The sequence below is a fragment of the Lithobates pipiens genome, unplaced genomic scaffold (assembly GCF_037356315.1).
Source record: "Lithobates pipiens isolate NorthernLeopardFrog02 unplaced genomic scaffold, aLitPip1_a1.2 Scaffold_16, whole genome shotgun sequence".
Lineage (NCBI taxonomy): Eukaryota > Metazoa > Chordata > Amphibia > Anura > Ranidae > Lithobates > Lithobates pipiens.
In genome coordinates this window covers 225,424,571-225,549,679 of record NW_027507748.1, presented here as the reverse complement: position 1 = coordinate 225,549,679, position 125,109 = coordinate 225,424,571, and the positions used below count along the sequence as shown (strand labels likewise).

The 125,109-nt window shown below is 43.5% G+C and overlaps 1 protein-coding gene across 1 annotated transcript; it reads left to right on the top strand.

The window, feature by feature from the left end:
* Positions 1–23,318: 23,318 nt before the first annotated feature.
* Positions 23,319–114,283, top strand: IPO9 (importin 9). The gene is made up of 24 exons (XM_077481148.1): positions 23,319–23,578; positions 29,047–29,108; positions 39,747–39,833; positions 39,934–40,135; positions 48,044–48,132; positions 56,271–56,357; positions 56,498–56,617; positions 57,944–58,044; positions 58,170–58,228; positions 68,062–68,210; positions 68,502–68,600; positions 69,298–69,404; positions 70,296–70,435; positions 70,832–70,991; positions 71,068–71,294; positions 71,406–71,554; positions 87,244–87,372; positions 87,523–87,798; positions 87,882–88,048; positions 88,850–88,983; positions 93,920–94,048; positions 107,558–107,650; positions 110,732–110,808; positions 113,055–114,283. Exons 1-24 carry the CDS (start codon positions 23,431–23,433, stop codon positions 113,163–113,165), a joined length of 3,102 nt encoding a protein of 1,033 aa, XP_077337274.1. The 5' UTR covers positions 23,319–23,430; the 3' UTR covers positions 113,166–114,283.
* Positions 114,284–125,109: the final 10,826 nt, after the last annotated feature.

Sequence of the window (125,109 nt, the reverse complement as noted above, 5' to 3'; positions counted from 1 at the left end):
TAACTGCGGCGGCTGGTCGGGAAGTGATTAAAACAAATAACATTTGCATGGACACAGAACCTTTACATAATGTCCCTCCTTTTAAGCGGAAACACATTTTTGCATTGGGGGGGTGTTAAGTGAAGTATTGCAATGCCAATCATTTTAAATTATACCCCAACAGCCAACACACTAGGCTTAAACTTGCACCAGGGAGAGGAGGAGATCGATGGTTGACCCATGCCCCGACCACCCACCTTCACTTTATGTAGCCTATATATGGGGTGGTCACGAATGCCACGGCAAGTTTTGACCCCATGCCAGGCTTGGGCTGCCAATCACAAACCATCCAAAGAGAAAGGGCCATGTCTAATGCACACAATTGTGGAACAGGGAGCTTTCAAGGGTTAAAAGAGGCCTCCAGGAGGTGACATCGCCTGTCAGCTGCCTATCACCTGTTTTTGGTAAAAGAGATCCACCGCATCATATTTTCAGAGGGCAGTCAATGATAGCCACAGGTATAAATGAGCCCTAAGGCAATGCATCTTTGACCACAAGACACAGCAGTGGCGGCCCATCCATATGGGGCACAGGGGAGCCGCCCCCCTAATCCATGCGCCCGGCCCCTAATTTACATGCAGGGCATCAGAAGCATTGATTCCAATGGGTTGGTTTTTTTTAAGCACATGATTAGAGCCTTTGGCTCTAATGGGTTTAAAAAAAAGGGTGGGCTCAGGGCACAGATTTTCTTGTGGGGACCGCCGCCTTCATGTTCATCTACTGAGACACAGTAATGCACAACCATGCATGTGGCACCCTGTGTTGGAAAAAAGTTAATTGACGGACACAGCTCCTTTAATTCTTGACCTTAAAAACAGCAAGACTGCACAGCACTGCCCAGGGGGCGGTCCCTCTGGCTATAACCCCTCACCCTGCTTCCTGCAGCTCAGTTTGTCAAAAAGCAGTACAAACATAAATAGGAGGGGTGGGTGCTGTGTCTGTCAATGAACTTCAGAGAAAAGGATTTTACAGTGAGTACAAAAATCCAATTTTTTCTTTCGTTCATTGATGGCCACAGCTCTTTTAATTCTTCACCTTAGGGACATCCCCAAGCAGTGTCAAAAAACGAAGGGTAGAAACAGCAAAACATAACTTCACCCACAACAAAGGGAACACCTCAACTGAAGAGTCGGCATCTTAAATGGCCGCCATCAAAATCAGCGGCCAACTTGTGCATCAAAAGATGCACTACAACAAACTAGTAGCTTAAAGAAAGTGTAATAGCAACCTTACACAGCCATCTGCAAAACCTTGTGGCCAAAGCAAGCATCCGAAGATGCGCTTACATCAACTTTGTAGACTTTATTGAAAGTGTGAACAGACGACCAAGTCGCTGCCTTACACACTTGGGAGACAGACGCTTGATGTCGGAAAGCCCAGGAGGTCCCAATTTCTCTGGTGGAATGAGCCATTACAGGAAAAGGGGGCACCCGCCCCTTTAAGGCATAGGCCTGAACCACGATCTGTCTGATCCACCGAGAAATGGTGGATGACGAGACCGCCAGTCTGACTTTCGGAAGGGAGCCGTAGCAGACAAATTGCCCCCGTAAAGCCCGGACCACGTACAGGGAATGTAAGGCAACCTCTTTTGGGTGTGTCGGCTTAGGATATAAGGAAGATAACGCAATGTCCTCATTTAGATGGAAAGCTGAAACCACCTTTGGAAGGAAAGAGGGCTGCGGACCTAGCACCACATTATCCTTGTGGATGACCAGGTAGGGAGACTTGCACAAGGCCGGCAACTCAGACACCCTCCTGGCAGACGTAATAGCCACTAGAAAAACTACTTCCTGAGAGAGTGTTAACAAGGGAATCTCCCTAATGTTCTCAAACGGTGGTTTCTAAAGCCCCCCCAGAGGTAGCTGTGGTTGAACCGGAGAGACGCTATGTGTCGAACCCCTTGCACAAAGGTACCCACCAATGAAGGAGTCGCTAAGAGGTGTTGGAAAAAGACAACCAAGGCTGATATCTGTCCCTTGATGGTGCTTAGGGCAAGTTTTTGATCCACTCCTCACTGCAAAAACAGCAGGATCCTGGAAACTGAATAAGTGTGTGGACGCCACCCCATCTCCTCACACATGGAGATATAAACCTTCCATGTACGATGGTAAATCTTCTGAGAAGAAGACTTCTGTGCCCTCAGCATAGTGGAAATTACAGAGTCTAACAGACCACAGTCCTGTAGCATCTGGTTTTCAACAGCCATGCCATTAAAACCAGCGACGGTAAAGCAGGATGAAGTATCGGACCTTGCGCTAGAAGGTCCTCTCGCAGTGGTAGCCACCAAGGACCATCCGCCACAAGTCGTACTAGTTAGGGGTACTAAGGACGCCGAGGCCAATCTGGGGCAATCAGGATTAATGGAATCCTCTCAGCCTCCACTCTGCGCAGCAGATGTGGTAGAAGTTTGAGTGGGGGAAGGCATAAATCAGCTGATAATGCCCCCATGGAGCCACCAACGAGTCTGACATGTTCACACAGGAGTCTCTTGTCCTGGACATGAACCTCTGCACCTTTCGATTGAGCCGAGAGGCCAAGAGGTCCACATCTGGTGTGCCCCACCTTAGGGAAAGGAGCCTGAATACCTCCGGATGCAGCGACCATTCCCCTGGGTTCAGCATCTGACGGCTTAGGTAGTCCGCCTGCCAGTTTTCTGCACATGGGATATATATGACCGACAGGGCAGGCACATGTCGCTCTGCCAACTGGAGGATGTGAGAGACCACCCGTGCTGCAGCTGAGCTCCTTGTTCCTCCTTGATGGTTGATGTAGGCCACTGCCATGGCGTTATTGAACTGGATCCTGATCGGACGCCCTTGTAGCCTTGTAATGGATGTGACCAAGGTATCACATAAAGTTGTCATATAAGGTATTAGGTAGAATGCTAAAATGTCTATTTCAATATGTAATATCATTGCATATCTTGCTAACCTTAACTCTACTTCAGATAACTGCTACGTTGCCGCCTCAAAAGTGGCTATCATGAGGCCCAGAATGAGTATGCAGAAGCGCAGCGACGACCACCTGCGGCTCATCGACAACTTCACCGCAGCTTGAAGAGTCTGCAGCTTGTCTGAAGGGAGAAAAACTCTCGCTTCTGAGGAGTCCAGCAGCAAGCCCAGATACTCCAGGCGTTGAGTCGGCACTAACACCGACTTCTTTAGGTTCAGCACCCAACCAAACTCGCTGAGAGTCTGCATGGTGATCGCTACATCCTCCCTTAATTCTGAGGCAGACACGTCGTCTAGGTAACCCATGATTGCGATCCCACGTTGCCTTAACAGCGCCAGAATTGGAGCTAACACTTTGGTAAAGACTCGGGGTGCTGACGCCAGGCCAAAAAGGAGAGCCACAAACTGATAGTGCTCTTCCCCGACTACAAATCGCAGAAACCTCTGATGCCTGAGGCATATGGGTACATGTAAATCGCGTCCTGGATATCCAGGGACACCAGGAAGTCCCCCTGATGGAGTGCAGCGACCACGGAGTGAACTGATTGCAACCTGAACCTTTGCACTTTCACAAAGCTGTTGAGGGCTTTCAAGTCCAGGATTGGACGTACCCCTTCCTTTTTGGGGACTACAAACAGATTGGAGTAGAATCCCTGAAACCTTTCCAGCGTCGGTGCAGGTACTATGACCCCACGCAGTAGCAGGTCCCGTACTGCCCCGAACAGGGCTTCCCGATGAGCTGGAAGTAGAGGTAGGCTGGAGGGAAAAAATCTGTTTGGTCAATTCACGGTGCAACAACTTTGCCCATTCAGTAAGCGTCTGTGACACCAAGGCCAGCACAGGTCGTAACGCTGACCCCACTACTGTAAACATGGACCGGGCCACTGCTTCGGCCCTCCTGTCGGCAGGGTCCTTGAAGGCAGGAGTCCCTTCTACTGGAATCATGGTTACTTTATTTAACCTGGATACCGGGGGTTAGTCACAAGTGCTCAGAGTGAAAACCATGCTGTTCTGAGGTAAACTGACCCAGGACTAGAGGTAAAAACACTTAGGCTACCAAATAATGCCCGCTAGCCATCCTAGCACAAATCACCAAGAAAATGGCCACCGAACATTCTAGAAAAGGCTGACAGCACATACAATGCATAAGACTACAGGAAAACCACGCTGTTTTGAGGTACACAGACCCAGCACTAGAGGTAAAAAAGCACTGAGGCTACAAGAAAATGGCCACCACCCATCTTTAATACAAAAATCATCAAGAAACTGTTCGCCGAACCTTCTAAAAAATGGCTAACAGCCATACACTGCGCAAGACTACAGGAAAATGGTGGCGGCCTCAGCAAAATGGTGGCGGCCTCTCCTGAGATACATTTACTCAGGCACCTCACAGCGCATTAAAAAGTGTCCGAAAAACAAAAATGGACCCTAACAGCCAGCGCAGCCCCGCTAAAGTTCGGAGCCCCCCCCCCCTGAGGACCCCCGGCCTAGGTACATACACAGCACCACATGCCCAGTCACACAGCGGCCCCAGCAGGAGGAGAAGGGAATGAGGGATAGGGACAGAGGAAAGGGAGAGTGAGAGACCCCCTAGTCGACCTCCCAGGGAATGGCCAGCTCCTCTATCCTGCTGAGGCAGGGAGAGTCGTACTTATCCTTCCTGTCAGGATTGCTGGACGCATTCCCCCACAGACCCATCACCCAAGCAGTACGGGGTGACTGCTGGCCACGGTACACTGTGACACAGACAGCAGTAGCCCGGTCATATGTGTGCCCCAGAGCATATAGCTCACCGGCCACCCCTGGAGCAGAAAGGGCATGCCGTGGCCGACCCAACACGTAGCTAGGGTCTGCTCAAGCTCGATGGTCAGGCTGGGGAGACTACAAGGATCTATATTATCCAGCCTGTCACCCAGCCGGCTGTTGACAGTAGATCACAGGATCAAAATTTGTAGAAAAAATGAAAAAAATCACAGGACCAATGGTCCCCTCAGGGAGCCAGGTCCTTCTCCCACACTAGGCAGAAAAAAAACTGAGCTGCAGGAAGCAGGGTGAGGGGTTATAGCCTGAGGAACTGCCCCCTGGGCCGTGCTGCGCAGTCTTGCTGTTTTTACATGTGTTACATTTTCTGCCTAGTCCTCTCCTGAAGTGGCGTGATAACCCTAAGGTCAAGAATTAAAGGAGGTGTGTCCATCAATGAACGAAAGAGAAAATTCTGCATGACTGTTTTGTTTTGTCTGTTCTTGTGCATAGGGAAGAATAGGGATGGGAAGAAATCAAAGCTGAACCCATCCATTTATACAATGCCTGGCCACAGCTCTTCTACACACATGTGCAACTTTAATAAATCTGATAAGCTTTGTGCGTGCTTTATGTATTTATTCCACATGTCCAGTGTGCACATGCTTCCTGTATGACCAATCATTGATGTTCTGTACCCTTGTGCAGGGTGACAGGTCTTGTATCTGCCCCATCCTGTAGTTTTCTGCAGGCAGCCTGTAGTAGTGCATAAAACTGCTGGGTCCCTCCCCCAACTCTGCTCACTGTACAGGCTATGTGCAGCACAGCAATGATGTCACTACTACTTTTACAAGGTAATAATAGGATTATTTTTTAAAACAGCTTTCTTGTAAAATCCTTTTCTTTAAAGTACATCACGGGACACAGAGCCATAGTAGTTACTATGTGGGGTTATAGGCCACCTTCAGGTGATGGACACTGGCACGCCCTTAGACAAAAAGTCTACTCCCTATAGAACCCCTCCCACTCCTGGGAGTACCTCAGTTTTGTAGAAAAGCAATACACGTGTATACCAAAAAGAAGGGAGGGACCTCTGTGTCCCCTGATGTACTTCAAAGGGAAGGATTTTACAGGTAAGCTGTTTTAAAAATCCTATTTTCTTATCGTACATCACGGGACACAGGGCCATAGTAGTTACTATGTGGGATGTCCCATAGCAATGTCAACTGAAGGGAGGTAGGCACAACAAAAGTAGGGCACTAAGACTCCAGAGGACTTATACTGCAGCCTGCAGTACACTGTGCCCAAAGGCGATATCCTCATGACCTTTTACCAAGTTGTGCCCTTGTAGATTTGAGCCATGGAGGCTTAGTGATGCACTGCCCAGGAAGCACTAACAGCCCTGGTTGAGTGCAGGGGTGTAGCAAGGGGTTGGCGAAACTGGCATCCGCCAGGGGAGCAGGCCGAGGGGGGGCGCAAATTGGCAGTGTTCTACACCCTCCGCCGCCCTTTTACCCACTTGCAGCCCTGCACAGATCTGCACCACAGAATGTGTACTCCCTCTTCCTGCCCCGGGCCCACCACACCTCCCCATCGAAGCTTTAAAGCGGGCGCGTGTCATGGCTGGGCAGCGCTAGCTGGGTGGGGCCTTGCCTCGCACTGCAACCCAATTGGCACCAGCTCTTCTTGTTCTCCCGGGCACAGGTTGACTCCGACCCTGGCCCTTGGACTATGCAGCGTGCCCAGATCCGGGGAGAGAAGAAGAGCCGAGGGAAGCGGAGGGTGTCTTGTGGTAGTAGTAACTCGGGGGCCTGGCCTCCTGCGAGGCGGCCTGCTGTACACACATGCTGGACCCACTGAAGGTGAGAAGCAGAGCCGGGCTGTGTGTGTGTTATGGAGGGATGAGGAGGAGATTTCCTACAACACGTGTGTGTTATACGGTCATATGTATGTGAATGCAGAGACATGACGTCATAGGACATGTCATACATGTGGTCAGTGTGTAGTGTAGTGGTCAGTGTGCAGTGTAGTGGTCAGTGTGTAGTGTAGTGGTCAGTGTGTAGTGTAGTGGTCAGTGTGCAGTGTAGTGGTCTGTGTGCAGTGTAATGGTCAGTGTGCAGTGTAATGGTCAGTGTGCAGTGTAGTGTGCAGTGTAGTGGTCAGTGTGTAGTGTAGTGGTCAGTGTGTAGTGTAGTGATCAGTGTGGTGTGTAGGGTAGTGTAGTGGCCAATGTAGGAATCAGGTAGGTCAGTTTAGGAATTGGGTAGGTCACATACACTGCCGTAAAGTTAGGTAGGAAGGTCACAACTGAACTGACAATTGTATTTGAATTTACACCTTTGTGACAGTGAGACTCTGGTAGAAACATCAAATGTAAAAATACACATGTAATGATGCATAAACGAATGTACATTTAGGGCCGGTTCACATATATGCGATGTCTGACATTGCATGTGATTTACACCACACTGCAGTGCAAATCACATGCGATGTCTATGCGATGCGAATTCAGCCATTCAGATTGTATGGCTGAATTCACATTGCATTGGGACCAAAGTTACAGGGGGGGGGGGGGCGCCGATACAGTTTCTCGCCAAGGGCGCTGGAGACCATATGTATGCCTCTGAGTGTGCTTTAATATGAAAAGGTGGAATTTTTCTCTTTAAGGCCGGGTTCACACTATAACCCGCTGCGGATCACACAGGAGCGATGTGCATCCCTGTTTCCCGTTTCAGGGACAAATCAGGGTAGATTCTATGCCTGAAATGGAGCCAAAGACGCACAGTGCTTTTATGCAGTGCGCTCCTCAGCCACAACTGAGATATGTGAACCGGCTCCATAGGGAAACAGTCACATTCTCGTGCTATGCAAGTTGGATGCGGAAACTCGCATCTAATTCACATAGGTGTGAACCCGGCCTAAACCATAAGCTTGAACAATCACTTTACAAATCTATTTAGAAATATTAGATTTCAATGCTGCCTGTCCTCTCTTAGGACTTTCTGGCAACACAAACAAAACATCTGTTTTACAAATCTGAGCGGTCACCTTCAAATAGACCTTGACTGCTCTCAGCACATCAAGAGAATGTTGTGACCTTTCTTCCGCAACGAGGTTCTTGAAAAAATGAAGGCAGAACAATATCCTGGTTTAAATGAAAACCTTCGGTAGGAAATTAGGATGAGGACGCAATACAACCTTATCCTTATGAATAATCAAATATGGCTCTTTACAAGAAAGAGCAGCCAACTCTGATACTCTTCTTGCAGAAGATATAGCAACCAAAAAAAAGGAATTTTCTTGTCAAAAGGACCAAGGGAATATCTCATATCGGCTTAAAAGGCTGTTTCTGTAATGCCAACAGGACTAAATTCAAGTCCCAAGGGTTCAGGGGTGACCTGACCGGAGGATTAATCTGCGTTACCCCCTGAATAAAGCTATGAATCAGAGAGTGTGAAGTGGTAGTTGAAAAAACACATATAAGGCCGACACCTGGACTTTGATAGTACTCAAGGTCAACTTAATTTCTAATCCCATCTGTAGAAATTCAAGGATCCTACCTATGACATATTTCCTGGGGTGCCAACCCCTGGATTCACACCAGGAGACATATGCTTTCCAGACTCTATAATATATGACTCTGGAGGCCGGCTTCCTAGCATTAACCAAAGTAAAAACTACTGAACCTGACAACCCACAGTCTTTTAGAATGTGGGTCTCAATAGCCAAACCATTAAATTTAGTGTTTGTAAGGTAGGATGGAATACCGGACCTTGCGAGAGAAGGCCTGGTCGCGGTGGTAGGATCCATGGGACTCCTACTGCCATCTTTACAATCTCTGCATACCAAGATCTCCTGGGCCACAAGAATCACCTCCTTCCCTTCTTGCTTGATCCTGCAAAGAAGGCGTGGAAGCAGCAGAACAGGAGGGAACACATAGATCAGTGAAAACTGATGCCACGGAAAAACCAAGGCATCTGTTTCACATGCCAGAGGATTCTTTGTCCTTGACACAAAGTTGTCGATCCTCATCTTTGACATATTGACAGAAAGATGTCGAGGTGAAGAGACCATTCTCCCAGGAACAACTGTTGGCGGCTCAGGTAGTCCGCCTGCCAATTCTCTATTCCCGGAATAAAGACTGCCGATAGGCAAGGAATGTTATCTTCTGCCCAGGACAGGATATAATTCACCTCTTTCTGAACCGCACCCACCCTTGGTGATTGATATAGGCCACCGTTGAGGCATTGTCGGATTGGATCCTGACAGGACAATTCCGTAATATGAACATCCAGGCCTTCAGGGCCAGGCGTGCTGCCCGAATCTCTAGAATATTGATGGGCAAGGTCATTTCTGTTTTGGACCGTTTTCCTTGGACAAGATGCTTCTTCCAGGACTGCTCCCCAGCCCAGAAGGCTGGCATGTGTTGTCATCACCTTCCAGGTAACTGGTAGGAAGGACTTTTCTTTCTGAAGATTCTTGGATATCAACCACCAACTGAGGCTTTGACGCACTTTGGGGGAAAAACGCATTGGGAAGTCTAGAGCTTGGACCTTTTTTTGTTCCAAGTTGACAGGATACTGTTTTGCAGCAGTCTTGAATGAAACTGTGCATATGGAACGGCCTCAAATGAAGCTACCATCTTTCCCAACAATCTCATGCAAAGTCGAATAGAAGGATTCTTCCTTGCTTTGACCATCTGAATCAGTTCCCTTATGGAACTGATCTTTGCCTCGGGCAAGAACATCCTCTTCTGAGCTGTATCTATGATCAGGCCCAAGTACTGCAATCTCTTTGATGGTTTTAAGGAGGATTTCTCTAGGTTGAGAATCCAACCTAGGTATTCCAGGTAGTTGACTGTGGTGACCAAACTCTGGTTTAAGCAGGCTACCGACTGATCTATCAAGAGTAGGTCATCTAAATAAGCCAGAATTGTTATACCTCGAGCCCTTAATCTGGCTAAAGGGGGAGCCAGAACCTTTGTAAACACTGCAGTAGCTAGACCAAAAGGCAGAGCTACCCTGTTTCCCCAAAAATAAGACCTAGTATGATTGTCGGTGATGGCTGCAATATAGGCCCTACCCCCAAATAAGCCCTAGTTAGGTCCTTGTAGGTCTTATTTTAAGGGTAGGGCTTATTTTCGGGGAAACGGGGTAGGGCTTATTTGGGGGGTTGGGCTTACCGTATATACTCGAGTATAGGCCGACCCGAGTATAAGCCGAGGCCCCCAATTTACCCCCAAAAAACTGGAAAACTTATTGACTCGTGTATAAGCCGAGGGTGAGACATGGCTGTCCATCCCTGTGTGTCCGTCCATCCCTGTGTGTGTGTCCGTCCATCCATCCCTGTGTGTGTGTCCATCCATCCATCCATCCCTGTGTGTGTATCCATCCATCCATCCATCCCTGTGTGTGTGTGTGTGTGTGTGTGTGTGTGTGTGTGTGTGTATCCATCCATCCATCCATCCCTGTGTGTGTGTGTGTGTGTGTGTGTGTGTGTGTGTGTATCCATCCATCCATCCCTGTGTGTGTGTGTGTGTGTGTGTGTGTGTGTGTATCCATCCATCCATCCATCCATCCCTGTGTGTGTGTGTGTGTGTGTGTGTATCCATCCATCCATCCATCCATCCCTGTGTGTGTGTGTGTGTGTGTGTGTGTGTGTGTGTGTCCGTGCAGCCTTGTGTGTGTGTCCAGCCTACCTGTGTCCCAAGCCTCCGTCCCGAGCCGCCGTCGTCCCGAGCCTCCTCCGTCCCGTGCCGTGCCTCCTCCGTCCCGTGCCTCCTCCGTCCCGTGCCTCCTCCGTCCCGTGTCTCCTCCGTCCCGTGCCGTGCCTCCTCCGTCCCGTGCCTCCTCCGTCCCGTGCCGATGGATCGCCGCTCTTCTCGGCGGCCATTCTACAATTCAAAATTCCGCCTCCGCCTGTGATAGGCGGAACACTCAATTTCCCAGCAGCCTGTGTTCCGCCTATCACGGACATCCTCTCATACTCGTCCGTAGTATGAGAATGAGCGGATGTCCGTGATAGGCGGAACACTGACTGCTGGGAAATTCAGTGTTCCGCCTATCACAGGCGGAGGCGGAGAAGGAGGCGCGGCTTTTGAAAATTAATGTCCGCCGTCTGTCTGCTCGATACGCTGATCGAGCAGTCAGACAGCGGCGACTCGAGTATAAGCCGAGGGGGCACTTTCAGCCTCAAAAAAGAGGCTGAAAATCTCGGCTTATACTCGAGTATATACGGTATATTGCAGCCAACACCAACAATCACGCTAGGTCTTATTTTCGGGGAAACGGTACAAACTGAAAGAAGATTTTATATCTCGAAGCGTAGATATTTCTGGTGAGCTGGGAAAATAGGTACATGTAGATAAGTATCCTTGATGTCGATTGATGCTAGCAGTTCTCCACCTTGTAGAATGGAGACCACTGTTCAGATTGACTCAATGCAAAAAGAGCAGATATTCAAAAACTGGTTTAGATCTTTGAGATCTAAAATGGGTCTGACATCCCTGTTTGGTTTTGGTACCGTAAAAAGGTTTGAATAAAACCATAACCCTCTTCCATGGGGACCACCGATATCACTTTTTGAGACAAGAGATGATCCAAAGCCAGAAAGAGAGACTTCTTTTTTCCTGGGTCTCTGGAAACGTTTCATCTGAGAAAACGAGGAGACGGGAACTCTTGCAACTCTAGTCTGTAACCTAGAAATATTGAGGAAGCCACCCATTTGTCTTGAAACTGTTCCTGCCAGAGCCTTGAGAACTGCAGAAGTCTTCCCCCCACTTGAGCGAGCAGGGGCACCCCTTCATAACAAGATTTTAGTATTTTGTTTAGCGGGTTTCCTCCCCAGGGCCTCTTTTTACCCTGGGGTTGACCCTGAGTTTTACCTCTTGAATTTGGCGGTGGAGGCTGTCATGACTGCCTGGAGACAGAAGCTCCTGGCACTGGAGAAGAAGCTTGTTTAACCACTTGCTTACTGGGCACTTAAACCCCCCTCAGTCCCAGACCAATTTTCAGCTTTCAGCGCTGATGCACTTTGAATGACAATTGCGCGGGCATACAACACTGTACCCAAATGAAATTTTTATCATTTTTTTCCCACAAATAGAGCTTTCTTTTGGTGGTATTTAGTTACAGCTCGGAGTTTATTTTTTGCTAAACAAACAAAAAAAGATGCAAATTTTTTTTTAAAAAAATCATGTTTTAATAGTTTGTTATAAAATTTTGCAAACGGGTCATTTTTCTCCTTCATTGAAGTGCGCTGATTAGGCGGCACTGATAGGCTGCACTGGTGGGCACTGATAGGCTGCATTGGTGGGCACTGATGGGCTGCATTGGTGGGCACTGATAGGCTGCACTGGTGGGCACTGATAGGCATAATTAAGGCGGCACTAATAGGCACAGATAAGGCGGCACCGATGGGCACAGATAAGGCGGGCACTGATGGGCAAAGATGGGCACAGATAAGATGGCGCGGATGGGTGGCACGGATGGGCACTGATAGGTACCACTGATAGATGGGACTGATGGGCAGTGATAGGTGGCACTGCTGGGCACTGATGGGCGGCACTGCTGGGCACTGATGGGCGGCACTGCTGGGCACGGATATGTGGCACTGGGGTGCAGCACCTTTGAGGCAGATTGTGGGCACTGCTGGGTGGCACTGTGGGTGGCACTGCTGGGTGGCACTATGGGCACTGCTGGGTGGCACTTACTTTTAGTACATGTGGCACTGCAGGGGGCAGGTGGGCACTGGCAGGGGGCAGGTAGGCATTAGCAGGGCTGGCCGTGATCGGCACTGATGTCCCGATCACGGCCGCCGGTGATTGTCTTTTTTTTTTTCTCCTCGCACTGTCAGCGCGAGGAGGAATAATAGCCGATTACCGGCTCCATTATATCACATGATCAGCTGTCATTGGCTGAAATCTGATCACGTGATAAGGGGTCGGGATCGACCCCTTGCACGGATCGGTGATCAGGCGAGTCTCATGGACTCGCCGATCACAGAGCGCGCCGCGCGCGCCCCTCAGGGGGCGCCCAGGCCGCTCGTACACGGGACTATGTCTATTGACGTCGTCCCGGAAAAGGAGATCCGCGCTGTAGCCGTCATTTGGCTATAGCGCGGATCTCAAGTGGTTAAAAGAAAAACGCTTAAACGTCTTCTTAACTGGTAAAAAGGAACTTGTTCCATTAGAAATTATTTGGATATATTTATCAGATCATCTCAAAACAATGAAAAACTAGCCAAAAGCTCTTTGCGTGGTGCTTTGGCTGATCAATTTTTCAACCATACAACTCTACGCACATGTACCAGCCCGAGCATAAGCCATGAGGCTTGGAGAATAGAATCTTTCATAGCATCTACTGTAAAACATAATGCCTCTGATATCCCGGCAAAATCTTGGGCCTGCTGATCAGGTATAATCTTGAGCACCTCTTTAAACTGGTCTTTTAAAGACTGACATACCCCGATCACTGCCAGTGCATACTGAACCTGCCAGTGAATATTGTTTTTAAATAAGAATTCCAACTTATTTGTTGGATCCTTCAGCATTTGAGCATGGTCTACAGGACAAGTCAAGTTTTTGTTCACAGAGGATATAGCAGTGTCAATTGCTGGAATCCCCCATTTCCTATTAAACTCTTCTTCCATAGGATAAAGTGTTAAAAAAAATTTTGGGAGGAAAAAACTTTATCTGGGTGCTCCCCATAGGAAAATCATGAATAGGTTGGGGAGGCTTTAGTGAACCCAAACAAGAAGTGGGCTCGACGACTGACTCCGCTACTAGCAGCAAAAATATGGAGTGGACTAATTCAGTGAGAGATTGTACCAACAACCTTTCTTGTGAACCCGATCCATTCATATTAGACTCTTCAGAAGAGGACATCCATATTAGACTCTTCAGCCTGTTCCTGGTCAGCTCAAAGAAAAGCGTCATCTCTCGCCCCCTGTCCCTCAGTTTGAGGATCCTGGGTAATGGATGGGGACCTATTATGCTTAGTCTCACTCTGGGATGCGATTAAGGCATTCATTTTTTGTTCCAAGCCTAAAATGGTTGAGGAAAAAACCTCATCAGTAATATATACAGGGGCTGCAGTGCTAAAAGCAGCTGCAACAACCGACATCCCTGATGGCTCACTCTGACCAGCCATATCACTCTCAGGGGAGGATGCCATCTTTTTTTAGATGGTTTTAGGCTTCCTAGTGACTGTAAAAGTCTTTCTAGAGCCCTTTTTGAGGTGTTTTTACCACCCTTCTGACCATAGCCCAATGCACAAAGCAGAGGTACCAGAAGTTACGCATCCACTGCTTGAGCCCTCCCACTGCTATTAATGCTCAACCTGATGCAATAGTAAATGTGTCAAAAGGAATGCCTGTGTCACCAAACCTCTTTCATGCCCCTCTTTGCTCTTGTGTCCTTCTGTCAGCTTGCAGCAGTAAAATGGTGCTTTTAAAACACACATTCCCTCGCTGGACATTGGAGGATGCCAACGCAGTGCTAAGCCCCACCCCTCCGTCACCTACGCCGCCCTCCTCTCTTTTTTAAAAAAGCGCTTTCCCGCCCGGGCCTCAGACCCTATGGGATCACTCTGAGAGGAGGGATAATGGTGAGGAGAGAGCCCAGAAGCTGCCGATTAGGACTGCGTGCTGATGATTTTTTTTCTTCTTTTTTTTTCTCCTGACACTCTTCCTCGTGAAGAGGGGGAGAAAACAGCACAGGTTGGGGTGTCTGGTGAGGAGGAGAATCCCCCAGACTTACCAGAGGTCAGCTGCTGGCTGAAGGGAAAGGAAGCTGCTGTTCCAGACACATCGTGATCTTTTGAGGAAGCATGAGAAGGTATGTGCTCCATACAGCCCCCAGTGATGACACATAGGCAAAACAACATTTACTAATTTAAAGGAGACATTCATAAGAAAATTCAATTTTTTTTTTAGAAAACTCCACTTATCTTTCCCACCGCAGGATTTTCTGTGGTAAAACCAACAGACCCAATCTTCACCCTTCACGGTGGGTTCCGTTAACATACCTTCAGGAGCTGGGGACCCTCGGGGAACCCACAATCCTGGACCTGTAATAGCACCACCGCCAGTAAAACTTTATGGCCTTAATACCAAAAGTACTGGATCCCAGGGTCCAACTCTCTAAAATGAGAAGCATTTACAGGCAAAACCTTGTTTCTTGGAACATGAGGCCCAGGTACCATTCAATTCGGCCTAAAAGACACTTTGAATGGATCCGGCTGCATGACTAGCCCCAGCAAGGATTGCTCAATTGGAGCTCAGCACAGCACATCTTTAGACACTGGCGAAAAAAACTCAGGTATTCCCAGTGGTGGGAGGGGTTATATAGGGAGTAGACTTTTTGTCTTAGGGTGTGCCAGTGTCCATCGCCTGAAGGTGGCCTATAACTCCACATAGTAACTACTGTGGCTCTGTGTCCAGTAATGTACGATAAGAAAACTGGATTTGCTAAGGTATTTGGTGCACACAAACTGAATTTATATCCTTTGTAGCTACTGATGAAGATACAAAAGGTAACATTTTTGTTTACAGAGTTTAGCTTTAAAGTGATACTAAATGTAATTTTATTTTAAGAAATAAACACGTTATACTTACCTGCTCTGTGCAATTGTTTTGCACAGAGCAGTTAGGATCCTTCTCTTCTTGGGTCCCCCTACGGCACTCCTGGCTCTTCCCCCCTGCTGAGTGTCCCCACAGCAAGTTGTTTACTATGTAAACCTCAAAACAAGTTTGGCAAGCAGTAGAGCAACTAAGTGGAATCCAGTAAAGCAAAAAGGGGCTGCGCCACAACTACCTGTAATGCACACAGTTTCAACAGGGAAGGCTTTCAATGGTTAAAGTGGAAGTAAACCCTCCTATCATTTTTAGTCAAGGTAGCTGCCATCTTGGCCTCTGTTTAATCTTCAACTGACATGATGGTGCACATGTGATCAGTTATGACACCAGGCATTGGATGGTTTGACAGTTTGGTTGAGAGTACATCAGGGGTGGACTGACAACTCATGGGGCCCCTGGGCAATAGGAAATTATGGGGCCCCCAGGCAATCCCAGATTATGGGGCCACACACTATACACACACACACACAGTATACGCATACATGTACACACAGTATACACAGACATGTTTCTATTGGCTGAGAAGATACTGGAGAGGTGGGGCAGCTATAATCTTGGGATTTTTAGACCAAAAGGATGTTGGTAAGGGACATTTCAGAGACAGATGTAAAAAAAAAAAACACAGATTTTTACATACTGTCCCTGGTTTTACTGAGGCTGGCAACCCTGATGGGGCCCCCTAGTGGCTCGGGGGCCCTCAGGCAGTGCCCGAGTGGCCCAATGGTCAGTCCGCCCCTGAAGTACATCCAATGTGACAGTTACATTCCTAGCACATGGCAGGACAGTAACAGTTCTGCTTTAAGACCTGTTTTAGTGGTTAATACGGCTTACTGGGCAGTTTCTTGGCTCTTCTTTTGTTTCAGGTACCCCTTTTTAGGATTTTGGCAGTTAACCACTTGCCTTCTTTACCCCCCTTCATGACCAGGCCATTTTTTGTGATACGGCACTGCGTTACTTTAGCGGACAATTGCAAGGACGTGCGACGTTGTACCCCAATAAAATGTTTGTCCTTTTTTTCTTTTTGTGGCATTTAATCTCATCTACATTTTAAATTTTTTGCGCATTAACCACTTTCCACCCATGCTATAGCCAAAATACAGCTACAGCGTGGGCATTAATTGCCAGGAGGGCATGAATAGACATCCTCCCATGCATGAGCTGCCTGCACGCCTCCTGCAGGACACGCACGGTGTGCTTTGTAATCACTGAGTCGAAGAGGCTCGGCTGATCACAGATCGGAGTAAAGCCCCATACACACTATTAGACTGCAGATTTTTGTCTTCAGATTTACCAAAACCATGTAGTACAAGGGCCTGCCTGATTGCAAAACTTGAAACTCTTAAAGCGGTAGTAAACCCGCACATTTTTTTTTTTTTAAACCTGCAAAGCAAAGGGCATAATGAGCTAGTATGCACCGCATACTAGCTCATTATGAAATACTTACCTTAGAACGAGGCCCCGACATCTGGCCCGATCCACGCCGAGGGAGCTGACATGCTCCCTCTGCGTTTCTTCCGGGTATCGCGGCTCCGGCGCTGTGAGTGGCCGGAGCTGCGATATCGTCACTCCCGCGCATGCGCACGGGAGATTTCAGTCCGGCCGCTCGGCTGCAGCCGGATTTTGACGGCGAGAAACCCCTTGTGCGCATGCGCCGCTGCAGTCAGCGGCGCATACCGAGGGGAATATCTCCTAAACCGTACAGGTTTAGGAGATATTTTTTTTACCTACAGGTAAGCCTTATTATAGGCTTTCCTGTAGGTAAAAGTTAAAAATGTGGGTATACAACCACTTTAAGGTTTGACCTCATATTACATGGTTTTGGTAAATCTGAAGACAAAAATCTGCAGAAAATATAAAAAAAGCCAATCAGCAGCTTCTGTCAAAGGGACATATAGGTCCCGAGCAGTGAGCACCCCTCCGCCTCATCTGTGCCCACCAGTGCCACCTGCCAGTGGATATCAGTGCCTCCTATCAATGCCCAACAGTGCCACCTATCAATGCCCATCACTGCCTCATCAGTGCCACCTATCAATGCCCTTCAGTGCCACCTATCAGTGCCACCTTATCAGTGCCCATCAGTGCAGCCTCATCAGCCCACATCAATGAAGAAGAAAAATTACCTGTTTGCAAAATTTTACAACTATAAAACTGTTTTGTTTTTCAAAATTTTTGGTCTTTTTTAGCAAAAAAATAAAAAACCCAGCAGTAATTAAATACCACCACAAGAAAGCTCTATTTGTGGGAAAAAAAAATACAAAAAATGTAATTTGGGTAAAGTGTTGCATGCCCGCGCAATTGTCATTTAAAGAGTGACGGTGCTGAAAGCTTAAAAATTCGCCTGGGCAGGTAGGGGGTTTAAGTGCCCAGTAAGCAAGTGGTTAAACAAAACAAATTTGAAAAATATATATATATATATATATATATATATATTTTTTTTTTTTTTACTTTCTGCTATAAAACATCCAATAGAAAATTTTTAAAAACATCAAATTTCTTCATGACTTTAGGCCAACGTATTATGCTACATATTTTTGGTTAAAAAAATCCCAATAAGCATATATAGATGTGTTTGCGTAAAAGTTATAAAACTATGGGATATTTTTAAAACATTTTTTACTAGTAATGGCGGCTATCAGTGACTTATAGCGGGACTGTGATATTGCCGCTGTCAAAATTTTTGGTCTTTTTTTGTTTAAAAAAATCCAGTGGTGATCAAAAACCACAAAAAAAGAAAGCTCTATGTGTGTGAAAAATTTCATATGGGCACAGCATTGCATGACTACGCAGTTGCCAGTTAACTACTTTCCGCCCATACTATAGTTAAAGACAGCTACAGCACAGGCTTACTTTGCTGGGAGGGTGTACATGAACGTCCTTTCGTGATTGCACTACCTAGGCCACTCCAGAACCTTAAAGTGCTTCTTCTTGAGCCACTACTTGGTCGTGTTTTGGGTCATTGTCATGCGGAAATACACTTCCACAACCCATCTTCAATGAATTTTCAAATCAAAACAAAAACACTGCGCTATCAAAAACAACAAAGCAGCTAACACACTAAAAATTTATATTTTAGTTCATATAACGTGTAAAAAGAAAGTGTTGCGCTAAAATGAAAAACATATGTGCGCAAATATCACATGTATGACCCGTGTGATTTGCCTAATATAAATTATAACAATTGTTGACAAATAACATAAATAATAATTAAACAGTTACGATGTGAACATATATATGAAGAAAAAAATTTAAATAAGAGTCCTTTAGTGGACTCAATATAGTCTTTCCCAAAGAACAATCACAGTCCCCCTTGGTGCAATAGAAAAGTCAAGATGTCCTCCAATCCACAGGAATATAGAGTGCAAACACCCTAGTGCCGATACCACCACCTTAAACGGATGTAGGCTTACCGACTATCTTTGACCCAAGCGAACATACGCTCCAAGGGTCAATTACGCTTTGATCTAAGGCGACTGTGGAGCACTCAGGAACTTGGTACTCAATGACGGAAATCACTTGCAAAGCCAGGTTGTGCACGGAACCAGTATTCAACAATCACAGAGCAGGTCAAACTCCCCGAGAAGAACATATGGGATGAAAGGATGGGGCCAAATAGCGTAATTCGGTAAAATAACTAAATTTATTAAAAAGATTATCAAACTTACATTTAAGCAGTTGATTAAGCGCTTTCACATGAAAAATCGCAGCAGTGGAGTCCTCCCGACGCGTTTAGTCTACTAAGGCGTCGTCTGGAGTATGTCTCCACTGCTGCAGTACTTACTTTTATAAACAAATGGGCCCAATAGATGAAATTCCACCTCCCGGTGCCACTCTGTGTCACTTCCGGTTTAGGCCAAAATGGCCGCGCGGCGTGTGTTTCAAGCCTCGTTTTGGAACTCAATTCTAAATTCCACCATAGTGTATGAATTTGTTTATTTATCATCAATTGTAGTCAAGAATCCCTAAACGGCGCCTGATGTCCCCTCCCCTCGATGTATCAGTAATTCTGCTCACATGTTAATTCCTCATATCTCGCAGGTGATACAGTACCAGATCGCATAGCAAAGGAGGAAGCTGATTCGCCATTAATGTAATGACCCGGAAGTGACGCGACAAACCGTTCGTCTTCACTTCCGGTTCCTGTCTATATGGAATGCAAACAGTATGGCCATATCCCCATAGCGTCCACCTGCGTTCCTGGAAATGACGCAGCTCCCCGCTACACGCCACCTCCGGGCCCCAAGTGGAACGCAAAACAGCTAACCACAGTGCCGGACATGACGCAATCAGCAGCCGCGCGATGCCATCTCTTAATGCCAGGCAAAGAACATTAAGTGTACATTGCCAACCACAATTTATGCGAATGCTAAGCTTGTATTTCGCATACCTATTATATTCCCTTAGTTGGCATGCTTTTCACAAACTTATTTTGTTCCCATACCCAACAAAAACTTGCCCCCAATGATTAGTCAATCAGACTTGGAGGTACAAGTTTCTGAGTTGGCGGTACACTTTTCTGTTTTCCTCCTCCACTTTAATGGAAGTAAATCACTCAATGTTAAATGTGACTCGTTTTGACACAGGAAGTGGGACTCGACCCACTACAGGGCAACAAATTAAACAGTGTTATCAAAAACATAAAATTACCAGATTTTATGCAAAATCATAACTAAAATAAAATTTTTAAAAAATGTTTATTTTTTTTTTAAACCCATCTTCAATGCCCTGGCTGAGGGAAGGAGGTTCTCACCCAAGATTTGACGGTACATAGCCCCATCCATTGTCACTTTGATGCGGTGAAGTTGTCCTGTCCCCTTAGCAGAAAAACACCCCTAAAGCATAATGCTTCCACCTCCATGTTTGACAGTGGGTATGGTGTTATTGGGGGTCATAGGCAGCATTCCTCCCCTTCCAAACATGGTGAGTTGAGTTGATGCCAGAGTTTAATTTTGGTATCATCTGACCACAACACTTTCACCCAGGTCTCCTCTGAATCATTCAGGTGTTGATTAACAAACTTCAGACGGACCTGTACGTGTGCTTTTTTTGAGCAGGGGGGACCTTGCGGGCACTGCAGGATTTCAGTCCTTCACGGCATAGTGTGTTACCAATTGTTTTCTTGATGATTATGGTCCCAGCTGCCTTGAGATCATTGACAAGATTCTCCCATGTAGTTCTGGGCTGATTCCTCACTGTTCACCTGATCAATGAAGAAACTCCACGAGGTGAGATCTTGCATGAAGCCCCAGACCGAGGAAGATTGACAATTATTTTGTGTTTCTTCCATTTGCGATTAAATTGCACCAACCGATGTTACCCTCTCACCAAGCTGCTTGGCGATGGTCTTGTAGCCCATTCCAGCCTTGTGTAGGTCTACAATCTTGTCCCTGTCATCTTTGGATAGCTCTTTGGTCTTGGCTATGGCGGAGAGCTTGGAATCTGAATAATTGATTGCTTCTGTGGACAGGTGTCCTTTATACAGTTAACAAGCTGAGACTAGGAGCACTCTCTAAGAGAGTGCTCGTTACTTGTATAGAAGACACATTGAAGCCAGAAATCTTGCTGATTGATAGGGGATCAAATACTTATTTCACTCATTGAAATGCAAATCAATTTATAACTTTTTTGAAATGTGTTTTTCTGGATATTTTTGTTGTTAGTCTCTCACTGTTAAAATACTTTTTTTCCTCACTGTACACTGATAACTGATTATCAGCACAGTCCCAATAGTTCTGCCAATCAGTGCCCAACATAGCTGCCAATCAGTGCCGCCGTTTAGTACCTTCTCATTAGTGCTGCCTATCAGTGCCATCTATCAGAGCCCATCAGTGCCACCTCATCAGTGCAGCCTCATCAGCGAAGGAGAAAAATTACCTGCTTGCAAATACTTATATCAAACTATAAAATGTTTTTGTTTTTTATTCCAAATTTTCGGTCTTTTTTTATTTGTTTAGCAAAAAATAAAAAACCCAGTGGTGATAAAATATCACCAAAAAAAAAGCTCTATTTGTGTGAAAAAAAAGTCATATGGGTACAGTGTTGTATAACCGTGCAATTGTCATTCAAAGAGTAAGAACGCTGAAAGTGCCCAGTAGGCAAGTGGTTAAAGTAGTGCAGTGCCAAATACCAAAATATGGCCTGGTCATGAAGTGGTTAATATCCTCCAGAGAGCAAGTGATTAAAGAAAGTACAGTCCTTTGCTTTTAACCCCAATAAAGGGCCGCAGCCTAATATTTTCCAAGAGGGTGGTCTCTTTTGGTTTTATTTAAGAAATGTTTCTATTTCAGGTGGTTTTGTTCTGATTTGTTTAAGGAGGTGCTTGTGGAGTCTGCAAGCCACAATGAAGGTCTGTGGGTAACAGTGTATATCTATGAGGGGAGACAATGAAGGTCTGTGGGTATCTGTGTATATCTCTGAGGAAACAATGAAGGTCTGTGGGTATCAGTGAATATCTATGAGGAGACAATGAAGATCTGTGGGTATCTGTGTTTATCTATGAGGGGAGACAATGAAAGTCTGTGGGTATCAGTGTATGTCTATGAGGAGACAATGAAGGTCTGTGGGTATCAGTGTATATCCATGAGGGGAGAAAATGAAGGTCTGTGGGTATCAGTGTATATCATTGAGGTGAGACAATGAAGGTCTGTGGGTATCAGTGTATATCTATGAGGAGACAATGAAAGTCTGTGGGTATAGATATACATCTATGAGGAGACAATGAAGGTCGGTGGGTATCGGTGTATATCTATGTGAAGACAAAGAAGCTCTGTGGGTATCGGCGTATATCTATGAGAAGACAAAGAAGCTCTGTGGGTATTGGCGTATATCTATGAGAAGACAAAGAAGGTCTGTGGGTATCAGCGTATATCTATGAGGAGACAATGAAGAACTGTGGGTATCAGCGTATATCTATGAGAAGACAAAGAAGGTCTGTGGGTATCGGTGTATATCTATGAGAAGACAAAGAAGGTCTGTGGGTATCGGTGTATATCTATTAGGTAACAAAGAAGGTCTGTGGGTATCGGTGTATATCTATGAGAAGACAAAGAAGGTCTGTGGGTATCGGTGTATATCTATGAGAAGACAAAGAAGGTCTGTGGGTATCGGTGTATATCTATGAGAAGACAAAGAAGGTCTGTGGGTATCGGTGTATATCTATGAGAAGACAAAGGTCTGTGGGTATCGGTGTATATCTATGAGACAAAGAAGGTCTGTGGGTATCGGTGTATATCTATGAGACAAAGAAGGTCTGTGGGTATCAGTGTATATCTATGAGACAAAGAAGGTCTGTGGGTATCGGTGTATATCTATGAGAAGACAAAGAAGGTCTGTGGTTATCGGTGTATATCTATAAGGAGATAAAGAAGGTCTGTGGTTATCGGTGTATATCTATAAGGAGATAAAGAAGGTCTGTGGTTATCGGTGTATATCTATGAGGAGATAAAGAAGGTCTGTGGTTATCGGTGTATATCTATGAGACAAAGAAGGTCTATGGGTATCGGTGTATATCTATGAGACAAAGAAGGTCTGTGGGTATCGGTGTATATCTATGAGAAGACAAAGAAGGTCTGTGGTTATCGGTGTATATCTATAAGGAGATAAAGAAGGTCTGTGGTTATCGGTGTATATCTATGAGGAGACAAAGAAGGTCTTTGGGTATCAGTGTATATCTATGAGGAGACAATGAAGGTCTGAATGTTCTCCTCAGAGAAGCCAGGCCGGGGTCTATCACCACACACAACAGGGAAAGCCAAGCCACGGGCTTCTAGTTCGAGGAGCAACCTGTCGCTGTTTAGCCGCCGGGGAACTACAAGTTCCATACTGCCAAGCCTGCCACTGCATTGAGTATCAAGGTGGTGGCCATGAGCCCCAGAGAAAGGCAGCCATACGTATGCCCATGAGAACATTTCACCCATGACCCTAGCCTTGAACGTGCGTGTATCCGCCTCTTGTCCCCGGCGTGATCCCTCCCTCTCTCCCTTCGTGTGAAGCTTGGCGGGCGGTGTTGGCGCGCTAGGCTTTGCGGTGTGTCGCTCAGTCTCTCAGCCTTCTCGTTGTCTCCGGTGTCATGGCGCAGAGCACAGCCGGTCCCCTCCCCACCATTCAGGCAGGCCTGAGGGAGGCCCTGCTGGAGACGCTGAGCGGTATACTGTCCCCGGGACATGAGGTGCGGGCAGCGGCGGAGGAGCAGCTGAAAGTGCTAGAAGTGACAGAGGGTGAGTAATGAATGGGATGGGGGAGGCGGTCACCATAGGCGTACAGGGTGTCTGGAGGGTGCACTACAAGGACTAGGGATGGCTGACTGACACTCCAATCAACTTACCATACAGGATGTGCAGCAGTCCCACAGGGAAGGACAACTGTGGCCATCATAGGGTTGGGCTGCACAGATGCTTGCTCTTCTATTTTTTTTAATGCTTTCCAAATAAATTACTTTAAAAATAAATATATACCAAAATAGGCACAGGTTTTGTAGATAATGTTATAAAAGACTCTCCCCCTAGTAAAGCTGGGCATGTTACAATCTGATTTATTTTCCTTTAAAGTGAAAGAAAGGGGGAAGTTCCGCTGTAAGCCCTGGTTTACAACGCTGCAGCGCTACTTGAGCGCAATCTCAAAGCCACACTTCCGTGGGATTTGGATCTCTGATTTCGTTGTACTTCATTTAACAGACATCTATGCAAGTCCTAATGGAATTGGTAAAAAGTAGTTTAGGAACTTTTTTCATAATTGCTGTGACGTGAGTTGTGGAGCTGTGAAAACGGCTCTACTGCCAGCAATGGGGTGCGATTTGGAACTATTAGCTTGGGTTCACACTATTGCAAACACAGACACTGCTTGTAATTCGCACCGCATTGCTGCGCAGATCACATGCGATCGGCTGTGCGATGCAAATTCAGCCACACAGTTTGTATGACTGAACTCGCATTGCATTAGCTCAAAAAATGCTGCAGGAACCTCCCCTGCACTGGAATCAGACCACAAGGGTGCAATCCGATTCCTGTCTGAATTCACAGTTCGCACTTCGATTTGCGTTCTGATCTGGGGTTGTCGCTAACTCTGTATTGACACCCGCAGAGGCGCGAGAGAGATGCTGGAACCCCCACTAGATTTGTGCGAACCAGGGGCTCAAATGGCATGTAAAGATGCACCAGTGTGAATGGCTGCAAAAGGGATAAGTTCATCTTAAAGCGGGGTTCCACCCTAAAGTGGAACTTCCGCTCATCGGAACCCTCCCCCTCTGGTGTCACAGTTGGCACCTTTCAGGGCACTTCCGGGCATAGACTCCCACAGGAGTCTATGCTGTTTCCTGTCCCGGCGCTCTGTCTGCTGGGACACACACGGGTCCCAGAGACAGCGCGAACCATTCCCATTGCGCTGTGCGGCTCGCGCATGCGCAGTAGGGAACCGGGAAGTGAAGCCGCTATGCTTCACTTCCTGATTCCTTCACCGAGAATGCCTCGGCTGCCGACATCGCTGGACCCTGGGAAAGGTGAGTATCCATTTAGTAAAAGTCAGCAGCTGTAGTATTTATAGCTGCTGGCTTTTAATATTTTTTTTCCCAGTGGAATCCCTCTTTAAGAAAAAAAACAACAACTTTTTTTTGCAGGTAAACTGGCATTTGCTATATATTTTTTGAGCCTGGAAAGCATTGCACCAGTGATCAGCAGATTGCTGGTGACATGCAGAACTCCTGCAGACTGTCAGTTTAAGCTGTCTAGCCCATATAACGAACTTCATACATCGTACAGGCAGCAAGTTACATGCTGACAGGAAGAATTGATGAACTACCACAGTGCTCAACAGCGCTCCTGGTAGCTAACCAAGAACTACAAGCCAACAGCTGCATAGGCTGTCGGGACTCGTAGTTTTCCCATTCACAAAACACTGGGAATGAATGAGGACAGGCAGCTGGAGCCCTGCGTAGCACGTTTTTATTTTATTTTTTTATTTATTTATTTTTTCAGATTGTGACAGCAGAGGAGGCTGGCCCATCGGTAACATGTTAAAATAGGTGATCTTATTTTTTTAAGGCCTCCTCCCCCACTCTTATAAAGAAATGGCATTTTTTTTGGGGGGGGGGGGGGGGGGGAGGGGGCTGGTTTTGACAGGTATTTGCTTCTACTTTAGCTCGGATAGCCTAGGCCAGGGATCTCCAAACGACAGGCCTCCAGCTGTTGCAGAACTACACGTCCCATCAGGCATTGTAAAACTGACATTCACAGACATGACTAGGCATGATAGTAATTGTAGTTCCTGAACAACTGGAGGGCGATAATTTGGAGACCCCTGGCCTAGGCAATCCAAACAGAAGTTCTCCTCCACCCCCCCTCCCCACAGTCTTCTGGGACATGTCAGAGGTCCCAGAAGACTACGGGACCAATCGCAATGCTTATTGGGCACCCAGCTGTGAAGCCGCAATCTGCAATATGTATGCAGTTTTCTGCATAGGGAAAAAACCTGACATGACATCAACATTGGTGTGAATATGGCACATAACTGACGCGCATGAAAACTAATGTCTCTGCAAGTAGAATCTGTGTGGTTTTCCCGTCAGTTTTCATGCATGTATGGTGTGAACGAGCCCTAGGCTGGCCATATTCTAAGTCCTTTTTTACACAGGCAGCCAGGATGCTATAAAGGCAGTTGAACTGTGGTTTTACCATCCACCTAAACATTTTATGAAGCCATAGGGGACTGTACTTTAAAGCAGTGGTCGTCAACCCTGTCCTCAGGGCCCACTAACAGGCCAGGTTTTATGTATTACCTTTGGAGATGCAGACTACAATACTGCAATCACTGAGCAGCAAATGATATCAACTGTTATGTATTTCAGTTATCTTGCAAACCTGGCCTGTTAGTGGACCCTGAGGACAGGGTTGATGAACACTGCTTTAAAGTCTTGTAAATGTGGGCCAAAAATTGGTTGGTTCAGGAACTGGCTGATTTTTGGCCCATGTGTACAGCTGTCTATTCTACAGAAGCTGGTCTCACAAGCTGCTTTTGCCAAACAGCTATGCTGCAAAACCAGCATCTGACCTCATCCAATCAGTGCTGGCAGCCAATGGCTGAGAGCACTAATTAGTGTGTTCTGGTGGGTGGGAAGACAACTGCAGCCCCCCTGTCAGAACACAATAGCACAATGGGGGGGATTAACATTGTTTGTGTTGGTACGGTGATCTGTCAGGTTTTTTTTCATTCAGTCCACTGAGTTGAATGAATCTCTTCAGGGGGAGGCCAGGGCTTTTTCTGACTTTTTCTTTTTTCTTTCTAAATTGCCAAACAGCATTGCAGGACCATACCACATCTGCAAGTCTTGCGATTGTGGTGGGCTCCATTGATCTCAATGAGTGTGTTTGACAAGCAGTGCCACCTACCAAATTCTGCAGCCCAAATTAAAGTTGCCTGGCAGCTGTGATATTAAAGTTCCTTGGGGAGGTAAAACCACAACTCGCCTGCCAGTGTAAAGGAGCCCTAAAGGGTGAGCATGGGCATTTTCAGATCCTAGTGCAGACCCACCACAAACTTGTCGCTGTACTTTGTCAGTCGTCATCAACCATTCAGCATGCAAGCTGAATGGAAATAAAACAGATTCCTTCCCCTATGTTAAAAAGTAGATGGACACGGCTTCTGCTGAGGCTATTGTATTCTGCCAGCTGTCAGTTTACAGTGAGCGCTACCGAAAGGTACTGTTCAGCTGGGAATTGCCAGCCTGGCTCCTTCGTACTTCGAAGAATTTCAGGCAAGAGTGCCAACAGAGCCACCCACTACTCAAATTTCACCCAGTTCATCAGAAAATTAGCAAAATTCGATGTCAGTGTATGGCTAGCTTTAAATTTACAAGCAACTGTTTAGAAGGTCCTACTGGGGCAATTCAGTTTATATTCAATCAGGTAGGACCTTGCACTCAAGGCCAGGATAAGGGGGAGGGGCAGCGCTTTCATAAGGGGGGAGGGGAGTCGTGCTCATTTTAGATTGGCTTTAATGCTCTAACAGCTGCTTCTGTCACATTGGTGTTGATTTACCAAATCTGGAGAGTGCAAAATTTGGTGCACCTCTGCATAGAAACCAATCCGCTTAATTGAACACGCTGAAGTTAGATGCTAACCGGCTACTAGGCACAGCTGTGCCAGTATTTGCACTCTCCAGCTTTAGTAAATAACTCTATTATGTTCCAACACTCCTCACTCACTGCACAGAGCTGACACAAGAAACATCACACGTCACAGTTGTTATAAAGCAAGTGATTGACCATGCACACTCTCTGCTACTCATGGGTAGCCAGAGCAAGGGGTGGAAAACTGGGTATTCCTATTCTACTGAGCGGGCCTTCTGTCGCCTTGCGCTGGATGACATATAATTTATTAATAAATGTAAAGCTAACTATACACGTTTTACAGTAGATTCTTCTATTCATGGTAAAGAGTGTCTATGGAAGAATCTTCCCTGCTGGCTATTTTATTCTGGCAACTGCTTGAATACCTGAGTAATGACTGCATCTCATAGGATGTAGTCACTGTTCAGCTGACAGTTTTCCACCCAACTCCTTTTTTTTTATTTTTTTCAAGTAAGTTTTGTCTAACCAGGTGGTGCCAAATGGGCCACCCGCAGCTTGAGTTTTGGCCACTTCAACAGGAATTGGCCAATATTCAAGAGGTGTATGGCCAGCTTAAAGGGGACACATAAGTAGTGTAAGGGTCTACCCAATTAGATATACCATGAACTAAATGTTATTGTAGCCTCTTTGCATGACAAAGTTAATGAATTAGAATGAGGCCCGTTTACATCTGAGTGACATCTAGTGCTTTTAGAGCGGTACCATTCATTTTTCAATGGGCCTCCATCTGCTACAAAAAAGTTCCAAAGAAGTTCATGTGGCAAATTTTGGCAAAGAGTCAGACGCATATGGCGTTGACTTTTTTGTCATCCAATTCTGCCTGTGATTCAAATACGCTTGGGTGTGAATGGGGCATGAAATGTGTGATCAGTTTTTGAAAGTACAAGGCTACGAAACGTTCTCTGTGTACAAAGCTTACAGTTCCACTGAACCTAGTAAAGATTTATTAAGTATATGTCCATACGAGACTTTAGGCATTTTAGAAACAAGACAAGAGTGTGGTGTTTTTGGCTGTCTTTTTTTTATTATCTTTAAAAGCAAATGTAGTCCACACAATGCTCAATAGATCTCCATACCTCCTGCCTAAATGACAAAGTTGGCTTATAGCAAATGTACCTTAGCTCAGTCAGGGGGGAGCTGTGAACATTAAGGTGGTATTAAAATTGAAAATAAAAAAACCCTGACAGGCAGTTTTTTTTGGCAGAAGAGACTCTGCGAAGTGACTCCTGTTCGCATGGGCAGGATTGAGGTCAGTCATTGTGGCTCAATCATTCAGGAGGTTGAACGGAGCAAACCTGGAAGGAAGTACCCATCCACACTGAGAGAATAGCGCGCTGGAGGACTTCCTTTGTAATATGCAGTGCATACTGGCACATTATGGCACAAAGCTTCATGGGTCCAGATAGAGGAAAATAGAATTGCTAGTTTACTACCTCCTTTAATTGTTCAGTCATATTGAGGAGATTTGCTCACACACTTATTAGAATCTTAGTAGTGAAGTTATAAGTACATAATGCTAACATGATGTGTTTTAGTGTTTGCTCATTGTTTTCTCTCTTTTATCAGAATTCGGGGTACATTTGGCTGAGCTGACAGTTGACCCACAAGGTGCCCTGGCCATTAGACAGGTAAACCGGTGAATTCTTATTCATCTTAGTTTACAATATTTCTGTTATTCTATTATTGAGCTATTACTCTGTTACAGCCAAAATGTTTTTACTAGTTTTGAACACAGTGGGGAAGGGTTATTGCCTCTATGGGTTTTACTGCTATACAGGGGAGAAATTTCCTATCACTTCCTGTTCTGCTGACAGTGTTTTATCAGGCAAATAGTGAGGGAAGCAACAACACAGACCAATGAACACATGTTTTTAGTGGAGTAGACCTTCATTTCTGTTTGTTCCTTTTTGCAGATTTTTCTTCTGAGAATTCACTGAGACAAAGTAAGGACAAATCTCTCTAATGGGCCCTAGACAGCAGTAAAATCCAAGCATTCTAATTCTTCCCCAGCTGTATGCAAAAAAAAAAAGTTTCTGGTTTGACATACACATGGATTAGGTTGAGTCTTACAAAATAAATTTTTAGGCCTAATGTATATGGGGGGGGGGGGGGGGGGCAGCTGTTGCTGTACCAAGGGTTAATACAGTTGTCAGGCTGCAAGTTCATGGTTAAACATTTATACCACAGGTTGTGTTTTGCAGGCATTATAGCTGCAACTCATTCAAGGCTTGGCAGACTCTGCATGACAGCTCTTTTAAGGGCCAGTTCACACCACAGGCAGTCCAGCGTGTTTTTCTTCTGCATCAGAAACGCATGGAAAGTGGGTATATATATGGTTTTCAATGGCATAATTAACACCACTGCTTGCTTTTCTAATGCGTTGGGGTGAATAAACTTCTGATAGTGGGGGGGGGCGTGGCTTAGCAATGGCCGAGTAAGTGTTTCAAGAGAGCTCCTAGCCACCCCGTTCCATCCCGCAAAACTGACAGCTTAATTCGGGTGATTAAGAGGCATGATGACCACCAGACAGTACAGGACGAGATCAGCAGCTGGTAGCAAACGTTCTCTCACCCCACGGAGCAGTATACAGCAGTACTTTCGAGACGCACAGAGAGTATTGCCGGGCGCCATCGTAGCAGTGCCACATACACACCATATGAAAAGGGGCACCACGTTGGACTCATCGGTTTCCCCCACTTCATCCACTGCCACAAACTTCTCCTTGGAGACAACGGCAGCCTTGCATACAAATGTGGCTGGGCCATATCTTCAGCATACCTGATGATCTCTGCGCCATTTTACAAGCTCTCCCCACTAAATCGGACATTGAGGCCCTCGTCCTCCGCATCGAGGAGGCGCACATCCGGGATATCCAGGAGGTCAAGGTTTAACCCTTTCATGACTAAGCCTATTTTTGGAATTTGGTGTTTACAAGTTAAAATCCATATTTTTTGCTAGAAAATTACTTGGAACCCCCAAACATTATATATATTTTTTTAGCAGAGGCTCTAGAGAATAAAACGGCGATTGTTGCAATATTTTATGTCACACGGTATTTGCGCAGTGGTGTTTTAAACACAACTTTTTGGGAAAAGGGACACTTTCATGAATAAAAAAAAAACAAAACAGTAAAATTAGCCCAATTTTTTTGCGTAATGTGAAAGATAATGTTACGCCGAGTAAATAGATACCAAACATGTCACACTTTATAATTGCGCGCACTTGTAGATTGACGACAAAGTACGGTACCTAAAAATCTCAATAGGCGACGCTTTAAAAATTTTTTACGGTTACCAGGTTAGCGTTACAGAGGAGGTCTACAGCTAGAATTATTGCTCTCGCTCTGACGATCGCGGCGATACCTCACATGTGTGATTTGAACACCGTTTACATACGCGGGCGCGACTTCCGTATGCGTTTTCTTTGCTTCGCGAGCTCGCGGGGACGGCGGGCGCTTTGAAAATTTTTTTTTTATTTTTTTATTTATTTTATTTATTTTAAAACGACTAAATTGTTAAAAAAAAAAAAAAAAAATTTGATCACTTTTATTGCTGTCACAAGGAATGTAAACATCCCTTGTGACAGTAATAGGTGGTGACAGGTACTCTTTATGGAGGGATCGGGGGTCTAAAAGACCCCCCACCCCTCCTTTACACTTCAATGTATTCAGATCGCCGAAAACGGCGATTCTGAATACCGGATATTTTTTTAAAACCGGCGCCATTGGCAGCCGAGTAAACGGGAAGTGACGTCATGACGTCGCTTCCGTGTTTACGATGAGGAGACTGGAACGAAGCCGATTACGGCTTCGTTCCAGTTCCTCCGCAGCAGCCGGAGGCGTCGGACAGGGAATCGGTGCTCCCGATCGAGCGGGAGCACCGGTAACAGCGGCGAGAGGCGGCGGGAGGGGGGGACGTCCCCTCCCGCTCCTCCGGCATAACAGCCGAGCGGCTTTTAGCCGCATCGGTTGTTATGGCTGGAAAGCCAATCGCCCGCTGTAAAAAACGGTACCGGGATGATGCCTGCAGGTGCGGGCATCATCCCGGTATACCCCCCGGAAGCCGAGTACGCAGATCTGCGTACGCTCGGCGGGAAGGGGTTATTCTGGGGAAGCATGGATATCCTCCCTCACACAAACATCTTCTCGGCCATCCCTAAAGCTGTACCAAGTTCACAGAACTCTTAGCCCTAAACCATCAGACCAAGACAGGCCACGAGACGTACTCTGCAGGATCCATCACTACAACCAAAATTAGCTTATTCTCTGTAAAGCATGGGAGCACGGGGACGTAGGATTTGATGGTCCCAAAATTAAGATTCTCCCGGACCTCTCCAGAGCCACACTACAGAGAAGATCTATGCCGAGGCCCGTCCTGGATCTGGCCAGACAGGGATACACATCGCTGGGGATACCCCTTTGGTGGTCATCTTCTGTAACGCAGCCGTGTCCTTCCCCTTGCGTACCCCGGCAGAACTGCTGGCCCTCTTTGCCTTCCTGGGAGTGGAGTCTATCCTGGCGTCAAACTGGCCCCGCCCGGGTCCCTCTGCTAACCGGAACTATCAACCCCCTCGTTAGTAGCAGCCCAGAAGGAGAGCCCAGACGCCCTCCATTGAGGGGACATGTGAGTCATGACTATGATGCCAGTTGCTTGCTCTGTTATGAGACTGCACACAAACAGTTTGATACACCCATAATTTGTGAGTTCTTGCTATCTATTACTGCCGGCCAGCCAGCAGCATCCACATTACCCAGATCACCTCAGGGATTAATGCCGTACCAACCTAGGTTCAGGGCTTTCACCCCCCCCCCATGCCCAATGTTTCCTGTCGCTGGTGCCCCCTGGACGTTGACTAAGACTGTTGCACTGTCAGGGGTCATATATGGTCCATGATGGGGGGGGGGGGGGGATCTCCAGCATCACCGCCCCCGAGGTAAGACATTTACATGCTCTGTCCGCTCCCGGGAGTTTCGTGGTACAATTTCATATGCCTCGCTGGCTACCACCTCATTCGCTACCACATGCACGCTCTATAGTTCCCTACTATGGAAGAACTGACTGTGCAGATATGCTGTAGGTTATCCTTTTGTTTACTATACAGAACTGTCTGCTATTAAGTTTAACTGCCTGATTATGTCTACACCATCGCTGCTTCGCCTGCCCTGGATGGGGTACTAGTCCTCTCCCCCTTTCCGGTTCCGCTAGGCATGTTTGGTGTGGGGTGGGAGGGATGGGGCTGTCCCACGGGAAAGAAATCCCGAGGCGAGCAGTTCTGCAGGATACTCCTCCCCGAGTCATGGACGGACTCCGAGGGAGAGTTGTGACCCATAGATCCTGCGAGCGATGGAGCGAGACGCCGACTGGGAGGACTGAGCCTGCCTATGTGTTGTGGGCTCAGCGCCTTACACAGGGAACGCTGCTCTGGGAGGAAAGCTCTGCACAAGCTCTACCTCCAGGGGTAGATGAACTCATGGTGGATTAGGGATGGATGACGCTGTAACTGCTGGCTTCTTTCCTTTCTCCTCCACCACCATAAGGTGAGGGATTTCAGATACACAAGCCTGGTGGAGGGAATATAATCAGGACTGTTTACTCACTGTTCAGTCATAATAATAAGGGGTTGTTGATGTTACAGATAGTATTTTAATCAAGTTATGTACATCTGAAATGCCAGTGTGCTATATATTAGTATTGAAGAACAAGGGGCCTGTACCTTTTAAATTACATTATCTTATCTTTTCTTTCTAACCCTAGCTTACTTGCTACTGATTGATAGCCATCATCATATCTACATTCTCATACAACACCATGCTCGGGATGGGGGGGCAGTTGGGCCTGCACTCAATTACCAGGTCCGTACTGGTGAGCGTATTGGCACTATAGTGCTATATCACTAGACTACAATCACTGCACCCCTTAGGTGTGCTCTAAACAAGTTCTCCTTACTGATCTAACCTCACAAGGCTCATCGTCTTAACCCCTCTCTCTCCCGCCTTCCCTATACTCTGGGGTCATGGAGGCAGTGAATGTTCTCTCGTTAAACGCGAGGGACCTAAATATACCTGAAAAGTGGCGCATATTGTTCCAAGACCTGCACTGTCTTAAGACGGACCTTGCGTTTGTTCAAGAGACACACTTCAAAGGGGGTAATCTTCCCATATTGAAAAACAAGTTCTTCCAGATAGTATACCATTCCACCAATGGGAATTATAAGTCTCATGGTGTATCCATACTCATATCCCGTACTGTTCCTTGGAATTGTGTGGATGTAAAAACTGACCCCGAGGGGCGCTTTTTGTTCCCCAGAGGCATCATTGGCGGCACTGAAGTAACTCTGGTGAACGTATATGCCCCTAACAGTCATCTAGGACCACTTCATCATTAAAACGGTCGACGCACTGCTAGAGTTCTCTAAGGGCCAACTGCTACTAGGTGGCGATTTCAATGTTCCACTAATCCCCACCGAAGACGCAGCTTTGGGATATTCCTCAATCACACCTAGCATTAGGAAACTCATTGCTCATTCTCTACACAAGGCACAACTGATTGATGCCTAGAGACTCATCCACCCGACTGAAAGGGATTACACTTACTACTCCGCACCACATAAACAATATTCGAGGATTGACTACTTCCTAATTCCTCATTCCCAACTACAAGCAATTAGGAACTCCTCGATTGGGTCTATTATATGGCACGACCATGCCCCCGTTTTATTACTTTTTTCTTACGCCCTGACTGATACTTTCACTTCCAGAATGAGGACTTAGAGATTAAATGAAAGTCTCCTTCAGGACGAAGAACCTCTAAAACCTAGGTGCGTCTTATGGTCAGGTGCGTCTTATGGAGCGAAAAATACGGTACTTAAGGACATAGTCAGGGAACAGGACTGTTATTTTCAGACCAATGACACTCCTGACAGCAACCCCGGCATAATGTGGAAAGCCCACAAGATGGTGATTCGCGGAGTACTAATTAAGCATGGGTCACGCATTAAGAGGCAAAGCTCTGCATAGATTACGTTGCTTCTTAACGACCTGAACCTTGCTGAGGCCCGACACAAGCACACACAAACTCCTGCCTTGGAGGCAGAAATTCTGCTCCTGCGTAAAAATAATAATAAAATGTCTGACCTAATGCAATTTCGCGCTAAGGCAGCAATTCAGGTTTGTCGTTTAGTCTCATATGAATCCGGGAATAAATGCGGTAAGCTTCTAGCCAAATCTCTGAGAGAACAGGTATTAGCAAATTACATACCGCATATTACTTCATCTTCCGCCCAGAAGACCACACTCCCACAAAACATAGCATGAGAGTTTAAAGAATTCTATGCGTCCCTCTACAACCATCAGACCCCAGCTCTCCCACAATCCCAGATCCAGGAATATCTGAACAATTCAAGCATGCTTGGATTGTCCACTGAAGTGGGCGAGATGCTTGGCGAACACATCGCCATAGCGGAAATACAGGCGGCAATAGAAGCCACTAAACTAGGGAAAGCACCGGGCCCGGATGGACTAACCGCACAATTATTATAAAATCTTACTGCTGTCCTTGGAGAAACTTATGCACAAACTCTTCAGTTCACTGGGATCCGATATAACATTTCCAGAGACACTCTATCAGCAATCATTACAATGATCCCCAAAGAAGGGAGGGATCCTACCACCTGCGGGAGCTACAGGCCGATCTCCCTACTCAACATAGATCTCAAAATCTTCACAAAATTACTATCTACCAGGATCCAACTTTACCTCCTGTCCCTGATTCATCTGGACCAAGTTGGCTTTGTCCCAACCAGGAAGGCAAGGGATAACACGATTAAAGTCCTTAACCTCCTTCACTTGGTCAATAAGAATAAGACTCCCTGTGTCTTTAGCACGGACGTGGAGAATGCCTTTGATAGGGTGAACTGGCAATTTAACTTCTGTTCTGAAACATATTGGGTAACGCCATGTTACATTGGATAAACTCGATTTATGGCGACCCCACAGCTCGTGTTCGGGCCAATGGGGTTTTGTCGGATTCCTTTGGGATCAAGAATGGAACACGCCAGGGTTTCCCACTATCTCCCCTCCTTTTTGCCATGTCACTGGAACCGTTCCTGCATACAGTGCGAGCCAATCCGGACATCACTGGGGTGGGGGTGGGAGATTTGCAGCAGAAGATTTCCGCATGCAGACGACATGCTGTTCTCGCTTACCAACCCGGTGATATCTCTTCTAAGTGAATTTAGAACATATGGCAGTCTCGAACTTGAAGATTCATTTTAGCAAGTCAGAAGCAATGGGCATAGGAGTGTCCCCTTGTCTTCTCACAACTCTTCACATTGTCTCTTCACACTCTTCACTCTTACATTGCCTAAACTGTATGGAGGCCTGATGGTACCGGATCTCAGCAAATAGCATCAGGCGACTCACCTTACTAGACTTATTGACTGGAACCGTCACCAATCCGCTAAATTATGGATCCAACTTGAACATACCCAGTGTAATATACCCCTGAACAGGGCCCCTTGGTGCCATAACTCATTGCCAAGAGACGTGAAGAACCACCCCTTGATGGGTACAACAACACGAGTATGCTCGACCCTCTTTACACGCTCCTGTCTTGCATCACCCGATTCCCCGCTCCACCCGATCCTGGGTACCCTAGGGTTTGTTCTGGGATATACGGACCCCATCTTTTGCTCCCTGAGGATGTCGGGATGATTTCAAGCTTCCCACTTCCTTGTAAACAGAAAGTGGCCGACTGCAACGTATCTAATGAACCCAGATGGTCCCTTCGCTTAGATTACTGGAAGGCTCTCCAACTTTGTCATTTTCTTAAATCAATACCACCACCCGTTATATCTGACCAAACTCTACTTTAGAGACCTATTGCTCAGAAGAGGGAGTCATGCCCCATACCCTATAGGCCACCTATTGATTACGCCACCGGACAGTCATAATTTACAATGCCTCAATGTGTGGGAAAGGGATTTGCAGTGCACCTTCATGACGCGTCAAAAACAAAATATCCTTCACTTCACGTATAGATCCTCAATTTGCACCAGGATGCAAGAGATCAACTATAAAACGGTCACCAGATCGTACAACACCCCTGCAAAACTTCAAAAGATCTTCCCCCACCTCCCCGGACCACTGCTGAAGATGCTAGAGAGCGGGGTACGATCCTTCACATCTTCTGGACATGTCCCATTCTGGAGCGGTTCTGGAAGACCATCCAGCACACTGCAGAATTTCACTGAACGCCCCGTACTGGCTGACCCAGCTTTCTTCCTACTTCATCCCTTGTAAAACCTACAAAAAATCACTGATCTGCCATTTACTAGATGCAGCCAAGGTCTGCATTCTCTTATACTGGAAATACACACAATCTCCAACTATTTATTATACACAATTTTATATAGTGCCAACAGTTTATGCAGCACTTTACCGGGGGGGGGGGGGGAGATGGGAACACAATTACAGTACAATACAAAAGGTACAGAAGGGCCCTGCTCGTAGTTCTTACATTCTGAAGGGAGGGAGTGGTACAAAAGGTAATGGCTGCAGATAATGATTTGATGGTGGTAGCTCCAGGACAGTTGGGTATGGGATAGGCTTCCCTGAATAAATGCATTTCCAGGGATCTCCTAACCGTGGACAGGGTAGGGGCTGATCGGATATACTGGGGCAGGGAGTTCCAGAGGATGGGAGAGACTCTGGAGAAGTTTGAAGGTGAGCATGCGAGTAGGTAACAAGGGAGCTAGAGAGCAGGAGGTCCTGGGAAGAGCGGAGGGGACGATTTGGGCGATATCTGCAGATGAGGTTGGTGATGTAGATGGGGGGTGATGTTGTTAATGGCCTTGTATGTTATGTTTAGCATTTTGAATTTTACACAGTGGGGTAGGGGGAGCCAGTGAAGGGATTTGGCAGAGAGGAGCAGCAGTCATGGATTGGTTAGGCTGCATTCACACCTGAGCGTAGCGTTTTCAAGCGTTTTTTGCTGCGTTTTTTACCGCGATTTGCCGCAAATTTGTGCAGGGCAAAAGGTCACCAATGTTAAAAGAAGAAAAAGGCCCAAATCAGCCCGATTCGCGTGACGAAAAAGGGTCCGGAACTTGTTTGAGCTTCAGGTGTAGGGATCAGGCGACTTGGAGTGGAGATGTGAACCATCTCCATTGAGAATAATGGATTTTTTCCCCTCCAGCGTTTTGTAGCTTCAGGCGTCAAGCTACAAAACGCTCAGGTGTGAATGGGGTCTTAGTGAGGTGTATTAGTCTAGCAGCAGAATTCATAATAGACTGAAGGGGGATAGCCTGCTTATGGGTAGGCCATTAAGGAGAGAGTTGCAGTAGTCAAGGTGGGAAATAATCAAGGAGTGAATAAGTTGGTTTGTGGTGTCATTAGTCAGGAAGGGTCGAATTCTGGAGATGTTGCGGAGGTTAAGGTGGCAGGATTTAGCCAGTGAACTATCAGGTATGTAGCTTAAAAAGGTGGAGGAAATCAACAAAAATGGAGGATCTAATCCTCACAGCCCCCCCCCCCCCCCTGCCTTCCTTTCCTTCCTTGTCTCCTCCTCCTCCCTCTTATTTTTCTTTCTCTCTGTTACTTTACTCTGTCGCTGACGGTTTAGGTGTATGGGGATCTAACGGGTGTCCCTGTGGGCCTACACGGTTCTGCTCCTTTATCAAACTGGAAAAAGGGGGCGAGCTTTGCGTAACATCCAGTGGTCCAAGGGAACCCTCAGAAGTAAGATACCGCGAGTCCCAGCTATAGGCAGAGTTGATTGCAATTAATACATCTCTCCAAATTGGAGATCTTAGATGTTACAGATGGGTTTGTTTGACGTTCCAAAGATTATTGTTCTCTTTTTATAACTGTATATCCTATCCTACGTCATGTCGCTCAGATCTTTCTATACCAATGTATCTTTTCTATATGTTATTTTGAGATGTTGTATTTCGTGTATCTTTGCCCATCATATAAAAGATTTGAAAAAAAAAACTTCTGACAGTGACCACGCTTTTTACTCACCTGAGCTCGTTCGTTCCCTTGGCGGAGACATGCTGGACCCCTCTGCCTGGGGTTCTCAGCTCTTGATTGGATAGATTGATAGCAGCGCAGCCATTGTCTCCCGCTGCTGTCAATCAAATTCAGTGACGTGGGGCTGAGTCGGCATTCTTTGTCTATACACACAAATGCTGGACTCGGGAGTGCGCCCGCAAGGTATCCCCCTGGGAGAGCGTTTCTTCCATGGGGTTTACCGATGCAAAGGGGAGCCACCAAGGGACCCCAGAAGATGATGATCGGGGCCACACCTTGCCAAATGAACTGCACGGTGGAGGCAAGTATGATGTTTGTTATTAAACAAAAAAAGGTTTACAATCACTTTATGGTTAAAGGGGTTGTAAAGGTTCTTTGTTGTTCAAAAAATTAAAATAAATTATACTTGCCTCCTCTGTGCAAGGATTTTGCACAGAGTGGGCCCCGGCCCTTCTTTTTATGGGGTCCCCCAGCGGCACTCCTGGATCCTCCCCGCATCGAGTTCCCCCTTGGAGACCTGCATTCTAAGGGCATCAGGGTTCAGGTAAGTAAAAGAAGGCACTACGGAAGGATTTTCACCTTAATGCATATGCATTAAGGTGAAAAAACGTACAACCCCTTAAGAAAATAGGGGGAAAAAAATGCAAATGAACGCACCAAAAATGCGCATGCAGAAAATCGGAACGCATCCGGACTGCGTTTAAGGTGTGAACTGGCCCTATGTGATTGATATGCAGAGGGCGGCAGAAAGTGCCACTAATGTAAACAAGCCTATAGTGTGTGTGTATCGGGAGGAAGAGTTGCATTGTGTTTAAATACAGTACGAAGAAATGCCATGCATGTAAAACATGTTTTGTCTTTTCACTATGTGCGGTATGCCTGGTCCATCACTTTAAATACTAAAGTATTAGTAAAATAGTAGTATTAATAAAATACTAAAAGTATGATTGTTGTTTGACCCATCTCTAACAAGTCTGATTGGTCAAAGTTGATCCTGTGTTTTAGATACTAAATAAGGATTCTCAAGAAAAATTGTATAAATATTGCATTTTGAGTCCTTGTGTGGTGGTTGCATTTGTTTTTTTTTTTTTTTTTGTTTGTTTTTTTTCTTGTTAGTCATGAGAGGCTTTACATTTTTAAGGGTATCTTAGTTCTGGAATAATGAGCCTAAAGACAGTGAAAAAAAATTTTGTTTTGCTTTTTTTTTTAATGTTAGTTGCGGTCTCTTTGCTTTCAGCTGGCATCTGTGGTTTTGAAGCAGTATGTTGAAAATCATTGGTGTGCCCAGTCAGAGAAATTCAGATTGCCCGAGACTACTGAAAGGGTTAGTAACTTTGATTTGTATATATTAACCTGCGTAGCCCTGAATGTATATTGCCACATCTGGATTTGTATAAGTTACCTTTATTTAATTCTTTACTTAGGCAAAAGCAGCAATCCGTTTGTTGCTTCCTCGAGGTTTGCGGGAGTCAATAAGCAAAGTGCGTTCTAGTGTTGCATATGCTGTGTCTGCCATAGCACACTGGGATTGGCCTGAAGCCTGGCCTCAACTTTTCAATTTGCTCATGGAAATGCTAGTGAGCGGTGAAGTCAGTGCTGTTCATGGTGCTATGAGAGTGCTGACAGGTATGTACTGTGGAATTGTTTATAGCGGTTTTATGTGGATGCAAATTAACAACTTAACAATTACTTGCCCTTCTTCTTACCTGATAAATACATCTTTGTTGTCTATCCCACGGTGTTCTCACTGAAATTCATATTTTTTATGGGGTATAGTAATTTCCTTCTTTGGACACAAGCTACAGTGCATTACTTGTTATCCCTTCAGGGCTTGGTCCCCTCACTGCACCTGTGTACTACTTCTGTTGGTGAAAGCTTTGCCACTGCCAATAGTAAGCATCCAGGTCAAGTAGGCAGTGACGTGGACGCCTGAAAGCAGGACCTACCAGATGTAAACACAAGAGGAGAAAAACAGTGTCAAAGAATCACAGGATTGTAGTTCAAGTTAAGTGAAATGGGCATTTAAGTTTAGGGGTTTTTTTCTTTTTTTTTTTTTTTTGTAATCCAAGGAGTAAACCCCAAGCTTCAAAAAAAAAAAAAAGATGGACCGAACAGTAAAAGTAAGATTGCAAGATATAATCCGTTAGGAAAATCTTTGGCCACAGTATACATTTTCATTTTATAACAAAATCACAATATTAACCATGGTTACTTTTGACAATCCAATATAAGCTTACTTGGAAAATCTCTTATGTTGTGAGATCTGCCTGTCTGCTGGCTTTCCACATGTTGATGCCGTGCATGCTTTGTAGCTTCTCTTCTAAGGACTACAGTCATAATTGGCATCCCTGCATTTCTGTCAGATAATGCACCACTTCGTCTAGAAAATTTTTGCAATTACAAATGTTTAGGCATTCTCAGGTTTATTTTGTTTGTATTGGTATGACACAAAGTAGAGAAGCAAAAAGCCAAACCTGACACAATTCCATGCAAAACTCAAAATGGACTGGACAAAATTATTGGCACCGTCTTAAAATTATAAGAAATAATTGCATTCCCAAGTTTCTGATGCTCCTGTAATGTGTATTTAAACTCACCTGTATCAATTAACAGGTGCTGCCAATATAGAACTCACACTGGCAACCAGTTAAAATGGTGAAAATTTGACTTGACCTTTTTGATGTGCGTCTCTGTGTGCCAAACGGTGCATGAAGAAGAGAAAGGGTAGCATGGAATTGTCTGAGGATTTGAGAACAAAAATTGTGGAAAAGCATGGACAATTTCAAGGTTTACAAGTCCATCACCAGAGATCTTAATGTTCCTGTGTCAACTGTGTGATGAGAAGTTTACAGCCCATGGCACTCTAGATAATCTCCCCGGACATGGATGAAAGAAAAAAATTGATCAGAGTTTGCCAAAACTTACCTGAGGAAGACCAAATCCTTTTTGGAAGAATGTGCTGTGGACAGACAAAACAAAATGACAGCTTTTTGGTAAAACCCATCATACTACTGTTTTCAGAAAAATATATGAGGCCTTTTTAACCGCTTGCCGACTAGCCGATGTCATTATACTGCGGCAGGTTGGCACGATCCCATGAGCTGTCGTAGCTATAGGTCGGCTCCTTTTAAGCAGGATAGCAGGCGCGCGCCTGCTGCACTGCGGGGCTGCCGATGCTCGTGGCTGGCGGTCACAAGCGATCGTGGGCACGAGAGGCAGAACAGGGACGTGTGTGTAAACGCACACATCCCTTCTCTGTTCTGTGAGGAGAGACAGATCGTGAGATCTTAACAGCTAGGAACCACGATCTGTTATCCCCCTACAGTGAGAACCCTTTGATCACCCAGTAGTGTTAACCCCTTCCCTGCCAGTGACATTTATACAGTAATCTGGATTTTTAGAGCACTGATCGCTGTATAAGTGTCGATCGTCCCAAAAAAGTGTCCAATGTATCCGCCATAATGTTGCAGTCATGAAAAAATTGCAGATCGCCCCCATTACTAGAAAAAAAAATTAATAATGCCAAAAATCTATCCCCTATTTTGTAGACTCTATAACTTTTGCGCAAACCAATTAATATACGCTTATGGCGTGTTTTATTTTTTACCAAAAATATGTAGAAGAATACATATCTGCCTAAGCTGAAAAAAAAAAATTATCTTTGTTTTTTTTTTTTTGTTTTTTTTTAATTGGAGATATTTATTATAGCAAAAAGTACAAATTCTCTCCCTTTTTGTTTTATAGCGCAAAAAATAAAAACCGCAGAGATGATCAAATACCACCAAAAGAAAGCTCTATTTGTGGGGAAAAAAGGAAATGTAATTGCAACAATTTTCTGAGCGAAGTGGTGCATTATCTGACAGAAATGCAGGGGTGCCAATATTTTTGGCCATGACTGTATCCCATGGTACCTTGATGCCTACAAGCAGTGATTCCTGTACTGCCTCCTGATCATCCTCTTCTCAGCACCTCTGTAGTTCAAAACGCAGGCTTTGTGAAATGTGTGACACAGCAGTTCCTACTCGGGTCATAGTGAATAGGCATCACAAAATTCAGGGAAGTAAATGTGTGGGGATCGTCGGAGTCCATTTACAAACTTCAAAATCATTCAGATTAATAGGGGTAAGCTAGAAATAATTGAACTAAAATGTTGAAATTGAATAGGATTTAAAATGTTGACCATAGATGGATGGATAACTATTAGAATTTAGTCTAAAGAATATTTTCCTTTACTGGCTTGCATAAGCACCAAACCAATTTACGATCTGAAGGAACTCTGAGTGCCTCAGAGTAAATGCCAGAGTATGAGAGGTTAGGCACAAGTTCAGGGTTCCTTCTATAATCCTCATCACTCAGTTTTCAGTTCCCCAGTATGGCCTTTCATGTAGGATAATATGCAATCTTCCTAAAAGTAAGTACAGTGAGGGGAAAAAAAAAGAGTATTTGATCTCCTGCTGATTTTGTATTTTTGCCCACTGACAATGGGCAAAGGAGGAGTAGTTTAGGAGAACTCCCTTCAAGAGAGTGCTCCTAATCTCAGCTTGTTACCTGTGTAGAAGACACCTGGGAGACAGAAATCTTGCTGATTGATAGGGGATCAAATACTTATTCACTCATTAAAATGCCAATCAATTTATAACTTTTTTTTTTTTTTTTTTTAAATAAACCCACCATTAACTGCTTGCGGACTAGCCGCTGCAGTTTTACTGTGGCAGGTCGGCTCCGCTGCGCAAAATCACGTTATTACGTGATCTCGCGAGGCTTGCATAGCGGGCTCGCCTGCCGCAAACTCTCAGATCTGACGGACTCGATATCGATACCCACTATCGCCTCACGGAGAGGGAGAACAGGGAAATGCTAATGTAAACAAGCATTTCCCCGTTCTGCCTAGTGACACTGTCACTGATCATAGCTCCCTGTAATCGGGAGCGGTGATAAGTGATGTCACTGCTAGCCCATCCCCTCTACAGTTAAAATCACTCCCTAGGACACAATCCCTTCCTAGCTGTTAATCCCTTCACTGCCAGTCACATTTACACAGTAATCAGCGCATTTTTAATTGCACTGATCGCTGTATAAATGTGAGTGGTCTCAAAATAGCGCCAAAAGTGTCCGATCTGTCTGCCATAATGTGGCAGTCACGATAAAAATCACTGATCGCCGCCATTACCAGTAAAAAATTTTTTTAAAGATGCAATAAAACTATCTCCTATTTTGTAGATGCTATAACTTTTGCTTTTTATTATTATTATTTATTTATTTTTTTACCAAAAATATGTAGAAGAATATGTATTGGCCTAAACTGAGGGGAAAAAAAATGTTATATATATTTTTTGGGGATATTTATTATAGCAAAAAGTAAAAAATATTGCTTTTTTTTTTTCCAAATTGTCACTCTTTTTTTTGTTTATAGCGCAAAAAATAAAAACCCGCAGAGGTGATCAAATACCACCAAAAGAAAGCTCTATTTGTGGGAAAAAAGGACGTCAATTTTGTTTGGGAGCCACGTCACACGACCGTGCAATTGTCAGTTAAAGCGTCGCAGTGCCGAATCGCAAAACATGCTCTGGTCAGGAAAGGGGTAAATTCTTCCGGGGCTGAAGTGGTTAAAATGATAGACTGATAATTTCTTTGTCAGTGGCCAAACGTACAAAATCAGCAGGGGATAAAATACTTTTATTTTTTTTTATTTTTTTTTTCCCCCTCACTGCATGACATTTGCCACTGCTTTTTTAGGAGATCACCCTCACATTGCTGTGCTCAGTTTAATTGTCTTTTCAGAAATTGAGCTTTCACTGTGGCTTATTCCAGCCAGCAAGTTTAGTGACCTAGTGGTACTCGCATTAGATTTTTATTTATGCCTAGAGTAGCTCAATAGTGCCCAAGCAAATGCTTTTCTACACTACTCTTTAAAATTTAAAATAAGTTTGATGGTTTGCACTTGAAGAAAATCATTAACTACCTAGAAATATCTAAGTTTGTAGGAAGCCCACAAAAGTAATATTTTAGAACCCCTTGGAGCCAAAATGGGGGCGGTTTGGGGAGCAGCTGCAGCACCGAAGGTTTTTCACCTTAATGCGTAAACTGCATTAAAGTGTTACTAAACCCACAACCATAAAATCAGACTATATGCAGTAAACCATGCTTGTTATACTCCCTGTTAACCCTAAGGGGTTAATCTGCAATGTGTAAAAAGGCTGTTTGAGCCTGTCTCCTCTGTTCCTCCTTTTCTTGTGGTCTCCAATGCATATCCTGCAGAGTCAGGGGACAGGCTGCACATGGTCAGTTTGGTGTGTATTTCTAGGAAATGTATTATTTTTTATTTTTTTTCTTGGGAAGGTGCATGTGATCAGCGCAGGGCCAATCGGCTCTGTTCAGGCAGATTGCCAGGAGTCCTCCCACAAACTTTAATCAGACACTGATAGAAGTCACAAGACTGCTAAATACCTTTTCTTATCAGCAGTATAAAGCAGTTTGTTTACTAAAACTATTGTATTTCCATGTTCTGTGGGAGACGAGATATAGTGAATGCAGGGTCCTGGGTTTAGGAACACTACAAGGTGAAAACCCCTAAGGCTTTAGAACCACTTTAACACGATTTTCTACTTAACTGCTTCCCGACCGCCTCACGCAGATATTGTGGCAGAAGGGCACGTACAGGCGAATTAATGTACCTGAGGCAGCTTGCAGGGGAGCGCTGCTGGGAGCTCTGTGACTGATCCCGATGTCAGCTGGGATACCCACAATCGTCTCACAGTGAGGAAGAACGTGTAGATGCTGATGTAAGAGAGCATCCCCCCACAGTTCTGCCTAATGACACACAATGATCACAGCTCCCTGTACTACTCTACCCTCTTCTAGTAAAAAAAAAATGCCGGGAGCTCCGCGACCAACATTGCGAGTCCCGTGGACCCGATGTCCGCGAGGACACCCACGATTGTCTGGTGAGGAAGAACGGGGAGATGCTAATGTAAACAAGCACCTCCCCCTTCTGCCTAGTGACACACTCACTGATCACAGCTCCCTGTGCTCGGGAGCGGTGATCAGTGATGTGTGACACAGCCCCCCACCCACAGTTGGAATCACTGCCTAGGACACACTTAACCCCTACAGCGCCACCTAGTGGAGAACCCCTTCACTGCCAGTGAAATTTTTACAGTAATCGATGCAATTTTTTTAGCATTGATCGCTGTATTAATGCTAATGGTGCCAAAAATGTTTAAAAATTGTCCGACGTGTCCTCCATAATGTCACAGTCACAATAAAAATTGCTGCTATTACTAGTAAAAAAAAAAAAAATTATAAAAATGCCATAAAAGTCCCCTATTTTCTAGACGCTATAACTTTCGCGCAAACCAATCAAACTCCTATTTTGTTTTTACCAAAAATATGTAGAAAAATGCATATCGGCCTAAACTGAGGGAAAAAAATTTTTTTTTTATATATATATATTTTTGGGGGATATTTATTATAGCAAAAAGTAAAAAAGAATGCATTTTCTTTACAAAATTGTCGCTTTTTTTTTTTTTTTTTTTTTTTTTTTTTATAGCAAAAAAAAAAACTACAGAGGTGATCAAATTGTCAGTTAAAGCGACGCAGTGCCGAATCACAAAAAGTGCTCTGGTTTTTGGCCAGCAAAATGGTCCAGGGCTGAAGTGGTTAAGTCGAGTCCTCAAACAAGGGATAGAAATATTGAGGATTTTGGTTCTATATTAGTATACCTGTTTCTGTTGAAAATTCATATGTGCCAGGTCAGGGAGATTTGTGTCTTCATTCCTTTTGCATTTGTGATTTAGATGATTATTACAGTAATCGTTTAGCAGGTGCTTCTTTACTTAAAAATCTCTAATGCTGTTTAATAAAGGTTATGTAGGCAGCATCATTTACTTGGCTCCAAGACTGTAGATAACACTAGATAGATTGCTGGTTTGCAGGTTAATCTTACCTGTCATTATAATTTTATTTTAATATGCAACATAATAATTTAGTTTTTTATTATTATTATTTTTTTTTTTAAGACACGTCTGTTTTTACTTATTTCTTGAAACAGAATTTGTCTTTTTATACTTACCTGGTGTAAGGAAAGTTTATTTATTTTTTGGATGGTACCATGAAAGTCCATAATAGCCTTGGCCAAAATGTCCTTTTGTACATTTTGTTAGGACGTAGGTACCATCTCAAAGATTTCATATAGCTGCCACTTTTTCCCAATAGGTCAAGTTTACAAGAACGGTAGGTATAGTTTAGGGGTTCTGTTAAGAATTAGATTAAAGTGGTTGTAAGCTTGTAAACTTGTATCTGTCTGTCTGCAGTCTTCTTTTCTTTACATCTGTTCAAAGTGCTGAATTTATAAGCTTGTCTGAGCTGGCAGAAAAAAAGGGAGTGGAAAGCTGAAGTTACACGCTCTGCAGGGCTCCGGGAGCTGATTGGAGGGAAGTGACACTCCCCTTCATTCAAGAATAGAGCTGAGGCTGTCAACCACAGGCGGTGTGCTAGAGCTGCCTCCCCTGTTACCTTTTCTTTTTTTTTTCTCTGGGTGTCAGGAAAACTTGTCCGAAATGATTCAAGCTGATAGCAGAGGAATGAAACCGCAGATAGAAATTACGTTTAGTAATCTTAATTGAGACAAGCACACACTATAGAGAGCTGGGTTTGGGGATATTTCATATCCAAGTTTTACAACCAGTTTAAGGTGAAACCTAGTCAGTAAATGTAAATTATTTTTTTATTTTTTTTGTGTGATAAGTGTATAACACATTGATAAAACAATTGCTTTACCAGTTTGTCTTGTGCTGAAATTCCCACTACTAAAATAACCAAGCCCATTTTCAGAAACGATTAAAGAGGAAGTAAAGCCAAACAAAAAAAATACACCCTGCAAGGCAAAGGTATAATGAGCTAGTCTGCATAGCATATTAACTCATTATGAATATCTTACCTGAGATGGAACCCCTCGAAGCGACCCTCGTTGTCCTCCTCCGACATCTATCCGGGAGTGACTTCGGCGCGATGACGTCACTCCCGCGCATGCACGTGGGAGCCGCCACTAACGGAATGATCGCCGTTAGCAGCGGCATGCTCAGTGCGCCTGCTCACCTCTGTCTTTGGCGCATGCACAGTCACCGGTGCCTGTCTTTGCAAATATCACCTAAACCGCGTAGGTTTAGGAGATATTTCTTGCACCTACAGGTAAGCCTTAATCTAGGCTTATATGTAGGTAAACGTGGTCTGTAAGGGTTTAAAACCACTTCAAGTAACATGCTGTCTCATTCTACTTTCTATAACCCATTATGAGCAGGGAACAATTCATTTTGATGAAGAGTTAATGTCATACTTTGACAATAGACAAATCTGCTTGCCATAAGCATAACTTTTTTACTGTTTTTTTCTTTTGGTTTTATGTACAGAACTCAAACTGTTATTTGCACAATACTGACATGACTGCTCCTGTAATTTTTATTATAAGAATAAAGAAATCAAGTGGACTTGTAGAAAATGTTAAACGTGCAATGTTGTTGTTACTTGTTCCTACAGAGTTCACTAGGGAAGTGACAGATACACAGATGCCCTTAGTTGCTCCTGTCATCCTGCCAGAGATGTACAAGATCTTCACTATGAGCGATGTATGTATTTTTATGGTAACGCTGAAGTAACTGATCAATTCGATCTATTGTTATTATTATCAGTCATGTATTACTTTGTCTAATCCCTATAGTCTAGCTATCAATCAATACGCCAAGCACATGTTATTGTTAATATCACAATGCTACCACCCTTGGCTATGAAATCAATACACGGTCTAAGATCAATTAAATCTCATTTATTTCCCAAGGAAATAAGAAAACGTGCATCAAGTATCAGTAGAAGTTACAATAATACATAGCATACAATCACAGTGCAATCTAAGCCTTATACTTATCGATCCTCGTGACTGGGTCTCCTGATGGAATAAAGAGGGACAGAGAGAGCCCTCATGGTTGCAAACCTTTTTGTTAAACATACCTCAGCCATACCACACCCCATAGCCCATCCTACTCTTTCCCGTAGACCAATCAGCGTCTCTGGGGCGTTTCCTCCCCCAGGCTAACAGTCCTGCCATACTTGGCCTCTGGGGGGCAGTGTTTGCCCATGAATTGCAACTGCTCCGACTGGATTGCAATCTTGTGGCTTGATCTCGGACGCCCCACCAGCTGTCCTTTGTTCTTGCAGACAAGCCGGCGCCATATTATCTTTGTAGTTCAGTACATTCCAGGTGGGCTGAATAGAACTCATTCTGCTATTCAAATTGTGTCACATTCCTTGCTTTTAAACATGTGAAACTGCCTGGCATCAATATGGCTGAGTTCGGCTGTACAAACAGCTGTGTAGATGTATAATAATAATTCCTGTCTGATTCCAACATAATCCGCTTTGCGCCTAAAAGGCGCATACCACCCTTCTTCAGACACGGCTCCTTTTGAACAGTCCATAACTGTCTTAACGTGTGTGGTTCCCCAACATCTGCTTCCGAACCAGTACCTGTGGCACAGTCCTTAGCTTGTGTAACGCGTGGTTGTTTCCAACGAGCGCTCCAGAGACATCTCTCATGGAACAGTACACAAGTGTCTTACCACGCTATGTTTTCAACGTGTGCAGAAACAGGTCCTATGGAGCAGTCCATAATTGTTTTACCATGTGATGTTTCCCAACACGTGCCGCTTTGCCACTGAGTGACACATCTCCACCATTCTTCAGGGACAGCTTCCATGTCACCATTCTGCATCTTGGGTATCTTCAGGACGGCAGTACAGGCAAGGGGTGCCCATTCATTCACCATTCACCAGCACCCATTCAGAGCAACATATCACCCAGCTTTCAAACCCAGAGTCTTGAGGAGGGCCTTTCTTGCCCATATTACTAGCCTATAATACCCATAGGTCATACTCTACCACAAACATAAATCCACTTATTACCATAATATATACCTATATATGTATTACGCACCCCTCTCCCAACCTCCTATAACCTTCTACTGTAAATACGGGTCGGGATTAGGCAGGCTTGCTCGCAGCGGCGTTGCAGGGTTCTGACTTGGCAGCAACGTCTCCAATTTGTACACAGAGAGCTCACCGTCAAATCGTCCCTCAACTGGCATAGACAACTGGGAGACCCTTCTAGATAAATATCGCTTAACTACACATATAAGTTTACAACAATTACCAAACCCACACAATTCCACCCCTGTGCCTGGATTTCAGAGATCATGCCCATGTGTACCATGCACCTCTACCTACGGTTAGGTTCAAGGAACCCTCTAGTTCCATGACTAACTCTACACTGGTATTCTTTAGGACAAAGAAACAAACTCGCCTATGTCCTAAATAATACCCGGGTGCCTTCTTCCCAGCAATGGTCTCTCCATCCAGAATACAGAGAGAAATAACTTCCCAACATTACTCGTTCATCCCCACGTATTGATCTGGCATACAACGGACATCGTGGTCATGCTTCCAACAAAGGGAAATATCAACCTGCCTCCAGCGTTTATCTTCTCTGATCACATGTGTGATATAGCCTTAAATGCAACAAGATAGAGTCCCCAGTCAGTAAGCCCATTGATGCCACCAAATATACAGACCAAGTCTGCACTTCTGTATATGAGAACATACAGCATAACACCTTTCACAATCCAACTTAGTACCACCCATACAGGCATTCGACCACTACTTTGGATTAGTGTAAGCAACGTGTTGTGGCAAAATCTTACTGAGCGGTGATGCTAACTCATCAGGCCACTGCCCCTCATACAGAGACAGTACAATCAGCTTGATGTTGGCTGATATTTCCACCTGCCACAGAGTGCGCGCCAGAGCCAATGACAGGTTTCTGTCCTCCCTACCAACCTCTCAACATGGTTGACAAAATCCGGAGCCACTCTAACCTGAGTGTTTCTGTGACTTCATTGAATGTTATCAAGGATGCCACCAATTTCCCAGGGTAACAAAGTCACGCTCCTTCTCTGAAGCTATGGCTGTGAGTTTGTTCCTCAGGAGGTCGATGTCCCCTCCATTACTAACACCCATCCCAGCTATTGTTCCCCCCCAATATAGTGCTGAATACATCCCTCCTCTTTCGGGTTACTCCTCAGAAATAAGCATCCTGCATGGACTTCATTCTCATCTCTGGGAGTAAGTCACTGGTACAATAACCGCACCTGATTCAGTGTATACTCAGCACATATAGGGTGATAGGTTTTTGTCAACCACCATGAGATGTTGCAGCACCATGTGGTGAAGTCCTACTGTACCCTGGTAGCCAGCGTTTGTTCCCTTTATTTTAATGGAGCATGCTCCTGTGTGTATTTACTGGCATTATCTGTGCAGGGTTTCAACCTCTCAGGTGAGACACCAACCGGGCGTATCTTCCTCATGTCTAGTTCTGGTGTCCCGCATGTCCCGTAACCGAAAGCTTCTCTCTAGGACCGCTAGGATTGAGACACCACCCCTACGAGGAAGTTTTCCCCCATTGATGTGTCACCTGGCACCCTTTAGTCTGATCCACATCTACCTTATTATGCATAAGTGCCAGTCTGCCTCCTGGGTACCTGCACCCTATTAACTCCGTTACACCAATACATGTAATACATTAAAACCTTTCTTCTTTCAATTCCTCCTTCCAACAAAAAAACACATATTTTACATTTTCATGTTTTGACGGATTGGATGTGTCATAACTCTTCCCCAACCTCCAACCCATTGCACATGTATAAATAACATGTTTGCATTCATCAGGAGAGACTTCAGCAAAAATATTTCACAAGTTCTCTTGCTAGGCACAGTCTTTCAGATTCAGCATTAGCACCAAATTGTCCATAAGAAAAAAACAAGTATAATCTGAATCTTTCAAGTTTTTCCTTTTTTCCTCTCCTGATGTTTATCAGAACAAATTTGCGGCGTGGTGTGGCACAGACAAACTGCCAACCAGATGATCATCTGTCATCCATGTTCCAGAAGCCTCTCCAATTCTCGCCCCACTTGGATTCTGGAAGTGAAAAACAAGAGCAGTATCAAATTCTTATCCACAATATCTGCTCGCTTACCATGTTTACTTATAGTTCCCTCCTTGGAGCCCAGGACCTCAGTATTCCTGGCTTCTGCAACTCTGACCAAACTATCCAAACAACCATGACCTCTTTAGGCTGAACCCACTGTAAAATGGATCCCCATGGTATGATCAAAAAATGTTTAAAACTGAACGTCAGTGTTGCTTCTCAAAAACTTCAAATTTTACAAACTAAAAAAAAAAACAATGCATCTATCTGTATCTTTACGATGTATGCACTACCCCTTTTCAGGTGACTGGTTCTAACTGAGGGCATTGTCAATTCCCCCCCTTTCAGGTGGATTAGACCTACTACTTTTCCACCTGAATAAAAATATAACTAACATAGAGGACTAAACCAATATCAAAAAAAAAAAAAAAAAACATTTTAGAAGAAAAAAAATAAAATTAAAAAAAAATTAAAAAAACTTACAAATCTGGCCATGATCACACAAATAACATGACAAGACAACCATCATACGACAAGACAACCATCATACAACAATGACAAACACTCAACTTTTAGTTGACAACATCCATGGACTTTTCTCCTGCAAAGAGTGCTTATTCCAATCTGAAATACAATTAGTTAATGGGGAAAACGAAAAACAAAACAAAGCATATGTATCATCACATTTTAGCTTCATTTGTAACTCTTTTTAGTACTATTTATTTTTCATTGTTTGCAAACAATTACTAACTAATGAGCTCATGGTACCATGTGATAATCGATTATGCATTTACAATAACCTAACCCCTGTTCTGTTATATTTTTCCCACTGTTCTCACTTTGAGAGACCTGCAAACAAATGCAAATGTCTGTATACGAACCAGTTTAACTTCTTCCTGGTCTCTGGAAAAAGGAACACACAAGTGATTACACACAATTCTTATGTTAATCAGCAGTATTGGATATTACTCAGGAAAAGTTTACAAAGACTGACAATAAGAGAAGAGTAAAGAAACACAAGATAAAAAAAAACTCATAACAGAAACATCTTTTAACCACACAAAAGAAAAACCACAATACCAATTCAGGGGTTTATCCCTAAAAGTACAAAACAAAAAAAAATGTATATCTATATCCAGGTCCTCTATCATATTCTGAACTTGAAACTTACATCAAACCTTTTTCATAGCCGGGAAACATTGACCAGAATATTCTTACCATGCTTGCAGCTCACTAAGTTCTGCTAACATTGTTTCCCCCAGTGCTATATTTGAGTAACCATGCGTCTATCTCCATTTTGACTCTAAGCAACTGTCCTACATATTGCTTTTTAGTTTCTAGACCCCGCATTTGCGTTTTACACGGGAAATGGGTTTGATTACTATGGGTTCCGTGCTGTGGATGGCTACCCCACCTGGCTGAATAACACACATGATGCCTTGGGGTCGTTTTCGGGTATAATTTCCTTTCGATATCATTATTCGCCGCCCGACAATATTTTGAAATGTGACCCCCCCTTTTACACAAAAAACATTTTAGTTCTGGTTTCCCTGCATAGGCCATTTTTTTAGCATATGGCGCTGGAAACCCACATTGCTGGATAATATTACTGCGATTGGAATGCACAGACTTTACACTTTCGTTGTCTGAGGAGTCATCCGAAGTGTCAACTCCTGAGTCAATTTCAAGTGCAGTTATCCCACCTTTATTTGCTTCTTCCACATCGATTCCCATCACAGTACTATCATTTGCAGTGATAATAGCATACGGGTTTTCTTCATATTTCACTTCTAGCTTTTCTATACACTGAGCATGTGTGGAGGGTACCTCCACTATTGCACACTTGGAGGATAACTCCATTATGGCTGCTTGTGCCTTAAGCCTTGTGATAACCTGCAAATTCTCAGCCTCCCTTTGATTCAAAGAGGCAATGCAACTTTCTCTTAATTTACACGTTTGTTCTAATTCATCTAATCTCTGTTGCAATACACATTTCTCAGTCACTAATTGTTTAATCCGACTACTAGTATCTGCATCAGCCTTTTCAATCCTCATTGCTACATCACTTACCTGTTCCATCACTTTTTCTCTATCAGCAAACCATTCTAATTCTTTTTGTTCCGCAATTTCTTTCATTCTCAGCAACATGCATACAGAATTGGCTATTCTCTTTTTCTTGCCCTTTTTTGAAGATTTTTTATACTTTATGGCATCATTATGAGTATTGCATTGTTTCAATAGATCATTGAATTGGTGTGTTAAAGCATCCTTTCTTATACTGCTGAATTGAATACAAGCATTTTTCCCAAGAAACTCTTCAAGGATATCCATTGACATGCTAATTAGACTATCCACACTACAGTTGCTTAGACAATAGAAAACCAGACAAACAACTATATAACCCCCACAAAGACAGATTCCTACCAACAAACAAACCAAAAAAAAAAAAAAAATACGAACCGTTTAAATTTCCAGTGACTTGTGGTTCTACAGCATACAAGACACAAGGCACACTCTTAATCAATGCCTTGGTCTTCTATTGGACCAGAGCAATACACTAAACAAACAGATACCAAACACACAGACACAGATGAAGCTGTTTAGAAGCTAGCTTTGACCTGTAGTCCCACTCCAAATACAAAAAAAAAACAAATACAAATCCGTTTACCCACGAATTTCTTTAGGAGAACACACTCTTATTCAATGCCCTCCTATACGATAGCAGGTCATAGGGAATTTCTATTGGGACAGAAAGCTTTTTCACAATCACGTGGATATTTCCACTTTTCCCTCAAAATTGTATGATTTATCCTGTCAATCTGCGGTTATATCACATAACCAGGGATGGTCAGTCCCTTATCTCGCCAGTGCGCCAATTTGCCCTCTGGTTACAAGTTTCTGCAGCAAACACAACAATACGTGTATATATATATATATCAGTCACAGTTCTCACCAGGTTTTACGCGTGCGTTTATACCAGTGAAATATCTCACAGAATTTTCCTGCTCATCCAAGCGTGGTTTCAGAATTCGCGAGCCAGCGCCAATCTTGTCCACACTAGAGATGACTTTCAGTTCTGGGTGTCTGAGCATCTGTGCTTACAGGGACTCAAACAAAATACCTTAGATTTTTGTGGATTCTGTGTAAAAATAAGTTTTACACGCCTTCTGGGGTGCCAAATGAAGTAACTGATCAATTCGATCTATTGTTATTATTATCAGTCATGTATTACTTTGTCTAATCCCTATAGTCTAGCTATCAATCAATACGCCAAGCACATGTTATTGTTAATATCACAATGCTACCACCCTTGGCTATGAAATCAATACACGGTCTAAAATCAATTAAATCTCATTTATTTCCCAAGGAAATAAGAAAACGTGCATCAAGTATCAGTAGAAGTTACAATAATACATAGCATACAATCACAGTGCAATCTAAGCCTTATACTTATCGATCCTCGTGACTGGGTCTCCTGATAGAATAAAGAGGGACAGAGAGAGCCCTCATGGTTGCAAACCTTTTTGTTAAACATACCTCAGCCATACCACACCCCATAGCCCATCCTACTCTTTCCCGTAGACCAATCAGCGTCTCTGGGGCGTTTCCTCCCCCAGGCTAACAGTCCTGCCATACTTGGCCTCTGGGGGGCAGTGTTTGCCCATGAATTGCAACTGCTCCGACTGGATTGCAATCTTGTGGCTTGATCTCGGACGCCCCACCAGCTGTCCTTTGTTCTTGCAGACAAGCCGGCGCCATATTATCTTTGAAGTTCAGTACATGCCAGGTGGGCTGAATAGAACTCATTCTGCTATTCAAATTGTGTCACATTCCTTGCTTTTAAACATGTGAAACTGCCTGGCATCAATATGGCTGAGTTCGGCTGTACAAACAGCTGTGTAGATGTATAATAATAATTCCTGTCTGATTCCAACAAACGCCTACTGACCAAAAAGAAATTCAGTACTCGTGATAGAATGTATTTTAATAAAAACTAAGCACCCGTGTGATTCATTTCACGTGGATATGTGGTTATGCAGTATATAAATTGGTTTGTGGTTTCTGCCAGCAGAGCCTAATCAGTCGGGTGTTTTGCATGGCCAATTCCCTTATTGAAGTGGTTCTAAAGATGAATTTTTTTTTTTATCCTTAATGCATTCTCTTCATTAAGGTAAAAAAGACCCGTGTACAGCTCCCCTCACTTACCTGAGCCTAATCTTGATCCAGTGCTGTGCCCGAGAGCAGCGCCTCACCTCACTCTCTCTTTGTCAATCACCACAAGTAAGGAGAGAACAGGGGTGGGGCCAGGCCACACTGTGTGTAAATGGCTTCACCGCAGCTCGGAAGTGAGCCTGCATGAGTGCCCCCATAATGAAAAATCTTTTTTTTTTTTTTCCTTTTTAGAATTGCTTTTAAATACAAGCAAATTAACATGGCATTTTAGGTGTAGGCTTAATGTGAGCTGTTAGGGTTAGATTTCATCCCCTCCCCCAGCTGTTTTTTTTTTTTCTTTTAGGCCTACTTTCATTTAGGGTTCTAGGGCTCGTAATAATGATTTTAAAATATTTGCTGACAAAAATGAGGAGGCTGCCATTACCAATAACTGACACCCCAATAGCTAAAAGCACATGCAAGATAAGAAAACGAAAGTAAAGTCTCCTTTAAACTTGGCTATAATGCTTGTGATAACAAATATACTGTTCAGCTTTTTCTCAAACCCGAATATTACAGGTTTATAGCATTCGGACTCGAGCCCGAGCTGTTGAGATCTTCACCACATGTGCACATATGATCTGTACTATGGAGGAACTGGAAAAGGTTAGAAATATGTTAAACTGCAAACACGTTTTATTTATCAAGGTTTGTTTGTGATGCACTATATAATATAATATATATATATAATATAATAAAATATTAATTTTTTTTACTTTCTTCTCTACCATATTTTTTATTTGCAGGGTGTAGCCCATGCTTTAATCTTTCCTGTAGTGCAGCAGTTTACAGTGGCATTTGTGCAGGCTCTGCAATTACCTGATGGTCCTACTTCTGACAGTGGCTTAAAGATGGAGGTATTAAAGGTATGATTTGCTGTGATTTATTGGGATGTTTCTAAAATATCTATGCAGAGAATAAGAGAATTTGAAAGCAGTATGTGCAATCTGAAAATGCCAAATGCCCTGAAAAATTTTTTTTTTTATATGCTTCGGGTCAGAGCATGATCATTGGGTGTAAGTTCTGCATGTTGGTGGGTAGCCACTAAACACCTGAGCTGTTTTCTCTCCAATGGATCTTCAGTTTATCCTTGTTTTTTCTGGGGGGGGAAGGGTGCTAGTAGAACTTGCAATCCCTCTTATAATGTATTTTTGTTTTGGAAACCATAAGGTAATATACTGGCTTCATTATGGCTTTGGCATTCTTGTATTTGAGCCAGGATAAAATATCTTGCTTTAATAGCATGAACAGAAGAGTTCTTGGGTATCTCAGATGCTTGAGTTTCCCTTTTAGTCCTTTCATGTGTTGGTTGGCCTCATGGACCCAAAAGATAGTTTTCGAGGGGTAGGACAGGAGTTAAACTTTTATAGGAAAATTTCTAATTTTGCATATAATTTTGAGGTAGATCTCTGAATATCGGTTGTTTAAAGTTGGGTACACTGACTTTCGGTCAGTACGTACAGTTGTTTGTCCGACAGAAGCCAATCTAACGTCCATACGTAATTTATATACTAATGGTATCACCTTGGCCTTTCAGGACACAGTGCCACCAGCATCTTTGTAAATTACCAAGCACTATCAGACAACCAGGTGTCCAACATCGGTTGAGATGGAGACAGGAGTAGAGAGAGAGCACTGGCAAGGCTAGTATTGAGGAACGAGTGCTTTTACAAACTGCCATAGTTGATAGTGTCCTCTTACTCTTTCCTAATTATGTTGTGATACACAGAGACTAAAGAATCTATTTGCCAGTTACCAGTGTTGCATTAACGTATCAGGTTTGAGCAGACTGGTATTAGTACAACATTACTTTTTTTCATTGGTTAGTGATGGACAAGTGACACAGCATAGGTTTCAAGGTACCAGCATCTTGAGAACACTGCAGCTTTCTATGACTGCCATGACATCCGAATAAATGTGCAGTACTGTTCAAATGTTACCATGAATATGTGAAAGATGACCCATTTAAAATGTCTTTTAAATGGAGGATTTATTCTTTTATGGTGAAGCCACAAATGTGTAAACTATACAAATCTGTTGTCTTCTCAGATTTTATAGAAAAGATTTTATAACTGTTAAAAACAAAACAAAAAAAAAAACTTTTAATTACGCATTCCAGATCTTGTCATGACATTACTGCATTCTAATTCTGGTTAATATTTTTTTGTCTTTCATGTTACTTTTTGTCTCAGGCTGTAACTGCGCTAGTAAAGAATTTTCCTAAGCACATGGTGTCGTCAATGCAGCAGATCCTTCCTATTGTTTGGAATACGCTGACTGAGAGTGCTGCCTTATATCCTTTTTATTACGGATGATTTTCCCATATTGATGTAATATGCAAGTCTACACAGGTGCTATTGTGGCGTTTTTGTTTGTTATACATTATAATAGAATCAACTTCCTTAATTATTCTTTCACTTATGTCAGAACCGAAGTAAATGATACAGAAGATATAGAGGACCCTGTGGATTCTGATGGTATGTTTTATTTTATTTATTGTCTGAATTTAGGTCAAAATATACCTATATTTAGTTTTTTTTTATTTTTTATTTAAAAACTGGTTGAAAGTAGATAAATCCATATACAATTGCAAAAGTGTATGGAGCACATTTGGCTATTAAGGAGCCTAAGACTGTGTCAGAACTAAACGGGATATTATTTATTAAAACATCTTTGAAACTATTGTGAAACCTAAAGCGGTATTAAACACAAAAAGCAAATATTTATTATATTGCAGCTTACCAATTCTTAGATGTGGTGGCTGCAGTCATGTGTTTTTTTTTGTTTTCTTCTATTTTCATCTGGTGATCCAGTCAGTAAGTCTGTTTTTCAGCAGAACAAGCTCTTCTGCAAATGTAACTGTGGAGACATTGACAAGGATGCTTTTATTGATGTAAAACCTTTATCCCAAAAGGAAAGAATCTGTTGCTGTACCCGCTTGTGCAACTGCTATTTGAGCTGGAATTTAGCTTCAATTTGTTTAGTGTATCTAAATCTGCTAGTCCATCTAACACTCCCCTCCTTCCAGACTGACAATGCTGCTATCTACTGGTGGCCCTTATGCACCTTCATTCAGAGTGCAGGCACTCTAATACAGGAGGTTAGGAGGTGTGGTACGGCCAGATCATCAGGTGAAAGAAAACACAAGGAAAAAGCAAAAAACTAAAAAAAAAATGCAGCCACCACATCTAATGATTGATAAACTGAAATCAATTAGTTTTGGATTTGATACCGCTTAATATTGTTGGCTTATTTCTTTTAGAATTAACCGTTGCATAGTTAAAATTTATTATTTGACTAGCCATGTATTTTTAAAGTACATCTAAGAGTAAAACTTTGGATAGTGGCAAAGGGGTTTTATAGTTACACAGCTTGAAAAAAGATGTAAGTACATCAAGTTCAACCAACAGCGAAAATACATCAGTGAAGGAGAAAAATTCTCTATTTACATCATTTTATAACCGAAAGGAAGAAAAACTTAGTTTGGAAAAAAAAAAAAAAAAAAGAATTTGGTCTTTTTTTCATTTGTGTAACAAAAAAATATAAAAACTCCAGTGGTGATTAAATACCACCAAAAGAAAGTTCTATTTGCCTCAAAAAATGTTGTTTGGGTACAGCCATTGCATGACCCTGCAATTGTCTTTTTAAAGTGTGGCAATGCTGAAAACCTTGGCAGGAAGGGGATGAAAGTGCCCTGTATTGAAGTGGGTAATGTGGGGGGGGGGGGATAAATTCCTTCCTGATACCCCAAAGACAAAGGGATATTCCTTAAATCAACAATCCTGGGTGTTCTCACCTATAAATGGTAATAATATACAGATATACAGTTATATTTTGATAAGTTGTAAATGCATCCAGCTCATTTTTAAAGCTCTGTAAAGTTATTACTATCTGTGTCCCCAGTGATGTCCTCAGTGGGAAGTGGAATACTGGGGTTTATGGCTGCAGCAGTATGCCATAACCCCAGTATTGTTATTTTTATTTTTTTCAGTCTGCGATACTCTAACTGATTAAAAGTGGTCCGACTGGTGGAAGGGGTGGCCCTGCCACTTCCCGGTGGTTCTCAGGCTTACCTGGATGATCGGTAGTCCAGAGTACAGATGTGGCGGTTGCGTCTCCTGCTAACAGAGATGAGCGGAGGAAAGATGGCCTCCGCTCATCGCTATGGTCTACTCTAGGAGGACCGGTGCGATTTCTAAAGCATTGAGATTTTAAATTTTTTTTTTTTTTTTTATTTTAACAACTTACCGATCACAGTACATATACTGCGGCCAGTCGGCTCTGTTGTGCGATACAACGTACCTGTATGTAATTTCGTGCAATAGTCAGCATTGGTGCATGCATGCTAGTTGGCCAGAGAGGGAGCCTATCGATGGGTCCAGCAGCCGCGATGTCCACCAGCCACCCGCAATCACACCCCAGAGACACAGAATGGTAATCTGCCGATGTAAATAAAGCAGATCGCCGTTCTGACAGGGATGAACAGAGTGATCTTGTGTTCCTGCTAAGTGGATCTCTGTTCATTCAGTGAGGCCTAGTTCACACCTGTGCTTTTTTTTTTTTTTTTTTTTTTTTCCAGAAACACGCTACAGTCCATTTAACATGGTTTCCTATGGGTCACGTTCACATCTGCATTTTATGGAAAGGGCCAGGAACATTTTTGTTTTTTGGTTCCATAGACTTCAATGGATCTAAAATGTGTATTGAAAAATGCAGTATGCAACCTGCATAGGTGTGAACTAGGCCTTCATGCATCACCTAGGGACACACTTAACCCTTTGCCCCTGGTGTTAACCCCTTCCCCGCCAGTGTCAATTAGTACAGTAACAGTGCATATTTTTAGCACTGATCACTGTAATAATGACACTGGTTCCCAAAAAAGTGTCAGGTGTCCTATTTGTCCGCCACAAAAAATCGCTGATCACCACCATTACTAATAAAATAAAAATGCCATAAAAATATCCCATAGTTTGTAGTCACGATAACTTTTGCACAAACCAATTAATATTACGCTTATTGGAATTTTTATACCAAAAATATTGTTTCTAGCGCAAAAAAATAAAAACTGCAGAGGTGATGAAATGGCACCAAAAGGAAGCTCTGTGGGGGGAAAAAGGACATACATTTTGTTTGGGTACAGGTTTGCACCTCTGTGCAACTGTCAGTTAAAGTAACGCAGTGCCCTATCGCAAAAAATGGCCTGGTCATGAAGGGAGTAAAACCTTCCGGGGCTGAAGTGGAGTCTTATTGACCTCAGATCTCTCCATAAAGAGGACCGGTCACTTCTCTTTTTTTGTCTCAAAGGATGTTTACATAGAATATGTGAGAGAAATATAGGTATAGGTTTAAAGAGTCGCCTATGGAAATTTTTAAGTACGTAGTTGGGTGCTATTCCATGAGTGTTCACAATTTTAAAGTATGACATGTTGGGTATCTGTTTTACTCAGTGTAATTTCATATTTTTACAAAGAGTAGGTTATATATTGTGTTTAAATATTTTATTAAAAAAATATTGCGTTTGAAAAATCACTGTCCAAATTCTGTGTGGCCAAAAAAAACTATTTTTTTCTTTAGGGCTTCTGCAAAAAAAAATAAAAAATTTGGGGGTTCTAAGTAATTTTTTAGTAATTCTTCTTGATTTGTCTTGCTCACCAAGTGAGAAGAATGCCAGCATTTTAGAGTTTTCTAATAAAAAAGTGGCAAGAGGAAATCTTCCAAATGTGATACTTGTTCTGGTTATAGCTGTCTAAAGCCTTGTACACACGGTCAGAGAATCCGTCGGAATGTGTCCTATCGGACCGTGTCGTCGGATAATCCGACTGTGTGTGGTATGCATCGGACTGATTCCGTCCGAATCTCCGTCCGACCCAATTTTCCAACATGTTGGAAATATTTCCCGACCAACTGGGCCGGACGGACCTAATCCGATCATGTGTAGAGCATTTTCATCGGACCAAGTGCCACGCATGCTCAGATCAAATTCCTACATCAAAGCTATTGGCTACTAGCCTGAATGTAACGAAATTACGTCATCACGTTCTGAAAGATCGGATTTTTCGACAACTTGGCCCGACCGTGTGTATGCAACAGTTTCGGACACAATCCGTCGGACTAAATCCGACGGGCAAAATCCGACGGATTTGGTTGGCAGAATCTCCGACCGTGTGTACAGGGGCTAAGGGGGATTCCACTCACTGTAGAGATTTCCTCTCCTTGTTGCATCTCGAGGACAGGAGACATTTTCAACAGACTTAGAAACAAAAAAAAACCTTACCAAGGTTTTAACCCTTTCTCACTCTAAACTAAAAACAAATGTTTTGGCTATTCTTGCACTTAAAATATATTTTCTTTATCGTACATCATAGGACAGAGAGTCTCAAGTAATTACTTGGTGAGTTATAGGCGTACCTTCAGATGTTGACACTGGTATAACCAATACAGGAAGTTGACTCCCCTATATAACCCCTCCTCCTTCGCCAGTGTCTAAGATGTTGGTCACGAGTGAAGATGTGCTCTGCGGAGCTCCAGGGGGGATCCATGCTGGATTTAAAGAAACCTCCACAATCAGATCCATCCTCGCCACTGAGGCAATAGGATGGTACCTGGACCTTGATGCAAGAACGAGGTTTTGCCTGTAATGCTTCTCTTTGAGAGCTGGACCCCAGGAACCAGGGCGCTTTTTGGTCTTGCTACATTTCCTAAAGTTGTCCTGAGGGGTGCTATACAAGGCCAAAGGAGCGGAACCCCTTTTAAAAGGGCCCCAGTCTTTGAGCGTGTTTAAACGCAGCCCGCCGTGATGGATGAAAGTTGGATCTGTCTGTTAAATTAGCAGTATCCTGCAGCGAGGACAAGGTAAGGGAAGAAGCTTTGCTTTTTCATTCAATATACCTTATGCCTTATAAATGTCTCCTCTATAAGGAGGAACTTACACTACCTATGTATGTGTCTTAGTGCAGCTCTGTCTCAGAACATGTGTGGTCCCAGAGGGGGTTCTTACTTAAATAGATCTTGTGGGATTTGGTAAAAAATACAGCAGTTGCTATACAGAGATGTGTATAAACTTCTATATGGCCGGTGGCTGGTTGACGTAGCTGCTTTAGCTGCATGGTTTAATTGCAACCCAGCACTTCCACCTAGTAACATTGGGAAACGCCCTATGCTTCTGTGGTTTTAAAAAACTATAAATCTGCTGACAGAACCTCCCCCTTGTAGAGGTGTATAGTACGTTCACCTTACTTTGTGTTGGCCATTATTGTCCCTAGCAGGACCTGAGAACGCAGAGGGGCATGTCCGCAAGGTCACTTGGCGCTGTGTATGGTTGTAACGTCCACACACAGCACTCGCCGCATAGCTGAGGGGAAGCGCTGAGGATGCCAATAAGGTTCCACCTGAGGCTTTATATCGCAGATACTCTCATTTCAGAAAGACTTTTTAACTGAAGAGAGGCAGTCCGTCACACTAAGAGACACCAGAGCGCTGGGCACATAAGGGTGTAAACAGGCATTTCCAGACAGGAAAAACTATTGTTGCTTAGTAGCAAAAGAACTGTTATTTTGTGTGTACTTCTGCTTGTGCGTTGCACTATGTCTTCCAGACCTACCTTAAAGGTACCTAAGTTGTCACCCCCCAGGCACTGGGAATCCCAGTTATACCTCCATACTGTCTTCCTCTTCGGAGAGATCAGACATGGCAAGCCAGGGTGAGTCATTGGAAGCTAGCGGTGGTGCGACTGCTTCACCCACTTCAGCCCCTGTAGAGGTGACTGAATATGCATTTTCCTCTGCCTTGCAAGGCTTAGAAGGAAGATTAGCAGCTTTAATCGCATCCTCCATCCAGTGTATAGGAAGCTTCCTAGATCCCCCTCCCCCACCTTAGACTCTTTACAGTCAGTGGAGGGCCCAAGAGAATTATGGGGACAGGATGGGGTATTGCCCTCAGATGATCGGGAGGAAAGACATGCAATTATTTTTCTGCGGAGGAAACAATACTTGAAGTTCCCAAGGATCCTCTGAAGTACAGAGGCTTGCAAAGATGGTTTGCTCTACTTGCATGCTACCCCTAACGGAGTTCGCTGAAGGGCCGGTCTCTTCCTTGGGTTCTTTGAAGCCTTTACAGCCTTTGCATGCGTTTCCCGTCCATGCATTACTAAAAAAGCTTATTTATACCGAATGGGATAATCCGGATAAGCATTTTTTTCCCTTCCAAAGAGACTCGCAAAGCTCTATCCTATGGAAGAAAGATTCACTAAAAGATGGAAAGTTCCAGCAGTTGACGCTGTGGTTTCCAATGTAAAAAAAACTTTTACCCAGTGGACAATGCACTTATGCTTAAAGATCCAACAGATAAGAAGTTGGAAGGTCTGTTAAAATCCTTTTTTCCTTTAGCAGGTACTGTTGCTCAGCCTGCAATTGCAGCTATAGGCATCTGTCAGTCCTTAAAGGACCAGTTCACAGATGCTCTCAGATGAGCTCCCTGCACAACAAGCACAGGAACTGGCCGAGCTACCTAAAGCATTATGCTTTGCCGTAGACGCTATGAAGGATTCTATTCACCAGGCATCACGCCTTGCGTTTGTACTTGTACATATGCGAAGGACCCTTTGGTTAAAGGGTTGGTCAGCTGTTACGCCTTGTAAGAACCGTCTAACTAGTTTCCCCTTTAAGGGAGAACGATTATTTGACAATAGTTTGGATAAATACATTCAAACTATTTCCAGCGGAAATAGTACTCTTTTGCCAGTCAAAAGAAAATATAAGCGTCTTTCATTTAAACTGTTTGGCCTCTGCCATCAGACCAGGCATAAAGGAAGACCTGGGGCTACAAGTCTGCAAAGCAGAATACAAGACCTCCTTATGAAGAGGCATCTCCCCTCACCAAGGTGGGGGAGGGGGGAAGACTTCTGATGTACTCTGGAAGTCTGGCAAAGGGAGATTCAGGACAAATGGACTCTCTCCACAGTGTCTCTAGGATACAAGCTAGATCTTTGAGAGTTTCCACCATCTCGTTTTCTGAGATCAAACGTTCCCAAGGATCCAGGGAAAAGGCAATCCCTGTTGCAAGCATTAGACCAATTATTGGCTCAAGGGGTGATCAGACAGATTCCCAAACAAGAGCAAGGTTTGAGGTTTTACTCCAAACCTAATTACGGTGCCAAAGCCAAATGGGGATATCAGACCAAGTCTAGATAATCTAAATCTGTTCCTGAAAATCTGCTCTATTTGCATGGAGTCAATCAAGTCAGTCGTTTCCATCCTGCAAGAAGAAAAACTTCTGGCGTCCATCGACTTTAGAGATGCATAGCTGCTTGTCCATATATTTCCTCCTCACCAGAGGTTTCTGCGGTTCAAAGTAGAACAGAAGCATTTTCAGTTAATAGCCTTGCCCTTCGGGCTTGCTACAGCACCTCGGGTATTCACTAAGGTATTAGCCCCACCTCTAGTCAGGTTAAGGGCACAGGGCATAACTGTCTTGCCTTACTTAGACAATCTATTGTTAATAGACCAGTCAGTGGCTTGCTTGAAGCAAGGCGTAGCCATCACAAGCAGTTACCTGGAAGGTTTGGGTTGCATTCTCAACCTAAAGAAATCCTCCTTAAAGCCACTAAGAAGGCTGGAATATCTGGGCCTGATCATAGACACAGCCCAGAAAAGGGGTGTTCTTGCCTCCCGCAAGGATCAGCTCCATACAGGAGCTGGTGAGGATGATCAGGTCGCAGAGAAATCCTTCAGTTCGCCTTTGCATGAGGTTGTTGGGGAAGATGGTAGCTTCATTCGAAGCAGTTCCCTATGCTCAGTTCCATTCGAAACTGAAAGCAGTATTCTGTCTGCTTGGAACAAAACGATTCAAGCTTTGGACTTGCCAATGTGGCTGTCCCCATGACTGTCCCAAAGCCTCAGTTGGTGTTCACTATCTTGGAACCTGCTGAAGGGAAAGTCCTTCAGATCAATTATCTGGAAGGTAGTAACGACAGATGCCAGCCTTTCAGGCTGGGGAGTAGGAGCCTTGCCCATCAACATCCTAGAGATTCCAGCAGTGTATCTGGCTCTAGAAACCTGGACCTCCAGGTTTAAGAATTGTCCTGCCAGCATCCAGTCCGACAATGCCACGGCTGTGGCATATATCAATCACAAGGGGTCACCAAGAGTCTCTCAGCTCAGATAGGTGAACCAGATTCTAACTTGGACAGAAGAGAATGTCCCATGCCTATTGGCAGTTTTCATTCCGGGAGTAGAGAATTGGCAGGTGGACTATCTAAGTCGCCGGCAATTATTCCCAGGAGAATGGTCTCTTCACCCCAAGGTGTTTCAGGCTGTTTGCCAAAGATGGGGGACTCCGGACGTAGACCTTCTAGCATAAGGATTCAACACTAAGCTAGTAAAATTTGCATCCAGGACAGGGGACCCACTCGCATACGGAACAGATGCGTTGGCGACCCCGTGGGATCAGGTTTTACTGATCTATGCACTTTTCCCCGATTCAGTTGCTACTTCAAGTTCTTTGCAGGATCAAGCTGTAAAGAAAATCGGTAATACTGGTAGCACCAGCATGGCCCAGAAGGTCTTGGTACGCAGAGATCGTAAGGATGGCAGTGGAGGGTCCAGGGCTCTTCCCACTAAGGCCAGACCTGCTATCTCAGGGGCCGATATTCCATCCTACTTTACGAACAATAAATTTAATGGCTTGGCTATTGAGACCCACATTCTGAATAAACGTGGGTTTTCCAGGTCAGTTATCTCTACGTTGATTAATGCTAGGAAGCCAGCTTCTAGAGCTATATATTAGAGCAGGGATCCTCAAACTACACATCCCATGAGGCATTGTAAAACTAACATTCACAGACATGACTAGGCATTATGGGAATTGTAGTTCCTGAACAACTGGAGGGCCATAGTTTGAAGACCCATGTATTAGAGCCTGGAAAGCTTATGTTTCCTGGTGTGAGTCCAAGGGTTGGTACCCTCTGAGTTATATCATAGGCAGAATTCTTACCTTTCTACAATTAAGCGTAGAGATGAAGTTGGCCCTGAGTACCATTAAGGGCCAAGTCTCAGCCTTATCAATTTTTATTTCAAACACTGCTTGCTATGCATTCTTTAGTCCAGGGTTTCATGCAAGGAGTGCTGCGGATTAATCCGCCAGTTAAATCACTCTTAAGCCCTTGGGACTTAAATTTTAGTTTTGTCAGTGTTACAAAAACAGCCATTCGAACTGTTACAGCATGTTCCCTTAGTCCTTCCGACTAGGAAGCTGATATTTTCATTTGCTATATCCTCCGCAAGGAGGATTTCAGAATTGGCTGCTCTTTGTAAGGCGTCAGATTTGATTATTCATGAGGACAGAGTGGTGTTACGCCCTCGTCCAGGTTTTTTTTGCCAAAAGTGGTTTCAGGCTTTCATCTGAATGAAGATATTGTACAGCCAGGGTTTTTTCCCAAGACCTTGTTCCAGGGAAGAAAGGTCACTACATTGCCTTGATGTAGTGAGAGCAGTGAAAATGTATTTAAGAAAACTGCTCCGATTCGTACGGCTGATGTCTTATTTCTTCTGCCAGAGAGGGTCCTAAGAAGGGACTGGCAGCGTCAAAATCCACTGTCGCTAAGTGCATTTGGCAAGTTATAATTCAAACTTATGATTTAAAGGGAAAGATTCCCCCTTTTCAAGTTAAGGCGCACTCTACCAGAACGGTTGGTGGTTCTTGGGCAGTGCGTCACCAGGCCTCCAGGTCACAAATCTGCAAGGCCGCGACTTGGCCTTTAGTACATACATTTGCAAAATGTTATCAAGTGCATGTAAGATGGAATGAGGATATCGCCTCCGGGCGCAGTGTGCTGCAGACAGCAGTATAAGTCCTCAGGTCTGGGGGTTACCCTATGGGTTGTGTCTCCCTCCCCTCAAGTAGCATTGCTATGGGACATCCCACCTAGTAATTACTTGAGACTCTGTGTCCTATGATGTACGATAAAGAAAATAGGATTTTTAAAAAGGCTTACCTGTAAAATCCTTTTCTTGGAGTACATCATAGGACACCGAGCTCGCGCCCCTCTGTTTTATGGGGTGAGAGTATATTACTTGTATTGCTTGGCTACAAAAACTGAGTGCTCCTGGAAGGAGGGGTTATATAGGGGAGTTAACTTCCTGTATTGGTTATACCAGTGTCAACACCTGGAGGTAAGCCTATAACCCACCAAGTAATTACTTGAGACTCTGTGTCCTATGATGTAGTCCAAGAAAAGGATTTTACAGGTAAGCGGTTTTAAAAATCCTATTTTTTGCATCTGTTGAATTTTTGTTCTTGCTTTTCATCCCACCAGGTGAAGTTTTAGGATTTGAAAACCTGGTATTTAGTATCTTTGAGTTTGTGCACACCTTGCTAGAGAACAAGTTTAAAGGGACAGTGAAAAAAGCTCTTCCAGAGCTGTTCTACTATGTTATACTCTACATGCAAATCACAGAGGAACAGGTAAGAGGCTAAGTACAATAGATATGATGTGCAATGTTTGGAAATCTACTGACAAGCCCCAGTGCCTTGTTTAGAAATTGAATAGTTATAGCTATGTAATGGGAACAAAACAGAACTAGAATTGAGCAACGGTCAATGATCAATTCTAGTTCTGTTTTGTTCCCATTACATAGCTATAACTATTCAATTTCTAAACAAAGCACTGGGGCTTGGCAGTAGATAAAAGCAAGGGTCAAGTTCTAGCTCTGTTGATAAAATCATAACTAAATCACCCTTATATTGTTTTTCTAGATAAAGGTGTGGACTGCAAATCCTCAGCAGTTTGTTGAAGACGAAGACGATGACACATTTTCATACACTGTCCGCATAGCTGCACAGGATCTTTTGCTGGTGAGTGAAATGCATTGCAAATGTATTGCGTACACAGTACTTTAGAGAATTTTCTTTTATTTTTTTTATTTTAGAAAAGGCAATTTTCCAACTTATACGTGTCCATACACCTTATTATGGAAGTACAAAAAGGATCCATCAGTATCTAATTTCCAATACAGTAACCTAGGTCAAAGAAATATAATTAAAAAAACCCAATATGATCCATCAAAAATATGTAAATAGTCAATGATTCCATTCCAGCCCAAAAAGTAAAGAGTGAACATTATCAGTCAGGCATCAACCTGTTGTGCCATAAAGAAGCCCCCATATAGGAATCCCAGCACGGGGCCACTGCTGGCTACTGCTATGCATCGAAAAAACTGCTTAAGTTTTCATGATGGTGAAAGACTAGAAGAGAAAAAAGGGCGGGTAGGAAGGAAGAGGGAGAAAAAAGGTGTGGGAGGACGGGGAGGTTTTGTAGACCTAGCTCGCCACAGAGCAGATTATCTCCATCAACCAGGGGGACCCTCATCCAAGAGATCCTTACCTTCCTCTATGTACTTTAGAGAATCTTATTAGTAAAGTCCAGCAAGATATAAACTTACCATAGTAATGATTTGTTTTTTGTAGCTTGATTACCTACCACTTGTGCAATTATCTGACTTTACCACTGTACATAATACGAAAACTATTTCTGTTTTCCCTTCGCTTCTAGGCAGTATCCAGTGAGTTTCAAAATGAGAGCGCAGTTGCACTTGCTGCTGCTGCTACTCGTCATCTTCAGGAGGCTGAACAGATTAAGAGCCAGGGGGGAGAGCACTGGTAAATATTGTTTCTATAGAAAAAAACAAAAGGGGGGGTTACTCTGACTGATTTACTATGGTTTGTAAATTACTGTTTGCATTTTTGAGTTCTATAAACGGGCTTGAGAAAAGAAAAAAAAAGTTGAAAAAATGAAAAACGTGCACGGAATTCTAACACTTGCCTTGCTCGCTGAATAGAATACAAAATATGTATATGCAATATTTCATATTTACCTGACAAAAAAATTAACTTATTTTAATTGAATATTTTATTTCTGACCAATAATAAAGAAAAGAAAATGTGCACAAAACTACTAAATATTCCAATTTCCTTTTTTATGGTGGGCATACATGTTCTATACCAGACTTATTCAGAAAATCACAATAGGGACAATAGTTATACATTTTTAGTTTTTTAGCTCCTATATAATATTCAATAATACTTAAGTAATGTGTAAACATATAAACCTGTCAGCATTATTTAGGCATATTTCCCAACCAAAAGTGCATATCGGAGAGTGAGATAAGTATCCATCTATGGAAACTGTCATTCTAGTAGTAGCTAAGCCAAGATGAGGAAAATTTTATATTTGTATAATATCTGTTGTGGTGTGGTGGGAAAAGTACTGCCAATGATAAAAAGGTTTATAGATTATCTTGAAGCATTGTAAGCTTTCTATCACCTGAATATGTAACTGAAAATTCAGCTTTAATGTTGGGGCAAAGGCTTGTAAAATGCTGATCACACTAAACTATACTACACACTACGGCACAGCAGATGCTATTTGGGCTGACCACGTGTGTGTGTATGCACAATCAGTTGTAATCGTGAAAAGTAAATAAACTGAATATTATTGTATGTTTACTATGCTTGAATTTGGTATAAATAGAACATGCTGTGATTGTGCAGGTGGAAGATACATGAGGCATGCATGCTGGCCTTGGGCTCAGTGAAGTCTGTAATAATAGATGGTGTGCAAAGTGGACGAGTTCAGTTTGACATGCCTGGCTTCTTAACCGGTGTCATTCTTGCAGACCTTAATCTTTCAGGTATGTAACTTGCAGGTGAAAAAATATAACAAACCCAATAGTTAACCACTTATGTTTTTTTTTTTTTTTTTCTTCTGTCTCATGTGTCATCTTTACTTTTAGCAGTGTTTCTAATGTGGTCCTCAGGTCCATATGACCTTGCATGTTTACAAAGATTGTTGTATTTTGCATAGCACTAGAATTCAGAAGATAAAATAGCGCAAGTTGAAGTAACATTGGAAGATCAAGATGTAAACATTAATAGTCATAGTGGTAATGCACAAAAATATCCAACTCTCAGCTTTGAGCATTGCCATGACGGAAAATGTTAAGGAATTTATAATGGTTATATGAGGAATGTTAAACATGACATTAAGTGTAAGTTACTAGTTGCACTTTCTTCTGTTTCCCTGTTAGTTTCTCCTTTTCTCTTGGGGCGTTCACTTTGGGCTGCCAGTAGATTTACAGCTGCGATGTCACCAGAGCTGATACAGCAGTTTCTTCAGGCCACAGTCAGTGGGCTGCATGATAACCAACCACCCTCAGTAAGAATATCTGCTGTCCGAGCTATCTGGGGGTAAGAGAATGTTACCTTTTATTTCAGTCCAAAGATTTTGACTTTTCTTTGCTTAGTTATTCATTGTTGGTTGTAGATACTGTGATCAGCTGAAGATCTCTGAAAGCACTCATGTGCTCCAGCCATTCCTGCCCAGTGTGGTCGATGGACTTATCCACCTGGCAGCCCAGTTCACATCTGAAGTTCTGAATCTTGTAATGGAAACACTTTGCATTGTCTGCAGTGTGGATCCAGTGTTTACAGCCAATGCTGAATCCAAAATCTGCCCTTTCACAATCGCCATTTTCCTCAAGTATAGCAATGGTAAGTAATGTGTGAGTTTAATTTTAGTAACACTGGTGAGCAGTCATGATCTTGTCTAGCTAACAAAGTGTTGTGTTTTTTTTTTTTTTTTTAACTTCATTTTGGTTTCAGATCCTGTTGTTGCTTCTTTGGCTCAAGATATTTTTAAAGAGCTGGCTCAAATAGAGGGATGTCAGAGTGCTATGCAGATGAGGCTTATACCCACTTTGGTCAGCATAATGCAGGCTCCTGCTGAGAAGATCCCAAGTGGTCTCTGTGCGGTGAGTTCTTACAAGAACCAATATGCATGCCTGTTATCAGTGCAATTTTATAATATATCTGTGCATGTTTAAAAAACAAACATATTTTTAGTTGTTATAGATGATTACGACTTCTTAGTTATATACAGAAGTATACTATTATTCCCATGATGGATTACTAACTACACAATCGTGATTTAGCAATTTGTGGTTTTATTATTATTTTTTTTTAGCAATTTTATTTTCCTCTACTGTTCATTAATCTCTTTAATAATAAAGGGCTATTCCTGCGCTACCATGTAAACAAATATTAAAATAAGGGAACTGCTGCATACACCGAAGTGGATCAGACTGTATTCACTATAAGTGTAAATAAAAGGAAAGGGTGGTGTTGCGCTCTTCTATCACCTAATCCTCAATATGGGCAGTATAGTTCTGTGTTTCTCCTCTGGCACCAATAGTAATAGATATAGAAAGGCACAAAGTAGGAAAAAATATTATATAAAAAAAAATTGGGTATGTGATAATCTAAAATGCCAATCTCAATGATGCTAATAAACGTGCTCCGTGACAGAAGTATTATACAGCCAGTGCGAAAAATGGCATAAGTATAAAATCGTTACTGTACACAATAAAAATTGTGTAAACATCCATATAAAGTGCAGCGTGAACCAATGGTAAATAAAAATATAAATAATATATTCAAAAGGTGTATAAATTAATAATGTGCAAAAGTGCATATAGCAGCGTACTGTATACCCGGCCTGTGCAAATAAGCAAACATACTGCAATAGCAGCCGATATATCCAAAATAAATCAATCCAAATACCTAAATCTATTTATATAAAAAATCAAAGTATTATCTTATATATAGATCAGTATGAGTGTTCAGTTCATATAAAAGGTGCAAGAAAAACTTAAGTGCAGGTGCTTCACTGTGCAAGTTGTGCAAACTCTGAAAAGTGACAGCATCCAGGTGTTTTTCCACTCCGTGCAAACACACACTAGTAGGTAGTGGCCCCTTACCTATATCTATTACTATTGGTATAGGAGAAACACGGAAATATACAGCGCAACACCACCCTTTCCTTTTATTTACATTAATCGCTTTAACAACCAAAAGATTCCCCTTCCTGACCAGGCCATTTTCTTTTTCATACATCATGGGACACAGAGCAGTCATTACTATCTGGGTTATACACCACCTACTGGTGAATGGATGCTGGTAAATCAATCAAATAAGAAGTCCATCCCTATATAACCCCTCCTACACAGGTCGTGAAGGAGGAGAAACCTTCTGGGGCTGAAGTGGTTAAATCCAGTGCTTTGTAGAGGAGAGATGTTGAGTCTTATTGACCTCAGATCTCTCCATAAAGAGGACCTGTCACTGCTCTTTTTATCTCAAGGGATGTTTACATAGAATATTTGATAGAAATATAAAAAATAATAATGAAATGGACAGCGTTGGGAAAAAATAAATAAATATATATTAAAAACCATTTTTTTTTTAAGCATCCCTATCTCCTGTGCTTGGGCACAGCGATGAACGTATACGTAGGCCTTATTCAAACCACAATGGCATTGCAGCGAACGTCGGCGTGAGACCAATAATTCTAGCACTAGGCCTCCTCTGTAACTCTAAACTGGTAACCTGTAGAAATTTTTTATTTTTTTTTATTTTATTTTTTGGTCGCATATAGAAATTTTTAAGTACCATAGTTTGCTGCTATTCCATGAGTGTTTGCAATTTTAAAGCATGACATGTTGCGTATCTGTTTTACCCAGGATAACTTCATATTTTACAGAGTAGGTTATATATTGTGTACTTTTTTTTATATTTCATTCAAAAAATATTGCATTTCAAAAATCACTGCCCAAATTCCGTGTGACCAAAAAAAAAAAAATTCAACAGCTGCTATTTTTTTTTCTTTAGGGCATCTGCTAATAAAAAAAATATCATGTTTGGGGGTTCTAAGTAATTTTCTAGTAATTCTTCTTGATTTGTCTAGGTGACCCAGTGAGACGAATGCCAGCATTTTCGTTTTCTAATAAGAGGAAATCTTCCAAATGTGATACTTGTTCTGGATATAGCTGTCTAAGGGGGATTCCACTCACTGTAGAGTGTACCTCCAGTTTTTTTCACCAGTGTCTATAAGGTGGTGGTCTAGACGGTTCTATTAAGAATCATAAACTTCATTCGGATCCATTTGAAAAAGTTATCAACCAAAATGGATGGTACCCTTAGGTACCCCGTAATGCAGCCGTATGGTGCTGGACCCTGTGTAATGGAACCCTGTGCAGTGTTTTGTTCTGACCAAGGTGCTTTCCTGCAGGGTGCCGAATAAGTTCAGGGGATCCAGTCTCTGAAGGTCTTTTATGACAGCTCGCCGTGATGGATGAAGATTGGACTCCTGTTATGTTCAGAATCCTGCAGCAGGAATGGCAAGTCTGCATTTTTGCAGCTTCGCTTTAAAAAAAAGAGATCGGACTGTCTGTTCTCCCAGTGGCCTCTGTGTGCTGTTTAATCATGTGTACTTTTTAGTCGTGTGGGCTGCTGTTTATCCTCCAGCCACTGGAGGGCGGAGGCTTTCTCAGTATGGCCTATTTTAATATAGGCAGGCAGTAGAAGGGCGGCCATGTGGTCAGAAGGGACTCTGGAGACTTAACAGCAACCCGTGGATACTAACAAAGTAAGAGTACTTAATATGGGAGAACTGTGTGTCAGACAAGTCATGATTATATGCTGCATATTTACTGCTTATCTGGGGGCACTGTACAACTGTAAGTCGATGCACCCCTGGATGGATAGCCGTTCACTTTAAAGTGTTGACTGCTCAAGAAGGCAGGTGCAGCGTAGTATACATGCTTGCAAACTTGTTGCTTAAATATACATATTTGGAAAAACATGAGCATGGGTGCATTTTAAGGAGTTGTGTCTCCAGTAAAATGTGCATTTGGTCTGCAGAAGCCTGTTTTTCTTTTGTTTGCTGTTCTTAAAGAGCATCAAGGCTGCATTGGATGCATATGTGCTTGGTTAATCCTGCAGGACTAGTATGGAGCCAAGTGCAGTTAAGCAGGGTATACTTGCAAACTAGCTAAAACACACGGTTGCTGAAATGCATGGTTGATAAAACACGTTTGCATAAAAATTACATGTTTTTGCTTAAGATGCATGTTTATACATGTTTGCATAAATGCATGTTTCCATGGGCACGTATTGCATAAATGCGTGTTTACATGGACACACACTTTTATGTTTTGCCAAATCGCATAATTGGATAAGCACATGCTTCCATAAACGCATGCCTCCATAAATGCATTATGCTTAAACGCATGCTGACATGTTTTAATTTGTACTGCATTTATATATGCTTATTTACATGAAACCACATACATATGTGCTTGTTTACTTTAAGCTGTATACATGTGTGCTTATTTGCCTAGGATTACATGCATATGTCCTTAGTTGCCCAAGACTACATACTAGGGCTGCAACTAATGATTATTTTCATAATCGATTAGTTGGCCGATTATTGTTTCGATTAATCGGTTAATAACCTTTTTTAAAAAAATTGACTTTCATTTTCAACCACAGTGATGGGAAAATTTGGAAATAATAGAAAACTTCTTAGTCAAAGGAATTTTCAGACAGTGGATGTGGTTTTCGTTCAGAAATTACATTCATTTTAAAAACAGAATGTTAAAAACAACAGAAAATTTCAAACAAAATTCTTTCAGCGAAGATTTTTCGTCTGAATATACTCATCTGAAAATTGATCCATGTGGCCAGCATAAGGCTCGGTACACACCATTGCAGTTTTTGCTTTTGATCTGTTTCTGCACTGCTTTTTGCTGTGCGTTTTTTGCACACGTGATTTTACTGAAATTTGCAATTTTGCTTTTTTTTAAAAAAAAAAACACAAATTGCTGCAAAAATGCATTGCATTCTTTTCTTCAGCTTCTCCATTGAAGTATATTGAACCAATAAAGCACCATTTTCCGTTAAAAGTCCCCGACCCTTTCCAACATGCCTCATAGGAAACCATGTAAATGAACTGTAGTGCATTTCTGCAAAAAGCACCAATAAGGCTGCTTTCACACTGGGGCGGTATTCAGGCGTTACAGTGCTAAAAATAGCGCCTGTGTAACGCCTGAAAAAAACCAGCCCCTTTAACTCCAGTGTGAAAGCCGGAGGGCTTTCACACTGGAGCGATGCGCTGGCAGGACGGTGAAAAAAGTCCTGCCAGCCGCATCTTTGCAGCGGTGAAGGAGCGGTGTATTCACCGCTCCTAAACCGCTCCTACCCATTGAAATCAATGGGACACCGCGGCAGCGGCGCTTTGCGGGCGGGTTTAACCCCTTTTCGGCCGCTAGCGAGGGTTAAAACCACCCCGCTAGCGCCCGCACACCGCCGCTAAAACGACGGTAAAGCGCCGCTAAAAATAGCGGCACTTTACCGCCGACGCCGCTCCCGCTGCAGTGTGAAAGCAGCCTAACACACATAGATGTGAACCAGGTCTAAGACGTTTAGTAACATAATGGGGTTAAAAAAACTAATATGAGCCCTTTATAGCAGAAAAAAAGCAGATAATCCGACTGTAAGGGGTTCATTTTTTACTGTAGAATTGTGAAAGTAATATTTGCAGTAGTGATTATTTGCTCTTTTTGTACTATAAAGGGCTCATTTTAGTTTTTTTAACCCCATAATGCTACTGGCCGATTATTCGATTATGAAAATAGTAATCGATTAATTTCATTATCGATTAGTTGTCGATTAATCGATTCGTTGTTTCAGCCCTACTACATACAAATGTGCTTCATTGCCTTGGGATACATACATGTGCTTATTTGCTTTGAGCTGCATACATAAATGCATGAATGGCAAGAATACTTTTATATCTACATGTTTGTATACTTGGGTACCTACATAACAGCATGCCTGGGTACCTGCATACTAAATATGTAAGGGGTTGCTTAGCGGTAAAGCAACATTGTTTTAGGCCTGCATCCTTGGAGGGATGTGTTATTAGGTTGGCTAATATAGTTGATACATTATTTACCTGTTAGTGATGCACCGAAATTTCGGCCGCCGAAACATATTGGCCGAAAATGGCCTTTGCAGCAATTTCCCAAAAGAGGAAAACGGCCGAAAATGGGGCGGGGGCAGGGCCCCTGGGTGCCGCCCATCATGGAGGTGTCCTATAGCGCAGGAGAGCCGCCTCTGCCGCCTGGTTGATTAGAGCCCTGGGAACATCACAGCTTTAATTTCAATAGCTGTGTTCCCCGCCGTGCGCCATCACATACAGCCCCTCCCCCTTGTCCGGGGAACTTTGATAGACAGATCACTCGTCCCAGGATTGGACGGGTGATCTGTCTATCAAAGTGCCCGGACAAAGAGGAGGGGCTGTATGTGACGGCACGTGGAGGGGAACACACAGCTATTGAAATGAAAGTTGTGATGTTCCCGGTGCTCTAATCAACCAGGTGGCGGCGGCTCTTCTCCCTTCTGTACACTGGCTGGCTGCACTGGGAACACTGGCTGGCTGCATCTGACAGGCACTGGTGAGGCTGCATTGATCTCCTGCACATGTCCCCAGTCTGTGACCATGTCTGCAGTCTCTGACCATCTGCTGTATAAAAATATATATAAAAAAAATGTTTCGGTATCGGTCATTTCCCGTTTTCGGCCTAGTGTATTTTTCATTTTCGGAATCGGTTTTGGCACCAAAAAAACCATTTGGTGCACCCCTACCTGTTATACCAGTTCAGTGATCTGGCGGTGTCCACATCCCCAGATGGACAACCGTGTCAGATGCAACTGAGGCACTGTGGGGTTTGGCAGTATTTTCCTGACGCATTCACTTTTCATCAGATGGACTGAGGCTGCATCTCCTTGATCAGGCCTGATCTCTGTTGATCGAAGCCTAAGCAGGATCAACCCTAGATGTGAGACTGCCCAGGAATACCAGATGCTGTAAGCTTTTCCCCACCTGTGTGAAGGAGGCACCTGAGGCTGCTGTGTTTTGAGATTGTCTCAGACCAGAAGATCTTAGGGCAGTCTCTGAGGTGGTTTTGTTCCATGTTTAGCCAGCAAAAGTTTGGTGGGCTCATTGCATTTGACTCTTGGAGCAGAAGGTATGGTCTCATTGTTTAAAAAACAAAATCAAATAAAACCCTCAACCAGTAGTGCTCCCAAAAACAAATGGGGGGACCTACAGCCTAGCTTAGAGCTTAAGACGCTGGACATCCTTCTGTTTCAGATAGGCTCTGTCCATTTAGTGTTGACTTCTGCGAGAGGTAGATTTCGGGGTCCATAGTCATCAATGACACATCTTCATGTGCCGTTTTTTTTACAAGCTCATCAAGGGTTTTTGCAAATTGCAGTGTAGTTGTGTGTTTTTTTTTTTTTTTTGTGACTCTGCTTTTCGGGCTGGCCACAGCTCAGAGGGTTCACAAAGCTCCCAGCCCACTACTGGACATGCAGAAAATGCAGATGTGCCAGTCTCAGTTTTCCAGATTTTCCTTTGATACATTTCTGCAGTAGGACGTTGTATCTAGGTCAAGGCACATTCCCTACATATATCCCTACTCCAGGTCTTTTGTAGAGGATCATTCCCTCTGTCTGATGCATGAAGATCCGGGCATTGGATTGCTGGAGGGCTCTGTTTAGGGCTGCAACGAACGATTATTTTCATAATCGATTAGTTGGCCGATTATTGTTTCAATTAATCGGTTAATAACATTTAAAAAAAAAAAAGTGGGTCAAATTGACGTTCATTTTCAACCACAGTGACTGGAAAATTTGGAAATAGAAAACTTCTTGGTCAAAAGAATTTTCAGACAGTGTATGTGGTTTTTGTTCAGAAATGAAGTGAAAATTTCAAACAAAATTCTTTCATTCAGCGAATGTACAAAGATTTTTCATCTGAATATTCTCACCTGAAAATTGATCCGTGAGGCCAGCATAAGGCTCAGTAGGCACCTATGCCGTTTTTGCTTTTGATCTGTTTCTGCAGTGCTTTTTGCTGTGCGGTTTGATTTTTGCGCACGTGATTTTACTGCAATTTGCGTTTTTTTTGCATTTTTTTTGGGCAGATTAAAAAACACAAATTGCTGCAAAAATGCATTACATGCTTTTCTGCAGCTTCTCCATTGAAGTATATTGAACCAAAAAAGCACCATTTTGCGTTAAAAGTCCCTGACCTTTTCCACATACGCAGCGGCTGGAAAAAGCACAAATATGAATGTGTCCCATAGGAAACCATGTAAATGAACTATAGTGAATTTCTGAAAAAAGCACTAATAAACATATAGATGTGAACCAGGCCTAAGATGTTTAGTAACATAATGGATTTAAAAAGACTAAACTTAGCCCTTTATAGTACAAAAAAGCAGATAATCACTACTGTAAGGGGTTATTTTTTTTTTTACTGTAGAACAGTGAAAGTAATTGCAGTAGTGATTATATTTTTGTACTATAAAGGGCTCATTTTTATTTTTTATTTTTTTTAACCCCATTATGTTACTGCCGATTAATCGATTATGAAAATAGTAATCGATAAATTTCATAATCGATTAATTGTCGATTAATCGATTAGTTGTTTCAGCCCTAGCTCTGTTTCCAGGGTATTGCAGAGCTAAAATTCCTGGTTGATGGTTCGAAATCTGGCGAAGGAATGGGCCGGATAACCACTGATGCCAGCTTCTCCAGTTGGTTTGAGGGTGTCTATAGTTCAGTGGACTTGGTCTCCACAGGAGAAAATACTGCCGATCAATATCTTGGATTTTTGGCCAGTACGCCTTGCTCTGGATGTTAGGACAAACCAGCTGTAGGTGTAATCCGGTAATGCCTCTGCAGTCATATATATCAACCACCAGGAGTCGTGGCTCAGGAAGGTGAACCACATTCTGTCTGAGACAGTACAACAAGTGCTGTCTCTATCACTAGTACATACTCCAGGTATAGACTAATGGCAGGGGTAACTGCAAGTGAATCTACTCCCAAGTTCTAAAACAAGTGGGGACGGGTTGTGTCTGGGTCGAAAGTCCCACCGTCAATAGGGGCAGATGCACTGATAACACCTTAGGGACCAGTTCTCTCTTATTTGATGCAGTGGATCTGCCAGTTTATCAATGATACATATGGTTTTAATGGGCAAAATCCCTTTTTTTTATTTTTATTTCTGGGGAGAGATTCTCTACCAGGTGGTTGGGAGTATCTTGGGCCATCCGCTATCAGATGTCAGTGGTCCAGGTGTGCAAGACCGCTTTTTAGTCTTTAAATTTATACATCCACAGGGTTTTTACCAGGTGGATGTCAAGAACATGGAGGAGACTGCCTTTGGTCTCAGTATATTGCAAACAGTAATCGTATCTGTTTCTGCTATGGCAGTGGTCATCAACCCTGTCCTCAGGGCCCACTAACAGGCCAGGTTTCCAAGATAACTGAAATAAATCACAGGTGATATCATTTTCTGCTCAGTGATTGCAGTATTCTAGTCTGCATCTCCCCAAGGTGATACATAAAACCTGGCATGTTAGTGCGTCTTGAGGACACCCCTCAGGAGCATTGCTTGGGGATGTTCCAGATAGTAATGACTGCTCTGTATCTCGTGATGTACGATAAAGAAAATAGGATTTTTCCTATAGCTTACCTTTAAAATCCTTTTCTTTTACGTGACACAAAGATACCTACCCTCTTGTCTGGGACGTTTACTGCTTGTTACAAAACGTAGGTACTTCCTGTGTAGGAGGGGATAGATGGGGGAGGACTTGATTTACCAGTGTCCATTCACCAGTAGGTGGCGTATAACCCAGATAGTAATGACTGCTCTGTGTCCCTTGATGTACTCCAAGAAAAAGATTTTACAGGTAAGCTGTAGGAAAAATCCTATTTTTTGTGATGCTGCACTGTATTGCTTTAACTGACTATGTGGTCATACGACACTGTACCCAAATAAAAATGATATCCTTTTTTTCCCACAAATAGAGCTTTCATTTGGTGGTATTTGATCACCTCTGCGGTTTGTATTTTTTGCGCAATAAACAAAACATCTTTGGGGAAAAATTTTTTACTTTCTGCTATAAAACTCATCCAATATTTTTTTTTTTTTTTTTTTTAAAGAAAATCTCCATAAATTTTGGCCAATATGTATTCCTCTACATGTTTTTGGTTAAAAAAAAAAAAAAAATCACAATAAGCCTTTGATTGGTTTGCGAAAAGTTATAGCGTCTACAAACTATGGGATATATTTATGGACAGTGAGACTGTGACAATGCGATGGACAAATCTGATGCTAAGTGACACTTTTTGGGGATCAGTGCTAAAAAAATAATGCACTGTCACTACACTAATGACACGCAGCGGCACGATCCAATGCGCTTGTGTCACCTGGACACGTAGCATCTCCGATCGGCAGGAGGGCTCTGTGATGTAAACACAGAGCTGGTTGCTAGGCAATCGGCTCGCCTCTCCTCACACAGAAATTGTGGCGAGGATATGAGCTGTTTTTTTACAGCTTTTTACTCACTGATCACCAACCTAATGTCAACACACATGTCCCCAAATAATAAAAACACCTGCCATATATGTCCCACTAAAATCACATGTCCCAATGATTATCTGCACACATGTGGCTTAAATTTATGACAAAATTAGATTTTATTGGATTTCTTTTAAAATAGAAAGGAGAAAATATTGTGTGTGGGTTTTTTTTTTTTTTTTTTCAAAATTTCCCCCCTTTTTTCGCTTACATTGCAAAAAATTAAATACCACCAAAAGAAAGCTCTATTTGTGCGAACAAAATGATAAAAATTTCATTTGGGTACAGCGTAGCATGACCATGCAATTGTCATTGAAAATTGGTCTGGGAAGGAAGGGGGTCAAAGTGCCCAGTATTGTAGTGGTTAGAGACGGAGATCCATGTTCATGCTTGGCAGAAACACAACGGCAATCTGTCTGGTTTACATAGGCAGACCACCGTTCAGCCTTTCTCAGAATGATCTCCAGGTTTTCGGTGGATATCAGGTCCATTGGACCCGCTAATTGGCTCCCGCTGTGTCCAGTTAGAGTGGGAGCAGGGCTCCAGCGGCGCATGCACGCCCCAGAGCCAAAGAATGGAGTCGCATACAGGTACATGATTTTGTGCTTAAGGGCTGCCCTGCCGTAGTATATGTGCGTTGGGGCGGTCTTTACTAAAAGAGGAAGTAAACCCTGATGAGTTTACTTCCTCTTTCATTCCCTGCAAAGGCAAAGCATAATGGACTACTATGCATCGCAGCGGTCTTACAAATTAACTTTTTTGAATAAAAAAGACAACCGTAAAATTAGCCCAATTTTTTTTATATTGTGAAAGATAATGTTACGCCGAGTAAATTTGATACCCAACATGTAACACTTCAAATTTGCGCCCGCTCGTGGAATGGCGTCAAACTTTTACCCTCAATCTCCATAAGCGACATTTAAAAAAAATTCTACAGGTTGCATGTTTTGCGTTACAGAGAAGGTCTAGGAGTAGAATTATTGCTCTCACTCTACCGATCGTGGCGATACCTCACATGTGTGGTTTGACTACCGTTTTCATATGCGGAGCGCTACTCATGTATGCGTTCGCTTCTGCAAGCGAGCTCGTCGGGATGGGGTGTTTTTTTTTTTTTTTTACTTATTTTAATTGATTTTATTTATTTTTACACTGTTTAAAAAAAAAAAATGGATCACTTTTATTCCTATTACAAGGAATGTAAATATCCCTTGTAATAGAAAAAAGGATGACAGGTCCTCTTAAATAAGAGATCTGAGGACTTTTTGACCCCAGATCTCATATTTGGATTGCCGCTACCGAAGGCTCCGGTAAGAGGGGGAGGGGGGTGGCACCTCTCCCGCCTCCGATAATGGTGATCTCGCGGTGAACCCGCCACGGAGGCCACCATTATCGTAAACACGACCGACGCCTGAAGAGATGGATATCTCGGTTTTGGCAGCAGCTGCTGCCGTTGCCGAGATATCCCTCTTCAAAAAATGGACGTACATCATCGTGCGCCGGTCATAAAGTGGTTAAGTAGTTAAAGGTTCCTCATAATGAACTGAATAATCGTTAAAGAATTTTAAGACACACGTGGCTTTAAAAGGGGCTTTTTATAAAATGTACCTGTGGATTTATTCAATCACCACTTGATAATTAAATGATTGTTTACGAATTACACAACATTCATTTCATGGTGCTGTTATCTTTGCAACTGTTCCCCACCACTGGTATTTGTATAGTGCCTTTTCTGATGTAAACCTGAAATAAAACCTCAGTGTCATAATATTAAAGCGGAGGTCCACCCTAAAGTGGAGCTTCCGCTCATTGGAACCCTCCCCCCCCTCCAGCGCCACAATTGGCACCTTTCAGGGGGGAGGGGGTGCAGGTACCTGTACAGTACAGGTATCTGCACCCACTTCCGGCGTAGATTCTGCAGAAGCTACGCCCCTTTCCGAAGGTCCCCCGCTGCCTGCTGGGAAACACACAGATCCCAGAGACAGCGGGACCATCCTTATTACGCAGCGCGACTCGCGCATGCGCAGTAGGGAACCGGGAGATGAAGCCGCAAGGCTCCACTTCCTGATTCCCATACCCAAGATGGAGGCGGCAGCACCCGAGAGACGATCGAGAGATCGGCTTCGGGTGCCGACATGGCGGGCGCGCTGGGTGGGTAAGTGTCATTATTTTAAAAGTCAGCAGCTGCAGTATTTGTAGCTGCTGGCTTTAAAGCGGGAGTCCGTCGGTTTTTTTTTTTTTTAAAGTGTTACTAAGCCCAGGACCCTACATTCACTATAACTGGTCTCCCACAGTACACAGAACATGGAAATGCAATTATTTTGGTAAATAGAAACAGCTAAATACCTTTTCTCATCAGCAGTATGTAGCAGCGTTATGACTTATTTCAGTGTCTGGTTAAAGCTTGTATAAGTTCTGATTCTACTCTGATTTGTCCAATAAGGCTGCAGGATCCCTGACCCTCTGTCTGGACAGTACCGATTTGGCCTTGTGCTGATCACATGCACCCTCCCAAGAAAAGAAAAAAAAACACTAGCAATACACACCAAACTGTGCGTGAATAATAATAATAATTATAATAATAATAATGTGCAGAATGCCTCCAAGTCTCTGTACTGCCAGAGCAGAGATATATTCCTGCAAACTACAGGCCATTCAGTCTAACATCTGTAGGTTTGTGAACTATTTGAGGGAATAAGGGACCATATCCAAGAATTTGCTGATGAAAACCGTATCATTAGTAGTAATCAGAACGGGTTTACGAAAGGTCGTTCTTGCCAAACAACCTGTTAACATTCTACGTGGAAGTGAGCTGCCTTCTGGACAAAGGTAGGCTGGTAGATGTGGTGTATCTGGATTTTGCAAAAGCATTTGACACAGTCCCCCACAAAGTTTAATCTACAAACTGAGGTCTGGCGGTATGGACCATAGGGTTTGTTCTTGGTTAGAAAACTGCTACAGGTGCGTGTCCAAAGGGTGACCAATTCTGTTTAATTTTATTTATAAATAAAAAATAGAAAAATTGGAGAAAGGCATCAGAGACCCTCATTTGGTAGACCATGTAGGTCTGGTACCTCATCCTAATCAATGATATACAAAATAATGGACCCTAACAAGCTAAATATAAGGACTATAATGGTACCTAATTTTGGTAAAAAATATCAAATATTTATTGTATGATACAAATTGCACATTTATACATATCAAAAAACATTTTAAAAAAACACACATAAACTGCACATAAAACATCACCAAAACCATCTAGTACTCCTTGAATACAGGTTCTTGGTGACTCCCCTGTGGTGGAGCACAGCGAGTTGCTGTAATTTCCCCTAATGCCCACTTTTCCTAAAGAATCGAGTTATCTCCTGAGAAACGCAAACTGCTTCGAAATTACTGCAAATCGCTGTGCTCCACCATAGGGAGCCGCCAAGAATCTGTATTCAAGGAGATGGGCTTTGGATATGGTTTTTGTGTGTTTTGTAGGTTTTTTGATATGTATACCTTTGCAATTTTATCATATAATAAATATTATTTGATACTTTACAAAATTTGGATACCATTCTAGTCCTTATATTTAGCTTGTTAGGGCCAATTATTTTTGTTTCATTTATAAATGCTATAGTGGATGGGATAAATGGCTCAATCTCAGTGTTTGCTTATGACACAAAATAGGGCAATAGCATCACAGGATATAGAAACCTTAACCACATGTTGACCAGCCACCACAGTTGTACTGCGGCAAAATGGTACGGCTTGGCAAAACTACGTTAGGTAATGTCGCTTCGCCCTGTGGCTAGGGGGCGCACGCGCCAATGCGAGTGCCAGGTGGTCTCGATCGCCACTGAGACACAGAACCCGGAACTGTGTGTGTAAACAGTTTTGGGTTCTCTGAGGGGAGAAGTGACAGATCGTCTGCTGTTTATACTTTGTATGAACAATCTGTTATCTCCCCTGCACGGTCCCCATCCCCCTTTAGTGAGAACACAAACCAGGACACACTTAACCCATTCACTGCCCCTTAGTGTTAAGCCCTTCACTGCCAGTGACGTTTTTACTGTAATCAATGCATTTTTAATCGCACTGATCGCTGTATTAATGCCAATGGTCCCAAAAATGTATCAAATGTCCACCATAATATCGCAGTCACGATAAAAATGCAGATTGCCGCCATTACTAGTTTAAAAAAAAACTTATTTTTATAAAAATGCTATAAATTTATCCCCTATTTTGTAGAAGCTATATATTTTGTGCAAACCAATCAATATACACTTTTTGCGCTATTTTTTGGGGGGAAAAAATGTAGAATACATATCGGCCTAAACTGAGGAAAAAAATTGTTTTTTATATATATTTTTGGTGGGTGTTTATTATAGTAAAAAATAATGCGTTTTTATTTTTTATTTTTTTCAAAATTGTTGCTTTTTTTTGTTTATAGCGCAACAAATAAAAACCGCAGAGGTGATCAAATACCACCAAAAGATAGCTTTATTTGTGGGAGCAGCAACATTGTGGATCGCAAGGTCCCAGGACCAAGCAATTGTCAGTTAAAGCGATGCTGTGGCGAATCGCAAAAAGTGCTCTGGTCACGAAGGGGGTAGAATCTTCCGGGGCTGAAGTAGTTAAGAGGACCTGAATAAATGAATGGCGTGGGCAACTAGATGGCCAATGAGGTTTAACATTGAAAAATGTAAGGTAATGCACTTGGAGGTTAAAAATATAAACGCAAGTTACTTACTAGTGCCAGAACCCCTGGGGGGTTTCAGAATGGAGAAATATCTGGGGGTCCTAGAAGAAAAGGACTGAGCAATAGCATGCAATGCAAAGCTGCAGGAAGCAAAGCCAGCAGAATATTAGCATGCATTAAAAAGGGTATTTACTTCAGAAATAAAACGATTCTGTTACTTAAAAAGAGAGAAAAAAAAAAACACTGGTTCGGCCACATCTGGAGTATTCCATTCAGTACTGGTCACCAATCAGAAAGGATGTGCTGGAGAGAGTCCAGAGAATTGCAGCAAAATTAGGACCTCAATTGGAATGAGGAATGACTACAAGCACTAAATGTATTCTCCCTGAAGTGACGCTTGAGAGGAGATCTGATCACAATATAAAAATATCTTAATGGTGATCCCAGTGTAAGTATGAAGCTTTTTAGTCCCAGGGAGTATAAGAAGACGGGCCCACACGATGAGACTGGAAGACAAGTGGTTTAACCTTGAGCTGCGTAGGGGGTTCTTCACTGTCAGGGTGGTAATGATGTCTATTGATGGTTTTGAAAGACTCTTGAACGTGCACCTTAGCGAACACAACATACAGGGATATGGGAAATTATTATCTATTCTACACACACACACACACACAAAGGTTGAACTGGATCGCCTGTTGTCTTTTTTTTCAACCTTGCCTATTATGTAACTGAGATGGATTGGGGACTGTAGAAGAAGGGGGGGGGGGATCAGAAAAGACTGAATAAAGCAACCTTTTTACACAATGCAGGGGATTAACCCCATAGGTTCCATAGTGAGCCTAACAAGCATGCTTTACTGCATGTACAGACTGATTTTACTGTTGTCGGTTTAGTAACATTTTAACTTATGACCTAGCAGCAATAAATATGTCTAGGTGCTGTGGGGAATCACTTATTGCCCTGGAAAGGCTCATAACTGATGGATGGTAGTGATTTGGCTTGATGACCATTACAGATGGGTATCTTAAATGTGTAATTTGTTACACCTCTTTATAGCTTAATGTATTTAATATGTACATTGCAGTGTTAGATTTGATTTTTCTTTATGAAATTCTCTTTTCAAATGCTTGATTATGAAGAAAATTGGTTATATGGTTTCCTTCATAAATATTTAATCACGGGCCATTAAATTTGTTTAAAAACGCATTAAATTATTATTATTTTAAAAAAATTGCTATTCAGGTCAATTTCGATTGTGATAAAGAGCACCTCACAAAAACTACCACTCACTTCACGTTTTAATCACATGTAGCTGTGACCTGCTATAAAGTAATTGTCAAATGTTATTTTGTTTGGTACTAATTTCATTTAACTAATAACACATGGTTTACATTAATATATTCTATGTGAAAGCTGTGACAAATCTGGAATTTTTACAAAGACATACACTTTGTCTCACCATTTTATTTAAATTTCTTCTGCAGACTTCAATTGATATTTTGACCACAGTTGTGAGGAACACCAAGCCACCTCTTTCAGAGCTTCTCATCTGCCAGGCTTTTCCTGCAGTTGCCCAGTGTACCCTACGTACAGACGACAATACCACTATGCAGGTACTCCTTTTTAATGTTGAGGTTAGCATTTCTTGAGACCAAACATATAGTTTTTGGAGGCTGTGGGGTGGAATAGCTATATTTTACATAAGGACCATTGACTGTGATAAGGTGTTTAAACATAGGATTTATTGCATCTTCTGTTTTCAGAACGGTGGTGAATGTCTTCGAGCCTACGTTTCTGTTGCTTTGGAGCAGATTGCGCAATGGCAGGATGAGCAGGGTCATAGTGGTCTTTGGTATGTTATGCAAGTAGTTAGCCAGCTACTGGATCCTCGTACTTCTGAATTCACTGCTGCATTTGTAGGGCGCCTTGTCTCTACCCTAATTTCTAAGGCTGGACGTGAACTGGGAGAAAATCTGGACCAAATTTTGCGAGCTATCCTTAGCAAGATGCAGCAAGCAGAGACGCTTAGTGTCATGCAGGTAAAACAGAAACAGATCTTTGTCAGTAAACTATAGCTATTGTAAGTACTTCTGGGAATTGACTATTTATTTATTTTTTTCAGTCATTAATTATGGTGTTTGCACATCTAGCAAACTCTCAACTGGAGCCTTTGCTTGAGTTCCTTTGCAGTCTGCCTGGGCCAACTGGTAAACCAGCTCTAGAATTTGTAATGACAGAATGGATGAGTCGACAACATTTATTCTATGGGCAATATGAAGGCAAAGTAAGGTGAGCGAGATTTTGTTTTATAGCATTTGAATTGTGATTCTGTTCACCTGCTATAACCTGTATTGCATGGTAGAATGTTGCACAGTCTGTTTTGACTAAAGATGCACCAGAATTTTGGCGGCCAAAAATTGTGTTTTCTGCATTTTGCTGATAAGAGAAAAAGGTGACAGTAATGGCACCAAAAATGCACACAACTTTACTCTGACTTTACTGCGATTTTACTATGCTGATGGTGTTTTTCATATGTCATGCGACTCAAAAACTGCATCAATAATGTAACACGGGTGCATAATTGATGCGTTCTTGCTGCGTTTTCAATGCACATCAGTAGGAACCAGTGTAAAGATATGAATTCAAAGGGATTTTTTTATTTTTAGCTTTTTGTGCACCAAAGGTGCCAATAATGGCAGACCATAAATTAATATTAATTTAACTTTACATAATTGAAAAGTCTAACATAATACAACTATATATAAAAATAATATAATAATTTTATTTTTATTTTTTTTGGTTGGTTTTTGGCCAAGTGCATCCTGCATTTTCGGTTTCGGCTCCAAAATTTCCATTTGTTGCACCTCTAGTTTTGACACTTTTATCTTGGAAATATTTTTGTTTTCAGCTTTTAATATTTCAGTGGATTCATTTATGATCTTTAGATACTATTGATCATCATCTCTTGCTTGATATGGTTTTCCAGTTACTACTGTTGGAAGGTATGGTTATTTTTTTAAGCGGGTTACTTACAAATGTCTGAGTTGCAGTTTGTGTTCTCTCCATAATGTGCCTTTCTTGCCTTCATAGTTCAGTGGCTTTGTGCAAGATTCTCCAATATGGCATTACAATGGATGACAAGAGACTGCAAGATATTAAAGTAAAGGGAGATGAAGTATTCGATATGGAAGAAGGAATCCGCACCAGATCTAAAACTTCCAGAAGTATGTTCTGACCTTTAAATCCTATACAAGCCAAAAGCAAAATGTACTATTCTGTAGCTTATGAGTCCTTTGATGTGGTGGCTATATTTGTTTCTTTTTTTCAGGCATTTTTTTGTTCACCTTTTACAAGGTGATCTTTCCATTAACACACTTCCTGTCCTAGGGTGAGAATGTTACCTTTACTGTATGTATGAAGGAGTTCCCCTATTTGAAATTCATCATTTCTATTATATAGGGAGGAGGGGTTTGTAGTTCCCAAAAAGATAGCTGGAATTCTGGCAAAATTAACCCTTATTTATCTATTGTATATCACAGGGCATCTTTATATCCAATAGGCAGTGTTATGTTGCCACCCCCAGGTGATTTAACAGTGGCAAAAAAGGCAGTAATCACCCTCCATGCATGATCCCTCCCACCTCATCACAGTCTTTAAGCGATGGTCATGCCTTTGCAGTCTCTGCGCAAATACTCAATTTCCCATTGATTTTTTGTCTATGGCATAAAGTCAGTGGTACCTGGACCCTTTTGATGGACATGCAGGGATGTCTTGTAATGTTGCCATTCGACATTGGACCCTGTACAATTGACTGGTGGTATTTACACTTGCCCTTCTTGGCTGACCTTGGACTTAACAGTCAGAGTCCATAAATCATTGCCAACAGACAATGTTACAGCTATGGCATAGAGATGGGGATAAATATTGGAGCGGTTCCCATTTTCCTTTTATCAGATAGGGAGGAACTCTCCTTGCAGTAACTTTCCAGAGGTCAGCTTGATCATGTGGCTCTGAATCCCTTCACATGTTTGGTTTTTCCACTACATCTTGGGGCACTTTCTTTCTGATTTTAGATTGTGGGTTACAAACTGAAACTATCTTCTTTCCCTCTTCCCTCTTTAAGGCCCCTTTCACACTGGGGTGTTTTTCAGACGCTACAGCGCTAAAAATAGCGCCTGAAAAAATCTGGCCCCTTTCACTCCAGTGTGAAAGTCTGAGGGCTTTCACACTGGAGCGGTGCGCTGGCAGGATGGTGAAAAAAGTCCTGCTAGCCGCATCTTTGGAGCAGTGTATTCACCGCTCCTAACCATTGAAATGAATGGGGCAGTGCGGCTATACCGCTGCAGCGGCGCTTTGCGGGCGGTTTTAACCCTTTTTCAGCCGCTAGCGGGCGTTAAAACCGCCCCGCTAGCGGCCGTATACCGCCGCTAAAACGACAGTAAGCGGCTCTAAAAATAGTGCCGCTTTACCACCGACGCCACTAATCCCCCCCCTGTGTAAAGAGGGCCTACTGAGCTGAAGCCTACTGAAGAACCGCAGGAAGATGATGTGGAAGAAAAGTCCCAGGAGTTGGAATAAGCTATAAAAACCTTTTCTGAGGTGACTACTCGAGAAGAATCTCAGGGTTCGTTTTTGAAACTCGAAAGGCTTTTGTGGATTCCTTGTGGAACTGGTATAAGCATAAACTTCTGGAGACTGCTCCTAAAGTTACCAGGATGGGGTTGTGGTGGCTGCCTCAGCACCCCTAATACATCCTAGTACAGCCTCACTTAACTGATACGTTGTATGCAGACTGTTCACTCTTTGAAAATAATCATTCCACCAAAATGGTTTGCTCAACAACATCCTGTAGAAAGGGAGTCTTTCAAGAAATGGAGTATGCCAGCCAGCAGTTTCCCATCTTAAGTCCCTGACTGTTCCAATTAATCAAGAAGAAGTCTTTTTAAGGGTGCTATAGTCTCAGAAACCATGAAATCAGACCGAGACAGAAGTACAGTTAAATCACACTTGTTTAATAACAGTAAATAGAACAAACCTAGTCAAAAAATAGCCAGAGTTCAGGAACCGAAATGGATAGTCAGACAAGCCAAACGTCAGGGACCCAGCGATAAGCGTAGTAAAACAGCAAGCAGTATCTGGAGCCAGAAGGGATGTCAGCCAAGCAAGTCTTTTAATGCAGTGGTCATCAACCCTGTCCTCAGGGCCCACTAACAGGCCAGGTTTTATGTATTACCTTGAGGAGATGCAGACTAGAATACTGCAATCACTGAGCAGCAAATCGTAACACCTGTGATGTATTTCAGTTCTCTTGCAAGCCTGGCCTGTTAGTGGGCCCTGAGGACAGGATTGATGACCGCTGTTTTAACAGGAATGCAGGAGAGCATCTCTGTGATGTTGACGAAGGCAGAGATCCTCTGGGCTGGACGTCTTAAGTAGGCAGGACTGACCAGCAGCATATCATCAGCTGGCTACCTGTGTAGAGATAGGAGCTGGTAATTGGCTGACAGCCGAGCAACCAGCTCAGAGAAAGGAGGGCTGAGCCAACCCTGACAGACAAGCACCTGGAAGCTTAATTAGCTATTGGGTGGCAGCCTTGCAACCAGTGTTGGAGTGCATTAGGCCCTCAAGGTCTGGGCTGTACTGATGATGCCAGATAGACTCTAACCTAGGATCACCAAGTCCAGTAGGTACCTGGATGATCACACACACACACACACACACACACACACACACACACACACACACACACTTGTTTGGCCCTGCCTTAGATGACTACATCCAAAACGAAACAGTACATTGTTACAGTTTAAGAAAAAGGCGAAGTGCAGAAGCCTACACTTTCTTCTACTACTTCTAGAAAGCATTTTTTTTCATCCGTAACGGGTCTTGACCCTAAGCCCAAGCCCAACTGCTGGTTCCACAAGAAGACATAGACTTCAGAAACCTCCAACCCTAGGGATGAATCCTCTTCCTAGGGCTGGCCCCCACTCATTCAGGTAGGTGCGATTACTGGCATTTGTGTAAATTTAGTTAAGGGAGATTGTGGATGATTGGGTCCACGGTGTGGTGGCTTGGGGTTGCAAACAAATTTCAGCGCTATCCCTCTTTACGCTTTATGCACTCAAAGGCTGCTCTCACTAGGATTGACCGCTCTGCTTCTAGAGGGGGAGAAGTTTCATGGATTCAACCTCATTACAGCTCCCAAGCCAAACTGCAAAGTTTGTCCAATTTTAGATCTGAAGAGACTCTAAGTTTCTTCGAGTGCAAAAATTCCAGATAGCCCTTGGCCATTCGGTTGTCACTTCTCTGCAGCAGAGAGACTCTCAGGTGTCAGTGGAAATCCAAGATGCGTATCTGCATATGCCGATTTTCCAGCCTCACCAAACATTCCTCTGAAGGATTGATACTGTTTGCAGCCCCACTGCTGGGCTATCCACTCCCAGGGTGTTCAGCAAAATGTTGCCTCTGGTCTTGGGTCTCCTGCACACCCTGGGTGTTTTATTGTAGGATACTTGGACTATTGGCTGCCCAGTAAATGTCTGTTCCAGCCCTGGAGCCCAGTTTTCATTGGACAGTACCAACTCTAGAAATATGCAGGTGGGTCCTGAACCTCTAAAAAAAAAACAGCCTTGGCTCCAACTTAATGGCTGGAATATTTGGGCCCATCCTTTTGTTGCTCATGCAGATTATGCAAAACTAATACATGAATTTGGACTCGTATTCTTTTGGCTCTGTCGACTTGTGCTTTTTTTCCTGATTTAACATTGGGCTTTCCCAGCCCTGTCAGGAGGACTTCTTGAGTCGTCGTCAGTGGAATTTGGGAGTGTGGGGCCTTCACCGAGAGGTATTTGAGATTCTCTGCCTGGATGTGGATCTCCTTTGGCTAATATTTTGTAAGTCTGCTACCTGGTCCTCAGTTCATACTTATGTTAAGTTCTGCCAGGTAGTTGTTTGGGCCTCTGTGGACACAGCCTTTGCTCTGTGGGTCTTGCAGACTGCTGTGTAAGGTTCTAAACCATTTTGTTTTGAGGCCTGTTGCTGTGTTGCCCTCCCCTAATGTTCAGTGCTTTATAACACTATTATTGTAACAGATATAAAGAAGCATCCTATGATTTACAATAGTGAAAATTGACTTTACAGGTAAAAACAAAAATCCATTTTGTTGGAGTACATCAGAATAAACAGGGATATAATTATAAAAAAGTTGATTTATGTGCCTTATAGCTAAATTTTTACAGATCTTCTCAGGCTACACCTGCACACAGGCACCCAGCCACACTGAATCTTTAGTCTGTGCCAAGCGTACAATTTACCACGCTAACAGGTGCGCTTGCTGGATGAGTTGAAGGTAACCTCAGCTACATACCTCTACAGAACTGTGTTTCGACAGTGGAAAGAACTTCCCATCTCACTCCTGGAACAAAAAGTTGGGGCTAAGCACTGCTCAGCCATTCTTGGGCAGCTTTGTATACTATGAATGAATTCAAAGCGTGGCGATTGTGACGTTAAACACGCACACCTCAACCTGAGCAAATCAGAGGAAGCTTTGCCTTAATTTATAGAATAAAATGCTTCCTGTGAATGGCTGGTCAGCGCTCAGCCCAACTCCAATTTTGTTTCATGAGTAAGACTGGAAGATCTCATCCCATCGCTTGAACACAGTGCTGCATATTGTTTGTAGCTGAGGTTACATACAGTTAATACAATATGCCCAGCAAGTGCATCTGTTAAACTATGCACTGCATTAACAGATGCACTGCATTATTTGGTCCAGCTTGGCACATACCCAATGTATCTATTGCATGAAACGACATACAGGTACGCGCAGTAGAGCCGCCTTGCCGCAGTATATGTGCGGCGGGCAGTCTTTAAGAGGTTAAAGGGACATTAAAAATACAGTTAGGCTAATATTGTGCAAATGGTTGTACCACTGTGATGCAATGTGGTACACATTTTCTCTTTTTTTTTTTTTTTTTTTTTTCCTTTTTTAGTCCTGCAAATCCTTTCTCCATATATACGTCATCCATGATTGTGGTTTTCAATGTGAATATCTCAGGCTAATGTTACGCTATAAACAGATCATCAAATTGGACTTGGATATTTTTGTACTGTACAATTTTTGATAAAGTCTGCATCACATTTTGGTTATATTTTTCCTAGATCCTCAACGTTTTACAACCATACCCCTGCTGGTTAAGATCTATAAACTGATAATTAATGAGCTGTCAAATGTCATTGAAGCTAATGCTACAAGGCAGACTGAAGAGGAGTGGGCCCAGGGTAATGGAGGTAAGATTTCATTGGTCGCTGCTATGGGGAAATTTGTGAATTGCTGCCATTATTTGCTAGAGGCATTCCCTGTAACTCTAAATTTTATAGGTTCTATTTCTGTGGGAAATACTTTGGGGCAAAAAAGACTTTTAATTATACTTTTACATTGAAAAGACGAATTCTATTCTTTTGGTGGCGTTTGTTCACCACTGGGTTTTTGCGATTATAAGCGAAAAAAATGGCAAACATTTAAAAAAAATATATTTTCTACCTTCTGTTTTAAAAGAAAATCTAGTTTTGTCATAAATTTAGGCCAGAATGTATTCTGCTACGTCTTTGATAAAAAAAAAAAAAAAAATCCTCATAAGTGTATGATAATTGGTTTGTGTTAAAGTTAGTGTCTACAAGTTATGCTACGTATCACTGAAAATTGATCACACCTGATGTAATGACGGCCTATATAATTTCTTGATGTCCTAAAATGTCAGGACAGTATATCCCCCAAATTACCCCTTTTTGTAAAGATGACAGTCTACGGTATTTAGTAAGAGGCATGGTGAGTTTTTTGAAGTTTCAATTTTTTGCCCACAATTGTTGGGAAAATTAAGATTTTTTTTTTTTTTTTTTTTGGTCTTTACACAAAATTGCCATATTAACACGTTTATTTCTCACACATCGCATAGGTAAACTTGCAGCTACACCCCAAAATATATTCTTCTACTTCTCATGAGTATGGTGATACCACAGCCTGGCAACATACAGAGGCCCAACATGCAAGGAGCACCATTGGGTGTTCTAGGAGCAATAAATTACACATTTCATTTCCTATCACAATTTTAAGGCCCTGGAGCACCAGGGAAATGGAATTACCCACAAAATGACCCCATTTTGGAAAGCAAACACCCCAATGTACAGTTGTGCTCAAGTTTGCATACCCTGGCAGAAATTGTTACATTTTGGCATTAATAGTGAAAATATGACTGATCCTGCCTTTTATTTAAGGATAGCAATCACATAAAGCCATTTATTGTCAGTTCGTTTTTTGGATCTTTTTTAAATCCTAATAACAGAAATCGCCCAAATGGCCCTGATCAAAAGTTTACATACCCGGGAATGTTTGGCCTTGGTACAGACACAGAAGGTGGCACATAGAGGTTAAAATGGCAATTAAAGGTTCATTTCCCACATTTGCGGCTTTTTAAATCACAATTCGTTTCTGTGTATAAATAGTGAGTTGGTTAGCGTGGTCAAGTTGCCAGAAAGAAGCCTTTACTGTTCAAGTTCCAAAAAAAGCCTGGTTACAATATGCCCAACAACATCTTGACATGCCTCATTGGCGCAGTAAAGGCTTCCTTCTGGTGGCTCAGCCATGCAGCTCTTTTTTTCTTCAAGTGTTGTTGAATTGTACTCCTTAAAAACAACCACACTGTCCTTTTGGAGAGCAGCCTATATTTCTCCTGAGATTACCTGTGGGTTTTTCTTTTTTATCCTGAGCAATTCTTCCGCCAGTTGTGGCTGCAATTTTTATTTTTATTATTTCTACCTGACCTTGGCTTGGTATCAAAAGAGCCCCTAATTTTCCACTTCTTGTGATCAAACAGTACTGACTGGCATATTTAAAGCTTTGAATATCTTTTTTATATTCTTTTTCCATCTTTGTAAAGTTTCATTACTGTTCTTTTCTACCTCCTCGTGGCTCAGTGTCTAGCCTGCTTAAGGGCATCCATGTGAGAGCTAACAAACTCATTGACTATTAATACACACACCAATTATGATTTAAAAAGCCACGAATGTGGGAAATGAACCTTTAACCACTTCTCGGCCAGCATATGATGTCCTTGACTTTGTGCGTGTATCTCTGAATGCCTGCAGCATTCAGATATCGGCTTTTTCAGCCGGCGATTCCCTACACCAGAAGAATGATCATATCTCTCATCTCTAGATTCCCAGCCTAGAGATGAGATGTGGGGTCTTATTGACCCCATATCTCACTGTAAAGAAGACTGACCATGCCATATTCCTATTACAAGTTTACATTTCTTGTAATAGGAATAAAAGTGATCAAAATATATATATATATTTTTTAAAAAGTGTCAAACTAAAAAAAAAAAAAAGTAAAAATTAACAAAAAAATGCCCCTGTCTCCGTTCGCAGAAGCAAACGCATATGTAAGGCCCGCCCACATATGAAAATTGCGCTCAAACCACACGTGAGGTATTGCTGTGAACGTTGGAGCGAGAGCAATAATTCTATCCCTAGACCTAGATCTGTAACTCAAATCATGTAACCAGTAAAAAAATAAATTGGTGTCACTTGTGGGGATTTTTAAGTACCGAAGTTTGGCGCCATTCTACGAGTGTGCAATTTTGAACCGTGACATGTTAGGTATCTATTTTTACTTGGCGTAACTTAATCTTTCACATTATGCAAAAAAATTGGGCTTTAAAAAAAAAAAAAAGCACTTAATTTTTATTTTTTTTCTTTAAAAGAAAACACATTTGAAAAATTGCTGCTCAAATACCGTGCAAGATAAAAAGTTGCAACAACCACCATTTTAGGGTCTTTGCTAAAAAATGTATGTTTGGGGGTTCTATGTAGTTTTCTAACAAAAAAAAGAATTATTTGTACATTCAGGCGAGAAATGTCAGAATTGGCCTGGGTGGCAAGTGGTTAATTGTCATTTTAACCTGTGTGTGCCACCTCCTGTGTCTGTACAGAAGCCAAACATTCCAGGGTATGTAAACTTTTGGTCGGGGCCATTTGGGTGATTTCTGTTATGATTTAAAAAGGATCCTAAAAACTCTGTGATCGGCTTCATGTGATTGCTATCCTTAAACAAAATAGTTTTTTGACATGATCGGTCATATTTTCAATATTAATGCCAAAATTTCACAATTTCTACCTGGGTATGCAAATTTTTGAGCATGACTGTATATGCTGAGGCATAATGAGCATTTTGAACATGCCCTTTTCTCCAAGTTTTTAGAAAAAGTGGAAAGTAAATTAAACTGACAATTTTTTTTTTTTTTATTTAAAGATTTTTCTAACCTATATCATGTACATAGCAAAAAATATGCCCCAAAATACATTCTGCTGTTCTTCCTTAGTATGGCGATACCACATGTGTGAGACTTTTTCACAACCAGGCCACATACAGAGGCCCAACATCCAAGTAGCACTGTCAGACTGAATCATTTTTTAGCCATGTTGATTACTGGGACAGACGTGGCAGATGTTGATGACTGGGACAGATGTTCACATAGGATAGGTGTTCACTGGGACAGATGTGTGACAGGTATTTTTCACTGTGTGGGGACACTAGCTGGGTTATCACTGATAAGCTCTGTGTGAGGAGGAGAGACCTGATCGCCTCACAAGGGCTCTCTATATTTACATTTACTGTGATTGGACACAACCATCATGTGATCAGGACGGCCAATCACAGAGCCCTCCTGCCAAACGGACGACCGCATTGGGATCACACAGACCAGCTTCTTCTGATGGAACATCCGCTCAGGACGAAACGTTTATATGCAGTGGCTTTTTCTTCTCTGGTCCCCCTTTGATGCTCCTGGTTCCTCCTTGCTGTTCCCCCACATCAAGCAGTTTGCCATGGGAGCACCCAAGCTGAGCCGCAACTCAGTGTGTCCATTCAGACACGGAGCAGCAGTTCAGCAAACCCCCCCCCCCCCCCCCCCCCCACACACACACACTTCTCCTAATTAGCTAACTTTGACAGCGGTGGGAGCCAGTAGCGCTGCTGCTCTGTCTCAAACAATCAGGAGGGAGAGTCCCGGCCATGGCACTTGTGCACATCACTGGATAGAGATGGGGTTCAGGTAAGTATTAGGGTGGCTGCAGCACACTGAAGGTTTTTAGCATAATGCATATGTTAAACTAAAAACTGAGAGCACTGATTGGGAGTCAGTCGCATGCTGGTTTTCCACACAAAAAATGTCTGCCTTTTTTTTTTTTTTCTTTAGCAGCTGTTAGCAGCTGTTGTCTACCAACATTCGGCCTGTGTGTACCTGGCTTTATTCTCTGTTAATCTACAAATTATTATTTTTTTTTTTTATTGAACCACTTCAGCCTTGGAAGGATTTACCACCTTAATGACGAGGCCGTTTTTTACGAAACTCCACTTAAACTGACAATTGCGCAGTCGCGCGACGTTGTACCCAAACAAAATGTCAGTTTTTTTCCCCCAACAGATAGAGCTTTCTTTTGGTGGTATTTGTGCTATAGACAAAAAAGAGCGAATTCTTTCGTTCATTGACAGACACAGCCCCTTAATTCTTGACCTTAGGGTTATCACGCCACCTTAAGGAGAGGACTAGGCTGAACATGTGAAACTTGTAAAAACAGCAAGACTGCACAGCACCACCCAGTCCCTTTTGGCTATAACCCCTCACCCTGCTTCCTGCAGCTCCGTTTTTTTTTTTCCTAGTGTAGAAGGACCTGGCTCCCACAGTGGACCATTGGTCCTGGGAATTATTTCATTTTTTCTGCAATTTTGATCCTGTGATCTACAATCAACAGCCAGGCTGGATTATATAGATCCTTGTAGTCTCCCCAGCCTGGCCATCGAGCTTGAGTAGACCTTAGCTACACACTGGGTCGGCCACGACATGCCCCTTCTGCTCCAGGGGCGGCCAGTGAGCTATATGCTCCGGAGCACACATAACCGGGTTACTGCTGTCTGTGTCAGTGTGCCGTGGTCAACAGCCACCCCGTACTGCTCGGGTGATGGGTCTGTGGTGGAATGCGTCCAGCAATCCCGACAGGAGGGGCAAGTATGGCTCTCTCTGCCTCGGCAGGTTGGAGCAGCTGAGCATTCCCTGGGAGGTAGACTAGGGGGTCTCTCACTCTCCTTTTCCTCTCTCCCTATCCCTCATTCCCTCCTCCCCCTGCTGGGGCCGCTGTGTGACTGGGCATGAGGTGCGGTGTATGTACCTGGCCAGGGGGGCTCCGGGCTTTGGCGGGGGACTGCGCTGGCTGTTGGGGTCTGTTTTTTCTTTACTGCCCTGGGCTATTTTGCATGAGGAGAAGCCGCTGCCATTTTCCTGTAGTCTTATGAATTGTATGTGCTGTCAGCCTTTTCTAGAATGTTCGGTGGCCATTTTCTTGGTGATTTTTGCTAGGACGGCTAGCAGCCATTATTTGGTAGCCTCTGTGTTTTTACCTCTAGTGCTGGGTCTGTGTACCTCAGAACAGCAAGGTTTTCACTCTGAGCACTTTGTGACTAAAACAGGGCAGAGCGGTCAGCGACGGCACAGCGCAGGGTCAGGGTGGCGAGTCCTGCGGAGGTGTCCCTTAGTCTGTGAGCAGCTAGGAGGGTGGGATTTGTGTACCTTGCCTTAAGTCCCTAAGTTGTGGCAGGCGAGTGAGGGTCAGTATGGCGTCACAAGCTGGTGCTTCTTCCCCAGAGATCCCTGCTATTGCAATCTGCTCACCTGCAAAAAATGTGGTGCCTATGGACGCTTTGTCGGCAGTCCTGGAGACCTTTTGTTGCCAGTGTGGGCGCAAGGGGGTAAAAAACAAAAAAATTACTCCTAGTCCGGGTTAGCGCAGGAAAAACGTAGGAGCACTTATCACTGCTGTCCGGGATACCCTGAAGATACAAGATGCAGCTGGTACCTCCGCTAAGGTAGCGGTCCCTTTTGGGTCCCGCAAACCTGCGCGCACGCCTAAGGATCTTCTATCAACTGCCGGCTGGTTAAGTTATCCTTGTAGTCTCCCCTGTCCGGCCATCAAGCGTGTGCAGGCCGCAGCTAAGGCTCGGCAGGCCACGACATGCCTCAGCTCCAGAGGTGGTCGGTGAGCTTCAATGCTCCAGGGTATACATATGACCGGGCCACTGATGTCTGGATCACAGTATACCCGGCCAGCAACTACCCTGTAACTGCGCAAGAGTAGGTATGTGATGGAATGTCTCCCAGCTCTTCAGGACTGGTAAGTACGGCTCTCCCTGCTTTGGTGGGGTGAGCAGCTGGGCATTCCCTGGGAGGTCGATTTGGGGGCCACCTCACCTCCTTCTCTTCTCTCCCACGTCCCCATCTCCCCTCCTTCCACTCTCGGGGGGGGGGGGGGGGGGGTTGCCGTGTGTGTGTGTGTTTTGCTGGGTCTCTCACCTGTAGGGGGCTCTGTGCGGCTAGCGTTGGTCCTGGTCCCGGTCTGGGGGGTCCCAAAAGGTGTCTGTGAGGGTGTTCTGTCTGTTGGCAGGCAGTACTGTTCTGTGATTTTTTTTTTTTTCCTGTCACCGCATGGCACTGTCTGGCGGCCATCTAGGCTGTGGGCAAAGCAGGTTCCCCTTGTGAGCCTCAGCAGCCATCTTCTATAGGAGGTGCTGAGGTGCCTGATTTGGCTTAAATGCTGGTCTGCTGACCAGGCATCCAAAAAAGCCCTGGCGGATCTTCCCTTCATTGGTGACCGGCTCTTTGGAGCTTCGTTGGATGACATTATTAAAAATGCCACGGGTAGTAAGAGTACACTACTCCCACAGGCCAGGAAGGCTAAGGAGCCACGCCATAGGCAAGGGCCCTCTTTTTCCGCTCACAAGCGGCTTTTTCGTCCGTCTGGTGCTTCAACAAAACATTCCCAGCCCGACAGGACGTCCACGGGATGGTCAGAAGCGTCCCTGGAACTGCAAGCCTGCGAACAAAAGGGCTACTGCATGAAGGTTTGCCCCCACCCATATCTCGGGTGGGTCGCCTTTGGAAACTTGCAGCCCGGTGGACCTCCCGGTTATCCGACCAGTGGGTCTGCGACCTGATTTCCACAGGCTACAAGATAGTTTCTTTCTTGGCCGCCAAACAGATTCTTCCCCTCCAGCATACCTGCACCCCCCGGTTCGCTGGGTGGCCCTGCTAGGGGCAGTAAGGGGCTTGCTGAATCAGGGGGTGATTGTACCAGTTCCCGAATCGGAACGCTTCCAGGGGTTCTACTCAAATCTGTTTGTGGTTCCCAAGAAGGACGGGGTACGTCCAATCTTGGACTTAAAAGCCCTCAATCACTTTGTAAAAGTGCAGAGGTTCAAAATGGAATCAGTTTGCTCAGTAGTCGCTGCGCTCCATCAAGGGGACTCCCTGGCGTCTTTGGACATCCATAATGCGTACCTGCACATACCCATATGCCTTCGGCATTAAAAATTTCTGTGTTTTGGCAGTCGGGGAAGCCCATTACCAGTTTGTGGCTCTTCCCTTTGGCCTGGCATCAGCCCCAAACCCCCCCCCCCCCCCCCCCCCGAGTCTTTACCAAAGTACTGGCTCCAGTATTGGCGTTGCTGCGGCAACGCGGAATTGCGATCGTGAGTTACCTGGACGATCTCCTCCTGAGAGCATCTTCCTCCTCAGAATTAGAGGAGGCTGTAGCGATCACCATGCAGACTGCGAGAATTTGGGTGGCTGTTGAGCCTAAAAAAGTTGGTGGTTGTGCCGACCTAGCGTCCTAGGAGTACCTGGGTTTACTATTGGACTCCAGGGAAGCGAGAGTCTTTCTCCCCTCAGACAAGTTGCAGACTCTCAGATCTGCGGTCAAACTACTGATGAACCTCAAGTGGTCGTTGCTCCGTTTTTGCATGCAAGTGCTGGGGCTCATGGTAGCCTCCTTCGAGGCAGTACTGTATGCCCAGTTCCACACGAGTCCTGCAGAAGGAGATTTTGACAAAATGGGACAAATCTCTGTTGTCTCTGGATCGACAGGTCCAGGTGAGCCAGCCAGTCAGGGACACTCTGATCTGGTGGTTGAGGTCCCCGGTGATTCAGTCTGGAAAATCGTTCCTTCCTCTGAGATGGGCGGTGATCACTACGGATGCCAGTCTCTCAGGCTGGGGTGGAGTGATGGGGATTCAGTGGGCTCTGGGCCTCTGGTCGATGGACGAATACAGGTTGCCGATCAATCTGCTCGAATTGAGAGCGATCAGGCTGTGCCTCCACACGTGGTCGACGTTTCTTCAAGGCCGCTCGACCAGCATACAGTCAGACAACGGCACGGCTGTGGCGTACATAAATCAACAAGGGGGAACAAGAAGTTCAGCCACTGCTCGGGAGGTCACTCACATACTTCGGTGAGCAGAGCGGCGCGGTCCGGCTCTGTCAGCCATTTACATCCCAGGGGTGGAAAATTGGCAGGCGGACTATCTGAGTCGTCAGATGCTGGACCCAGGAGAATGGGCGTTGCATCCAGAGATATTCAGGCTGCTGTGCCTGAAATGGGGCACGCCAGATGTGGATCTATTGGCCTCCCATCTCAATCGGAAAGGTGCCGAGATTCGTGTTCAGGACAAGAGATCCGTGGGCGGACGCGTCACACGCGCTGGTGGCTCCGTGGGATCAGTACCAGCTGATCTACACCTTTCCTCCACTAAAACTGTTGCCACGTCTGCTTCGCAGAATGGAAGCCGAGGGGATCCCAGTAATCCTGGTTGCCCAAGATTGGCCCAAGCGGCCCCGTTACGCAGACCTGGTGCGTTTGGTGGCAGACACTCCTTGGCGTCTGCCGCTGCGAGAGGACCTCCTATCTCAAGGTCCAATCTTTCACCCTGCTTTACCATCGCTGGCTTTAACGGCATGGCTGAGAGCCAGGTGCTGAGGAACCGGGGTCTGTCGGACTCGATGATTCCAACTATGCTGAGGGCGCGGAAATCTTCGCGGAAGATATACCATCGTAACTGGAAGGCCTACATCTCCATGTGTGAGGAGAAAGGGTGGCATCCGCGCTCCTTTTCTATATCCAGGATCCTGCTGTTTCTTCAGCAAGGAGTAGACCAGAAATTGGCGTTGAGCACCATTAAGGGGCAAATTTCAGCCCTGGCTGTCTTTTATTTTTTTTTTATTTTTTCTCCAGCGACCCCTGGCGTCTCACTAATTAGCGAGTACCTTTGTTCAGGGGGTTCGACATGTAGTCCCCCCCTGTGTCCACCGTTACCCCCATGGGATTTGAACCTGGTGTTGTCGGCGCTTCAGAAGCCGCCGTTTGAGAATATCAGGGAGATTCCCCTGTTGACCCTTTCACAGAAGGTGGTCTTTCTAGTGGCCATCACATCGGCCAGGAGGGTTTCGAAATTGGTGGCCTTGTCATGCAAGTTGCATTATCTGGTCATCCACAGGGATAAGGTGGTGTTGCGTCCGCAACCGTCCTTTCTACTGAAGGTGGTTTCGGCTTTTCATATCAATGAGGACATTGTATTACCATCGTTGTGTCCTAAGCCGAAGCACCTCAAAGAGGTGTCCCTTCACACTCTCGATGTGGTTAGGGCTCTGAAGGTATACTTGTCTGCCACGGCTTCCTTTCAGAAGTCAGACTCGCTGTTTGTTTCCGTGGCTGGTCCAAAGAAGGGTATGGCGGTCTCGTCGGCCACCATTTCCAGCCATTTTCAGGTGGATCAGACAGATTGTAGTCCAAGCCTATGCCTTGAAGGGGCAGGTGCCCCCTTTTCCAGTCACGGTCCACCCTCAAGAGCTATCGGAACGTCTTGGGCCTTCCGACACCAGGCGTCTGTTGCTCAGGTATGTAAGACTGCAACCTAGTCGTCTGTCCATACGTTTACCAAGTTCTACAAGGTAGACGTCAGTACATCGGCTGATGCCTGTTTTGGCCGCAAAGTTTTGCAGGTTGCCGTGTACTTGCAATTGAGATTTTTTTTCCTGGTTTTTCGATAAAAACGCAGTACTGTTTGTTAATGCACTGTTGCATTACTTCCACAAAAAGGTTGTGGTGTTGGTGATCTCTCCTGTTGAGAATGCCCGGTTATGGCGGTGTGTTTTTCTGTACGCTGCTGTTTTTTTTTTTTTGTTTTTGTTTTTTTTTTTTTTGTGGGTTTAGTTTCACTAGTTCCCACTTGCCACGGTTGATGAAGTTTTAATGCTGTTTTTTCCCACCCCTCGTTTAGCACTGCTTGGGGACGTCCCATTTAGTTAGAGAGGAGGTGTGTTGGTTGGTGAATATAAGAGATAATAGGATTTTTGTACTCACCGTAAAATCCTTTTCTCTGTAATTCACCGATCAACACAGCACCCACCCCTCCTTTTCTCTACGTTATACTGCTTGTTGACGTACTGAGTTCCTGGGAGCAGGGAGGGTTGTTAGCACAGAGTCCGCCCTAAAGTACTGTGTATTGTGTTACAATTTTTGCCTAGTTCTAATGGCAGGCTAACAAACCTGTTTAGTTACAGAGAGGAGCTGTGTCGGTTGGTGAATTACAGAGAAAAGGATTTTATGGTGAGTACAAAAATCCTATTATCCCTGGATTGTCAAATTCGGGTGAGCCAGTTAGTCAAGGATTCCCTTCTCTGGTGGCTGAGGTCTCCAGCCCTTCAGTTTGGGAGATCGTTCCTTCCTCTCCATTGGACCGTGATCGTAATGGACACCAGCCTGACTGATTGGGGGGGGGGGAGTTTTGGGCGTAGTGTCAGACCAGGGCCTCTGGTCTTGGGAAGAATCCCAACTGGTGATCAATGTGCTTGAGCTTTGGGCGATCAGATGGTGCCTCTCCATATGGTCCAGGATGTTACAGGGGCATGCGGTCAGGATCCAGTCGGACAACGCCACAGTGGTGGCATATGTCAACCATCAAGGAGGAACAAGGAGTTCGGCCACAGCATGGGAGGTCCCTCACATCCTCCAGCGTGCAGAGAAGCACGTGCCAGCCCTGTCAGCCATATACATTCGTAGCATAGTTGTCAGATGCTGGATCTAGGGGAATGGTCGTTGCATCCGGATGTATTCTGGCTCCTTTGCCTAAGATGGGGCACACCAGATGTGGACCTCCCAGCTCAACCGAAAGGAGCAGAGGTTTGTGTCCAGGACGAGAGACCCTTGGGCGGACGCGTCTGACGCGTTAGTGGCTCCATGGGGGCATTATTGGCTGATTTATGCCAAACCCCCCCCCCAAAAACAAACTTCTTCCACGTCTACTGCGCAGAGTGGAGGCCGAGGGGATTCCAAAGATTCTGATTGCCCCAGATTAGCCTCAGCGTCCTTGGTACACCAACCTAATACGACTGGTGGCGGATGTTCCTTAGCGGCTGCCGATGCAAGAGGACCTTCTATCGCAAGGTCCTATACCTCATCCTGCTTTCTCATCGCTGGTTTTAAAGGTTAAGACTGTTGAAAACCTGGTTCTAAGGGACTGAGGTCTGTCGGACTGTAATTACCACTGTGCTGAGGGCACGGAAGTCGTCTTCTTTAAAGATTTACGATCATACGTGGAAGATTTGCATCTCCATGTTTGAGGTGATGGGGTGGCATCCACGCACATATTTAGTGTCCTGTATCCTGCTGATTTTTGCAGCGAGGAGTGGATCAGAAACTTGCCCTAAGTGCCATCAAGGGGCAAATATCAGCCAAGTCCCTCCGGTTTCGACCACCACTACCTCCCTGGGATCTGAATCTGGTACTATCGGCACTCCAGAAACCGCTGTTTGAAAATATTAGGGAGATTCCCTTGTTAACTATTTCTCAGAAAGTAGTCTTTCTAGTGGCTATTACATCTGCCAGGAGGGTTTCTGAGTTAGCGGCTTTGTCATGCAAGTCTCCCTACCTGGTCATCCACAAGGATTAGCAGCCCTCTTTTTCCTTCCAAAGGTGGTTTCGGCATTCCATCTCAATGAGGACATTGTGTTACCATCCCTGTGTCCTAAGCCGACACACCTGAAAGAGTTTGCCTTGCATTCCCTGGACGTGGTCCGGGCTCTACGGGTATATCTGTCTGCTACGGCTCCCTTCCAGAAGTCAGACTTTTTGTCTCGGTGGCTGTTCTGAAAAAAGGTCTGGCGTTCTCGTCGTCCACCATTTCTCGGATCAGACAGATTGTTATTCAGGCCTATGCTTTAAAGTGGTGGATTCCCCCTTTTCCTGTCACTGATTCCACCAGTGCAATTGGAATCTCCTGGGCTTTCCGCCATCAAGCTTCTGTCTCCCAGTTGTTTTAGGTGGCGACTTGGTCGTCTGTTCACACTTTCACTAAATTCTACAAAGTTGATGTAAGCGCATCTTCGGATGCTTGCTTTGGCCACAAGGTTTTGCAGGCAGTTGTGTAAGGTTGCAGTTTACACTTTAAGTTACAAGTTTGTTGTAAACGCATCTTTTGATGCATAAGTTGGCCGCTGGTTTTGATTGCGCCCATTTCGGATGGCAACTCCTCTGTTGAGGTGTTCCTTTTGTTGTGGGTGAAGTTTTATGTTTTTCTGTTTCCACCCCTCATTTTTTGACACTGCTTGGGGACGTCCCTAAGGTCAAGAATTAAGGAGCTGTCTGTCGATGAAATAAAGAGAAAATGGGATTTTTGTACTCACTCATTTCTCTGAAGTTAATTTTATCAGACACCGCACCCACTCCTCCTATTTATGTTTGTACTGCTTTTTAAAACTGCTGCAGGAAGCAGGGTGAGGGGTTATAGCCAGAGGGACTGCCCCCTGGGCAGTGCTGTGGAGTCTTGCTGTTTTTTACATGTTCTGCCTGGTCCTCTCCTGAAGGTGGCGTGATAACCCTAAGGTCAAGAATAAAGGAGCTGTGCTTTTTAGCGCAACTGCAACATTGCGATGGACAGATCGGCACTGTTTTGGCACCAGTGATATTTATACAGTGCTATAAAAATGCACTGATTACTGTATAAATGACACTGGCACGGAAGGGGTTAACAGGGCTATTTAAGGGGTTAAGTGTTCCCTAGGGAGTTGTTTCAAACTGTGGGGGGGGGGGGGGAGAGGACTGACTGGGAGAAGAGATCGCTGTTCATGATCACTGGGAAAAAACTATCTCTACTCCCCTGACAGAGCAGGGATCTTTTTGTTTACATTGACAGATCCCCGTTCTACCTCTCTGGAGGCCACGCGCGTTAGCACCATGAGCTCCCGCTGTATTTATTGCACGAACCGACCTACCGTTTCAGCAATTCGAGCAATAGAGCTAACCTGTCACTGTATATCAGCAGGGGCTGGTCAGCAAGTGGTTTAATTGTATTCTGTTATGTTATTTCATTAGTCTATTTTTAAAAGGTGTACAGATTCTTTAATGAGTTCAGACTCCTCTTTAAGGGCCAGTTCACGCATTTAGTTCTGTGTGGTGCAATATTAGCCCATTGTTTTTAAATGGGCTGAAATTGCTCCAGACCATAAATAGGGCATGCACTACCTTTGGAAAATCGCAACTGCATTGCACAGTACTTTTGTACCATACAATTTGGGGTGTCATTAACTTAATATTGACGCCCCCTGTAGGTCACAACTGCAGTGTGTTTTGAACCCGGTGCAGGAAGTGCGCATGGGACACGGGTTTCCTGCACTGCATTCTGGTGTGAATAGATCCTAAAACATTGGATGTGTGAATTGGTAGTTAAAGAATGTTTATTTGTATTCCCACTGCTTAACCTTTGTCTGATTTGCTGCTGTGTTTTTTTGTTTTGTTTTTCCTATGCACTAAACATGTAAAATTTTGGATGGTTTAGGTTTACAATACAAACTTTTCTCTGCCATTAAACAAGCAAAGTAACGAAACATTTTGTGTAATTTTCATGCCTTTTCATTTCAGATGATGCAAACGATATGTGGGAAGATGATGACGACGAGGATGAAGGTTTGGCAGGACAACTGTTATCAGATATTATATCAAGCAATAAATATGGTAACCGCATTCGTTCTGTAAATTGTTTCACTTAATGTATTCTAAGTTAGGCCCCATTCACACTTGTGTTACTTGTCACAGGTCGCGCCTCATGTTTCCCAATGATAACCGTTCATATCTGTGCCACTTCAAAGTAGTTCCTGCACTACTTTGGTCCGACTTTCATGCGATTTGAGGTCCATAGACCTCAATGTAAACCATTGAAAGTTGCACCTGCATGATATTGATGCTATTTGGTTGCAACTTGTGAATGGCGGCAATGAAAAACCCCCCAATGCATACCAGGCCCTTCTGGCCTGGTATTGCTGGGGAAAAAAGCAGCATGGGTCCTCCCCAAAAAAAATTCATTCCAGACCCTTATCTGAGCATGCAGCTTGGCAGGTCAGAGGTCAGGAAAGGGGTGGTGGCCTAAACATGAGGGGGGTGGTTTGGGGCAGGATGGGCTCTCTGCCCCCAAAGCACCTTGTCCCCATGTTTGGGACCAGGACCTCTTCCCCGCAACCCTGATTCACAATGGATCTACACCGGGGGACATTTTTTTTAAATAAAGGACTTGTCAAAAACTTGTGTTATACCCCATACTATTCACATATTTTTGGGGGGGCTTCCAGATCCTGATGAGCCCCCCTGTCCACAGACCCCCACAACCACCGGCCAGTGTTGTGGGGAAGAGGCATTTGTCTCTCCAGACAAGGTGTTTGGGGGTGGGCGGGGGGCTTGGGTAGATTGAAGGCCACTGCATTCTCAGATAAGGGTTTGGTATGGATTTTGGGGGGACCCCAAGCCTTTTTTTTTTTTTTTTTTTTTTTTTTTTTTTTGGGAAGGGGCCTGGTATGCAGTGGGGGAGGGCATGCCCTATTTTTCATTGCCGGCATTCGTCTTTTTTTTTTTTTTTTTTTTTTTCCATTCATTTTCATTTTTTTTTACCATGGGTAAACCTGCTGACAGCTGATGAGTCGTTGGTTGTTACGGAGCGGGCCAGGAAGCCGTAGATCGCGCTCTTAACAACCAGCGCAGAATTCAATTTGGGTGATTTAATTTTCTGAATTTGAATCGTTCTGAACGTTTGGTATTCGGAAATGAAGAAGCCAAATGAAACTAAACACATTTTTCTGTTGTGCCCTTGTCTAATGTCTTTGTGGAGCACAAGCAAATCGATCATACTGGTCAAAGTCATAACAAAGTTGCACACATCCAAAGTCGCAGATTAAAGTCGCAGTGGAAATTGCATGATTTTTAACTTGCATAAAGCCTCATAAATTCCTTTTGGTTGTGGCAAAATTATCCTGTGTATACAGTGGGGACAGAAAGTATTCAGACCCCCTTAAATTTTTCACTTTGTTATATTGCAGCCATTTGCTAAAATCATTTAAGTTCATTTTTTTCCCCATTAATGTACACACAGCACACATATTGGCAGAAAAACAGTTGTTGACTTTTATGCAGATTTATTAAAAAAGAAAAACTGAAATATCACATGGTCCTAAGTATTCAGACCCTTTGCTGTGACACTCATATATTTAACTCAGGTGCTGTCCGTTTCTTCTGATCATCCTTGAGATGGTTCTACACCTTTGAGTCCAGCTGTGTTTTGATTATACTGATTGAACTTGATTAGGAAAGCCACACACCTGTCTATATACGACCTTACAGCTCACAGTGCATATCAGAGCAAATGAGAATCATGAGGTCAAAGGAACTGCCTGAAGAGCTCAGAGACAGAATTGTGGCAAAGCACAGATCTGGCAAAGGTTACAAAAAAGTTCTGCTGCATTTAAGGTTCCTAAGAGCACAGTGGCCTCCATAATCCTTAAATGGGAGACTTTTGGGATGACCAGAGCCCTTTCTAGAGCTGGCTGTCTGGCCAAACTGAGCTATCGGGGAGAATAGCCTTGGTGAGAGAGGTAAAGAAGAACCCAAAGATCACTGTGGCTGAGCTCCGGAGATGCAGTCGGGAGAAAGTAGTAGAAAGTCCCTGTGTAAAGTCTGCAGCCCTCCACCAGTTGCTTTATGGCAGAGTGGCCTGACTGCAGCCTCTCCTCGGTGCAAGACACATGGAAGCCTGCATGGAGTTTGCTTAAAAAAAAAAACACCTGAATGACTCCAAGATGGTGAGAAATAAGATTCTCTGGTCAGATGAGACCAAGATGGAACTTTTTGGTCTTAATTCTAAGCGGTGTGTGTGGAGAAAACCAGGCACTTCTCATCACCTATCCAATACAGTCCCAACAGTGAAGCATGGTGGTGGCAGCATCATGCTGTGGGGGTATTTTTCAGCTGCAGGGAAATGACTGGTTGCAATCGAGGGAAAGATGAATGCGGCCAAGTACAGGGATATCCTGGATGAAAACCTTCTCCAGAGTGCTCAGGACCTCAGACTGGGCCGAAGGTTTACTTTCCAACAAGACAATGACCCTAAGCACACAGCTAAAATAATGGAGTGGCTTCACAACAACTCTGTGACTGTTCTTGAATGGCCTAGCCAGAGCCCTGACTTAAACCCAATTGCGCATCTCTGGAGAGACCTAAAAATGGCTGTCCACCAACATTTACCATCCAACTTGACAGAACTGGAGAGGATCTGCAAGGAGGAATGGCGAAGGATTCCCAAATCCAGGTTTGAAAAACTTGTTGCATCTTTCTCAAAAAGACTCATGGCTATATTAGATCAAAAGGGTGCTTCTACTAAATACTGAGCAAAGGGTCTGAATACTTAGGACCTTGTGATATTTCAGTTTTTCTTTTTTAATAAATCTGCAAAAATGTCAACAATTCTGTGTGTTTCTGTCAATATGGGGTGCTGTGTGTACATTAATGAGGAAAAAATTAACCTAAATGATTTTAGCAAGTGGCTGCAATATAACAGAGTGAAAAATTTCAGGGGGTTCTGAATACTTTCTGTCCCACTGTATGTGTGCTGACAAAATGCTACAGAAAAATAATTTTGAATGTGAATGTATATTACCATAGTATGTATTCCAACATTTCAAAACCACAAAATGCATTTACGGACAAACTCCTAACTGCTTGAACGCAGTTTCTTACCACATTATTATTTTTTTTGTTTTAATTTTTTGGCAGATGATGATTATTATGAAGATGATGAGGAAGATGACCCTGATGTTCTCAAAGACCCATTGTACCAAATAGATTTACAGGTAAAACTATGCAGATGAATTTATAGAAATTAGCCTAGGAGAATATCTGATGTGGTGTTTTTTATATTTTATTTTAGAAATGGTTTTCACAATCCTAATTCCTCATGTTGGTTACCCTGGGCATAGTTTGTTTTACTATGGCCCTAAACAGTACTGCACATTATGTGCAGTTTTGGCACACTCATGTAGATAACCCTAGCACATATGGTTCGAAGAAGACTGCCAGCTAGATTAGAACATTTCTGTGGATTTGCTTCTGTTCTTTGCTGAAACATCAGCAGTAACTCAGGCTACACAGTGGTGTAGTGGTTAGCGCTCTCACCTAGCAGTAAGAAGGGTCACTGGTTCGGATCCCAACCACAACACTACCTGCCTGGAGTTTGCATGTTCTCCCTGTGCCTGTGTGGGTTTCCTCCGGGTACTCCAGTTTCCTCCCACAATCCAAAGACATGCAGGTAGGTTAATTGGCTACTGTCCAAAATTGGCCCTAGTATATCAATTGGATTGTGGGCTCCTTGAGGGTAGGGACCAATGTGAGTGTGCACTGTACAGGGACAATTGTAGACACTCAGGTTGAACTGGATGGACTGGTGTCCTTATTTAACCTTACTAACTATGAAATTCAGCACAAAAAAAAAGAAGCAATAATTGGCTTTAAAAAGATACTGTTTGTGCCTGAAGTGTTTCTTGGACCCAGTCCAGCCTCTACTGAGGGCTTCTATTACAGGTCCCCCTGTATCTGTACTGTTCTGTAAATCAAGGGCATAAAGAAGAATGGCTTTTTTCTGCCTACATAGTATAGCATGCAAAGTGCAGGGCTTTAGCAGTGGACAAATTACCTGTGACATGAAAGAGTAATCCTGGACATACCGTGGTTCAAAGTACTTTTATATAATGCATCATAAGGTTAAAAAAAAAAGGGGGGGGGGGGGGTTGAATCACTTTAAGGCCGGGTTCACACCGCTGTGATGCGGGAACGCCGCAAATCCACGGCGTTTTCCCGCATCGCATTACTCCCGCCGGCAGTTCACACTGCCCTATGCGGACGGCTGGGAGTGTCAATGATATGTTAATGACACCCCCAGATCCGTCCGCATATCGCAGTGCGATCTGCCGACTCGCACAGGAATCGGATCGCATGGTGTGAACCCCCATGCGATCCGATTCTGTTGCGGACCAAAAAAGGGTCCCGTGCGAGTTTGCTGCGGGAGCGATGCGAATTCAGCCATACTATCGGATGTGATTAGCACTGCAGTGCTAATCACATCCGATCTCCGTAGCGATGCGAATTCAGCCATACTATCTGTATGGCTGAACTCGCATCGCTACGGAGATCGGATGTGATTAGCACTGCAGTGCGGTGCGAATCACATCCGGATCTCCCCCCGCAGCAGTGTGAACCCGGCCTAAATGTTCCATAATAGCCTCAAAGGATATAACACTGTTTTGTGTACCAAATTCCTTTGCAAACCCATATTTTACCTTTTTAAAAGTAGAAGTGATATCACTGCTGCACATTGCCAGTACAGAAACGGCTGTGGAAGGGATCTTTTGGCCCACCCATTACAGGCTGAGTTACTGCACAGATCTGGAAGAATCACACAAAGATTCAAGCAAGAGTACACATTCAGTACAAAAATACACTTGTATTTATACAATATATTGTTATCCTAGAGTTCGGATTCAAGTTTGTGTCAGTCCCAGCCTAAATAAATTGTAGTCAGTATCTGATGTGATTTCTGAAACCTTGCTCTCCCTTTTGGGTTAAAGCGGTGTTCCAGCCTTCCCCTCCAAAAATGCATACTGTAGCTGCAGACTTTTTAAATATTGGGACACTTGCCTGTCCTGGAAGCCAGTGATGTGACTGTTTCAGCTGTCGGGTGCTGCTGCCACCATTGCCAGTAAAGGAATCTGCCCATAAAGCCTTGTGGCTTCATGGCTGGGTCCCTACTGCGCATGCGCAAAACGTGCTGCTCTCTTACTGCCCCGGCAGCAGGCGAGGGAAGAGGAGGAGGAGGGGGGGTCGGACTTGTGACGTACCTTGCCACAGCAAGGCCTGGCAGGAGTGGGGACAGGGTATCTGTCAAAAACAATTACCTGCTCCCCCAGAAAGGTGCCTTGTGGCAATAGAGGGGGGGGGGGGCAGGAAGACAGATAAGCGAAAGTTCCACCTTTGTGTCAAACTCTGTTTTAAAGTGAATAGCTTAGTACACAGCTGACTCATTGAATTTTTCTTCATTTTATAGACGTATCTGACAGAGTTTCTGCAGCAGTTTGCCCAACAGCCATGTTTTTCTGCATTCTCTGAACATTTAAATGCCAACGACCGTCGAATCCTTCAATCAATTGGCATATGAGGATATTGGACTAAAGTATAATGAAATAATTCATTCTGTGAAGTTGCAGCCCAGCACCAGGTTTAACCTAGGACTTGAAAGCACTTGCTGGTTGTATTTTTTGACAGACTGACCCCAGTGATGTTTGACAAGATCGGTTTTCCTTTGACTTTACTTGGGGCTTAATTTTCACTCCATTGCCATTCATCAGTAATTGATCTTGTTGGCATATAGTGAGTGGTAAACAGTATGACAGGGGGATGACTGCCATTTGAAAAGCTGTTACACATTCTGCCGTGTAAACGAAACTGATTTTATTCTGAACCCTAAAAGCTTCAGTCCTCAGCATTTAGCTGTCTTGGTTTTAGTATATTAGTATTCTAATTCATGTGGGTGATATCCTACTTACCACAACCCTTCCATAATCGGACCTTAAAAACACGGTGCCTTGTATGATGATGCAGAGAGTAGTATGCACAATTGTTCAGGGCCAAGTCAACCTCTGCACTATACTGATGTGTCCTGGTCTTATTCCTTCAGGAGTCAAGACTGGGAAAGCACAACTAGCAGGATTATCCAACTGTAGCTGTAGTGTTCTAGTGCTGCTAATTTAATTAACATGATGCCCGAAAAGGGCATATAGGTAAAGAAATCTAGGTGTAAAGGAGAGCCATGTAAACCTCATCTTGAAACCTGCTGACAAACGTGCATTTATGCTATTAGGATGTTTTTATAGATACAAATCTATTCACCACTGCATCCAATATTATGAACAGTATTTGAGAGAACGTTTAGTCAGAGTTAATGTAAGACTATGCTTAGACATTGATTTGAGTTTCGACCTATACCACCGCTGCTGGAAAAACACATTCCTAAGGATTATCTGGTCAGATCTGCTGTGGAAAACTTTCAGAGCCATCAGGTTCAGAAAACTGTACAATCAAAATGAATGAAGGAACCATTAGGAGGTCCTACTAATAATGAAATATCCAAGCCTCAACTCTAACTCCAACTTTCACTTATAACATGGACAATTTTGAAGACCCCCAGTGTGGAGTTTTTTTTTCTTATCTTTTGCAGAAAGACTCTAATAGAAGTCAATTAAGAAAAATAAAATATGTGAATTTATAGTGCATCAATTTCAAGACATGGTATTGTGTTGTCTGAGCGAACAGCATTCAGTAAGAGTTATGGCTCAAAGCCAGTTGCAGTCAAATCCCTCTTGCATTTGAAACAAGCCCCAGTGCCAGATCTATGCTGTGCTCTGCACTCTTTAGGTGTAGTCACTGAACAGGAAAGTGTATGTGTGTGTGTGTATATATATATATATATATATATATATATATATATATATATATATATATATATATATATATTGTACCTGTATTTACACACACACTGTATCTTAAGTGAATACATCCCTTACCTTTTTGTAAATATTTTAGTATTTTCTTTTCATGTGATATTTGCTGTCCCCTCAAAATAACTTCACACGCAGCCATTAATGTTTAACCGCTGGCAACAAAAGTGAGTACACCCCTAAGTGAAAATGTCCAAATTTAGCCCATTTAGCCATTTTCCCTCCCCAATGTCTTGTGACTCATTAGTGTTACAAGGTGTCAAGTGTGAAAGGGGAGCAGGTGTGTTAAATTTGGTGTTATCGCTCATACTGGTCACTGGAAGTTCAACATGGCACCTCATGGCAAAGAACTCTCTTAACGATCTGAAAAAAAGAATTATTGCTGTACATAAACACAACCTAGGCTATAAGAAGATTGCGAAGACCCTGAAACTGAGTTGCAGCATGGTGGCCAAGGCCATACAGCAGTTTAACAGGACAGGTTCCACTCAGAACAGGCTTTGCCATGGTTGACCAAAGAAGTTGAGTGTACATGCTCAGTGTCATATCCAGAGGTTATCTTTGGGAAATAGACGTATGATCGCTGCAGAGGTTGAGGGGGGGGGGGGGGGAGGGGGGGGTTGGGTGGGGTCAGCCTGTCAGTGCTCAGACCATACACCGCAAACTTCTATAAATTGGACTGCATGGCTGTCGTCCCAGAAGGAAGCCTCTTTTAAAGATGAGGCACAAGAAAGCCCACAAACAGTTTGCTTAAGACAAACAGATTATGGGCATGGATTACTGGAAAGGAAAAGAAAAATTGCGCTACAGAAATGAAAATAGGAAAAATCTATTTCCGTCAGTGCTGCAGTTCTATTATATACCAAAGATATAAAAGCAAAAGAACCGCGCTCTTCTCAAGGAATTTAATGTATGAGCATACACCTCGTACCTTAGACCAATGTCCCAGCCGGGAAGCTGTGTATACAAAAAAAGTGTAAAGTGCAACCAAATTAAGCAATCATGATAAATACAAGTACCAAAAGCCCATATTAAACCTATTCAATCGTGAATTGAATTTATAAGGAAAAATATATGAAAATATGTATAAATTGAAAAAAAGTGAAAAGAACTGTGAAAAAAACCCACATAAAAAACACATATAAATAAGTATTCAGATGCGTCCATATATAGCAGTCCTCAAAAAGAGTCCATCTGTAAAGCCAATTTTCAAAGATGCAAAACACCACGTGTCAATTACAGTGTTCAGGAAAAATGGTTCTTTACTGCATGTTCCAAATCGTGAAGCATGCCGAAGTGCACCACCACCAAAGGCCGTTGTGGTTCGGCCTGGTTCTGGTGGAGGGCCGAGCCATAGGACGATGCGTTCATGTCTGTGAGTGAAGCATTGCTCCAGGATGTGGATTGCACCCACTGGGAGGGGCATGAACATGGGGGATGTCCGGCCGAGATTGGCTTCACGGCGGAGGTTGGACTGTGTCGCGCTTCCGCAGTGTGATCGCAAGCGAGGTTTGGCCCCTATGTGGGTTCCGCTTTCGACGCGCCATCGAGAGCAAGGCTTGGTCCTCGCTCTCGAGTAGAGGGAAACCAGTATCGATTGGCAGTAGGGCTAAAATGGTACTGTGATTGGCTATGCGGGTGAGGATATACTTGCGTGTCACTTCCGCCGCTGCCTCACGCAGGTACCGTTTCCGCTATGCTATCGAGAGCGAGGCTTGGTCCTCGCTCTCGAGCAGCGGGAAACCAGACCCGATTGGCTACAAGGTTTAAACGACATTGCGATTGGCTGCGAGGTTGAGGATACACTTGCATGCCACTTCCGCCGCGGTGTTGAGAGGGAGGCTTGGGCTCTCTATGGAGGAGGAGGCTCGGGCCAATTATTAGTATATATGAGAGGCAGTATGGCGTGTCACCCGTGCCCCGAGACGACGTGAAGTATCACGAAACGCGTAGGGCGGTGTGACACGCTGTTATTGCCTTGTGAACTGTACCATCTGGAGAAGGATAGGCCTGTGGAGATTTGTGTGCGGCCGACGCTTCCCACGTGATAAGCCATATCTTACTGCATGTTTGTAAGTGTGTTTTTAAGATTACTTTTTTTATTAAATAAGGGATTTTACACTATTGGAGTGTTCTTTTCCTCTTTTATGGTGGATCATGTATTATATATGAACTGGAGTTTGATATTGAACCGTGATTCTAAAGAAGGGTGGAGATTGGAGGATTGAGGAGTGTGTACAGCCTGGCTTGATTCTTTGATAAGCGAATTAACCTGTGATGTCTGGTAAGGAGCCAATTTTGGCCTTTGGTGGTGGTGCACTTCGGCATGCTTCACAATTTGGAACATGAAGTAAAGAACCATTTTTCCTGAACACTAATTGACACGTGGTGTTTTGCATCTTTGAAAATTGGCTTTACAGATGGACTCTTTTTGAGGACTGCTATATATGGACGCATCTGAATACTTATTTATGTGGGTTTTTTTCAGTTCTTTTCACTTCAATTTATACATATTTTCATATATTTTTCCTTAAATTCAATTCATGATTGAATATGTTTAATACAGTGCCTTGCAAAAGTATTCGGCCCCCTTGAACTTTTCAACCTCTTGCCACATTTCAGGCTTCAAACATAAAGATATAAAAATTTTATTTTTTGTGAAGAATCACCAACAAGTGGGACACAATTGTGAAGTGGAACGAAATATATTGGATTTTTGAAACTTTTTTTTAACTAATAAAAAAATTAAAAGTGGTGCGTGCAAAATTATTCGGGCCCCCTTGCGTTAATACTTTGTAGAGCCACCTTTTGCTGCGATTACAGCTGCAAGTCGCTTGGGGTATGTCTCTATCAGTTTTGCACATCGAGAGACTGAAATTCTTGCCCATTCTTCCTTGCAAAACAGCTCGAGCTCAGTGAGGTTGGATGGAGAGCGTTTGTGAATAGGGATGCACCGAATGGGTTTTTTGGTGCCGATACCGAAAATGAAAAATACACTAGGCCGAAACCGATACCGAAACAGCACCGATACCGAAAATGACTGTTTTTAAAAAATATTTTTATACAGGAGGTGGTCAGAGACTGCAGTCATGGTACAGGAGGTGGTCAGAGACTGCAGTCATGGTACAGGAGGTGGTCAGAGACTGCAGTCATGCTACAGGAGCTGGCCAGAGACTGCAGTCATGCTACAGGAGCTGGCCAGAGACTGCAGTCATGCTACAGGAGCTGGTCAGAGACTGCGGACATGCTACAGGAGGATCAATGCAGCCTCACTGTGCCCAGCAGCCTACCAGTGCCCGCCATGTAGCCTGCCTGTGCCTCACCAGTGCATATTAACATACACATATAAAAACGCACACACACACACATATATATATATAACATACAACACACATATAACACATACATGCGCGCACACACACACATAGAAACATGCAACATTATATACACATATGCATATATATATATATATATAACCATCTTTTTTTTAAAATTGGCAGCTGCAGCTCTGTACATTAATCTCCATGCTGGGTACTGCACTCTAGGGGGAGGCAGAGAGCACAGCACACACTGCTAGACGCCTCTCCTTTGGTTTCACTTTCACAGTAAACATCATGCCCGAACTCCTGCACAGCCTATTTACACATCGGCTGAGGAGACATATGCAGCCACCGCTGTGGAGAGGGGGACTTTAGAGCGAGACCCCACAGGCTGACTGCAGCATAGGTGAGGAGGGAGGGGAGGAGGAGAGCTAAAGACAGAATGACACCCCTGTGATGTGCAGGGCCAAGCCCCGCCCAATTTTCGGCACCAGTATCGGCGGAAATTCTTTCGGCTTTTAGCCGAAAGGGCCATTTTTGGCTGATATGTTTCGGCTGCCGAAATTTCGGTGCATCCCTATTTGTGAACAGCAGTTTTCAGCTCTTTCCACAGATTCTCGATTGGATTCAGGTCTGGACTTTGACTTGCCCATTCTAACACCTGGATACGTTTATTTGTGAACCATTCCTTTGTAGATTTTGCTGTATGTTTGGGATCGTTGTCTTGTTGGAAGATAAATCTCCGTCCCAGTTTCAGGTCTTTTGCAGACTCCAACAGGTTTTCATCCAGAATGGTCCTGTATTTGGCTGCATCCATCTTCCCCTCAATTTTAACCATCTTCCCTGTCCCCGCTGAAGAAAAGCAGGCCCAAACCATGATGCTGCCACCACCATATTTGACAGTGGGGATGGTGTGTTGAGGGTGATGAGCTGTGTTGCTTTTACGCTAAACATATCGTTTTGCATTGTGGGCAAAAAGTTTGCTTTTGGTTTCATCTGACCAGAGCACCTTCTTCCACATGTTTGGTGTGTCTCCCAGGTGGCTTGTGGCAAACTTTAGACGAGACTTTTTATGGATATCTTTGAGAAATGGCTTTCTTCTTGCCACTCTTCCATAAAGGCCAGATTTGTGCAATGTACGACTGATTGTTGTCCTATGGACAGACTCTCCCACCTCAGCTGTAGTTCTCTGCAGTTCATCCAGAGTGATCATGGGCCTCTTGGCTGCATCTCTGATCAGTCTTCTCCTTGTCTGAGCTGAAAGTTTAGAGGGACGGCCAGGTCTTGGTAGATTTGCAGTGGTCTGATACTTCTTCCATTTCAAAATGATCGCTTGCACAGTGCTCCTTGGGATGTTTAAAGCTTGGGAAATCTTTTTGTATCCAAATCCGGCTTTAAACTTCTCCACAACAGTATTATGGACCTGCCTGGTGTGTTCCTTGGTCTTCATGATGCTCTCTGCGCTTTCAACAGAACCCTGAGACTATCACAGAGCAGGTGCATTTATACAGAGACTTGATTACACACAGGTGGATTCTATTTATCACCATCAGTCATTTAGGACAACATTGGATCATTCAGAGATCCTCGCTGAACTTCTGGAGTGAGTTTGCTCCACTGAAAGTAAAGGGGCCGAATAATTTTTCACGCACCACTTTTCAGTTTTCTATTTGCTAAAAAAGTTTAAATTATCCAATAGATTTCGTTCCACTTCACAATTGTGTCCCACTTGTTGGTGATTCTTCACAAAAAAATTAAATTTTATATCTTTATGTTTGAAGCCTGAAATGTGGCAAAAGGTTGAAAAGTTCAAGGGGGCCGAATACTTTCACAAGGCACTGTATGGGCTATTGGTAGTTGTATTTATCATGATTGCTTAATTTGGTTGCACTTTACACTTTTTTTTGTATACACAGCTTCCCGGCTGGGACATTGGTCTCAGGTGGGAGGTGTATGCTCATGGATTACTGGAACCATGTCCTGTGGTCTGAAGAGACCAAGCTAAAATTATTTGGTTTAGATGGTGTCAAGCGTGTGTGGCAGCAACCAGGTGAGAATTACAAAGACAAGTGTGTTGTGCCTACAGTCAAGCCTATTGATGGGAGTGTAATGGTCGGGGGCTGAATGAGTGCTGCAGGCTCTGGGGAGCTACAGTTCATTGCGGGAACCGTGAATACCAACATCTGCTGTGACATACAGAAGCGGGGCATGATCCCCTCCCTTCGGAGACTGGGATGTAGGGCCATATTCCAACATAACAACCCCAAACACACCTCCAAGACGACCACTGCCTTGCTAAAGAAGCTGGGGGTAAAGGTGATGGACTGGTCAAGCCTGTCTCCCGACCTAAACCCTATTGAGTATCTGTGGGGCATCCTCAAACGGAAGGTGGAGGAGCGCAAGGTCTCTAACATCCACCAGCTCCGTGATGTTGTCATGCAGGAGTGAAAGAGGACTCCAGTGGCAACCTGTAACGCTCTGGTGAACTCCATGCCTAAGAGGGTTAAGGTAGTGCTAGAAAATAATGGTGGCCACACAAAATATCGACACTTTGGGCCCAATTTGGACATTTCACTTAAGGGTGTACTCTCTTTTGTTGCCAGCAGTTTAGCCAATAATGACTGTGTGTTGCATTATTTTGAGGGGACAGAAAATTTACACTGTTATACAAGCTGTACACTCACTACTTTTATATTGTAGCAAAGTGTCATTTCTTCAGTGTTGTCATGTGTGTGTGTGTGTGTGTGTGTGTAAAAAGTATTTGATCCCCTGCTGATTTTGTACGTTTGCCCACTGACAGAGAAATGATCAGTCTATAACTTTAATAGTAGGTTTATTGTAATAGTGAGAGACAGAATAACAAAAAAAATCCAGAAAAACGCATTTCAAAAGTCATGAATTGATTTGCATTTTGATGAGTGAAATCATGACTTGGCACTTGGTGACAAAACTCTTGTTGGTAATCAGAGGCCAGACGTTTCTTGTAGTTGGCCACCAGGTTTGCACACATCTCAGGACGGATTTTGTCCCACTCCTCCTTTGCGGATCTTCTCTTAAGGTTTTGAGGCTGATGTTTGGTAACTCGAACCTTTAGCTCCCTCCACATATTTTCTGTGAGATTAAGGTCTGGAGACTGGCTAGGCTGCTCCAGAACCTTAATGTGCTTTTTCTTGAGCCACTCCTTTGTTGCCTTGGCGGTGTGTTTTGGGTCATTGTCATGCTGTAATACCCATCCACAACCCAATTTCAATGCCCAAGCTGAGGGAAGGAGGTTCTCGCCCAAGACTTGACAGGACATGGCCCCGTCCATCGTCCCTTTTGATGCGGTGAAGTTGTCCTGTCCCCTTAGCAGAAAAATACCCCCAAAGCATGTTTCCACCTCCATGATTGACAGTGGGGATGGTGTTCATAAGCAGCATTCCTCCTCCACCAAACATGGCGAGTTGAGTTGATACCAAAGAGCTCGATCTGACCACAACACTTTCACCCAGTTCTCCTCTTAATCATTCAGATGTTCATTAGCAAACTTCAGACGGGCCTGTACATATGCTTTCTTGAGCAGGGGGACATTGCGGGCACTGCAGGATTTTCAGTCCTTCACGGCGTAGTTTGTTACCAATTGTTTTCTGGTGACTATGGTCCCAGCTGCCCTAAGATTGACAAGATTCTCCTGTGTAGTTCTGGGCTTATTTCTCACTGTTCTCGTCATTGAAACTCCACGAGGTGAGATCTTGCATGAAGCCCCAGACTGAGGGAGATTGACAGTTATTTTGTGTTTCTTCCATTTGCCAATGGTCACCCCAGCTGTTGTCACCCTATACCCCTGTACAAAATCAGCAGGGGATCAAATATTTTTTCCCTCAGATTGCGTAAAATTGGTAAAAAAAAAAAAAATTATATATAAAAATATATATATATACACACACTAGGGTTGTCCCGATACAACTTTTTTAAGACCGAGTACAAGTACTCACCCATACTTATTTTTTTTTTGTAATGTCAAGTGACAGTGTTTTTATATATATATATTTTTTTTAAGGGGGGAGGGGGTGGGCGGTGTCTTTTTATTATTTATTGCAATACTTTTTTTTTTTTTAAATCAACCCTGTTGGGGGGTTTTGAGATTTCAGGGGTCTTAATAGACTAAAGCAGCTGAAAGCCCGGGGGGTTGGGGGGCACGGTCGAAGCGTGTAACTCCCCCGTGCACCAATCACCGCTGACTGTCCAGGTATCGGGTGAAACATCGGGAGCATTTGCACAAGTACTTGGGAAAATGCTTGGTATCGGTGCCGGTACTAGTATCGGGACAACCCTAATATTTGCACTTCTCCTTGAAAAAGTATTCTTACCCCTTGAAATTTTGTCACATTACAACCAGAAATTTAATTTTTTTTTTTTATTGGGACTTTTTTTTGTGATAAAATCAACACAACACAAAGTTGCACATAATTGTGAAGTAGAAAGAAAATGATGAATGGTTTTAAATTTTTTTCACAAATAAATAACTGTAAAGTATGGCATGCATTTGTATTTACTCCCTTTAATCTGCTACCCCTAACTAAAATCTAGTGGAACCAATTGCCTTCAGAAGTCGCCTTATTGGTAAATAGAATCCACCTGTGTATAATTTAATCTCAGTATAAATGCAGCTGTTCTGTGAAAGCCCTCAAGAGGTTTGTTCGAGAACCTTAGTGAACAAACAGCATCATGAAGGCCAAGGAACACACAGGACGGGCCAGGGATAAAGTTGAAGAGAAGTTTAAAGCAGGGTTAGGTTATAAAATATAAATATATATATATATATATATATCAAGCTTTGAACATCTCGTAGAGCACTGTTCAATCCTTCATCTGAAAAGGGAAAGAGTATGGCACAACTGCAAACCTACCAAGACATGGCCGTCTACCTAAACTGACAGGCCAGGCAAAGAGCATTAATTGGAGAAGCAGCCAAGAGGGTAATTCTGGAGGAGCTGCAGAGATCCACAGCTCAAGTGGGAGAATCTGTCCACAGGACAATTATTATTCGTGAACTCCAAAAATCTGGCCTTTATGGAAGAGTGGCAATATTAAGTCATTGTTGAAAGCCATAAGAAGTCCAGTTTGCGAGAAGCTATGTGGGGGACACAGCAAACATGCTCAGGTCAGATGAGACCTAAATTGATGTTTTTCACCTATTGCGCTATGTGTGGCAGAAAACGAACACTTCACATCACCCTGAACACGCCATCCCCACCATGAAATATGGTGGTGGCAGCATCATGTTGTGGGAATGCTTTTCTTCAGCAAGGACAGGGAAGCTGGTCAGAGTTGATGGAAAGATGGCTGGAGCCAAATACAGGCCATTCTTAGATGAAAACCTGTTTAGAGTCTGCAAAAGATTTGAGACTGGGGCCGGAGGTCCACCTTCCAGCAGGACAATGATCCCAAACATGCAACCAGAGCTACAATGGAATGGTTTAGCTCAAAGCATATTCATATGTTAGACTAGCCCGGTCAAAGTCCATACCTAAATCCTATTGCAAATCTGTGGCAGGACTTGAAAATTGCTGTTCACAGACACTCTCCATCCAATCTGACAGAGCTTGAGCTATTTTGCAAAGAATAATGGGCAAAAATTTCACTTTCTAGATGTGCAAAGCGGGTAGAGACATACCCAAAAAGACTTGCATAAAGGTGGTTTTACAAAGTATTGACTCGGAGGCTGAATACAAATGTATTTGTAAAAAAAATGTTGAATGCAATTTTATCATTTTCCATCCACTTCACAATTATGTGCCACTTTGTGTTGGTCTATCACATAAAATCCCAATAAAATACATTTGTTTTTGGTTGTAATATGACAAAATGTGTACAATTTCAAGGGGTATGCATACCTTTTCAAGGCACTGTGTGTATGTATATGTTTGTGTGTATATATGAGTATCTGACAAAAAATGAGCACACCATCACATTTTTGTAAATATTTTATTATATCTTTTCATGTGACAACACTGAAAAATTGACACTTTGCTACAATGTAAAGTAGTGAGTGTACAGATTGGATAACGGTGTAAATTTGCTGTCCCCTCTAAATCACTCAACACATAGTCATTAATGTCTAAACCGCTGGCAACAAAAATGAGTACACCCCTAAGGGCCGCAGGGCAGTATTCCAACATAACGACCCCAAACACACCTCTAAGATGACCACTGCCTTGCTAATGAAGCTGAGGGTAAAGGTGATGAACTGGCCAAGCATGTTTCCCGAAGGTGGAGGAGCGCAATGGCAACCTGTGAAGCTCTGGGTTAAGGCAGTGCTGGAAAATAAGAGTGGTCACACAAAATATTGATGCTTTTGGCCCAATTTTGACATTTTCACTTTACGGGGTGTACTCACTTTTGTTGCCAGCGGTTTAGACATTAATGGCTGTGTGTTGAGTTATTTTGAGGGGACAGCAAACTTACACTGTTATACGAGCTGTACACACACTACTTTTTATTGTAGCAAAGTGTAATTTCTTCAGTGTTGTCACATGAAAAGATATAATAAAATATTTACAAAAATGCAAAATACTGTATATTCTACCCCCTCCCCCCCTTTTAATTTCAGCACAAATTATACTTGCGTATAGCCCCAAATCATCAGTGTTTCTGTCTTCAGTGGAATGTTTGCCTGCAGGATGGGCTTTACAGTGAAATTAATAGAAGCCATGCAACTCCTTACCGGGTACTGCTCTGAAGATTGCTGGTGATTTTGGGCAAAGCCTGTGTGATGCCAGGAAGGTTAAAGTGGAAGTAAACCAGATTCATGAAATTTGAGCTGGGCACATCTATCTGTAGTGTTTTCTTATCTCTCTTTAAAGCACTAAGTCCCATAGCTGTCTCCTGCTCAGTTCCTCAGTTATCAGCCTGATAACTTTTGAAGTTCTAGGAGACTGCAGCATGAAGTGTGTATCGGGGGAGGTTGCTATAAATAGATTAGCAGTCAGCTTAAGGTCTCCGAGCAGAGCTGTGCTCATTTCTTTCTTCCTTTGCCAATGTGGAGTGGGGGTGTGTGCCTTTCCTCCAATCAGCTGCCTTGGCTGTATGCCAACTCCCAGTGGTGACCAGGAAGAGAACATTTCTAACTCCAAGAGCACTTTCTAAAGGATATACTTTCTAAATGATATATATCTGAGTTCTTTCATCCCTGTGTGTCATCTGGGGCTGTCACTTCACTGGGTATATGTGAGGTTTTACATCCACTTTAGCCACTGAAGAGCAATGAATGACTTCAGTACAAGCTATGTTTAAGTTTACTTTC

Coding starts and splice junctions, on each gene's coding strand:
- IPO9 (XM_077481148.1), top strand. CDS start 23,431: ATGGCGCAGAGCACAGCCGGTCCCCTCCCCACCATTCAGGCAGGCCTG. Junction 56,618..57,943: donor TAAAGATGGAGGTATTAAAG/GTATGATTTGCT, acceptor TTTTTGTCTCAG/GCTGTAACTGCGCTAGTAAA. Junction 68,211..68,501: donor TGCAAATCACAGAGGAACAG/GTAAGAGGCTAA, acceptor TTGTTTTTCTAG/ATAAAGGTGTGGACTGCAAA.